Below are 144,179 nucleotides of genomic sequence, written 5' to 3'. Positions count from 1 at the left end.
TGAATTTATACGAATTGATTATAGAAACTCTGGCATAATATGATATCAATATATACTTTATACACAGGGGGCAAGGAAACACTTCAGTTCTTCTTCTTTTTCCACACACCATTGCAGTTTACTGTGGAACAACGCTCCAGAATAATTCTTGATACATCACTTCTGTACAATCCAGGTAAATACATTTCTAGTTGCTTCATGACAAGGAGACATCTTGAACATGATTCGTTCTCCTCTTATAACTGAATAGCTTGGTCAGGTATATGGATATAATTTTATATAAAATAATTTTAAGTACGCCCCATATGGGCAACAGTGAGAAATGGTCATTTCGTTTCCTCATTATATCGCTTTTGTACTAAAAGGATAATGGTTGGGGTATGAATTTAAGATAAACAATCCATGGCCAACCTCAAGAAATTGACTTAGGGTAGAAAGTTTGCTCATGAGAGTTTATTATTATATTTTCAATATTAGGAACACAAGGGTAACACCGCTGAGAATACTCCTGCAGCACTGACACTGATGGTGCAACCAGATTCTGGTCCATTGGAATAAGATGTTCCATTTCAATGGTGAGCTAAATCTTGGCATTTACATTAAAGTGAAACAGGGAGACAGTTAGGGCTTCACCCCCTTTTTCCTCTCACTCCAGCTTGTTAATATTTGTTAGAAACAATGATTTCCTGTTGTCATTGCTTTGACTTCGGTTGCATCTTCTTGTTTGGTGGTTTTGGATGACTTAATTTACACCTCATTCTTGGGGTCTTTTTCTACATTAAGTTGCACAATTTTCCGTCTCGGGTGCCTTTTCCCCAAATGGCACATGTTGTTGAAATCCAAATATGTCCAGTCACACCGTATAGATTGGTACATATGTGACACAATTCCGTAGATGTGTAAGCAATGTACTGGTGAGGGTGTACTTGCTTTTAGAAAAAGCAACAAATGTGCTATTGGGCATGGATTTTTAACATGGCTATGTCTATTGGTGTAAACCTCTAGTCAATTTTAATTTTATATGGTATATATACTATTGTTATGATTATCCAAACACAAGGCGAAAAATGTTTATGTATGTCAAAATCTCTTGCAGCCCTGATGAAATTCCCAAGGCACTAAAAGGGAATGAAACGCGTTGGCTGTGCCTGTGTATTTTAAGAAAGAACAATAAAGATCCCATTAAAGAAGGAACAGAAGACTCACTAAACTTATGAACTTTTTGATTTGCTGACTTCATAGAGTGCACCTCTCAAATTCTTTGTATAAATCTTTGATTGTGCCACCGTTTGCATCTTTAAAACCATTTTGAACCCAGTTCTGCAGAAATTCATTGTAAGACTGGACGCAGTAATACGAATCGCACACTATAAATGTGGGGAATTTGCGATCGGTATTTTCGAACGCCATCTTGAAAGCCTGTAGTTCAGCTCGCTGAGCTGTACAGTCTCCTTGAGATTGAGTTTTTGTGACCATAGTTCGGAATTTACCATCGAGCCAGCGACCTTTAACAATTACGCACGCTGCACTATAAGCTTGTTTACCCCCAATTGCAGGTTGTGCTGATCCGTCTGTATATATTATACAGCTGTAATGTTCTAGAGGTAGAATTTCAGTAGGCAGAGTACATTCTTGTTCGTATTGGAGAAATTCTTGTATCTTCAAGTAACGATCAAAAACATATTCAACGTCTGTCGCAGCAAGAGAATTAACCCATTGTATCCATCTTGGATGTAGAGCTTTTGCATTTGGAATGCTTGCCTTCGTAACTGCCTCTAAGGTGGGTAGAGGTTAAAGACTTTAATGTGTTTACCCTATGCGAGGGCTCTCTCCTTTGCTACTGCAGTTTGAACCGCTGTCAGAATTCTTTCTGTTGAAGTGAATTTCATTTCAGCTTGTGTGTACAAGTGTGATTTGTAAGCTATTGGTACCTTTTCACCTTCATTAAAGGTTAGGTATGTGAATCCGCATCCCCCTGGGATGATTCGGATTACAAGGTTGCGTACATTGTCGCGTGTTTGTAAGTGTGTTGTTGCCAACATGTCTGTTTGTACTGAACGCAAAATTTCTGTGCGTTTTTGAGTCCAGTTTGTATGTTTGAAATCAGGTTTGATTAGTTCGTAGAGAGGTTTAACGCTTTCTGCGTAATACAGAATGTAAGTTCTTCTGAAGTTTAGGAATCCTACAATTGACTACGTTTTTCAGCGTTTTTGGAGGTTGGAGCAGCGCACATTTTACTAAAAAGTTGGCTGCTAGGCTTTTGCCTTCACTTGAAAGTTCCTATCCCAAGAATAGGACGTTGAGGTGGGCAATTCTTGATTTTTTAAAGTTGAACTAATACTTTTCAGAGGCGAATCCAAGTATTATGGTGTTCACCCTGTTCAAGTGCCTGTCCAAGTCATCATCTGTAAGGTAGATGTCATCAACATAAGATAATGCCTCATCATCATACGTTTGTAATAACTCTGTTACTCTGGCTGAAAATAACCCTGGATTATTCTTGAATCCTTGGGGGAGACGGCAAAATTGACCCCGTGTCCCCATTATTGAGAAAGCGGTCAAATACCTGCTTTGTGGTGCGATATTTTGACAGAAGAAACCATTTGAAATGTCTAATGTCCTTTTGTATTTTTTGCGAACGATGGTATTCATCAGTGCTGCACTGTGTGCATTTTGTACGGAAAAAATTTTGCAACAAGAGTTTAAATGTCTATAATCCAAAACTACACAATATGATCCTTCTGGTTTGGAGACAGGAAACAAATGATTGTTCATGGACGAGGTGCAGATTGTACTAACACTATACTTCTCCCTGAAATAATAATGTAAACACCACTTCTTAGCAGAAACTAAGAGGAAAATATCATATTAATAAGAAAGACAACAGGAAGGAAAACGTACAGATTCTAAAGAGCTGTACCCCATTTATATAATGCATTGACTGCATATAGCTTAGAAGCCAGTGTGTTGTCCTTCCAATTACAGGAGATGCAGCCCAGTGTTTGACGCGGGTTTACATCCTGCATATCACCTTTCAAAGTGAACTTGTTTAAAGACTACATCACTGTTTATTCACACAGAAGAACTGTAAGTCAACTCCGATTGATGAATCTATAGCAATGGATTTATAACATACTTCCACTCAGGGGCTTTTGGTGAGATCCAGTTTTACATAAATTTACATTTTGCAGAGGCTACTAGCTCTGTTTTTCTGTATGTATAATTAACAATAAATTGCAAGATATAAAGTTCGAAGAGGGGGGAGAAAGCATTCAATAAGTAGTTGATTAATCATACCACTGGCAGCAAAAGATTTAACGGTATGCCCCATATACCTTCTGTAAGAAACTGGGTTGTTAATTAGTGTGGAAAGCAGCCTCAGTTTTAATGGACGCTGCAGCAGGACCGCCACAAAGTTATATTATCCAGATTCCAGTTGTTAAAAATAAACACAAGTACCTATCTCTAAACCTGGTAGCTATGGACTAAGTGGCTTGCTTCTCTTAGAGAATATGTGGGTATTATTTTTTTCAGGACCATAACAACATAAACGTCAATACATAACTTTGACAAAGTTCCTAAACTAATTTAATACAAAGAATAAAAATACCAAAACGACAAAAATCGGTTCAACGAATAAGAAGCTGTGAACTGTTAAGAAAGCAGTAAAAGCACCCATAGAACAACAATGAGCCAAAATCCAATGTATGTCAATGGGGGGCGCTAGACAACGACCTAAGAACGGTCTGTGGATGACTAGTAATGGAGTGAGGGGCGGGTAAGAGTGGGCAGTTTATCCCAAATGGTTTTACCTTCAAAGTTAGAAACTTTTTCAGAGCTCAACCTCTTTCAATGGGACATGGAGGCATGCTACATTTGAACAGGGCTACCTAAGTTTTTATACCAACATTTCATAGCCCCATGGTAGGCTCAAGTGTGCTCAAAAGCACCAAGAATCTTGAAACAGTGATCGCAGTCTTTTATCAGGCAGGCTTGGCTACTTGTCCCAATTCTACAGAAGTCAAATAATGTCTAAGTCACATATCAAAAATATCTTCATCCTGAATGTTCCAAGTGATTCGAAATATTCAGAAACTTCTCTTGGGTTACCAGGCATGGATTTCAGCGGAAAGCAGGGTTCATAACCTCTGTCCTAAGGACCACAGCCAAACATCCCTTCCCAATTGCTCCTTCTGGATCCTATTCCTTCTCCCCAGCCTTGGAAACAGAGGACAGAAATGGTTCTCCTGATCAGTCCAAAGCCCCCTTTTTCCTGTCTGGTGCAAGGGACCAGCTTCTCTAGTCTGGGTGCATTGTTTTCAGCTCTGGAGTTTTAAGGGGAAGCATGTTTCCCTGAGTCATTCCGCACTGTAGAGAGTATGCCTTCCACCTTCTCTTTTGATCTTCTTTAGGTTCAAAGGGGCGTTCTCGTTTGAACTGTGGCAGACAACTTTCTTTAGACAAGTATCCCGAAAGTGACTGGTGATGCCATTTGAGCTGCCCTCTACCATATATTTCAGTTCTTCGTTTCCTTCACGGTAAAGCCTTTCCTAGAAAGCACTATTTTAAAATGGTTGCAGGGAACCTCATCCCCTCTCAGCTCTCTGGGCAATCTTTGCGTGCCTTTGAGTTGAGCCATTACAAATAGATGCCATCCTCCTGAGAGAGAAACCCCCTCCTAATGGTCACCCTACCTAATATACTGCCCTCCCTCCATCCTCACAGGTGCATGGAGCCAATGTTGCTGGGAAAATCCTTAAATCGATGGCCCTCTTTCTACTGGGGTTAGTCTTTTGAATGTAAGATAGGAGCCCAGGCCATCCCGTCTGTTACTGTCAGATAAACAGACTTGGGGTTCTGTGCAATGTGAAGAGGTGATTTGTGGTGGCAAAGCCTGATTCAAAGTTTTAGTACTGAAGTCTCTGGATTGTGAATGTTCTGCGAGGTATCTGCTACTCCTGAACTTGCCAACCCCCTTCTGTATGCTATTTTCATAGACGCTTCCAGAGAGACCCTCCAATTATGGTTGGATTAAGAACTTCGTAGTGCTCTCAAAGGAGCTGCCTGCTTGGTGGATGGGCAATAGGTAAGGCACTCATGTAAAGGATACAGTGATGCTAACATATGAGCTGATGGAATATGTGTACTTCTGTTTGCCCATAAAATATTAACATGAACGCACCTTAATAAAGACAGATAAGAAATCATCATAGAACAAAGGTGTTAGACCTAGCATTTCTTGGCGTGCTTACCCCTGACGTTTTGCTTCTGCCTCCTTTGCAATTTAGATGCTTTGGGTACTTTGCCACTGCTGATCAGTGTTAAAGTACAAGTGTTCCCTGTGTAAAGTGTAATGGTAATTGGTTGGCCATGATTGGCAGGTTTGCCTTACTATTAAAGTCTCTAGTGATGTGCACTGTGTGTGCCAGGGCTAGTAATGCAAAAGTGCGCGGAGAAGGGAACTCTGGCCTGCAGTGTAGGGCCTGCACGCAGTTTGCTAAGTTAGCATGTTGTCCTGACAAGTACAACCACTTGTCAGGCCTTACTTTCCCTTTTGCATACACAGTGGGCACCCCTGTGATAGGTCCTGGGTAACCCCTGGACAGGGTGCAGTACGGCAGGACATATACTGAGGTATGTGCTATGTCCTGACAGTAAAAAACACTCCATTTCGTTTTTCACTGGTGAAAGGCCATCCTCCCCAAAGGTCAGAATGAGGGAGGCTGGGTATTGGATTTGTTTAAAACAATAAAACCGATAGAAGGAGGGTCTTAGGGTATATTTATAGACCAGACACAGCCCCCAAAAAGACAATCAAGAAAACAATAAATGTCTGTGAGTCTGGACAATCAACTTGCTTTACTAAGGCTGGCAAATAAACTACCTGACAAAATATTAAATTAGTAACTCATAAATGTGACTCAAGCACAACAAGATACTTCCAGGGTATGAAAGTACCCATCAGTTATCGTCCGATACCGCCCTTGTCATCATCTGGGACTCCTCACACCAAGGAGAATATACTTGCAGCCACTTGATGTGTTTGAAAGTGGATGCACCAAAGTTTAAGGGTGTGTATGGAGTGACAATGTTCAAATAACTGAATAGCAGTGCGTAAAAAAAGGTGAGAGTGTGAACGTGGTGAAATATATAAAATTGAAGAGTTGAAAGGAAAAAACTAAGTTTAATGGATGCCTCTCAAACTTCCAATGTGTAAAAACCAGTGCGGGAGCATAGTAGGTTAAGCAAATGGCTACTATCTAGATTTCATAGGTCGACATATTTCAGCAGTGTGTAGACCCAGAAAGGTATCCGCTGCTTTAATGAGGACCAAACATCACTACTGCATGAATGAAAGTAAAGAAAATTAATATTACAATTATGTCACCTGGACGACCTAGGTGCATTTAAATTCTCCAAGGTACTTGATGATGTCCAGGGTTTAAGAGTAATTGTGCCAGCCAATGCAGGGAACAAGGAAAGAGAGAAAAGAAACAGAAATTGGTGTCAAAATTATCATGTGCAACCAATTGTACTTACAAATACTGTTTTAACCATATGTGTCATTTAATGCACATATTTAGCCCATACATGAGCCCTTAATCTGCTTACCTATTAGGTAGGAGGATGGTACATCGCCTCACCTTGCTGCGGCTCAGGTAGGTAGAGCACCGCTCTGATAAAAACAAGAGGCAAAGAAGGATACATCAGGAATGAGTGGTATTTATCCCTGACTCAAAAGTGCATCTGGTATCGCTTGACAGTCTTGATCTAAATTTGCATGTTATTTCACTTCCTAGGCGTTATGCTGGTTTAGCGCACTACAGAAGGAAACACAAAAGCATATGTATTGTGGCCACAGTCTCCGTGTGGTCTTCTACTTAACAAAACCACGCGGTGTTCGCAAGGTATCATGTTGCAAGGCACACTCAAAAACTGGTTTACAGAAGTAAGTAAGACAGGGTCCCATAACAGCCATTGCATTCTGGATGTTCATTTCAGCTCTCGATAGTTGCCATGTGAGAAAATCATGGGAGCATAACCCGATTGAGCACATCAAGACCGCGTGAAGTGGTCGCGTATTCTTGTTTGGAGGCTGCGCATGCTAAGGAGGCTTAATAGCACACATCTAGACCGAACAGAGCAGTCGCGTGTTTCGTATTCGAAAGCTAAGCATGCTAACGTAAGCGCTAAAAGGCAACACAAGAAACACAAGCAACAAAGCGTCTTGGCTGCTCACCTGACCGTCGGTACTCCGGGCGTCCCTCCGAGCCGTCTCGGGGAGGTACCCGCCCGGTCTGTGGCGCCATTTTTTATTATGTCAAACGGCGTCACGGAGGTGACGCCGTACTCACATAATTCTCTGCGTGTTCTTGCAGAGAATTATGGGAATAGTAGTCCCACTCCTCCGATTACGTTGTGAGATTCAGTGTGTGTAATCGTAACAAATTATTTTACATGCCTGTGCCTTAAGGTTGCACTCAATCTCGCTGTGAATTAGACCCAGGATTTTATATGACGGAAAAAAACGTCTACAAGTACACTCCTTTTTGGAGCATGCGCCGTTTGTCTACTGGTAGAAAGCGTCTTCATATGACGCGTATGCATGCAATTGAGCGTGCTTTAGCACGAATGATGGGAGTTAAAGTCCCGTGTTGTTGCTGTTATTTCATGAACAGGCATTGTGTATACTCACAATCGTTTACACTATAGACGATTATTGTAATATCTGCCTATAATATGAGTAAACACCATCAGTTGTGATCAAGAGAGTGTATCCCTTATATCATGGTTGCAAAAGAAGTTCTTCTTACTAAATATTGCTATTATATAATTATGGCCAAGTATTGTTTATTACTTTGTTTAGGTATATTATGGCCAAGGAAATATACTAAAACCCAACGGTTACTGTACTATTACGGCCCCTGACTTTAGCGGATTTCGAAGCAAAAGTACAAAAGGCAAAAAAGTACTGCATGGCACTAAGCTTATCTAGTGGATCTACTCGTTGTAAGAGTGTGGGCTATAGCCACGAACGAGCGGGGAATCCATCATCTGATGGTCATATATTGCCAGATCAGTCGTGTAGGTGTCTCATTGTGGCGAGAGAGTTAGTAAGTTGTCATAATAGCGTGCGAGTGCCGCTTGTTGTAATACATAATTTCTAGTAATTTTGGAAGTTTGAGAGGCATCCATTAAACTTTTGTTTTCCTCTCAACTCTTCAATTTTATATATTTCACCACGTTCACACTCTCACCTTTTTTTACGCACTGCTATTCTGTTATTTGAAGATGGTCACTCCATACACACCCTTAAACACCGGTGCATCCACTTTCAAACACATCAAATGGCTGCAAGTATATTCTTCTTGGTGTGAGTCCCAGATGATGACAAAGGCGGTATCGGACGATAACTGATGGGTACTTTCATACCCTGGAAGTATCTTGTTGTTCTTGAGTCACATTTATGAGTTTCTAATTTATTATTTTGTCAGGTAGTTTTTTTGCCAGCCTTAGTAGAGCAAGTTGATTGTCCAGACCCACAGACATTTATTGTATTTGTTAGAAACGTTTGCTATGGAGAGGTGAAGTTTAGCATGTATGAACTCACAGGGTCATAACACATCTTTCTATGAAAGTGGTTTTGTCACTGTGTGTTCAGAAACCACTCTTTTAGAAAGTGGCTGAGTTGTGTGCTTTAAGCATTTCTGTGTGTCTCTGCTGAATGTGGATTGACTGTCTGGGTCTGAGAGGTGAGAGGAGCTGGGAGAGGTCTTGACCCAGGGAGTGGTTGAGATGGCACCAGGCTGCCCTGCATCTGGAGAGTAGGGGAGGAGAAGCCTGGGAGGTGAAAAAGGCCTGGGCTGCTGCTATAAACCAATTGACCCATCTCCTGCTGAGGGATTAAGGATCCAGAACCCCCAGTATCAAAGGGAGAAAGGTGACACTGGGAAGGAGACACCCAGAACGGATTTAGGCCCCCTGAGCACAATGAACTTCAAAGACATTTAGGGGTATAACCATTAGAGCTGAGGCCCCTGAAAGTTGGAATGGAATAGAAATGTATTGAGACTGAAAAGGCTTAGACCCGTTTCGTGGTCAAGACTACTGTGGCGGCCATCTTAGTGCGGGACAGCGCGGTGAGAGAGCGCTAGTCTCCGCCATAAAAGGAAACAGCTGATCTCTGCGTTAGCGGACGCGTTTTAGCGGTCGCGCCTCGTACTCGCCGGAGTCTAGCCAGAGTCAGCCCGTCTGTGCCCGTCCGGGCCAGGTCGGGACATAGGGCACGATACTCTGCTGCACTCATCACGCAGGTATGACGCTATCAGGGGAGTTTCTCAGATCAATTCGCCCCGCAAAACATGACAAATGTATAACACTTATGCCATCTTGTGCTGACACACAAACGTGTCCTGAGTGCGCTATTACTTTGTCAAATTTTCAGCCGTACCCGGATACCTTTCATGGCCCCTCCCATAAAAGATCTCGGTACCAAGAATGCTCTAGTAATTTTACCTTTTACCTGGTAAACTGCCGTTCACTACCCCAACACAAATTAGATATTTTCCATCTTCTGTTGGAAGAGAAGCCCAGTGCAATCTTTCTCACAGAAACCTGGCTCCATGATAGTGCTGGCCCGGATGTGGCCATGGCACTTCCCCCAAACTATGCTATTGTAAGGAGGGATCGTGTTGGACAAATAGGTGGTGGCATCGCCATTATCTACAAAAGAGACTTTACATGCCATTTTGAACCTGCAGACATTCCTAATTGTGAAGCGGCATCATTTAAAATTACCCTCAATCCCAATTTCACCTTCTCGGGCCTACTTATTTACCGACCTCCACTCAATAACCCTACTTGGTCAGAAAACTTAGCAAATTTTATCTTACCTCACCATTTGAAAGCTCAAAACTTTACAGTACTCGGGGACCTGAATCTCCATCTGGACGACGACAACAACAAGAGTTGTAAAAATCTCATAGATGATCTTATGGCTTTAGATATGACATTACGTAACAACGGCCCTACCCACAAAGCGGGACACCTTCTCGATCCTATTATCTCAAACATGAAACAATTGTCATGGATGAACACCACTCCCATCTGCTGGTCAGATCATTTTCTCATACTCTTCTCTATTTCTCTTAAACCCATAAAACGCCCATCCATTACACCCTCGGACTCTTTTAGGAGAAACTGGAAAAACTTAAATCTAGAAAACCTCAATAGTGCATTGAATAAAGATCACCCAAGCCTTGAGGGTGATATGGAAAATATATCTGATGCTATACAAACATGGCTCAACGACGCAGTGAACGCCAGCCTGCCACTATCCCGCTGTAAAGGGAAAGTTCATCGTCCCCCGGCCCCTTGGTTTACAGAGGCACTCAAGAAAGAAAAATCTTCTTGTAAGAACCTAGAGAGGCAGTGGCGCAAGAAATACGAACTGCAGCAAAAAGAGATCTATCGAAAGGCCAGAAATAGCTATCACTCGGCTTGTATGAAAGCCAAGGCAAGCTATGTGACCACTACTATAAACACAGCTGTAAACAAAGTCCAAACGCTTTTCAATACAGTGAAGGAATTGCCTGGAGAAAATTGTAGAGCAGAGGCGGCTCCACTTAACACCCAGCAATGTCAGGATTTGGCGGCCTTTTTCACTGAAAAAATTGAGAAGATCGTCTCCAATATAAACACAAACAGCTCTAACGCCCATAACCAAAATGACACTCCCTTAACCCCTAAAGGTAATTGCCATCTTGATGCCTGGCCTCCCATTACACCAGATCAACTGAGGAAACTTCTAAAATCCATCAAATCAGGTTCCCCCCGCGACCCTATTCCCATCAGCATCATGAGCCAATTGGAGGATTCTACCCTGATGCCCATCACAGACACACTTAATGCCTCCATGGAATACGCCTCAGTTCCCGCTCTATGGAAACATGCCATAGTCAGCCCTTTGTTAAAAAAGCCGACTGCCGATCCTACGATACTGGCCAATTATCGGCCAATATCGTTACTCCCTGCTTTTTCCAAAATGTTGGAAAGGCATATCCATGAGGCACTTTCCTCATATGTGGAGAAAAATGATTTACTTCACCCTTCCCAGTCTGGTTTTAGGAGTGGATACTCCACCGAGACAGCCCTGCTTGGGACCACGGAAAAGATCAGAGAACTCAGAGATGATGGACAAACGGTGGCACTGGTCCTGTTAGATCTCAGTGCGGCCTTCGACACCATCTCTCATTCCAGACTGCTTGTCAGGCTGGAGGAGTGTGGTGTCGAGGGCAGGGCGTTAGAATGGATTAAATCATACTTATCCCTACGCACCTTCCAGATCACCTCTGCTGAGGCCTGCTCAGATGTCTTCCACTCTCCCCACGGTGTGCCACAGGGATCTATCCTGAGCCCCCTGTTGTTTAACTTGTATCTTCGTCCCCTAGCTAATCTTGCTGAGAACCTGGGTCTTATTTTAATGACATATGCCGACGATTCTCAGATTTTGTTCTCTCTTTCTAAATCTGATACGTCTGCTCCTTCCGTACTCAAAATAGGCCTCCATGAGATATTCCACTGGATGTCGGCCAATCAACTCAAATTGAATGGGGACAAAACAGAGGTCCTCCTTTTAGGGAATGATAAGGACCTTTGGAGTGATCCCCACTGGCCGACAGCACTTGGCAAGCTACCGCCTCCTGCCACCCAAGTTAGAAATCATGGGGTCATCATTGATGACAATCTTTCCATGTCACAGCAAGCCAACAAAGTAGCGGGCATATGTTTTACTATTCTCAGATGGCTCCGTAAAATTGTTTGGATGTTGCCACTTACCACCCAGAAGACCGTAGTCAATGCCTTAGTAACCTCTCGGCTTGACTACGGGAACATCTTGTACCTGGGGGCAAACAAAGCAGTAGTAAGACGCTTACAACTGGTACAAAACGCCGCGGCTAGACTGCTTTGTAGAATACCCAGACACGCCAGGATCACAAAACATCTTAGGGACCTACACTGGCTCAGGGTCGAAAACAGGATTCGTTTCAAAACCCTGAGTTATATGTTTAAAGTTAAAGCTGGGACCGCCCCCAAGTATCTCCAAGATCTTGCCAAACTCCACTGTCCCACTCGCAATCTTCGCTCAGCTACATCAGCGAAGTTCGCGGTTCCCAGGTACAAACGGGCCAGAATGGGCGGGAGATCGTTTTCATATCTGGGTCCAACCCTGTGGAATACATTGCCCATTCATATTCGCAAAGAGGAAAACTACAGGAACTTTAGAAAAAATTTAAAGACCTGGTTGTTTGACATATAAGTACCCTCGGACCTTCTCTCTATTTAGCTGAGCTCGTGATTCGCTTTTTTTTCGGCGCCGGGAAACCCTTTGTGGGTAGCTGTGCGCCTTACAAATGTTATAAAATAAATAAATAAAATAAGACTAACCTCTGCTATGGAAAGAACAACTGAATAGACTGCTGGGGAAGGGTCAACCCTTGCTTCATGATCTGGGGCTGGTCTGCAGTTTTAACCAAGGAAGAGGCTGTTGAAACTGTGCTGTGTATGGTGGGTTCCCCAGCTTGAAGAAGACTGCTTTGTGCTATGTCTGTAACCGCAAGGGCCAGAGGTGAGCTGGCTCCCTGTTTGGAAACACATGAGCATAAAAGTTTCCGGAGAAGTTTCAAGTGACGCAGTGGGCACGTGTTGTGGCAGCTTGAGACACTCGGAAGGTGTGCCCTGTGATCTTGGACACACGGAGAAGTGAGACTTGGACGTGCTGGGAGCGTGTCGTGGTGCACAGGAGGCGTTGGTGAAGAGCACCTGGTCAACGTGTGCATCGAAGGTAAGGCGAGTCTCGGACGAGTTCGGAGCGTGTCATGGTGCACCACAGGCGTTTGTGAAGAGTGCCTGATCAGCGTGTGCACCAGAGGTGAAGTGAGACTCGGACGCGCAGGGTGCGTGTTGTGGTGCACCGCCGGTGCTGGTGAGGAGCGCCTAATCGGTGTGTGCATCGGAGGTGAAGGGAGTCTCGGACGTGCAAGGTGCATGTTGTGTTTCACAGGAGGCATTGGTGAGGACCGCCTGCTCAATGTGTGCATCGGAAGTGGAGTGAGTCTCGGACGCGCAGGGTGTGTGTAGGGGTGCACTGGAGACGCTGGTGAAGAGCACCTGGTCATCGAGTGCACCGGAGAAATGAGGCTCGGACACGGTGAGCGTGTCGTGGTGCAACCAAAAGCATTGGTGAAGGGCGCCTGGATATCGGGGCACCGGAGTTAGAGTAAGTCTCAGTGAAGCAGTGTGCTTGCTTTGGTGCAACTTGGGACTGTGGATGTGATCGGCTGATCATTGTGTGCACCGGAAGAAAGTGAGTCTCTGCAGCACGGTGTGCTTGTCTTGGTGCCAACTCAGACCGCAGGAAGGAGTGCCTGGTGAACGTGCACTCAGTCGACGTGAAGTTCCATCAGCGTTGTGTGTGTGGCTTCGTGCCAGAGGAGACCCGGAGGGTGCTGAGGTGAACGTGCACCAGGAGTAACGTACTCTCAGAGGCGTGGGGTGCATGTGCCCTGCGGCTGCCTGAGACCTTCCTAACAGTAGCAGCCCGGACAGGCAGCCCAGGAGGAGCTGAGCTGCCAGGCTGAGCCGCTGAGGCCCATTGAGAAAGTTCTGTCCGGAAGGCCCAGTTCGCTGGAGGAGGAGAAGAGAGTCGGGTCGCGCCCCCAGGTAACGTGGATCACTACCTGGGTGGGGTGTGGGCTCGGAGGGACACTCTCTCGGCCTCTCAGTCCTTCTGGCGACGTGGGCCTTTGCTTCAGCTCAGATTGGGGCCTGTACTGACCAACAGAGTGGCAGTACCGGTGGCCAGAGTGAGAAGCTGCACATTATGTCATTGTGGATACATGTGGGCGGCAACTGTTATCGAAGAGGCTGATTGTCGTAATACACCTTGCCAATAAAGAACTGCTGGACTGTCTTATGACGCCTGACATTATTTCTGCATAACGAAGTACACGATTGTAGCGCTACGCATTGCATTATTTCTCCATTGCAAAGTACAGGATTGCAGCGACCGGCATTGCATTATTTATTCATTGCAAAGTACGTGATTGGGGTGTGACGCATAGCATTATTCCTTCATTGCGCAGTACATAATTGTAGCAGTATGCATTGCATTATTTCTCCCACTGCAAGGTACCGGGGTGTATTGGTTCTCCTTTGCCCAGCACAGGATTGTGTCGTTACGCAGTGCATGATTGTTTTTCCAGTGCAACATGTGTGATTCTAGCATTGCGACCACAATAGCATTTTGAAAGCGGTGGTTGGGATTTGAACCTACCAGCCAGCCAGAGCGAATATTACCCTTTATTATATGTTGGATTCTTTATCGTGTGGTCTGAGCGTACATCTTTTTATATAAAGTTTATACTTGTTTAATCAAACTCGTGTGGAGTCCATTTGTGGTGTCACCAGTGGGCTGCTGTGGGTGAAGCTCCACATACTGTACACTCGTGCTTTGGAGATAGGCCTGAATGCTTGCGCCAAGCTACTAAGGGGGTGAGCAGGGCTATCTCAAATGATGTCCTTACTTGGCCTAACATTGAGTGGGGAGTCCTGGGTCTCGCATTTGGCGACAGTGCTGCGGGACGGGGACTCTGGCTTCCAATAAAAGGTGATGTAGTTGTACAAAAAAGTGGTCTGACTCAGGCACAGAAAACGTTGTCAGTGTGAGTACAGAGGAAGCAAGCTATCTTTTTGCTGAAAGATCTCATGCACTAGATATATAAGGGAAGGTAAGTCCCTCTGCCACAATGTACGCTATCAACACGCTAGAAGCAACCATGTGCTTCTGGGGAACCAAGCCGTTGTCTGTGGCAGGCAGAGTGGCCCTATTAAAGATGGTAACACTGCCCCGGCTGCTGTACTTTTTTGGCACCCTCCCAGTATGGATACCAAGGGCAAAGGTTAAGGATCTGGCCTCCATGATAACGTCGTTCTTATGGGGTACGGGAAGCAAGCAAGTGGCTCTTACCAGGCTCAAGAGATCGTCGGCAACAGGGGGCCTAGCGGTACCAGATCTAGAGCTGCATTATTTGGCGGCACAGCTCAACTGGTTGATACAGTGGTTGGCAGCGGGATGAGACCTGGAAAGAACTCAATATCTGTTAGCGCCAACAGAAGCGGAACAGGCAAAACTGGTACTACAAGTGCAAAGACAGATAACGCACAACACTATGATGCCCCTGGACTAAGTCCGCGCTTTACAAGTCTTATACTCACTCACTATGGAAACTAAAATAATCACTAAATGCTGGTTTAGGTACCTCCTGCATGCAAATCATAAACTCCCATACTCGCCTGAGCTACCAATGAAGATATTTAGGGGCCTCCCGCACAGGGGGAACTGGGAGGGTTGTTGCTGTCTGGGAGGAGGATGGTGCGCGGAGAGCGAAAGATCTCAATCAATCAATCAATCAGGGATTTATACAGCACGCTACTCACCCGTGAGGGTCTCAAGGTGCTGGGGAAGAGGGAGCAGCTCCGGATCAGTCGAAGAGCCAGGTCTTGAGGTCCTTCCTGTACGTGTGCAGGGTGGGGGAGCGTCTGAGGTTCACCGGGAGCTCGTTCCAGGTTTTGGATGCGATGCAGGAGAAGGCTCTCCAGCCTGTTCGGTTTCTGCGGATGCGAGGGACCTCTGCCAGGGCGAGATCGGCAGAACTTGGGTTCATCTTAGGTATGCGAAAGGATATTCTCTCATTGAGGTATTTGGGTCCAATGTTGTTGAGGGATTTGTACGTGTGGGTGAGGAGTTTGAAGGTGACCCTCTTCTCAACGGGGAGCCAGTGGCGGTCTCGTAGGTGAGGGGTCATGTGTTCATGATGCAGTGTCCCAAGGATAAATCTGGCTGCGGCCTTCTGGATGGTTTGGAGTTTGTGTAGAAGGGTTCTGTCGATTCCGGCATATAGGGCGTTGCCGTAGTCAAGTCTGCTAGTGATAAGTGCATGGGTGATGGTCCTTCTGCAGTCGGGGGGATCCATTTGAAGGTCTTTGGCAAGTATTTGCAGGCAGTTGAAACTGGTGGAGGCGACAGCGTTGATCTGGGGGTTCATGGAGAGGGAGGAGTAGAGGATGATGCCGAGGTTTCGTGAATGGTTTGTAGGGGTGGGTGGACTCCCGAGGGCAGAGGTCCACCAGGTGTGGTCCCAGGCGGAGGTGCAGGGTCCGAAGATGAGGACTTTGGTCTTCTCTGAGTTGAGCTTCAAACAGCTGTCTTTCATCCAGTCTGCTACGTTCTTCATTCCTTCCTGGAAACAGAGCCTGGTGTCTTTGGTGTTCTTCGTGAGTGAGAGGATGAGCTGGGTGTCGTCAGCATAGGATAAAATGCTGAGCCCGTGCTGTCTGACAATGGCAGCGAGGGGGGCCATGTAGATGTTAAAGAGCGTGGGGCAGAGTGATGATCCTTGGGGTACTCCGCAGTTGATATTGGTGGGTTTGGAGAGAAGGGAGGGAGTCTGATCCTCTGGGTACGGCCGGAGAGAAAGGATTGAAGCCAGTCGAGAGCAGCTCCTTGTATCCCCGCGTTGTGAAGTCTGACTGCGTGCGTGCGATGTGAAACTGTGTCCAAAGCTGAGGAGAGGTCTAGAAGGATGAGGGCCGCAATGTGGCCCTAGTCGAGTAGCATGCGGATGTCATCAGTGGCGGCGAGGAGGGCGGTCTCGGTGCTGTGGTTGCTGCGAAATCCAGGCTGGGAGGTGTCCACGATGGAGTTCTCTTCGATGAAGGCAGTCATCTTGGTGTTTACGAGTCTCTCGTGACCTTGGCCACAAAGGGGAGGAGAGAGATGGGACGGTAGTTTTTCAGGTCTGTTGAGTCAGCCGTTGGTTTCTTGAGGAGGGGTTTAACCTCCGCCCGCTTCCAGTCATCTGGGAAAATGCCGGATATGAAGGAGGAGGTGATGGTCCGACCTAGTTCGGGCGAGATGGTGGTGGCGGCCCTGTGGTATATGTGCAGTGGGCAGGGGTCCGTGGGGGCTCCTGAGTGGGTTTTCTTCATGGTTGGGGTGACGTGTTCGGGTTCCAGGTCATGATGGTTGGCTAATCAGCGGTGTAGGGGGGTGTCAGGCATCTGTTCGCTGAAGTTGTCGTAGAGGGCCTTGATCTTCAGGTGGAAGTAGGAGCTGAGCTTGCCGCAGAGTTCCTGGGAAGGTGTGACATCCGTGGCTTTGCTGGTGGTTTTTGCGAACTGCTGTATGACGTTGAACAGTTCCTTGGCGTTGGTCGCGTTGGTCTGGATTTTGTCTCTTATGAAGGTCTGTTTGGTGTCTCTTATGCACTGGTGGTATTCCTTCAGGGCACTCCTGTGGTTGTTCCGTGCTTCCGTGGTTTTCTGGTTTAACCATGTTTTCTCCAGACGTCTGCAGGAGCATCTGGCTTCTTGTAGTTCTGTGGTGAACCATGCGGCCTTCAGAGGGCGTAGTTTGGCGGGGTGGTGCGAGCTTGTCGGCGCAGGAGGCGATCCAACAGTGAAATTTTATGGCTGAGGAGTTGGTGTCCGTCGTGGTGCTGGGGGGACCTCGGTGGAGGGTGGTGTTAAGGTATCCTCTGTGACCTTGCTCCAGTTCCTTCTTGGCGGGCGCGGGGGGCTTGGGTGGGGAGGTGGTGTTGAAGTGGAAGTGGATGCACTGGTGGTCCGTCCAGAGGGGCTGGGTGGTGTGGCTGAAGCGGATGTTTGTCCCACCGCGAAGATGGGGGTTGAGGGTGTGTCCAGCTTTGTGAGTGGGCGTGTTGACCAGCTGCTTCAGTCCTAGGTTGGCGAGGTTTTCGAGGAGGTTGGTAGAGTCGAGATTGTCGCCGTTGTCCAGGTCGAAGTTCAGGTCCTTGAGTAGAATGCAGTCCGTGGAGGTGATGGCGTGGGGTGCGGCGAGCTTGGCGATGGTAGTTGCGGACTGGGTGTGAGGTCCGTGCGGTCTGTAGATGGGGTGCCGCGTAGCGTGGTCCTGGGGATTGTCTGGATCTGGAAGTGGAGGTGTTCTGTGTTGGAGTGGGGATCAATGGTGCTGGATGTGGAGAGTCGGAGGGGGGTCTTGTGTGCAATGGCGAGTCCTCTTCCTGGGCGAAGGGGGCGGTCCTTTCTCTGGATCTTGTAGCCATTGGGGATGGCCATGGCGATGTCAGGGTCAGAGGTGGCGATGGTCCAAGTTTCTGTGAAGAAGGCACCGTCGGGCGAGAGGGTGTCGATCAGGTCCCAGATCTCTATGGCATGTCGGTGCAGGGAGTGAACGTTGAGCAGAATGCATGTCAGGGTTTCGGTGGTGCGTGCATCAGGCGGGCCTTCAGCGGTTGTGGTGGTTTTGTCAATGGTGAAGGATCTGCGGCGGTGTTGGGCGAGGATATGTACGGTGATTCAGAAATGCTCCCCTTTGAGGACTTCCGGGCCGCATATGATCTGGTCCCGGGCTACTTTCTACTACATTGGGGTACTTACCATGAGCATGCAAAAACATTGGGGGACCGGAACTGTAGAGCCCCAGGCGATGGACGGGTGCAGATATGTCTCCACGTCGGAGGGGAGGATAAAAACAGTCTCTTGCCCATACAGAGCCATGAGCCAGGATATCTTGCAACCTATGGAGCGATTGCGAGCAGTGGGAAGAGGATTTAGGAATCACACTTCCAGAAGAGGCCTGAGAGGGTATAATGAGGGAACGCTAAAGGCAACCAGAAATGCAAGATCTAAACTAATCATCTACTATGTCCTGCAAAGGGCCTATCTCACGCCGACTCGTATCAGGAAACATTTCCAGGTACAGGAGGCGGCCTGCCCTAGATGTGGGTTTAGGGAGGCACACATTCTGCACATGTTTTGGGACTGCCCTACACTGACCCCCCTTCTGGGACGACGTCCTCCATGCATTAGGGACGGTAGTAGACAAGGAAATCCCACACACCCTGGAGCACTGCATCCTGGGCTGGTTCCCACACACAGCCAAGACTAAAACGACCGCAAAATTCCAGGACCTAGGCCTAGCCAAACGAGAGATCACCAGGAACTGGAAATCAGCAAGGGGACCAAAAATAAGGGCATGGAGATGCGAACTAGAAAATGGGCAAGTGCGGAAGGATTATTACTGGCAGAGGCAGAGAGAGGCATAGGCACCATTGACAGAGCCAGAGCAACGAGACAGCTAGTAGATGCCCTAATGGCACCTGAGCAAGAGCTGGAACAACCAACATCAGACGGCATTCCTCCGCGAAACCAAGCTACAGATGAGATACAGGGCAGTTAGAGACGAGACAGGGCCGCGCTGGAAAGATCCCACCTTTCCCCCCATATCAGGCAAAAAGCAGGTGGAACACATGCTCATTATGTCCAACCTCAGGGATGCACCAGTCACCAATCATCATCAGAGAAAAGAGAGTAACTAATGGACGCAACTCAAGAGAGAGGGAGGGAGGGAAGGGGGCACCAGTTGGGGGAAATTGAATTTAATGCAGCAGCAATGCACCAAGAATACTGTAAGCAATGAATAACTGAACAGTATGTAACGTGTTGATACACTAAATGGCAATAAAATCTGGTTTAAAAAAATTGCTACATATAAAGTTGTACAATATTTAATGGATTGGGAAAACAGTGAAACTCACCCAGAGGGGGAATGAAGCAAAATATGGCAGAATGTGTTCTTTTGCAGTGTTATAGTTGAAGAGACCACTGTGCTAATTTATACAGATGCATCTTTCAGAGTACAGGTCATAGAAAATGTTCACAGGTTGTAGCAATACCTCAACAAATGTATCTGCAAGGAGCTATAGCCCCCGGGCTGTCCAGGACATTTTTGAGTCTATGAGTCAAATGTAGAGAAAAACTAAACACCGAAGATATTTCTACCTATATTCATCCCTTTCCTTGAGAGTGGGTGCCGAATGCCTCTTCCACATATTTCTTTATTGGAGATGTTTATGTCGAAATATTTGTTGACTTCTCCAGGTTGTTTCATCTGTTTAAGTATTATGTGAATTTCTCACTTTTTCTCCAATGTCTACATCCTCCACCTTTTTAATTTTTTTCTCCATTCTGGATCACATGGGCAAGGGGGAGTCACAGTGGGGCTGTGCTCATGACGAGCTGGGCTCGTCATAACGGCTGCGCTCCGCCCACGCGTGATTGATTCCCCGCCTGTGCGGGAGAATTAATCAGTGGGCGGAGTCGTGACGAGCCCAGCTCGTCATGAGCACAGCTCCACTGTGACTCATGACCAGCTACCCATTCTGCATATGTTGAATGAAAAGCCCACATTTGCGTGAACACTCTTTTCTGACTCATCAGTTCTTGAACATACTTCAATCCATGAGGTATGAATCTAAATAAATCTCGCTTTCACTACATTCACTGCGTCCCCTTAGGGTTACCGCTTACCTCTTTCTTAAAACTGCTCTCTGTAGGTTAAAACAATACATTGTTAGAAGAAAGGAAATTGGTTTACACATCGTGTAGTCAAGATAGGAGAAATCATATTGAATGATAAGGACCACTTATATATTGCCTCGGACAGAGTTTGCGCTATTCTTTGCCCACTAATATGTACAAAACATCCTTCAAACAAATGTTAGGAAATCATTGCAAATTAAAACATAACACGCTCCATCCCGCCTCAGACATTATAAAAATGTTTTTAAAAACTTTTGAGAATTATCTGTGAACTAATGATAGAGCGTTCATACTGATTGTATTTGATGTTAAATATGGGTTGAGATGCCTATGTACTGATAGAATTTTAAATGTACTGATGTAATAATGTACTAATCTAATTGATATTGTGATAGGAGTTCAGCTATGAATTAATATTAGGGGGTTTGTTCCCTCTTCTTCACTTTGGTATTTCATTCTACACATGGGTATTTTGAAGACTTATTAATCAGATAGAAATCAATGTAGTAGATAGATCGTTGGATGTTAGAACTAAAAATGTATGAAGGTAATTGTTTTATATTTGTAAATATTGTAAATATAACATGTATTTATGTACGATGTTGTAGCCCTGAAGAAGTCCGAAGGACGAAACATGTTGGCTAAGTTTTTAACCAATTGTAAAGATGAAGAATCATGAATAAAGGATCATAAAACAGACATGTCTGATTGATGTTATGTATAATATTAACAATGGATTCATGTTACATTATTTGAATTGGTATGTTGTTGAACTCAATTGAAAATGAAATCATGTTTATGACATAATGATGGGTGCAGGACCAAATTAGTGGATTCATATGCAATACATTGTGTATGTGTTAAGTGACAAAGAGATGTCTGATGTCCTTAATAAGTGCACAGTATCAAAATAAAATCCACTGAGCAGACTGCCCAGAGTTAAGGTGTTTCTTTACAACCATAGCACACTGCAGAAGGTCATTACAAATCTTTCCATGCTAAAAGACCCTGTGAATGACCTGCTGTGCAGCTGTAGAGATGGAGCTGATTGTGACAGCACTCACAAAATAGCCCTTTCGGGTCATCAGAGACGCACTGTCGCAGACCCCAATATGATTTGCGCAGAGCAATGGAACTAGTTATCACTGCCGCTGTATGAACCTTGGGTGATATAGTGATGGTACTGGATGATAGGGAAAGAGGCCAGCTTTCAATATAGATTGTTATTGCCAACAATACATGTCTTCTACAAAGAACACCACTTTTGAATGAAAGTGAATACTTGAACTGCAAGAGTGCGAATTGGAGATTGACATTGTTCTTGGGCTGGGACATTGCCCTCTTTTACACAAACTGTCTCAACCTAGCAATAACCATTGAATGGAGGGAAGGTATCATGTCCAATGAACACATACAACTCATTTAGGAGAGTGTCACACTACTCAAAGTGATGTACAGGCTTCCCTTCTTATTGAGTGCCTGCAAGTAGCAATAAATGACCCAATTACTTACTGGTAATCTTCATTTCTCTGAGTTCTGGTCTTCATCGTCTAATAGGTTACATTATCAATATTTGTCCAATCTCACAGATCTTGCATATGTAGAACGATCAAAATATTACTACCAATAGGGTGTCCGTATTCCATAGATCTCTAAAAGAAGGAACCTACTATGACAACTTCCTGTAATAATCAGGCTGAACGAAAACAGGATGAGAAAAAAAACATCTGACAGAAAGCTAGCATAGGGAGGGGTTCAGGTCTGTGACAAAGAAGACCTGGACTCAAAGTAATGAATATTACAGTAAGTAACCAGGTCATTAGTGTTACATATAACACAAGCGTGACAGGAGTGTTGTTGTGCTTGTGTTCTAATGTAATGGGACTCATGCTTGCCTCCTTTGTGTGCGTGGCCTAGATTGTATAATGCAGCTGTATAACCATGGAGCGCGGAGTTTAAATATTGCGTGCTCACTCAATGATCCCAGTGCAGTTTTCAAAGATACGGAGAGTGTGGGTCGGACGGTTGCATAAATATATATTTATACATGAAGAGGGATCATTGGGATTCATTCATTGTCTGCTATACTCGGGATTCATTCATTGTATGCTATACTTTTGGTGTGACATGGAATAAACGAATGACCTGGATACTGGTGTAGTGTAGTTCCTATTATCCCAATAGGCTCTGCGCATTGGAATAATATCTTCAATAGTATAGACGTAGGACAGAGGTTAACTAGGTCTTCTACTGACGATATTAGACTTAAAGTTTAGTGTTTGCCAGCTAGCTCAGAGTTCACTAGAAACTTTCTCGAATAGACAAGGAGGAGTTTAACCTCCCTGGATAGACAAGAAGGGATTTAGTTTCTGACAACCATAGAACATGACAACTTTGCTCTCCCCTAATCAAGAGTGTATCTCTAGAGTCGTGTGAAAACAAAAGACAACTTATTTTACTCAGTCAGTTCAGTGCATTCTTAGTTTCACCAGATTGTAGAGAAAAGGAAGAGACGGGCGTGTTCAATAAAATATGTTATTTATTGATCAGTCTCTTTTCTCATACAAGAGAAATGAATCGCTATTATTGCAATACTTATCGTTAAGTAAAGTGCATATAGTAATAACAGAATTATAAAATAATACTGTAAAAGCATTGATATGGTTTCTTAGCCATATGATACTTAAAATGGATAAAATAGATACATACATATATACATTGACTAATCGTACTCAACTGGTGCTTCTAACTACGCCTACCCCAATGTACCTGACCTAAGCCTAATACGTGGGCGGGAGTAGATAAGTAGCAGTTTAAGTTAAGTTTGCTTTGCCAAGGGTCTGCTTCAAGAATTCTCTGCAAGGGGTTATTCAGTTCAGTACCTGGGATTTAGAAGGCTGGAGGGCTGGTATCTCTATCTCAGGGCTTGATATCCCAGCTGCCTGCAAGGGCGGCTGGAAGCGCCGGAGCTGGATTTCTCGGCAGGAGAAAAGGCAGCGTCTCTCTCTCAGCGTGTCAGAAAGGAGGGGCAGCATCTGTGGGCTTCGCTGTCAGCTGGGCTCCTCGGCAAGTCTCGCCGCTCCAATCTTGTCACCACTTCGTGTGTTTGCTTAAGGCAATGTCGGTATTATTTATACCTGAAAGGTGCCGAGATTGACGTAAGGATGGACATAAATACGTCAATAAGGATGTCATACGAACTGGTCGTTCGCACATTCTTTACTGAAGTTCTCGGCTAAATCAAAACAATGGCTGCGGGGATTTCCCAGGTCGCTGTAGGTTTGATTTGTTTTGAGAACACCGTATGCCTATCAGGGGGCTGGAGAAATAGTGCTTGCCTAATGAGAAGGCATGCGCTATGACCTAATCAGATAACGGGCTTCTGTGCAGTTGAATGGCTGCTAGTTAATTATTAACCAGACAAGGGTCAGAAATAGGGGGATCGATACAGTACCCATAGTAAATACATCACACTGGCAATTGACTCCTGTTCTTTCTTCTGAAGCCTCGCAGTGATCTGTTAGTACAATTACCTTCTTTTCTATTTTCTGCACACAGTCCTTACACGATGAGGTGGTACACAAGCAGAAATTCTGACGGACTTATTGATTACTACTACAGAAAGAGACAAATAAAACACTGAATTTGAATGCTACATCAATGAACTTATTATGAACATATGAGTAGGAATAATCTACACGTTCTGAACTGAGGACAGTACATGAGAACTAAAATGTGCAGTTTTACTGCCACTTAATTTTAGACAATAAGAAGCCATGAAAGTATGAGAAGATGAACATGTCACAGTCAACAAATGTCTTTAAAAGAAGTGCTCTTAAAGGCTGCCCAAGACGTAGCCACCCCTCTAGTAGATCTTTCTTCTACAGGATTATGACATCCTGACCCGACCTGACAGCCTATAAGTCTTGGAAAATGCCATCTTACTTCACCTAAAAAGGGTGGAGGAAGAAGGAGGATGAAGAGCCAAAGAGGCCCAAGAATCCAAAGGTTACCAAAAGTGAATTACTTTTGCAAAAAGAGTCTGTTCTGTTTAGGTACAAAAGATAGGGCTCTATGGACATCCAGAGTGAAGATAGATAGATCTTGTCTGTTGAGGTTGGATTGGGGAAAAACTAGTCGAACAAATCTGTCAAACAATGGAATTTAGAGGAGATCTTAAGCAAAAATAGGGTAAGTGGTCTAAGAACCACATGCTCATCCCCCAGAGTAAATAGCTGAATTCTAATAGTTGATTCAAGCTAGCCTGGCTGATGAGGAGTGATGCCTCGAAGCCAGTCCCAGGATGCTTGTTTTCGGTCCAGGGAGGACTTAGCTTGGCAGTTCGGGCTGGACTGTTCCCATGAGGAACAGGGTCAAGACTGATTTGCATATGGCTGGGTCCAAACTGGGGTGACATGGTGAGCAAAAGGATGGATTTAACCCAGATCTCTTGACTGGGGGTGAATGTTTGATTTGCTCTGCATTCCGTCCATCATCTGTGTGTTTTCTGCTTTCTCGTCTTAAGTGCGCTGGGTATGCCCAGATGTGGCTCACTGTGCCACTGGATTCAAGCTAGCCTGAATGATGAGGGGTGATGACCTGAAACCGGTCCCAGGATGCTTGTTTCTAGTCCAGGAAGGACACATTGTACCCTGGTTGCTAAGAAAATCTTACATGCCATTATTAATGCACCGCAGGGCTATTGCACTAAGAGAAAAGGCAAGGCTGCTTTTGCAAGGCACTTGAATATTAATCAGGAAATCACTGTTATGTTATATAATATTACATTTGGAGATCGATTGTACATCTAAAAGGTCTTGCAGTGATAGCAAACAGAAGTGTTATCAGCTACCCTGATCGAGGAATGCTTTTCTAGAGATATGCTTTGTATGTCATCTGAGACCCTTTGCTTGAAAGTAACCCTAAACAAATGCATGACGATGACGCATCAAGGTGACAGTTCACCAGGATTTCAATGAACAAGAAATGAACAACAATAACACGAGGACTGAACCCACCCAATATACATATGACTTATAGCAGCTGAGAGCCGACGTGGAGAAGACAACAGTTTGAGAAACAATCTGTCACCTTACACTCAACTTGTGTGGAATGCCAGGTCTGATTGTGAAAGTGCAGAAGACACCATGGGCTTCGAGGGATAATTCTCTTTAAGAAGACATGACAATGAATCTCAGATGTGATTTGGAAAGCCATATCTGCGCACTCCAGCACAAACCGTGAGAGCGAACGACTAAACGCCCTGACTTTGAGGGCTATTTCCATTAGCAGAGAGGCTTCTTCATCTCACAGTGTATGTTGCATCCGTTGTCATTGAGTTTCTGGTAAGGACGGACAAACCGCATGCGGGTGGTTAGCACACATGACCATTGCCGGTTGCAACTCACTCACACATAAATGCTGCCAAGATGCGTTTAGCGCGAACAGGCAAACAAATGTTCATTCTGGTGTGGTTAGAAGTTACCTGTCGTCTGGTATTAAGATTCATAGCGGTGGCCACGCTGGTACATATATACATATATTTGCATTTTGTATACAGCGCGGACTCGACGATATCAGAGACCTTTTCACGAGGACCAGTTACGTTACACAAAGTCACATTATTTCTTATTTTAGGCGTTGCGAGAATAAGTGATTTGCCCAGAATCACAAGGTATCGACCCGACGCAAAGATTCGAATCTGATTCCCTAAAGTCATAGTCGGCAGCTTTGCCCGTAAATACACATCTACTCGGACTAACCCACCCTCTGTAGATAGCCAGCCTTTTCTACTTAAGGAAGCCGTAGATTCTAGTATCTAGGCCTGTTACAAGGTTGGCGCTATATAGTTGTGTGCTATTATTTTTGGGCTTCCTACGATGATTGAAAAATCTCTACAGCTGACATCTTGCTATGGAAAGTCTTTGTACGGCTTTGCTGAGCAGGCAATGGTTCTATGTAATAGAGGCTACATAATGGTATTGACAGTATTGACTAATAAACTGTGAAATAATATTTAATATGGACTAACATTTTAACTATTTGAGTTCTTATATTTGATGGTTTAACAAACATTAATGTCCGTAACTTCACAAACGATTACAAAGATGTCTTTATTTTTACACATGTTCAGTTGAGTTTGTAAAAGAAGATCTTAATTTCTCTATAGGAACACCTTTTATTTATTCATTTTTCCTCCACCCCGATGCTTTGCTTGTTAAACTGTAGTCTGCTCCACTCCAAAATGGCATCCTCGCGAGCCTTATTGCGGAAATACAACAGTCCTATTTTTATTGCGACTGTGCTGCGGCTTGAACGTCATGTCCGGCTAAAAGATTTTACCAACGTTGTATGTGGACTAGTTCGCAGCCTACTTGCATGCTCGTACTGTCGTGGATGTGTGTACCGGTGCAAGTGAGGACTCAAGGTAGGGTGGCATAGGGGAGAGGCCTTTGGCAATTAAAAATGTATGGGCATTTTGTTGCTCAAGTGAATGAGAAGGGGTTGTACTTTAGTAATGTGCATTCCTCAGACCTATCTAGGGTAATGTTTAGTGAAATTTGAGACTGTTTTTGGCCGTGTTTATAGCGCCTTCAAACTCTGAATTGATTATTGAAAGGCAGCATCTATCATACATATCCTACAATCGAGCACATGTAATGGACATTTGAAGGATGAAAGACTGAGTCAGTCCGATTTGTCGTCTTTTACTTCCTCACAGGTTGTCGTTGGGTCTCTGGCACTGTATTCGTTTGTGATGCCCCTAATTGTCAGCAATGTATACTGGCGTCAATCTTATCGTATTGTAGGATTTAATGATTTTGTGAATATTTTGCCCTTTTTACATTTAGATCAAGGTACACCTCCAGTTAGTGCGGCCAACTATCCATTATATCTTTGAAGGACACTTTAGGCACGCTGCAACAGTTTGCATATTAGACACATCAGAAACGGGAGGATTATGCATTGTGAACTATTTTTTTAAGTTGAATTCAATAACCCTTTTTTATAATTCAGGCACATTTAAAATATGCAACTTGGCCATATGTAATAGTAGGAATGTCCACAGCTTCTTGTAGTATAAGAATAGGTTTATTCTTAAAGTAGTTCTTCCAAAAACTCCTTCTAAATCCTTAGACCATACAAATCTTTGACCCTTTTTAAGCAATAACCTGAGAGCTTCCACCACTTGTGCATAATTATTTACAAATCTGGCATAATATTCCGCCAGTCCTAAAAAAGAACGCAGGGAATCTTTATCCACGGGGGCTTTTGCATCTTTCAAAGCTTTGATCACGGAATATTTTGGTTTAATTCCGACCTGGGAAACAGTGTGACCAAGATATTCAATTTCCTGAACACCAAATTTACACTTATCTTCCCTGATAGTCATTCCCCGCTCCCTCAACAAGGAAAGAACTTTTCTTAATAACACATTGTGTTCATCTAGACTATCAGCAAAAATTAGAATATCGTCCAGATAAGCTTGGACCCCCTTTAAATCTTTAAAGATAGTATCCATCAGCCTCTGGAACACACTGGCCGCTGACGCCAAACCAAAAGCAAGTCTCAAAAATTTGAACGCCCCAAACGGAGTGACAAAAGTGGTCAACTCTTGAGATTCCTTGTTCAATGGGACTTGATGGTATGCAGATTTTAGGTCTATCAAAGAGAACCATTTTGCACCCCCCAGGTTTGCCAATAATTCTTGAATTCTAGGCAGAGGATGACAATCTACCTTGATGTTCTTATTCAAACCCCTGAGGTCTGCACACAACCTAATTTCGTTATTTTTTTTTCGTGCGACGACAATCGGGGCGACCCATTGAGATGATTCTGTAGGCTGAATAATTTTTTGCTCGCATAAATCATCCAACATTTTTTTTAATTCAGATCTAACACTTAGAGGAACGTTACGAACCTTGTGAACTATGGGTGTAGCATTTGGAAGAAGTCTGATTTTATGTTCTACTCCTTTTACCAAACCCACCTTATTGCTAAAAACTTCTTTAAATTCTTTAATTAGATCTCCCCGATCTAACATCATTTCCTCAACATTACAAACAGGAACATCTCTGACTTTAATTGGATTTTTATCTCCTGGAACTAAATAAAGACCCATTCTGGCAAGATCCTTCCACCCAACAATGTTTTTACCCTTAATCGCCACATAAATCTTTGTACATATGGATCTTTCCAAAACTTCCACAGAACCCACAAAGAACCCCAACATCTCAATATCTTTTTCGCCAAAGGCCTTAGGGTTTACATCAGATTCAGAAAGTTTGACATCATTTCCCCATTTTTCAAAGAAAGTAGAGTCTCGAAGAATCGTGATGGGTGATCCCGAATCTGCCATCACTTGTAATTCCACACCATGTATAATTGCAGCACATAAAGGACCTTTGATTTCCTCCTCATCCAAGTCAAGAGATAAAAGTAGATTGTCCATAGATTCAGAACAATCGCTCCAATCTACATTGTTAATTTTAACACTCTTCTTTTGGAATCTACATACTTTTTGGAAATGGCCCCCTCTTTTACAAACAGAGCAATGTTTCCCTAAAGCTGGACACCCTTTAAAATTACCAATATGGAACTTAGATCCACATCTAAAACAAAATTGTTGACCTTTGTTTTGAAAACTTTTGGACTTATCTTTGGCAGCCACAGCATACAAACCATTTTCCTCAATCTCTTCTGAAACTAGATTGACTTTTGGAATGGTATCTGCAGACATAGCTTTAGTGGACAACACCGATCTTTCTATACTCAAGGCTAGGTCAATCACCTCCGATAAGGAAGGGTTTTTACAGCTAAGAATTCTTTCTTTAATTTTTGAAGAAGCACAGTTAAACACTAATTGGTCCCTAATGTAATTATCTAAGAGTGGACCAAAGTCACAAGTGATAGCTAGAACACTTAAAGCAGCCACATATTCCTCTATCTTTTCATCATCTTTTTGTTTCCTTTTGTAAAAATTATGTCTTTCAAGCATAATATTGGGAGATTCATCAAATTGCTTTTTAAGTCTAGCTAAAGCTTCAAGGTATACATTCCACTGTCTGTCACCAGATTGACCTACCGGAGGAGGAATAGGTGTAAGACTATTAAAAATACGCTGTGCTGCTAAACCTGAACTGCCAAATAATAAAGCAAACTTGCGGGGTGGAGAATAATCCACAGCATCAATGGCTACTAAATGATTCTGGAATAAACCTAACCATTCTGGCCATAACAGGTTTGGTTTACCAGGTTTATCCCAAAACGGTGGTGGTTGAGTTATCTCCTTAATAGAAGACATAATAATCCTTCTTCTTCTTTTTTACGAAAGTGAAAGATCAACAGATAAATTCCAAATAGTCAAACAAATGACTTGACAGTTACCAATAAAGCCAGTAAAATAACAAGAAATAATGCAATAAAAGCTTGTGTCAAAATAAATAAATAACAGTATCTGTTGATAAAATTACTCTGAAGATGAAATAGAAGACTTCGGAAAGAAACAGGGCTTCAGTTGCAGTAATCACAGTTTTCAGGAATGATCCTAGACGAAGCAGCGTTGAAGTCAAAGGAATGCTGATTTTTAAAAAGGAAGGAACACTGAAACTCGAAGAAGATAGAGCGTCTCAGCGTTGTAACTCGAAAGAGATAGAGAGTCTCTGTGTATCACATCAAATGCACTGTGACATCAGACGTTTTGACCAGGCATTCCTCTGACGCTCCCAGCATTCATCAGACGCTCCCAGGATTCCTAGCGAGGACGTCACAGAACCCACAGTCAGAGTCGACCTGAGCGTGCTGATCGGAACGGCGCTGATCGGAACGTTGAACAAACTCAAAAAACAACAAGGTAAAGCTTCATCCCAAAAGCCTTTCTTTTTGATCTATTCCTTCAAAAGTTAAAAAAAAAACGATGAGAGCCACACGCGAAGGAGAGAGAGAGGAGCGGTTAAACCACCACAACGCTCAGACAAACTCTCGAGTAAAAGGTAGTTGATTCTCTCCTTAAAAGGTCAAATTCAAAGAGGCAGCGACATCAGCACATCAATCCTACCGCAATCCAAAACCCAAGATGAGGAAACGGAGGTAGGAGAGCAGAGATGCGTCAGCCGAACAAACTTTTCACTGTTCCAAAAACGAAAAAAAATAATTAAATCCAGCGTGGGTTGGTGGGTGAACGATGATCCCAAACGTCGCCAATCTGTAATAGTAGGAATGTCCACAGCTTCTTGTAGTATAAGAATAGGTTTATTCTTAAAGTAGTTCACCCACAAGTATCGTGTGCTCTCAGTCCGAAGTCCTCCTGCAACTGCAGTCACAGGAAAACCCACGAGCCCAGAACACACACATGCATTCAAAGAACAATATGACTCAACACGAGCCAGCACTAAACACGAGCTCCCGAGCTCCCACGAGCTCAACTAAACAATACATCTACTACACCATATTAAGCGTATGAAGCCTGATTACAGTGTCATACTGTGTTTGAGTTACATCCTCTTTACCACCTCCTGGAGTAAGCCTTGGCTACTCGCTATTATCACCGTTCAAGAGACACAGTTACAAACTGAATAGCCCAATAAACTACAGGTGGCATTCCATTATCACTCAGTGGTTGTCTTGTAGCATTGCAAATATAGGCATATGTTTTTTTTTGGTATAATTGATATGAATGGTTTGGGGTATATGTGAGATAAATGGGTGAAAAATTATCTTTATTTGGTTACCGAAGGGAATTTATATTCTTCTTTGACAAAATGAATAACTTCATCAACCAAGTGGAAATAATAGTATTAAGATCTGATATACTAATGGTAAGCAATGGTATCTCATGGGGCACTCTGAAAGTAATGTTCAGTAAGGTTGTAAATAAGTTTCTTATACTCAATTTCAAATTGTCAAATTCGTTTATTTCTTCTCTTTTTTTAGATAGTCATTTCATATTCATCAATATTTATGTTGGTTGCACATCTGATTAATTTAAGCTCCAATGCATTTCGGGCTATAGCCCTTCGCCTGGGAGCATATCTACAAATGAAAACGATAGAGCTCATTCAGTCTATTAAATTCATAGTATCTGCATCAGAAAATAGTATTTACAGTGGTGATTTAAACGTGCAACTGGCGTGCGGTGAAAGAGTGAAATAAAAAAGCGGGTTCAGATCAGGAAAACTTACTGGTTCGGCGAATGCGCCGTATCAGAGTATCAGAATATCTAAACGTGGGGGGAAAACAGGGTAAGTCTAGCGTCCTTACAAGCTATGGAATAGCTGCGAGGGTTGTCAAAATATAATACTTACGGGTGAAAAAATTAATGAAAAGGTAAAGCGAGGGTGTTCTGATTAGGTGGCTCGCAGTTAGCGGAGCTTCCTGGTAGTGGGTGTAACCGAGAGTCTATTGGGTTGTTTTACGTACAACGTGTAAGTCACGTGTGGGCACCATGGTGCGTGAAGCTAAAAAACGGACTGCTGAATGTCGATCCTGTAGAAACGTGAAAGACAGACTATGTGGGAACAAAAGTAAAAGAGGAAAGCCGACAGTGACGTCGCAAAAGTGTACGGTGACGGTAAAAAAATAAAATAAAAATATGGTGACTCTAAAAAAGATAAGTGTGTTCAATGGGGAAATATAAAATCACCAAACTGGAGACAAGTAAACAGGTAACAATTGAAATAAACTTCATCAGGTCAATTGTACAGAACATGAACACCCATGCGGGCTCACAATTATAGGAAACAAGAAAATTCAGTTCGATCATTTAACCCATGGGGTTTCATCGTGTTCAATCTATAAATCCAGTGATTTTCACGACGGAGCAGATACTTGCTGTTGTCTCTTCCTTCAGTCTTTTGTACTGTTTCTAGCACCATGAATTTCAGTTGAGAAATGTTATGGTTCATCTCTAAGAAATGCCCTGCTACTGATGATTTTACGTTTTTGGTTCTTATATTAGATTTGTGTTCATTGAGGCGTACTTTTAATTTTTGTTCAGTCTTTCCTACGTACGCTTTGCCGCAGGGGCATTTTAATAGATACACAACATTTGTGGTGTCACAAGTGGCTGTAACTTTTAATGCAATTTGTTGTTCCTTCATAGGATGCATACCTTTGTTTCCAGGTATTATGTTGTGGCAATTATTGCAATTTGCACATGGTCTTGTTCCTTTAACCACATTAGTGCTAAGGCAATTCCTCCTCTGTGCTGCAGGACCTAGATTCCCATTGTTCATGACGAGCTCAGCTCGTCATGAGCACCGGAGCAGTGTACTGCATGACGAGCTGAGCTCGTCATGAGCATGGAAGGGGTTAAAGGTGGTTTCAGTTTGATCACGTTGTTTAAGGATTTCAACAAAATTTTTACCCCTTGTGTACGCAAATATAGGTTGATGGTTAAAGATTCCATTAAAATCAGGTTCCGCTTTTAACATAGGCCAATGTTTCAATATAACCTTTTTATAGTCTGTGCTTACATTAGAAAATTGGACACAATGACTGTCCTTTCACTTTGTTGTTTTGGAGTAGGCTTTAGTAAATCCTTACGATTGACAGCATTAGTTTCTGTTTTGGCTGTTTCTGTAATTTGCTCCGGGTATCCTCTTTGTCTGAATCTCTCACCCATTTCAATAATGCGCTGCTTTGCTTTCATGGGATCCGAGGTAATTCGTTTCACTCTTAACATTTGAGATTTTGGGAGGTGTCGTTTTAATGATCCTTGATGGAAGCTGGAGTAATGTAATGCATTATTGCAGTCAGTAGATTTACGATAAATATCCGTGGAAATTCGGTTGTCATGTAGTTTGACAGAGACATCTAGAAAGGTTACTGATTGGGTATGAATTACCCACGTGAATTGGATATGTTTGTCCACTGTATTTAGGGTGTTGAGTGCTTGTTCCAAGCTTTCTTTGGTGTTAGTCCATACAATGAAGAGATCATCTATGTATCGAGCATACATTCTTAAATTGTTCGACCAATTTGGATTCATAAAGATGTTCTGACTTTTGTTCAAATTCACCCATGAATAGGTTTGCATAGACTGGGGCTGCACAGTTGCCCATCGAAGTGCCTACAAGCTGAAGGTACCAATCATTCTCATGCTTAAAATAGCTTTGGTATAAAGTAAAGATTACTAATTCCATTAGGAATAGTTGCATAGGTTCTTCCACATTTAGTTTAAGGATTGCTTGTTCCATGGCTTCAATGCCCTCCTGATGAGGAATTGACGTATAAAGAGATTTGACATCTGCAGTGCATAACCACAAGCTTTCATTGGGAGTGATATGGATTGTCTCCAATTTGCGTAAAAAGTCAGTGGTATCCTTGATGTAACTTTTCAGGCCTTGAACAATGGGTTGTAAATGTCTGTCTAAAAATAGTCGAACTGGTTCATGGATACTGCCTTGAGTGGATACAATAGGTCTAATGGGTGGGTCCGTTGGATGTTTATGAATTTTAGGCACTGCATATATTGACGGACTCCTTGGGGTCTATTTTAATAAAAGGTTTTAGTTTTTTGGTTGATAATTCCTTGAGACAATGCTTTCTCAACAATGTCTTTGAGACTGGTCGCAAATTGTTGTGTAGGGTTTCCAGGTAGTTTCAAATATGTGGTGTTGTCCGAGATATGTTCTCTAAGTTTGTTGTTGTACATTGTGATATTCATAACCACTAATGCTCCTCTTTTATCTGCTTTAGTGCACTTAATGGTTTCGTTGTTGGCTATAGCTTTAAGTTTGTCTCTGTCTTTTTGTGTGATATTTTTATATGTGGTCTTTTTGTAGTTGATTAGAGATGTCTTGTTGTACCAGTTTTTCAAACAAGTCTATCGTTTTGTGGCTTACTGGGGCTTGGTAATTGCTAGTCGTTTTCAATCCTAATAATGGATCTTGTTGTTTAGTCACTTGTGGTAGTACGTTGTCAAAGAAGTTACGTAGTCTAAGTTTTCTGGTTAGTTTGAATGTACTAACTTCAAGTTCCAATAGGTCTGTTTTATTGGTTGGTACAAATGATGTACCTCTTTGTAATAACTCCGTTTCTTGTTTGGTAAAGGTATAGTCAGAAATATTGATCATTAATTGGTTTACACACCTGTTTTCTTTTTGTTGTTACTGAACATTACTTTCAGAGTGCCCCATGGGATGCAACCAATTTTCAATTGAATGCACTTCTAATACTTTTACGCTTTAATCGTCACGTGGACAGGAGACGATACCGTGGGAGCACCTACTTACAAATCCTAAATCAGCTCAACCTAAGGATTATCCGCTGTGCACTTGTTCTTTCTCTTTCAAGCAATGGTATCTGCCATCTGTAGCTGCCCAATAACGACTACATGCCCCAGTACCTAATGAAAAGGTTTCACATTGTGCTTCTGCATTATTGCCATAATGTAACAATAGTGTGAGAGGGGCTAAAAAATATACATACTACAGGTATTGAGTGCTATATAAAAGCAGGTTGACGGTGCAGGCACCACACTGGGCTGGACAGACACCTCCACTAGATTTATCGCTAAAACTGGCTTTAACGCTTTACCTAAATATGCTGGAAAATAATAATTATAAATCTGGGCAGGGCCCACAAAAGGGCAGGGCCCACAGGGACCTTTCCATCCGAACCACTGCCATTAAAATGTTGGTCCAGTGGGCTGGGGGACAAGGCCTTGACTTGACTAAATTGTGTGCTCTTGGGAACTCTCTTTTTGAACTTATTCCATCAATCTAACTAAGTCATAGGAGCACCACCAAAATAAATCTAAATTCTGGCACACCAACAGTCGACTAAGTCCGAGCCGCAACATATAATGTAATGCAGAACGTAGCACTAAAAAGAACAATGTTCTACTGAACACATAAACATATAGCAACACTTTGGATTGAAACTTACAGTCAAAAGTACACATATTAACGCACTTCTTTTCAGACTGTTCATTTTGTTTAGGCCAAGATGTAGTCTCAAACTTATATTGGGAGACGTCGTACTACAAATGTAAGCATAACTCTTATCGTAACAGAGGGTAGCTACTCCCTCCTCCACAGGTTGTGGTGAGACTGATGGTGTTATCTGAAATTAAGATGAGAGCTATTAATGTTTTTACCTGTTCACCTGGGTGAGGAACACCAAACTCTCCTTGTAAATTTAACTTAGTTCCCAAAACAGTGGTACCTCACCTTTTCCTATGAGTATGTAGTGGTTTGTGACAGATGGTGGGTGTACTGCACCTTTTGGTCATATAGGATATTGATGATGATGATTTAATGGATAACGCTGCAAATGTAGCACAAGATGGGAGGTTCAACTCTCATACTGCATTGTGAACATGACATACCCATCCCATATAGTTTCTGCTTGCTTCCTATTACTTGCACTAAAGGTTTTGAAAACACTTTCAGCTCACTATGCTCTCCCTTGTACAGTTCTTAAAGGCCACAGCCATATTGAGGTCAAATAACTTGCTGAAAAACTTTTTTCTGTTGGCAGCTGTGGCTGCAGATCAGCCAAGTAATACGTTGCCCCGGCATGAATTGTTTGGCCTGTCCTCCTTTATCCCTGATTTAGATCTGTCTAGAAAATCACAGTCTTTAATGAAAAAGTCTCTAATGTTTCACTTCGAATATGCCTTCCTATGACTAGTTGAAGTTGCCTCCACCTTTTCCTAATGGAGAAAGCCTAGGAAAATGTTCCCTTCTTAAGTGTATTTGTTTTTTTTATTCAAGGCACAGCCATTGATTGGCCAAATCAGCCTGCCAATACCCAATCACCCGGATAACAATGTCCATTTCCAAAAAATGTCTTTGTATTCTTCAGGAGGTACTGTTCTCCACCAACACAGAGGATTGTCTAGTTTAAGAAAAAGGTCGGTCCAGAGATCATGGAGTTGGATATGAAATCCTATGGGACTTAGGAGGAACATAGCTTAAGGCTCTGGACTTTTCATCCTAGTATTAACAAGATAAAGTAATGGTGTAAGCATGTGTTCCTCCCTTCAGTCAGTCTGTTTTTTCATTAGGTTCATTCCTTTTTTTGTAATACAACATAGTAGTCCAGTTAGCGTTCAGTGAAGGTAAATATTGTATTTCCTTTTATCACTTTTTAAAGCCGTTCCACTCTTTTTTAGGGCTCGGCGACGTCACCACTTCGTCAGAAGTGGGGCGGAGCTGCGAGCCGTATTGTTAAGGGGTTTCTGGATCGTGCTTGAAAAATTCCTCAGTGCGCGAGCATTTTCAGTGCTTTGTTATCATCTTTATGGTGATTGGTCCTCGCGGTGCCGTGTTTCTAATACCCTTAACGCAATAGGCCATATATATTTCCAGTTGGGCATTTCCTGCATTTTGTCTGCGGTTACGAGCGCGGCAGTCCATAAATATCAATTAGGAGCTGTCAGGGTGCCTCTGTAAGTGAATCCAGATGGCCGGGGCGCTTTCACCATTCAGCAGTGAGTTTTGCGGGCGCATGCGAGAAACCAGCAAATATGGTGTTTATAAACGTAAATGTTTCTTTATTCTTCTATTTTTTTATTTATCCGTGGACATTTACAAGTTGATTAAAGTGAAGCTTTTACAAGGGCATATGAAGGACATCTGGACTTTGCGGTCACTCGGCAGAAATGTGCATTTTAGTTAAAAATTACCTCTGTAAGAAACGCCCATCTGTAAATTACCTGTCCAGCGATGGAGACACACGGTCAACTTTATTTACACAACACCGTGCATTTAAAATAAAATAGAAAAGAAGGGCCAGTGGAAGCTCTCAGCAGAGTGCAGATTCAGAGTGCAGATTGTGAGTGCAGAGTGCAGATTGAGAGTGGAGAGTGCAGATTGAGAGTGCAGTTTCAGAGTGCAGTTTCAGAGTGCAGAGTGCAGATTGAGAGTGCAGAGTGCAGATTGAGAGTGCAGATTGAGAGTGCAGATTGAGAGTGCAGATTGAGAGTGCAGATTGAGAGTGCAGATTGAGAGTGCAGATTGAGAGTGCAGATTGAGAGTGCAGATTGAGAGTGCAGATTGAGAGTGCAGATTGAGAGTGCAGATTGAGAGTGCAGAATGCAGATTGAGAGTGCAGAATGCAGATTGAGAGTGCAGAATGCAGATTGAGAGTGCAGAATGAGAATGCAGTTTCAGAGTGCAGATTGGGAATGCAGTTTCAGAGTGCAGATTGGGAGTGCAGAATCAGAGTGCAGAATCAGAGTGCAGAGTGCAGATTGAGAATGCAGTTTCAGAGTGCAGATTGAGAATGCAGTTTCAGAGTGCAGATTGGGGATGCAGTTTCAGAGTGCAGATTGGGAATGCAGCATCAGAGTGCAGCATCAGAGTGCAGCATCAGAGTGCAGCATCAGAGTGCAGCATCATTATTATTATTATTATTATTATTATTATTATTATTATTATTATTATTATTATTACGAGTTTTAATATAGCGCCTGGTTACCATAAGGCATCCCCGCGCTTATCCAGAGAATAGCAGCGTCACATCAGCACCAGAAATCAGGCGGGGAACAAAAAAGTTTTCAGGAGTTTACGAAAACGTAAAAAACTTGCTTCCGAACGCAGGTACAGAGGGAGGGAATTCCACAAGGTGGCCACCTTTATGGAGAATCTTCGTCCACCAGATCTTTCTTTCCTCACCCTCAGAACCTGCAGCAGGTGTTGATGGTCGGAGCGGAGAGAGCGGGGGGCCTTATAGGATTGGACCATATCCTCAAGGATAGGTGGCCCTTTCCCCTGTAAAAGTTTGTGGGCTATACAAAGTGACTTAAATTTAACCCTCTCCCTAACGGGAAGCCAATGTAGCGCCTTCAGTGCAGGGCGAGCAGACTGACGCCTCGGGACGTCCAACAGAAGCCTAGCGGCCGCATTCTGCACCTGCTGCAGTTTATTTAGTGTTCCTTCCGGGGCACCCAGAAACAAGGCATTACTAAAGTCCAACCGTGAGATGATAAGCCCCTGAATGAGTAACCTCCTAGAGGCTGCTGGCAGTAGAGGCAAGATCTTCCGGGCTGAGCGGAGCAGGCCAAAACACACGCCTGAGGTCTTTTTCGCGTGAGTTTTAAAGGAGAGGTCCTGCTCAAGCCACACCCGAGGCTCTTGATCTCCTGCTTAGGGGTGGGCGCGGGTCCCAAACAACTGGGCCAGCTGCTGGGAGATAAAGAAGGTGATGAGTTCCCCAGCAGCATCAGTTCCGTCTTCGAGCCGTTAAGCTTGAGGGCTGAGCTACACATCCAAGTAAAGATCTTCTCCAGGCATGTGTGCAACCGGTCGGGATGGTGGGTCGATTGAGGGATCAGAGTGCAGAATGCAGATTGAGAATGCAGGGTGCAGATTGAGAATGCAGGGTGCAGATTGCGAATGCAGGGTGCAGATTGAGAATGCAGGGTGCAGATTGAGAGTGCAGGGTGCAGATTGAGAGTGCAGGGTGCAGATTGAGAGTGCAGGGTGCAGATTGAGAGTGCAGATTGAGAGTGCAGATTGAGAGTGCAGATTGAGAGTGCAGATTGAGAGTGCAGATTGAGAGTGCAGATTGAGAGTGCAGATTGAGAGTGCAGATTGAGAGTGCAGATTGAGAGTGCAGATTGAGAGTGCAGATTGAGAGTGCAGATTGAGAGTGCAGATTGAGAGTGCAGATTTGCAGGGTGCAGTTTGAGAGTGCAGGGTGCAGTTTGAGAGTGCACGGTGCAGATTGAGAGTGCAGGGTGCAGATTGAGAGTGCAGATTGAGAGTGCAGAGTGCAGATTGAGAGTGCAGAGTGCAGATTGAGAGTGCAGATTGAGAGTGCAGAGTGCAGATTGAGAGTGCAGATTGAAGATTGAGAGTGCAGATTGAAGATTGAGAGTGCAGGGTGCAGATTGAGAGTGCAGGGTGCAGATTGAGAGTGCAGGGTGCAGATTGAGAGTGCAGGGTGCAGATTGAGAATGCAGGGTGCAGATTGAGAATGCAGGGTGCAGATTGAGAATGCAGTTTCAGAGTGCAGATTGAGAGTGCAGAGTGCAAGTGCAGGGTGCAGATTGAGAGTGCAGAGTGCAAGTGCAGGGTGCAGATTGAGAGTGCAGAGTACAAGTGCAGGGTGCAGATTGAGAGTGCAGGGTGCAGATTGAGAGTGCAGATTGAGAGTGCAGAGTGCAGATTGAGAGTGCAGATTGAGAGTGCAGAGTGCAGATTGAGAGTGCAGATTGAGAGTGCAGATTGAGAGTGCAGAGTGCAGATTGAGAGTGCAGATTGAGAGTGCAGATTGAGAGTGCAGATTGAGAGTGCAGGGTGCAGATTGAGAATGCAGTTTCAGAGTGCAGATTGAGAGTGCAGAGTGCAGATTGAGAGTGCAGATTGAAGATTGAGAGTGCAGATTGAAGATTGAGAGTGCAGGGTGCAGATTGAGAGTGCAGGGTGCAGATTGAGAGTGCAGGGTGCAGATTGAGAGTGCAGGGTGCAGATTGAGAGTGCAGGGTGCAGATTGAGAGTGCAGGGTGCAGATTGAGAATGCAGGGTGCAGATTGAGAATGCAGTTTCAGAGTGCAGATTGAGAGTGCAGAGTGCAAGTGCAGGGTGCAGATTGAGAGTGCAGAGTGCAAGTGCAGGGTGCAGATTGAGAGTGCAGAGTACAAGTGCAGGGTGCAGATTGAGAGTGCAGGGTGCAGATTGAGAGTGCAGATTGAGAGTGCAGAGTGCAGATTGAGAGTGCAGATTGAGAGTGCAGATTGAGAGTGCAGATTGAGAGTGCAGATTGAGAGTGCAGATTGAGAGTGCAGATTGAGAGTGCAGATTGAGAGTGCAGATTGAGAGTGCAGATTGAGAGTGCAGATTGAGAGTGCAGATTGAGAGTGCAGATTGAGAGTGCAGATTGAGAGTGCAGATTGAGAGTGCAGATTGAGAGTGCAGATTGAGAATGCAGTTTCAGAGTGCAGATTGAGAGTGCAGAGTGCAAGTGCAGGGTGCAGATTGAGAGTGCAGAGTGCAAGTGCAGGGTGCAGATTGAGAGTGCAGAGTACAAGTGCAGGGTGCAGATTGAGAGTGCAGGGTGCAGATTGAGAGTGCAGATTGAGAGTGCAGAGTGCAGATTGAGAGTGCAGATTGAGAGTGCAGATTGAGAGTGCAGATTGAGAGTGCAGATTGAGAGTGCAGATTGAGAGTGCAGGGTGCAGATTGAGAGTGCAGGGTGCAGATTGAGAGTGCAGGGTGCAGATTGAGAGTGCAGGGTGCAGATTGAGAGTGCAGGGTGCAGATTGAGAGTGCAGGGTGCAGATTGAGAGTGCAGGGTGCAGATTGAGAATGCAGTTTCAGAGTGCAGATTGAGAGTGCAAGTGCAGGGTGCAGATTGAGAATGCAGTTTCAGAGTGCGAGTGCAGGGTGCAGAGTGCGAGTGCAGGGTGCAGATTGAGAGTGCAGGGTGCAGATTGAGAGTGCAGGGTGCAGATTGAGAGTGCAGGGTGCAGATTGAGAGTGCAGGGTGCAGATTGAGAGTGCAGGGTGCAGATTGAGAGTGCAGGGTGCAGATTGAGAGTGCAGGGTGCAGAGTGCGTGCAGAGTGACAGTGCGTGCAGAGTGACAGTGCGTGCAGAGTGACAGTGCGTGCAGAGTGACAGTGCGTGCAGAGTGACAGTGCGTGCAGAGTGACAGTGAGTGCAGAGTGACTGCAGAGACCGTGTGTAAGGGTGCAGGGTGCACATTGTTTGAGTGTGCAGAACGAGTGTGCAGTATAAACAGTGTGTGACTATGCAGGGTGACATTGGGAGTGTGTGGGTGAGCAGTGTGTGAATGTGTAGGGGCAGTGTGTGAGTGTGCCGAAAACACTACACACACTTACATCACACACACATACCATACACACCCCACACACACATACACTACACACACATAGCACACACACAAACCACACACCTCACTCTCTCAACACCACACACTCGTCACCATTCACAACAACACACTCACCACCACACTTTCTCCCCAGGCTCACCCCCACAGACTCACCACCACACACTCACCAGTACACAGAAAACAACACACACAACACCACACCCCCAGCCGTCAATGAATGCTTTCACCATACACCAACAACCACCAATGTACGCTGTCACCAAAAAAAACTCCACCATGCATCCGTGCCGCTAAACACCCACGCACACAACAAACAATGTCTGTGCAACTTTCACTAAACACACACACACACACACCAACAGCTGACAGTACACCAGCCACTCTTTCAATTGGCACAATCATCAGCAGCTGTCAGTGCACATTACCATATACAATGCCATTATCTCAAACTCAAACAAACCGAGCCCTAATGCATTCCTAATGCTTGTTTTAATCATGTTTTAATGCAGGTTGTTAAGAAAAAAGGGGTCAACCGACAGGTGTTTCGCTCTATGTGGCAGATTGAGCCAGGGCTTTCTCAAGGCTGTAAAGGAAAGAAAAGACAATAAATAGTAAGGATAACCAGATAAGAGAACCCCAAGGGAAGCGCCAGCTGTGATGTAAAAGTGGAAGTAGTGGGAATTAAGGATTTAAAATATTTGTTTATTTTATTGGTGATTTAAAAAAAGGAGATGCACTGTTAATGATAAAAGCAAGTGCGAAGGGTGAAAAGAAGGTGACCCAAAGTTGCTTAGCGTACTTTTTTGAGCCCAGAAGATGAGAAAAGAAATTGATAAGAATTTATGTTAAAGGGGAAAAACAGAGCAAGGTGCGGGCAAGAGCAGGACTCCAGAGATAACATTCTGGATGTTGAGAGAGCAGAAGACCGAGATAGGACTAAGGATGATAGTTGGAGTGTCTACCCTTGTGAAGAACATTGCCAGTAACTGTGTTCTGACAAGGCAGGCAGCAAGTATACAACTTTATCGGTAATGCAGGCATTTGGACCGTCCCTGGAAGAAAAGGACATGTACTTCATGATTTGGTCAGGAGCTGGCCCCCTCAGAACGACATGCAGAATCCAGCAGGCTGAAGCTTGCATGGATGTTGTCTCAAGAGGGAGTGCCTAAGAAGCAAATGAACGTAACATTCTGGCTGGACTGAACTAAAGTAATTACATTTGTTTTGGAAGAGAATCACAGACCTACCTTAATGTTTCCGAGCTGTGGGTTGAACCTTCCTTGCCCCCACCCTTTTTGTACCACCTCAGACTTTGTTAGGAGTCAGTATCCACTATTTTCAGCCTGACAGTAATGCCAGGTTTTGTGCTTTCACTGTAGACCTTAAGCGGGATTCCCGGTAGCTGAGAGTCGATATTCCAGGGAAGCAAACATTTGAACTATCTTTCTATTTCTTACTCTTCCAGCAATGTCCTGCTTTATAGGCTAATTGGACAATAATCCTACATGCCACTTCATCTCCCACCACCTAATAATTGAGATAATTAACAATTGTTTACACGATCTTATATGTATTGACTTTGGAACTGTAGCTGGTCACAATCTTAACTGTATCAGTGCCCCTCCATGGATGTGTTAGCTGGACATTGCACTTGTCTTTAGAAACCATGGACATATTCTTTGAAAAACAGACCATTGATACTTCAACGTAAACGTTTTTAATAAATGTTTTTTTTTTTAAACTTTCCATTAAAAAAAAATATATGCTCTGTGGCATGAGTTCAGACCAATGGGATGTTTCTCTTTGTAACAAGGACTGCAGGACATAGGAGAGATAAATTGTTAATTTGGGGGTCTCCAGTTGGCACAGGTAGGTACTTGTGACAAATAGGGACCCTTGCCTCTAGTCAGAGTAAGGGGTACACTACTAAAATAACCACTGCTCACTCCCTTGGTAGCTTGGCACGAGCAGACAGGCTTATCGCAGAGGCAATGTGTAAAGCATACAGTAACCCAGTGACACTACAGATGGACACCACACAGTTGTATATTAAAAATAAGTATTCTTTATATAGACTTAACACAAGACCGTAAACAACAAAACTCCACAATACTATTCTTAAGATGGTAGTTTTAGCTTAGTTCAGTTCTTAAGATGCAACACTTTGCGTCAATGTACCTTCCGATGCGTTGCGCTTCCACAACAAGCAATGTTGCAGCGATGGAGATGCGGCAAAGTTCCGGTACAAAGAAATAAAGACGTGGCGATCTTCCAGATGCGGCACGCTTCTTCGATGATACGAGAAGTCTCGATTCGAGGCGTCAGCTGCAGCGGCGAAACCCTTGTTCAGCGATGCGACGGCAACAGCTTCAGCTGCGACACTCTTCTCTGACGGTCGCGAGAAGTTTCCGCACTGTGCGACAACTACAGCGACAACATCCTTGTTAAGAAATGGGACGGCGGTGCAGTGCGACAGCTACAGTGGTGACATCCACGATGCAACGGTAACGACGGCGACACACTTCTTCCTCTTTGCGAGACACTTCTCTCGATGCGGTGCAATGCGACAGCTACAGCGGCGACATCCAAGATGCGGCAGCAGCAGCGACGGCGACATGCTTCTTCGTCTTGAGTCGCTTTTCTAGCTCTTTGCGACACGCAGTCCCTCAGAAGGCCCCAAAACAGCAGCAGGCACTTCCAAAGAACTCTGAGGAGCTGGGGTTTGAAGGCTGTTGTCCCTGAGACTTCAGCAGGAGGCATGCTCTGTTCCAAGGCCTTGGACATCCTTCACAAGTTGAAAATGAAGCACACAAAGTTATTTCTCCTTTCTTTGGCAGTCAGGCAACCACTGCAGGCCAAACCCCCAAGCAGCACTTCAGCTTAGGGGTAGTCTCTCCTCAGTTTCTTGAGCTTCCTCTACTCAGCAAAGGTTTCTTCTTGTAGTCCAAAAGTGATCTAATTTCTTGGGATCAGGGTCAAATATTTATTCCCCAAAATCATTTGTCCTCTGAGGTCAGAGGGGCCTTTGCCCAGTCCAAACCAGTTATGTAGCACTCTGTTGACATGACTCCTTCTTTCCTTTCACAGTGCAGGGCAGAAACCTCAGACGCCCCACAGGAGGTGGAGCCAACATTGTGGAGGGAAAACACAGACCTGGAGCACTTCGTTGACATGATTCCTTCTCTTCTTTCACAGTGCAGGGCAGAGACATCAGACGCACCACAGGGGGTGGAGCCAGCACTGTGGGGGCACGCACAGTCCTATTTAGGTCCTAGGTGCAACTCCTCCCTCCCATCTACATGCAGATCTCTCTATTCACCACTGGGCTGACTCATTCTGTCTCCTGGAATCCCCCGGCCCTTGTCCCTCAAACTCCAGACAAGGAATACACAACCAGGCTTGGATAGTTAGGCAAGAAAATACCTACTTTCTAAAAGTGGTATTTTCAAACACAAAATGTTAAAACCAACTTCACTAAAAGATGTATTTTATCATTCTGAGTTCAGGCATACTAAACTAGAATTTCTACCTAGTTCCCTGAGTCAGTTAGGATTATAAGATGTAATAATCAACTGCCCATTCTGGCCTATGGAGAACAAGTAGCCTTGCAATAGTGAAAAACGAAAATGGCTCTAATTCACTATTAGGACATGCCACACACACCAGGACATGTCCTACCTTGAACTTAAAATGCACCCTACCCTTGGGCCTACCATAGAGGTGTCTTGATATGAAGAAAAGGGAAGGTTTAGGGACTGGTAAGTGGGTGCACTTGCCCAGTCAACATGGCAGTACCAGACTGCACACAGGCTCTGCAACAGCAGACCTGAGACACACGTTTACAGGCTGCTTCTGTGGGTGGCACAACCAGTGCTGCAAGCCCGCCAGCAGCATTTGGTTTACAAGCCCTGGGCACACGCTGTGCACTGTACTAGGGTCAGACAGTAAATCAAATAGGCCAATCATGGAGTCACTAATCCATACATCAATTTACAATAGGGCAATAGGGAGAGCATATGCAATGCACTTTAGCACTGATCAGCAGTGGTAAAGTGCCCCAAGTCATGAAACCAACAAAAACAGGTCCGACAAAATACAGAAGGAAGGCAAAAAGTTCAGGGAGGAACCTGCAAAAAGGGCCAAGTCCAACACAAATGATAGCATATTTGATAGTTGTCACATTCTGTCTGGTACATTTGTTACTTTGACTGCCAACTATAAATACCATAGTTAAAAAAATAAAAAATTTGATAACAAACTTCCAAATCCCATATGCATTGTATATGACAAAAGGCTAAAGTTACCGGCATTTGTTTGTATGTGTTCTTTGCTGTTGCGCTAGCGTTTTGGGGGTCAGCAGGGGAACATTGAACCTATTTCATGTGTGCCTGATTTAGAGGCCGCTGTTTTAAATATTCACTTTCATTCTTTTTTAAATATTGTAATTCGTGTGTCACCTGCTCAACTTCTGGTTTCACCATTTACTGCTATTCCAGTCCCCGGTATGCCGCGGCGTGTGCCGTTTGAGCGGAGGGACAAGGAAGGAATATCGAAGGAGTCTACCGCTGATTGGCCAGCGTCATATTACTGCCACGCCCCCCCCTATTTAAAGACCTACGGGGCGCGGACGCGCGCAGCTAAAGTTACCGGCATTTGTTTGTATGTGTTCTTTGCTGTTGCGCTAGCGTTTTTGGGGTCAGCAGGGGAACATTGAACCTATTTCATGTGTGCCTGATTTAGAGGCCGCTGTTTTAAATATTCACTTTCATTCTTTTTTAAATATTGTAATTCGTGTGTCACCTGCTCAACTTCTGGTTTCACCATTTACTGCTATTCCAGTCCCCGGTCCGCCACGGCGTGTGCCGGTTGAGCGGAGGGACAAGAAAGGAATATCGAAGGAGTCTACCGCTGATTGGCCAGCGTCATATTACGGCCATGCCCCCTCCCCATTTAAAGACCTACGGGGCACGGAGGCGAAGGCGCGCCAAAGGCAAGCCCGTCTGCGCCAGACCGTCGCCTGAACCCCTGCTGGTTTTCCTTTGCATCGGCAGTATCGACCTAGAGGTGAGCTGTGTCATAATGCTAACCTACACAAGTGGGGAATTGTAACATCTGAATCCAGGGGGACTAAGGGACCAGATAACTCAGGTTCTAACTTCTTTTATCGGGCCTCTTCAGACTGTCACATCTGTAGACCCCCTCATAGTCTCTACAATGGGCTAAGCAAAGACCGCCCAGTTAACTAGTACACCTACCTCACCTGATAGGAAATGTCCGGCAAAAGATGCGATCATCTCAGCATTGTATTTGAATGCCCGCTCGATACCTAAGCATGCTATCGAGGTATGGAGTTTACTTGAGGCAGATAAACCGGATATCTGCTTCTTTACGGAAACTTGGCTGCATAGTCAGGTGGCACCGAACTTAGTGAATGCCTTCCCCTCGGAATACCGCATAACGAGGGTGGATAGGGAAGGGAAGATAGGGGGAGGTCTAGCAATTGAAGCCAGAACCCCTATCAAGGTCAAGCTACTGGAATCTATGTCCAGTCCTATGCTTGAAATCATGATAGTGAATCTACAATTCCCCCGAATGGACAGCTAGCGCGTTGCTTGAGTGTATAGGCCGCCGACCAGTAAAACAGGTTTTGTTAACCTAATATTTGAAACAATAGTGGCCCATTCCCTGGCCTCTGAGAATTTCATCCTACTGGGTGATTTTAATTATCACGGGGAACTTTCTGGAGACCCAGAGACGGGTCTCCTAATTAGTACTATGGAAAGCCTGGGTCTTACACAAAAAGTTATGGGCCCCACCCACTGTGCGGGCCATTCTCTTGACCTAATCTTTACCAGTTGTTCTAAACTTAATACGGAAGATCCTCTCCCCATGATCTGGGCGGACCACTACCTCTTAAAGTTTAGTTTTCCGTATATGATTTTAACCTACCCTGTGAACGACATTAGAGTGCGGATCCGCCCATGGCACAAACTTACACCGGAAGCATTCTTAGCCCACTTTAAACCTAGAAATTGTCCCCTTCTTTCTTTAGAGAAAATGGTAACTAATTTGGAGTCTTCCATCTTACAAGCCTTAGATCGAACCATTCCTGAAACTGTCGTTAAAGCAAAATCAACAGCATCTCCATGGTTTACGACCAATCTAAACAAGCATTTACAGTGCAACGGTCTCGGCATTGCAAAAGTTAGAGCTATTAGCATTGTAAATGAACGCGAGTTTAAGGTCTTGACGTTGTAAATGACAAGGTCTTTTATTTATGTTTTAAAAACAAAAATATAAATAAGTCATTGTCATTTACAATGCCAATAGCTCAAAGTCGCGTAATGTGTATGGCAAACTACAGTAGCCTCCTGACGAGTGCCCTTTCACTTAATTTTTTACAAATGAAAGCCCTGGCACTTTTTTTTTTTTTTTACAAATTAAGCACGGGTGGTGTCCGTGTCTGTGCGTGCAGCCTGCTGTGTTTGTGTACTGCGAGTCTGCTACACGTCGTTTTGGGGGGTAAACACCAACACGCAGCTAGGGTCCTGCTTATATGTTAATTTTTCATTGCAGTGTCATGTAACTCCAATGCTTAGCTTTTTTTGACGAGAAGTTTGTGTATGATTTAAAAAAATAATAATAAACAATTGTTTGTTTTTCGTTTAAAAAAAAAAATCATGGTCTTTTTGTTTTTGAAGCTGCAAGAGGCGGTGGGGATCTTCTGTTCCCGCAGATGCAAGCATCACGTTGATGACCACACCTCAGGTTCGGCTTTAGTTCCTGGTGCATGGACGGATGTGTGACGCAGGAGGAAATACAATGTCCTAACACAGCCAGGGATCAGGAGAAAGAAACCAGAGCCTATCTCAGAGCAGCAGGGTTCTCACCCGTGTTGGCTAGTTTACAAGCACAATAAATGTTTTTTTTGTTCACATATAGGTCTGTCAGACCTGTTTCAGATGTTAGGCAGGAGCAATCCGGAAACTCGCCATGGAATCTAGGCTACCTTATTAGAGGTGGAATGGGAAGTGATGGATGAAGATCTCGAAATCTGAACTGCACTTTTAAGTACAGAATATGTTTCGTGACAGGCATGTACATAGATATTGACTGGCTTCAGTGCAAAGCATCAGCGCTGTGAATGGGCGGGCTGTAATAACTAACACATGGAGCGTGTTATCAGCGCCGCGCGCCTCTCTGCAGACTCCCCCTGCATTCCACAGAGGCGCGCGACGCGATCTGGCCTGCCATGCATGCCGTGGAGACAAGACCTGGCCGCGCTCACAACGTTATCCTATGGAAAAACGCTGCGCGCGGCCAGGTCTTGTCTCCCTTCGGCGTCTCAGACTGCTGAGACGCCGACAATAGTTCTCTGGCGAGAACGCGCTTTCAGCGCGTTATAACCGAGCCCTAAAAAGGACAAACTAGCTAGCAGAGCTGCTGAGCGCCACTGGCGGATATCCAGAACGGAGGTGGACAGAGCCAAGTATAAGCTGTCCCATCTTAGTTATATGAAAAATATAAAAATGGCAAAGAAGACTTACTTGACGCAAGGTATAAACACCTTGGCGAGTTCCAGTAAGGAGCTATATAAGATATTGAAGGTATTTACGTCCCCTCGCGCTGAGCAGTCTTTGTTTAATCCATCTCAAGAATGGGTTGAGTCAATGGCTACATTTTTTGAGACTAAAATCAAAATAATATACACTGCTTTCCCTATCTCAGACCCGGATCAACCCCCGCTACACAGCAGTCTGGTGACGCCGTCGCCCGGGGGGGTCTGTAGCCAAGCCTTTCTTCTGACTGAATTTGCCCCCATCACTGTTGAGGAGACCCTGAAAGGCCTTAGTAAAATAAAATCAGGATCGCCTATGGACCCGTTCCCTCCCCGCCGTTGTAGGAAAATCATGCCCCTGCTAGCAGAACCCCTTACGGCCATATTTAATGCCTCGCTTGAGCAAGCGCATGTCCCTTCCAAATGAAAGCACGCTCAAGTAAAGCTGATTCTGAAGAAACCTTCGGACGATCCGACTCTACCATCCCACTATCGGCCGATATCACTGTTACCTTTCTTTGGGAAAGTGTTGGAACTTCTTGTTAACAACTGGCTGGCGGCCTATATAGAAGTGTGTGGTGCTCTTGACCCCTCTCAGTCCGGCTTTCGGGCCGCCCACAGTACTGAGACGGCTGTGGTAGAGATAGTGGATAATATCAGACTCGCGGTGGATATGGGCAACTCGGCTGTCCTCATCCTCCTGGACCTCTCCGCGGCTTTTGACACCATTTGCCACGGCATTTTGAAACATCGGCTGTGGGAGATAGGTGTCAGAGGGGGGCCCTGGGGTGAATTGAGGACTATCTTACTGGCCGCCATACCACCGTTCGTGTCGACTCCCTGGTCTCCGGCAGTCGCCCTGTGACTGTGGGTGTACCTCAAGGGTCGATTTTGAGTCCGTTGCTCTTCAACCTATACCTGACTCCCTTGGCTAAAATTATCAAATCATTTGGCTTTGAAACTGTGTCATACGCTGATGACACCCAGCTGCTGATCACATGCGGTGTAGATCCCGCTGACACCTGCACTCGTTTTAAAAACTGTATGGTTGAGATCAGCAGCTGGATGCGGGGAAATAAGCTCCAACTAAACGCGGGCAAGACAGAAATTATCCTGTTTGGCAAGGCAGAGAGGTAATGGACCCAGGAGTGGTGGCCTACTGAATTGGGTGTATGCCCGACCCCCAAGTCGGCGGTCCGCAACTTGGGAATTATTATTGACAGCACTCTGTCTATGAAAAATCATGTAGCCAGGGTGACGGGTACCTGCTACGGAATAATGCGCCGCCTCAGAAAGATCTTCAGGTGGCTCCCCATTGAGGCCAGAAAACCTTTGGTGCAGGGCCTTATCATTAGTCATCTTGATTATGGTAACGCCCTGTACCATGGCTTGAATGGGGACCTACTGGCAAAGCTGCAAACTTTGCAGAATACTGCGGCCAGACTAGTGCTGGACTTGCCGCCTAGAACTGCTTCTTCGCCGTGTCTGGAAAAGTTGCACTGGCTTCCCATTCGGCAAAGAAGCCAATTTAAGATCTTGAGCCTGGCCCACAATGCACTGCACAACAAAGGGCCTCGCTACCTCCAAAAAAAACGTAATTGGTATGTTCCGAAAAGGCCCTTAAGGTCTAGTAATAAGTTTCTGCTGACCCAACCTCGTGTGCGCTCCTCTAGGTACGGCCAACGCTCTTTTTCCTACCTTGCCCCGACACTTTGGAATAAATTGCCCTCTCACCTCCTTTCCATCGTGGAGCACCAGAAATTCCATAAAGCACTGAAAACCTGGCTTTTCCCGAGTAGGACCCCCTGTGTTGTGTAAGCCCCTTTTCTCTTCTGTCATCTCTTTTCTGGTCTCTTATGCTGCAAGCGCCTTGAGACCTCACGTTGAAAAGCTGCGCTATATAAGAACCTCTGACATTGACAGGGTGCTCCAACCTAGTCGATGACAATAGCTACTTCTAAAGGATTAAAATAGTTCCAACCTACCAATGGCTTGACAATTTTTAAAGCAGTGACTGCATCCGAGACAATCACAACTGTGGCCACAACATGCACAATTGCAAGTAGTGGCCAGCAAGTTGTATGTCGCAGTATTGAGTGGTGCTAAAATGATATATCAAGAACATTGACTAATACAATATCGCAAATGTGTATGTTTTATATATGGGTATGCGCTTGTGTATGTATGTATGTATGTATATGTGTGTGTGTGTATATATATATATATATATATATATATATAATATATAATATATAATATATATTACATACATACTCTGGGTGGTTCTCAAGTTTAGGTGGAAAGCAGCTCCTGTTAGAGTACTCTCAACACCAGCGACACTCTAGATCTGCTCACCTCAAATGTCTGTTTTTCTATCAAAGTCTTTAAGCCTAGGATTAGCACAGTGCCATCCACGCCAAGATAGAAAAGGACAAAGTCTTTTGCCATTTCTACAGCAAAGTCTTTAAGCATAGGACTAGCACAGTGCTGTCCTTGCCGAGCTGTAAAATGACAAAAGCCATTTATCACTCCAGGCACAGTATTACAGCTTTGAATTGGTAAAATACCAACTCAAGCCAACCTGAAATGAGTAAAAGCAACTCCTGACACAGTGTTTTGCTCAAATTAGAGCTCTTCAGAGAGGTATAGCTTTGTCCAGACACAAGGGAGCGCCCAGTATAAGTCAAAACAAAACCCTTTCAGGGTGGGAAAAAACCATTGCATAGTTAATCATCTTGCAACATGACAGTTGACATCTTACCTGTCCCAACGGGTTGGATAATCCTTCCCTCCGTGTCCTTAATAAAATCTAAAATTCTTGCCACGATAGCTGGAAAATGGTGTATTCTATGGCAGGACCAGAGGCTCAGATTATGCTTGTTCAAAGCTGACCAACAACAACAGAAGAAACCTGCGTAATAGGTTTATTGTAAAACACTTGAAACATTGATTCCGAAGACCAATCTGCAGCTTTTAAAATGTCCTCTAAGCAAGATCCCAGAATATATGCCTTAGAGGCCATAGCGCCTCTGGTAGAGTGTGCACCATAAACAGAAATGCCAATCCCTGCTTCAGGCAAGACCCACCTGACCCAACGTGCCAGGGTGGCTGCTGAAACTGGACGAAAAGGCTTTTGGATTGCTAACAGCAATTGACCCAAGGGATTTGTTCTATGAGATAATGTGCGTTCCTCAAATACTTTTAAACATTTTAAAACACATAATTTGACTTTGTGAGGAAAGGCAGGATATTCAACCGAACGTGACATGGTCTTAGTCCTCCTCGAGATGATGAGATGCACCCTGTGGAAAAAACATTCTTCCTGCCAAATTAAAAGTGTGCAATCAGAAACTCTCTTACAGGAGATTAAACACAATAACATGGTAAGTTTAGCAGATAATTGTTTCAACGATAAATCTTTATATGGCCAAGATTCTAATAAAAGAAAAAACTTTAGAAACGTCCCATATCGTTGTGTATCTGGGACGAGGCGGACGAGCCACTCTGATGCCTTTCATCAACTTACACATTAGGGGATGCATCCCCACCGGCTTAACATCAATGTGATTGTATCCAGCCGAGAGAACTGACCTGAACTTATTGACAGACCTATACGAAAGACCTAATTCAGCACATTCCGATAAAAAGTGTATTACCTCCTTCACATCTTATCCCACAGGATCCACCTGTCGTTGAAGGCACCAACCCACCCATCACTTCCATGATGCAGAGTATCGTTTATGGGTGGATGGAGTCCAAGCTTGGTGTATAAACTCAGCAGCTGCGGATGAAAGGCCCTCAATTCGTTTGTGTCTCCTGAGAGCATCCAAACCATGAGGGACAACTGGTTCTGCAGGACCAGAGGATGAGGAGTTCCCACTGGGTCTTGGAGAAGCATCGGAAATGCATGTAGCTGAAAAGGTAAGTCCACTGATAACTCCAGTAGTGTCGGAAGCCATGACTGAGTCTTCCACAATGGTGTGACCAACACTATTTACATCTCCTGTCAACGGACCAGGGCCACCACTCTCTGGATCAGAGCGAAGGGGGGAAAGGCATAGTTCCTCTGAGATCCCTAATGTTGAAGGAACGCATCAGTTCCCATCGCCATCGGATCCGGTCTCCAGCTGAAGAGTAGGAGGTGAGCATTGAGACGAGAGGCAAAGAGGTCTATCATGCAAGGACCTCTCATATTCATGATCTCTACAAAAAAGAGAAGGGTGGAGTTTTCAATCGCTGAAGTCCCGCAGGAACCTGGAGTTCCAATCCGCTATCTGATTGAGTTTGCCGGGCAGATACTCCGCTATTACACTGATCTTCTGATACAGGCAAAATTGCCAAAATTCCCTTACAATGTTTGCCAACAGGCGAGATTCCGTCCCTCCGAGGCGATTGATGTATCGCACAGTTGAAACATTACCCCTCCTGAGTAGGATGCAACTATTGCTCTTCAGAGAGGAAATCGATTTTATGGCAAAGGAGCCCGCTAGTAGTTCCAGACAATTGATGTGCAACTTTAACTAGTCAGTGGACCATCGTCTTGGGGTGGTAATGTCTCCACATCTTGCACCCCAGCCCCATCCGCTGCCATCAGACTCTATGATGACATCTGGAGAGGCGCAGAAAATGGCCTTGCCGTTCCACGCTTCCATGTGTTGTAACCACCAATGAAGCTCCTCCTGAACCTCCGGAGACAGGGGAATAATGTGGTCGTACGAATACCTTTTTTGCAGATAATAGATCTTCAGTCGCTGTAAGGCCCTGTAATGAAGGGGACCTGGGAAGATGGCCTGAATCGAGGCAGCCAGTAGGCCTACAATCCTCGCTAGGGATCTTAACAACTTCATCTGTTTCGACAAGAGTCGAGCGGATCTCTCTTTATCGATTTGATCTTGTACATAGGTTTAACTGGGCGTTGATTGCATCTATTTGAAACTCCAGGAAGTCCACCTGTTGACTCGGGTGGTCATTGATTTTTGATGTTTATTACAAACCCTAATTCTTGCAACAGGGAAGTTGTCCACTGTAAATGTGTGAGCAAGAGGTTCCGGTCCTGCGCCAGAAGTAACATGCCATCGAGGTAGACGATCATGCTCACTCCCATCTCCTGCAGATGAGTGACCACTGGCTTTAGTAGCTTGGTAAACACCGAAGGAGCTGATGCTAGGCCGAAAGGGAGGGAAAGATACCGGTACCATTGCCCTATCCAGGAGAATTGGAGAAACTTCTGATGGGGGGCAAATGTGAACCGTGAGGTAAGCGTCTTTTAGATCCAAACGGACCATCCAGTCCTTCTCCAAAAGACGATCTCTCAACAGATGGATACCCTCCATTTTGATATGTTTGTATATCACAAAGGGATTGAACTCCGAGAAATAAAACTAATCTCTGGCCTCCTCCCTTGTTTTACACCAAGAAAACGTTGCTGTAAAACCCGCCGGGAATGCAGGGTCATACGGCAATAGCCTGCTTGGCCAAAAGCTCTTGAAGCTCTGAGTCAATAAAAGCTTGTTCTTGTAGAGGAAAAAAGGATAGGAAAAGGAGGAGCCACTTGACAAGGGGGAGTCTGTTAATTCTATCTGATAACCCTGAACCGTGTGGAGGACCCACGCATGCAAGGTTAACGGTGTCCAATACATCACAAAATGTAACAATCTGCCCCTGATGGGGATCGTTGAAAAGAGTAGCGGACGTACCAGATGACTGGGCATCGAAGGTCTTGTAACCCCTGTTGACTCCCCTGTTATACCGGCCACTGAAGCCTCGGGATCTGGAGGCATAGAAACCAGTTTGTTCCGGTTCCTGGGTGTACCCCCTATGTCGTGGGGGGGAAGCCTCGCTGGGGACTTGGATTGTTGTAGCAGCCGGCTGAGTGTCCCCTGCCACGATAGGTCCTACCGGTGCCTGGGTGAAAGACTCTTCAGTGAGGACTGCGATTTATCCAACAATGCAAAGATGCTGACGAATTTTGCGATGTCCTTGACAAAACAGTCCCCAAAAGTTGACCCTCAGCCAGAGGGCCTGGTCGGCCAGGGCCAATTTAACCAGTTGTGGGTCGATTTGCAAAAGAACTGATTTGCACCTCTCCGATGAGAGTTCTCAATTGGTGTTGTCAACTAGGCAAATTGCTCTCTGGGTCCACCCCACCAGGACCTCCGGGTGAATAGCAGCCCCGGTCTCTTGTGCTTGTGTTCCAGGATCTTAGCTAGTGGGCCCGAAAAGTCTAACAACTTGTCCTGGCACACCCTAAGGGCACGATCAATGCCCTTTTTAGGATCTTTCTTATACTTCTTCAGAAAGGTGGTCATAGAGGAATTAATATCTGGGATAAGGGCCACCTTGTGAGGCAGATCAGGCCGGGGGCATTCGGATCTGAGGCGGGCTCAAACCTCTTTATTGAAGCTCTTACGCAAGTGGATTTGCATATACTCTGCCACTGCCGGTACAGGAACCCACTCTGAGGAACGGGGATGAACTATACCTGAAAGGTCAAAAGAGAAAGGGAAGGTTGGATGGGCGAAGAGGAGTGTTTGCCCTTTCTGGAGTGTTTGCAAGGACGGGATTCTTGGGATGAGTCAGTGTCTGTGTCAGTATCTGTAGTAGGGACAGGAATGGAGGGTTAAGGAATTCGAGAGGACGGGGTAGGATTGTCACCGTGGGCCTGTTCTTTAGAGCTGCGCTGTTTCAAGTAAACTTAAACGTGGGAAGCCCAGCTGGATCGGGGGGGGGGGGGGTAGCAGGAGAACCAGTGGGAGCCAGGTTATTACCAACACGTTGTTCCAGACGCTGGTAAATAGGCAATAAAGCAGAGCATAGGGCCATATCCAGCTTAGAATCAAATTTCTTATCAATGATGGCATCCATAGAGTCATCATAATAGAAACTGCATCTTCAGGGTGCTCAAACGCAGCCACCTCCTCGTCATAGACTTTGCAGTCTGAAATTCTGTAGTGTATATATATATGTGTGTTTGTGTGTGTGGGTGTGTGTGTATGTATGTAAGTATGCATGTATATGTGTGTGTATATATATATGTATATGTGTGTGTGTGTGTGTATATATATATGAGATATCGCCAGATGCAGCAAGCGATCGCTTTCCTCCTCGCGCCACCTGCCGCAAAATTGGACACGGACCCGGGTTTGGTGCTTAAAGATGATTTATTGAGCTGGCAACGTCAAGACGCGTTTCGCAGCCTCAGCAGCTTGTTCGCTCGACAGAGATAGCTCAATTGTTTACCGCCCAAACTCTCAAAGGGGTTGGGCGTCGGTCGGGAGCAAAGCAGGGGCAGTGGGGGTCACACAGATACCAAAGAAGCCCTTGGCGCTAGGAGGGCATATAACCATACCTGCCTGCGCAGACAAAGGTTGACAAAAATTATTTCCCTAACAAACTGGTACTTAGGGGTTAATATTCTGCGCAAACGGTGATTGAAAAGAATGCTGCCAGATTGAAACATGGCCGGATATCGGCTCCGCCGTCGGACAGCTGCGTTAACCCATGATCCAGCCCGGGGCGAGGCATCTTTCCAGCATTTACATGGAGCTGCATGCGCGCCTGGGCGCGTGCAGGCTCCCGAGGTACACGCAGGCAGCCCGATTGGGCTCCGGCGTGCGCTTTGCTCTCTGCGCGGGGGCCCAAATCCCAGCCCGAGCGCGAAGTGCAATACACTTGCGAAGCGAGTCGGCAGCCAAATAGCCCGCAAACTGACAATAAAATACAGAGCAACATGCACTGGGAAAAACTATGGTAACAAGGCGAGGTCGCGCACGGAGAACGCGGGGCGGTGATAACCCGCTACAAAACAGTGATTTGAGGCAATAGTATGTTAAATCCAATCATAAAATGCATACATTTTACCAATTAAGACATCGTAAATATAGTAACGGAGACAATGCATGATCAAAATAATGAGGCACTTATCTTGACTGCGGAGCAGCAAAGAAAAAGGTAGTCAAGATGGTGCCTCGTTATTTTGTATGCTAACCTCTGCTGTTATTGAAGGAGGCGTGGTTCAAAGCCTCATGGGAAACGTAGTATATTGTAATGTTTACTTTTTCTCATTGGCTTCTGTTGAGGAGTAAAGAAATTGAGAAAGCATAATCTGAGCCTCCAGTCCTGCCACAGAATATGCCGGGCCGAAGACGGCTGCAATGCCAGAAACCGGTCCCCGGAAGCTTGTTTCCTTTCCAGTAAAGAATTGACTTGGTAGTTTGGTCTGCCCTGTTCCCATGATGCACTGGGCCAGGGACAGACTAATTTGCATGTAGCCAGGTTCTGAACTGGGATGGTGCAGTGAGCTAAAAAACGGTGATGGATCAAGCCCTGATATTTTGACTGGGTATGAGTGTTCTGTTTAAATCAGATGCTCTGTCCATCACCACCCCCTTTTCTGAATAGAATATGCCAGGGCTCATACCATTGTAGCGTTTGAATACTTGCAATCCCCTTATGATGTTCCAACTTGGTGCCTCGTCCGGATTCCCAACCAGGATGCACAGCCAAAAGGTAAATGAACCATCCATTAAAGTTCGAACATTTTCTTCCATGTTTCAACAGTTTATTCCAGAGGTAATCACAAGTAATTTGACATTTCGTTCTTAAGTTCAATTTAATCATCAGTTCAACGAGTGCCATCCTGCTTTGCTCTCAAACGGGGGCGGCTGGTGAGCTCTGAAAGTGGTGAGGCGTAAAATTTGTGTCTGTGTGCACCGCGGCGCGCGTGTGCAGAGAGCGAGCCCAAACAACCTAAGTGGGGGTCGGGGGGATTATCCCCTGAGAAAATTTGAAAGAAGATTGGGAAAATGGTGCATGATCATGCTTGATCATGCACCACACTCCGTGAGGCAACTGAGCACTTCTAATCTCCACCCCTCACACTCATCACCCAAGTCACTGCAGTTAGGTCACACCAACATCCTCCTCATCTATGTGTGACTGCCCTTGCAAGGTAGCAGCTCCTCGAGACCACACTAGTGACAGCAGAGCGATGTATACATGAAAATTAGCTTCTTAGTGTGTATTTCCACTCTGTTAGCAACGTCACTATTACTGACTGCAGATGTTAAATGAATGGGTGTGCCGCAAATGCGAGGTCTACATGATTGCAGAAATGCACAAATTACCACTAATTTGTAGGTAGTTCTACATACTGGGCATGAAGGTACTATCACTATCTGTCCGAACCTTAAGGATACAGAATGTAGTACGACTGACGATGAAAGAAGAGGACACCGTCATGCAATAACTTTTCTCCTAGCACAAAGCCAAGTAAGTGTGCAGCTATGACTGACCTGCTTTAAGGCCCCTAGGCACTGCAGTACTACAACAGCATAAACCATATTACTGCCCACATAACGACGTTATTACTGAGTGGGAGATAGTTCGATGTAATTGAGGGTGCACAAAAAGCTTGGGAGATGATTCATTTGGGTCCACTGGAATCTGAATGTTTAGCACTGAACACGCACACCGGAAACCGGGTCCCCATTCCGGAAAGGAAGAAAGGTTTGTCAGACACATGGGCATCACCAACTTGGGGCATTCTCCCTGCTGTACTACAAATATGTATACTACTACAGCAACGACGCAGAATGCGAACAGACTGCTCTTCACTCCAATCGAATGACAAAAAACACCACACAAGGCATTCACTCAGACCAGGTTGGGCCAGAGAGTAGCGGGTGTCCCCATGACCTCTCGAGGAGTGACTCACAATGTCCAAGGCTTATTGATTTTTCGTCAACAGGAACCAAAATATTGTTTCGCTACAATTTTTTTTCAGCCCGATCTTATCCCTGCTGTTGTAAAAAAAAAAAATGAAAGAAAGCAGGAAATACTAAATTAAATGAAAAAAATAACCTCGTCTCCATTTAATCCTAAATTCATTTGTGACGCTAGTGTCATTTTAATGCCGCACAATGCACCCTGAGCCATGTTCTCTACTTTTTTGCTTTCAAATTGTATTCGCTGCCATTTGTGTCACATTTAAAATGTTAACAGTATGGAATGTCATTTAATCGGAAGTTTGACCGGAAAATTAATTTGACTTATTCCTTCTGCCCATTCCTATCTCTAGGACAATATGATGCTAGCCATTCCGCGTGAGTATTACTTAATAAATGGCGCCATAATATTGTCAAGGTCCGTGGGGGTCTGTCGGTTAAGGGATAGGCGTCGACAAGAAGGGGCAGGCACCTGATTCTCCTTAATGTTCCATGAAAAAATATCAGACAGTGTCGTATAATTACGGAGCAGGCAAAGGCGCACCGCGCCGGCAATCTTGAGAGTTTCTTAAATATTTTTTTAATTAGACGCCGCACATCTGTAATTTACTTGAAACCTTTGCTGGCACAGATACGAACCAAGTTTAAATGCATAAATATAATAAACGAAAAAGAAAGGCGATAATAATACACAGAGGGCAGCGTTGAACAGTACCACTTGGCAGCATTAATTCTGGCGGCATGCTCACGGGAGAGGGGGGGAGGCGGGTGGGGGGGAATACAAATATGAAATAAAAACGTAACTTACCAATCAGCCCGCCCGGCCGCTGCTGCAGGTTCAGCCGGTTCCCGTCACCGGGCCGTGCTTGGTAGTAGTGTGACACGGAGGCTCAGTCGGATGTCGCGCTCGCTCCTGGCTTGAGCAGTAGTTCGCATGTTCTGTTTAGGGCTTAAAAAATGTTTGCGACCAGCCCGAACATGCGCACTAGGCTGCTCATTAGAACAGCGACATGGTACAACCCTCGCTTTACTAATGAGCAGCCAAATGCGCATGTTCCGGCTGGTCGCAAACATTTTTAAGCCCTAACCAGAACATGCGCTCTCTTGCTGTGTGCTCCACGGACCACGTGCACATGCCTGAACTCCTGCTGCCCCGCCCCCTTCTGAGCTGACTGCCTCCAGCGGCCTGAAATTGTAATTTGCAATTCAAATGAGAGTGATAGAGTGACGGCAAACGAACACACGCGGCCCGCTTGTTGTATACTCCGTCAACTCCACTGGGCGTGCCTCATATTAAGTAGTGGGGCAACGCCCGAGCGCCCTAATGGACGCACCGCCTCTGCTCTCAAACACATAGAGGTACATGTTTTCCTCACAGCGTAGAGATGACATTCCCAATGCATTTCAGGCATTGTATTGCCCTTCCTCAGGGGAACTATAAAGATATGTGAAAACTTGTATAAACCAAGTGTTTCCAGCAACAACAAAAAACAACAACCAAATGTACCAAATCATAACCCTATAACTCACAAAATCAAAATGTGCCAAATTATAACCTTGTGTGCTCCCCCAGTGAATACAAAATAAACTGGGCGTTCAACACGTGCTCTATCCATTAACTCAATGACTCCGTATGTAGTCGCCTTTCAATGAAGTGCTCTAAACCCATATTAAACATGCCACAGAACACCCAATTCCAACACGAAAACATTTAAATATAAGAAACCTTTCTCAATTTCACATACCTCCACTGCCAAAATAAACCGTGCATATCAATTTATATGTACATGCTCTAGTCACACCTCACCGAGTTTGACGAATATTTTATGAAAGAGGTCTCATGATACTAACCACGCGATCAACTGCCTGCATAACCACAGAAATAGAAAAAAGAATAGTGAACAAAAAGAAAATTGTTCCGATTCCTGAAACCCCAACCACCGTACCATCACAAAAAAAACAACTGTACTAAAACAGTAATCAAGATCATTTTTAGAAAATAACATGTCTTTAAAAAAACGAATTAAAACAGTACACATGATTAATATTGTTTCTACTAGATTTTTGGCTTTACTGCAGACAGAGCCCTTCTCTAATCCATAATGTGGTACTGCAAACTGACAGCCGAAGAGTTTGTGCTGTAGGGGGGAGAGCGTACTTGTCCCAAGAACAGAATGCACATGAAAACTTGTTGCCCTTGACCCCAAACAATATGTCCTGGGCTTTGTGCTATAGGAATTTCACATCCCTGCATTATGTTTCTCTATATCTGAGGTCACTGCACTTAAAACCTATAAGTAACCTCTGTTCTTCAGTCCGGAGGGCAGGGTGTTTGATTATAAGTGTGAGGGTGCCCTTGGATGAGCAGGACACTCATATAAACCCTGGAGTCGATTCTCCATGCTTTGTAAGTGCAGCCTACCATTTTAATACATATAGTGGACATCAGTCATTACGAGATGTCTAACTATATAGTGGCTGCACCGAACCGGTCATGTTTGGTAACAAACATGTTGGAATCATACTCCAACACCGATTCTAGTGTTGGTATTATGATCCCATGTACTGCGGGGCTCCTTAGGGTACCCCCTGTACTCCTGGTAAAATGCTTTCAGGATCTGCCAGCAAACTACAGCTGATATTGACCACAGACACGGTTCTGCCCTCCTTCTACTGAGCCTAGCTAAAGCAGGGGACGGTAGAACAATAGATTTCCTGTCACAGGGAGGTGGGGCACCTCCTAGGCAGGACTTAGTGTATTAGGCCGGCGAGAGGCACTTGCTGGCGCCACCAGGCTGCTTTCAAGGGCACATTTAGTGCCCTTCTTGCATACTCCAGTTTGACCAGTTCAGGGAGCCCTTGGTCCCCACTCTTGTGCAAAACTGGACAAACGACATAGAAGTTGCGTCCCCCCTGTCCAGCCCCTCCTGTGGGAGGGACACCTGCGTTGTTCCAACACTTCCCTTAGGGTACTCAAGGGCTTACCTGTGGGTGGGTCCTTAGATTTGTCAGGGGACAAGACTCAAGCATCAAACGACATCACTTTTCGACCGTCTGGGCACTTGGATCTCGTTGGACTTCGACTGGAGCGGAGACTGCACAAAGTAAGACTCCTGCTGCTCCTTGTCTCGTTGTCCTTTAAGTCTCCTTTGTCGTCTGTGTCTATTCTTCTTCCAGGTTCTTCAACAGACCTGTGGGCATCAAGGACACATGAAGTAATTTCCCTTGGAGTAAAGGAGTCACTCCCCTATGTTAGTGTTGTGTAATCAATAGAAGATTTTTTTATAACCACTGTGTGGTTCTTTTTCATTTAACTTACACTATAGATTAAACTGGTTAAACAAGCTGTTTTAATACTCCTTCAAAATAAGCCTGAATGCTGCTCTCCAAAGCTACCACTTTGGGAGATTTCTATGGTTATCAAAGACCACTGAAATCCCATAAGGGTTTTTTGGATTAGTGAAAGTTGCACCACTTGAAGAAGTTAGCACTATATACTAAAGCAGCCCCTTAAAAAAAAAAAATTATATATATATATATATATAACCAGTCTCTCAGCATGAGAGGAGATTGAGTCGCAACCTATTCGTGGGTTTAAAAGCATTTATTAGCTGTATTGCAGCGCTGGCATTTCCTAATGCATTTCGGTCTCTCACAGACCTTTTTCAAAGGAGAAGGACGCCACGGCATTAGCAGGTGAAGCAGCTTCCCAACAGGATTACTCCTTTTGAGAGTTTTCGCCCTCTGGTGGTCGCCTCGAAAGGCTGGCTAGCTCTCTGAGCCTGCTGGTCTTTGTAGTACGCTGTTCTTATCAAAGGGTGATGCTGTTTTTCTCATGCTGCAATGTTAGTTTCCAGGAATCCCCGAATGCCGCTCTTCAGACTGCTGGGGCCATATCCAAGGTCCAATCCTTGGAGCCTGATATATATATATATATATATATATATATATATATATATATATTCTTTACTTTGACATTCTCAACAAAAATGAAGTAGGACTAAAATTCACCTACAGTAGGAGTTCAAAAAGAATACAATATCTGGACGTCGAAGTATATATAGAAGAGGAACAGATCCAAACGAAAATTTATCGGAAACCTACGTCAACCAACAGCATCCTCCACGGAACTAGTTTCCATCCTTCGAAACTATTGAAAAGTATTCCGTATGGAGAATTTATTAGAATGCCATGGAATTGTTCCACTGAGGAAATGGTACAAAATAGCTTTGTAGACAGTAAGAATCGTTTTTTAAAAAGAGGATACAAACATAGTGATGTGGAAATGGGACTGTCACGTGCGAAACAAATTCCCAGAGAAGAAACTTTGATCAATAAAACTAACCCAACAAATGATGAAACAACGAGATTAATCCAAACATATAGCAAAGAAAGTTATAAAATCAAAAAGATTCTCAATAAATATTGGAGTGTCTTAGAAAAAGATTTAGACATTAGAACATCAATCGGAAAGTGTGCTCAAATCACGTATCGAAAAGCCCCCTCCTTGAAGGACAAACTTGTAAAAAGTCATTTTTCGTCAGTAAAGAAGACTACATGGCTTACATCGAAACAAATGGGATTTGTACATTGCAACAAATGCAAGACATGTAAAATCAGCAAATCAGTGTCCAAACTTAAAGATGGAAGAGGCAAAGTCTTTGAAATCGGAGAAAAAATCACGTGTGAGACACTGTATGTAGTCTATATTATGTAACGTGATGGACTCATTGTTTTATGGACTCAATTGCATTATGGACTCAATTGCATTATTGGTACCAACTTTCTGTATTCCTATTCATGTGACTGTAACTATTTGTACTGAACCGACTATTCCTGTACTGATGATTCTCTTTGCAGCTCCTAATAAAAATCTTTTGAACTCAAAAAAAAAAAGAAAAAAAAAAAATGTACATGCGGGTTGCGCTATATTGGAGGTACAATTTGCACCTTGTAAAAGCGCATCTTGGAACACCTAAGGGCAATCCATAATAAAGACATGTCATATGCAATCTCTAAACATCTTCATATGCAGCATCAAACGAATTGGAAAGATATTCGCTATTTTGGTATTGCTACTGTGCCGGCAAATGAGAGAGGCGGCAACCGCACTCTTAAATTGAGAAAACTTGAATCGCGTCTCATTATTCGTTTCAAAACTAAGGCCCCGTATGGTTTAAACGGGGATGAGGAAATGCATGTCCATTTGTAAATCTATTTGCAATTTGTTAACTTATAAGTTGGAAAAGTCATTACAAAATAATAATGTTTACAGAGGGTACTATACCTCGAAATAGATCATTAAGAGCTCCATGGTACTCTACCCAGAGCCTAACACAGAGAGTTTTAAACGGTTTGTAATAATGCCGATTTATAGAATGTTAATGATTTGAATAAATTACGCACCAACTCTAAAAAATAAAAATTTAACAAAATTGAAAGCAACAATGATTACATACATGCTATTCTTTGATAAAGGTATATTTGAAATTAATTGAGAAAAGAAAAAATGCTGATTTACTTTAAGAAATACAAAGACCATAATGCTTTGCTCTGGGTTTTAATTAACACTATAAAGGTTGAAAGTAAAGAAGGACTCACGATACCGTGAAAAAGAACATTTTTTGTTCGAAACGTTGGTGGGTGATGGTGGCGGATTCTATTATGCTGAAATAAACAAGCTTCAAGAGAAAGTTCCTGTGTTCGGGAGTGCAATTTTAACAAGTTTGCTGGTCAAAAATATATATATATAACTTTTTTCTTTTTTCTTCAAATCTAAACTCCATGTCTATATAGTTTTGAGATTATATCTTCAAGATAACTAGATGTGGAATTAACATTAATAAAACTATACTTGCCTTTAGCAGATACCTTCATGATAAAGTCTATATGCGGCATACAATAGTTTGGTTGGACGATAATTAGAATTCAATATTTTAGTTGAGTACCATACACCAGTATTAAACAATTTTGCAGTGTTGAGAAAAGCTTTATTGTAATAAAATGCCTCCCTCTGTTAAGACTAATAACATAACAGCCACAGAATTAGTGCCCACTGACACAAAGGAAATATTAAAAGCTATAAATCTACGCAACTTGGTATAAACTATCATTCCAAATAGAAGTTTAAGTATGATTTGGATTTTCAATTAGTTCGTTTACAAACGTCAGCATACCAGTTTCTCAAAATGCATAGTTTTCTATCCGATCTACACTTTCCGTTTTGGGTTAATCCATTCAAAGAAAATCCAGTCTTGTTCTTGAAAAATTACTTTAATATGGCTAGAGTAGACCCTCTGAATTAAGTACTTTGCTGGGCACTTCTGGGAGCTACTTCCACGGTACTGGGGAGCTGCCATTAGGTCCCGAACTACCTGTTGGAGACTCCTGGTATAGATAATTCTTTGCTATTTTTCTTAATGCAATTTACTGCACAAGCGCTGGGGATTTTTTATTGGGTTTTATCTCAACCCTAAGTTGCAAAACCTTCTGATTTGTTCTTCATTTCACTGTATATTTCATATATGCAAACAAATATATATTGTTTGTAAGCCAGCCCTTGTTCAGAAAGAGGAAAGGCTGGAAACAGTGAAGACAAAATGCAGTGGGTCTCTAGTAATTTCACCTCGTAAGATAAAATAAATATCAACAGCTTGAAGCTGAACAAATCCCAAGGGCTGGTTGTGGTATACATGAAATTATATACAAAAGGTGTTTAAGCCTGCATTTACTATCGAAAAGCCTCATCCACTCTAGCAATCAGCTTTTGCAATCCCATTGCATGAAAAGGGTAGCAAAGCAAATCCACTAATTATAGTCCCATTTCCTTACTAGATGAGGGCCGGCAACATTTATGGGAAAGTGTTACTCAGCCGGCTATAAAGTTGGGTAGACATTAGTGCTGTGCTAACTGATGTGCAGTCTGGTTTTAGGAAAGGATTGAGTAGTACTTACCAGGCCACCCACCTTTGTATGATTGCACAAATATGTAGCACCACGATAGTGCCATAATGTGTGACTTTTTATAGACCTCAAATCTATATGTGACTTGATCAATTGGAACAAGTAGATGCATAGATTGAAAAAGGCCTGCTGATATGTTATTTTGCTTTTTTACACTTCTTAGTCTCCTGTCTGATGGTAGCCAGACTACAAAAAGTCACCGGAGAAGTGAGATTGTCCACAAGATAAGCAAGGGTGCTGGCGTGGTGGCAGGGAGGCAAGTGGTGCAAACGGAGTTTGATCTGGATGGGGGTGATGTGATCATAGTTCTTCCAGCTCAGGATGAACCGAGCTGCAGCAGTAAGTTGGCCATAGGGGTGCCTGTGTTGAGTGGGAAGCTACGAAACAGGGTGTTACCACCATCCGATGCTGACGTCGTTTTCTAGAAGAAATTGGTGCTCTTTCTTTTTTAGGAGTGAGCTGGTACCCGCACACTCTTATTTGGTACTTTGGCAATGCTGAGGGTCATGTTAGTCCAGGGTGATTCCAAGTGACTTAAGTGAAAGTTCAGGTTTGAAACGGTCATTGTTCATGTCTTTGAGCCAGATTTGTACTATTCCTTGCTTGTTCATACCAAGTAATAGAAATTATGTCTTTGTTTGGTTAAGCTTCAATTAGGTGCTGGACATCTAGGTCCGAATGGGTGCAGGGAGTGTATGAAGTGTTGGTTGTCTGGATCTCTTCTTTCTACGTAACTTAGTCTTTGCTGCCGCCAAGTTAGTCCTCCATTGCTGCATTGTTACAGTGACCATGGCTATTTCCTTGACTGGACAGTGAGGTTCTGTATTATTACTTTGTCATAATGTATTTTTTTTCCCAAGCCTATAACTGTATCTTAGAGTAAAATTTGATTGTTTAGCTATGCCAAGCTTGGCCTTTACCCCATGAGGAGGATTGCAGTTGTCAGAGAAAATCCGTTAATGAAAAGGAACATAAGACGGTATACAAATTAAAGACTAAATATTTAACGTCAAACAAATGTAGCTCAGTTAATTGGAACATAACTTTGCAAACTCGAGAAAATCAGAGGCTCGGCATGTTGAAACCACTTCCTATGCCATTTTCTGCCATGTCGTTTCATCACTTAATGGATTGCTTCATGAGTGAGGAAGGGGTTATAGCCAATGTTCCCTCTAATTTTTTTCTCTGTGTGCGGCAGTGTAGGGTCTCTGCGCTGCAGCCATGGCTATGTGCACCAGGAACCAGACTGCGCGTGTGTGCAGCGCCAAATATCGCTCCAAACTTTTGCTTAAAAAAATACATACAACCCACGTAAAGGGGCTTAAGGCAGATTTGCACCACCGTGGCACATTTTCGATAGGCATAGATATCAAAGAATGTGGCCCTATCATGTTTATGCTGAAAAAAGCTTACATTTTTTTCCAAACTATCCATGATCAAATTCGACAAGAATATGGCAAAATTAAAAAGGTGAGTAGTAAAGATTAACAAAGGCATGTGGGCTTTTGTTTAAGTATTCATGTTAATCACAGCTCGTGAAGGGGCTGTGATTAACGTGAATACTTAAACAAAAGCCCACAATTGCTCTCGCAGCTGCGCTTTCCAGCGCTGCCAAGTGTCACACATCTCGCATTACACAAACACATTTTAAGTCACTTTACCGCATGTAAAAAGATTGTCCTGCAAATCCGCTTACTAAAAAGCTGAGTGTATTACCTGTTTTAATGCTTTGTAGAGTCGAATATTTTGTGAGGTTGTAAGGTGGCGCACAGCATTCAATGTGAATGCTGTTATGCTTTGCTGGGACCGGCTGGTTATTGGACTGTCTTTGTTTGTGTTGTGTAGCGCAGGCTGACTTGACTACCTCCCAGGCACCAAAAGGTCAGTAGTAGTGCACACGTGCATGCAGCCATGTGGCCTGCAAACACAATGTTTACTATTGCCAGGCAGTCGGTCATTGCAGCTAAAGGAAGAAGTTCAGCAGGTTCATAGTGTAGACAGACAGGGACTGAAAGGCTCCAGTCGGCGCAGGCAGGATGTTTTCAATTTCAGAGACCGTATTAAAAAAAAACGATATCTTGGGGCCTGGCACTCAGGATCACACAGTAAAAGGTGGCAAAGCCTACAGAAGATATTACAAAGCCAGAGCAGGAAGGCCATCAGCATCAAGAGAATATTAAATGATAAACGCCAGTGGAAGTGCTGGAACCTGGAAGAGCATCGCGCCCATCCAAACTCAGAGGCACCTAGGACAAGGCTGATTTAAGGTAAGAACTGTGGAACAGTTTATAAAAGCCAATGGTTTCTGCCCCAGCAAGGTAAATGGGATGGAAAGTCAACTGGCTGGACTGTAAAGTGCAGCCATAATTTGGGTGCACGGGACATCTAAGATCACTGGCACCCGGTGCAACTGCACTTGCTGCACTACTGATAGCGTCGCCCCTGTATGGAGTACAACTCCGATGTGGTGCGGTGTGTCAAAATCTCAAGTTCTACAAGCATTTGCAATGCAATAGGGCTCGCATTAGTAAAGTTAGATGTATTAGTATTGTAAATGACAATTTTTTTATTTAGGTTTTTGTTTTGAAAATAGCGAAATTAATAACTTTGTCATTTACAATGCCAATAGTGTTAACGTTTGCAAACGTGACACCTAAAGCATTTGTAATGCAATATGTGTTGTATTTACATGACTTAGATGTAGTAATATTAAAAATAACATTGGGTTGTATTTTTTTCAATATTTAATACTTAAATAAAAGTTATTGTAATTTATAATGGCAATAGCTTACACTTTTGCAAATAACTTTCTGGGAGATTATGTTTAGTGTATTTTATTGTGATGAAAATACAAGTACAGAAGTGAAATATTAACATTTTTTTGTGACATTTGTAATAAAGTTTGAAACATTGAGAGAACCTATTTGAATCAGTATTTGTTGAATGGTTGCACAGATTGATGCTGTGGTGGCTCTGAATGATGTTGTGGCGGCGACGAGTGATGCTGTGGCGTTCAGTGATGCTCTGGTAGCGCATAGTGATGTTGTGGTGCCCCTGAGTGATGCTGTGGTGATGCGATGGATAGTGAGGGCGATAGATAGATAGAGGGAGGGCGAAAGATAGATAGAGGGAGGGTGATAGATAGAGGGAGGGCGATAGATAGAGAGAGGGCGATAGATAGAGGGAGGGTGAGAGATAGAGGGAGGGTGAGAGATAGAGGCAGGGTGAGAGATAGAGGCAGGGCAAGAGGGCGAGGGATGGAGTGTGGGGCGGGGGAGGGATGGAGTGTGGGGTGGGGAGGGATGGATGTAGTCTGGGGGGGATGGATGGATGGATGGAGTGTGGGGATGGATGGATGGAGTGCGGGGATGGATGGATGGATGGAGTGCGGGGATGGATGGAGTGGGGGGATGGATGGATGGTTGGTGTTGGGGGATGGATGGATGGAGTGGGGGGGATGGATGATGGAGTGGGAGGATGGATGGATGGAGTGAAGGGATGGATGGATGGAGTGGGATGGATGGATGGATGGATGGATGGAGTGGGATGGATGGATGGATGGAGTGGGATGATGGATGGAGTGGGATGGATGGATGGAGTGGGGGATGGATGGATGGATGGAGTGGGGGGATTCAAATAAAAAGTGTTAGTGTCATGTAGTTTAACAGTACGGAAACACGTCACAAGTCTCTTTGTAAGACAGGTAACATTCCTGCCTTCTGTCGAGAGATAAACGCACACCCTCCACGATGGTTGTGACGAGGGCTGATCGTTTTATGTCTGTGGATATGGGAAAAAGAATTTTAAAAAACGCACGTGAACATCTTCAAAATTATGTCGCATTTCGGGCGTAAAAGGGAAGCAGGAAGAAATAAACGACGTTAAACACAGGGAATTGTGGAACTGTTAGCCTACACTCCAGCTCCATGAAGTCCTGTCTGGCGTATTTTGCATTGCTGTGGGGAGGGGGGAGGAGAAATGCGAGACACGACCTGGCGGTTGTGAAAAGTGTGAAGCAGGGGGCAGGGGAGCCCTTTGAAGTGAAGCTCTCGGAATCCCATGACAGTCATGACAGCAATTTCTCGAGTAATTCCTTATGATAGGGAGGGAGAAAGAAGCATCGGGATCACATGGCTTTGGCAATGTCCACACGCCTCAAGGGGGCGCCCAGGCCTGCTATAGATTTGTGCACACTTAACACAGTATTTGTTCTGTGACGTTATCGATCGGGCTTCCTGATCCTTGCACCCGTGAAGCAAGCACTATTTGAAGGTGGCTGGTTCACATCCATGCAGTTAAAACTCACGCTTACAGCTTTCGAGTTAGATAAAATGAGTACAATTCCGATAGCTGCTAGCAGAGTGCTTGCTTCTCCAGGCAGCGATGCATGTCACCCCAGACAAATGCTTCGTGTGTCAGAGTTTGTGTCTGTGCTGGGACTTAATTCTAGAAACAGTTTGAAGCCTGAACTTTCCAGCATCCCTTGCACTTGTGAGACAAGAAGACTGATAAATAACAAATAACGTTTTGAAAGCAGAATATTCTAAGATTCCATCTAAAATATGTTTGTATATTTATTTATTTTTTATTTTTTTGGGAGTTCATCACTGCTTTATTATATGTTACAGACCAGAGTACACGTGCTTTCCGTGCCCACAACCCGGAGGCTGGCAGCGTGATACAGTAATATAAACACAGCCTTGTGGCCGGCATCCCTGAGGCCCGGCGGCAATGTATAAGCAAGAAAGACAATAGCAAATCAGCCGGCGTTGCAGGGCTTTAGAGGATAAGCAGCAGCAGAACAGTGTTATTCATTTTAACATGTAATGATAGAACAGTAGTAAAAACTTCCCAACATAGAAGAAACTAAGAGGCATTCCAATCTCCCTTGAAGGATAAAAAAGGAAATAAAAACTGACAAATCAGTGAGGTAGTGTTGATGTGGTGTAAAGCCTGACGGTTACAGCTCCATACTTTGAGCGGTTCTCTAGTGAGTCCGGAGACGATGATATGGGCCATGTGTTATATGTAGCGCATTAGAGTGAAGGATGTGTCCAGGGGCATGCAGGGCGTGGCGTGGGGAGTAACGGTGCGACCCAGGGAGGAAATAGGGGGGGGGGAAGGGGAGACACTCGCCATCAAGGGGGGGGGGAAACCTCAGTGGCAGGTACAGGGGCATCAGAAACGACAGCTGACTACTCTAGTCCGCCCGTAGTAGGAGAAGCTTGACCCGTGCCAGCTTCTGTGACATGTGGATGTTGCAGTTGGAGTGCAGGTCTGCTCCAGGGCCGGAAAGCGTGGCCTCAGGGAGGAACAGTGTCCCTCTCAGGCGCGTCCTCTGCATCCGATCGCTGGAGCATGTAGCACACCAGGGGACCCCATATGTCTCTAGGTTTACAGGATGTAGGCAATAAGTCAGAAAACGTGTTATATTGATCTTGACAGTAGGTCAAGTCTACTAGCCAGTTCTTAAATTTGGGCGCCCTGCCTCGGCCCCATCGACAGGCCACTCGGCGTTTGGCCAACAGCAACGCAATGTCGACAAATTTTCGGCAAGAGCTAGGGATTTGCTGTGTGTATCCGAGAATCGTTACCAAGGGGTCCACGGGCACCGTGGTGCTCGTCATGTCTGTAAGGGCATCCGTCACTTGCTGCCAATATTGTGCCACCTGCGGGCATTCCCATGCTAAATGTAGGACATCCGCATGGCTTGCATGGCAGCGTACGCACCGGTCGTCGTCCGCCAAGCCGAATCTGAGTTTGCGCACAGGCGTATAGTACATTCGTTGTAGGTATTTATAATGTATGATTTTAAATCTGCTGCTGGCAGACAGGCGAGAGGTGAGCGCACTGCAATATTGCCACTGCTAGTCAGTAATGTCCGCAGCCAATTCAGCTGCCCAGCGTGCTCGAGCAGGGGAGTCCGGCATCTGCGTAGCGTCCCTGAGCTGACGGTAGAGGCTAGACACCAAATGTGTCCCATCTCGGGAGTTCAGCAGGAAGTGGAGCGGGGGCAAAATCTCAGGCTCGTCAGGAAAGTTGGGGAGTATGTCCCGCATCCCTGCACGTAGGCGCACGTAATAAAAAAGGTCTAGCGGAGTGTAGACGTGTGATTGGAAGAAAAGGTCCACCGTTTTAAACTGACCATTGACAAACAAGTCGCCCCAGCAGGAGATACGTAGTGCAGCGCACAACACGCGGAATCCCTGTTCCTGCAGTAGAGTGAGTTCCGGATGATAGGTAAGCGGTAACTTCGGCGAATAAGGTAGTTGGCATGCTAAGCTTTTGGCTATTCGCCGCCATGCATCCATCGTGCACGATACAGATGTATTCGGCGTGGTTATGGATGACTCCGGGCAGTGAAGTAGTCCCGACAGCGGGAGGGGTCGTACTATCCAATCCTCGACCGCAATATTTGGCATGTAAGGTGTAGGAGCCATCCAGTGGTAGGCAAAGTGTGCCTGAGCGCACTGATAATATTTCTCGAAGTCCGGTATATCGAAACCCCCTCTGTCATAGGGCAAGGTTAGTGTGGTCCATTGAAGCCGTGAGTTCTTGCCTCCCCAAAAAAGTCTGCGCAGTTCAGCCCTTAGCGTCTTAAAAAAAAAAGCGCCGGGAAAATAGGGAATGTTAATAAAAAGGTAGAGGAACCGGGGAAGGATGACCATTTTGATTAGGGACGCCCTACCGGCCATGGAGAGCGGCAGGGTGAGCCATCGATCCACGGTAGCGGTTAGGTTTGTGATAGCGACTCCGTAATTGGCTCGTAACGTCTCTTCCCTGTCTCGGGAAATGCGTATCCCCAGGTAGCGAAGATCTGTCCGGCACCATTCCAACGGATAATCAAGAGGAAAATCGCCCACCGCCTCAGTTAGGGGGAAAAATTGGGACTTGGACCAGTTGATGTGTACACCTGACATGCTGCCAAACACAATGAACTCCCTGAGCAGAGGATTGAGGTTTATCTCAGGGTGCTTGACATATAGCGTGATGTCATCTGCATATAGGGACACATCAATCTGTCGCTGTAAGCATTGGATCGCGCCATCTCGATGAAGCTGACGCAGGCGGCAGGCCAGCGGCTCAACAGCTATGGAAAACAATAAGGGCGAGAGTGGGCATCCCTGGCGTGTGCCTCTAGTGATGTCAATAGACTGTGATAAGTGACCATTGATCAGCGCTCGCGCCGTAGGCCGGGTGTAGAGCAGGCATATCCAGGACATAAACAAGGGTGAGAATCCCATGCTCGTCAAGACAGAGAATAAATAGGGCCATTCGACTGAGTCAAAGGCTTTGGTCGCGTCGAGAAAGATCGCTGCGACTGGCGTTCCGGGGTGCACGGTTCGTAGGAGAGAGAACAGGGTGCGGAGGTTGTGCGATGTGGATCGGCCAGTCACGAATCCAGACTGATCAGGTAGTACAATTCTGGTCATTAGCAGCGATAGCCGAGTAGCCAGAACTTTAGCGAGTATCTTTACATCGCAGTTCAGGAGGGAAAGTGGGCGATATGAATTGCAGGAGCTGGGGTCCTTATCGGGCTTCAGTAGGGAGGTGATGACAACCTCTCGCATAGAGCAGGGCAGAACGCCTTCGTCAAGGGACTCCGCGTAGACCTCGCGCAAAACGGGGGCCATGATATCAATGTATGCTTTATAAAATTCGGCAGGAATGCCATCTAGGCCAGGGGCCTTACCATTCTGAAGAGACATGATGGCATCCCGGATCTCATCGAGCTCGAAAGGTGCAGCTAAAAAGGCCCTATCTCCATCGCTAAGCCAACATAATGCCACATCCTTCAGGTAGTCAGTGTAAGATGGTGTAGTCCCCACAGTGGAAGTGTATAATGACAGGTAGTGTGCCGTGAAAGAAGTGAGAATTTCATCCGAGTTTCTGAGTGTGGCGCCACTTGTGTCTGTAAGTTCGAATATGATATTGCGATCACGTGGTGGTTGAGTGAGTGCAGCTAGTACCCTCCCAGGCCTGTCTCCCTCACAGTATTTTCGGGCCTGCCAATGTTTGCCGTGGAACTTAGACTCCCTAGCAGCCTCTTCTTCAAATTTGGACAGCGTTTCCCTAAAGGTAGCCTGCAATTCAGGGTCAGGTTTATCCACAATGCGGCGTTCTAGAACGCCCAGCTCATTCTCCAGTTTGCTAATAGTGCGACGGATATCACGTAGGACCCCACAGCTCTTGGAAATACAATAACCCCTTATAGTGACTTTGAAAGCCTCCCAAACATGCTCCACAGAGTCAACTGATCCCTTATTTCTTGGGAAAAAAAGCAGCTATCTCCTCCCCCAGTTCAGTGCGAAACAGAGCGTCTAGCAGAATTTCTGGGCGAAGTCTCCAATGCGGCCGTTGGTTATCCCACCCAGGTACACGGAAGTGAAGGACAACGGGGCTGTGATCAGAATGTGTCCTAGGCAGGTGTGACACCCCCTCCAGCTCCGCGGCAACCCCTTTGGTAATCAGAAAATAGTCCAGACGCGCCCATGTCCCCGTGTGTGAGGTGAAATGTGTGCCCTCCCTCTCCACTGGATGTAAGTGCCTCCAAGCATCCAGAAGTTCCCCCTCTGCAATCACTCCCCCCAGCGCCCCACGAGCCCTAGGTTTATAGGAGCACACTCCGTCAGCTCTATCCAAATGTGGTACCAGTGCCAAATTGAAATCACCTCCCCAAATGATGTGTCGGGAGCCCACAGCCAGAATTGTGCCCCACAGAGTGGTAAAAAAAGTAGGTGTGTCTACATTCGGCGCATAAATCACAACAAATGTGTAAGTATCCCAGCCCAGTCTGCCCCACAAAAGTGCATATCGTCCCTCCTTATCAGCAAGGTCTCCATATCTATGAAACGGTACATGCCGGGCCACAAGGATAGCCACCCCCCTCGCATACGTGGAGTAAGAAGAAAAAATGCGGTCCCCAGCCCATCTACTGGCAAAGGTGGTCCTATCTCGTGGCGGCAAATGGGTTTCTTGTAACATAACCACCTGAGCGTGGTGTCTATCAAGATAGGCAATAACATTGCGACATTTTCTAGCATCATTCAGCCCCCGGACATTCCAGGACAAGCAATTTAAAGGTACATTAGCAGTTGGTAGAGCCATTGTTCGGTTCAAAGCAGAAACAGTAGAAGCAGCCAAAGCGTAAAGCCCGGGCCTGCAGCGGCTCTCCGCCAGGTCCATGCATAACCTCGTACAATCTGCCTACAGAGTTCAAGGAAGTATAGCCTCAACAGAAAACAATCCAACCCCCCTCCCACCCCAGCATCCCAGTCATGCCAGTAGCCAATGAGTCCCACCCAGCATTTCCCACCCCTCCCTGTCACTTCTAACCCACGTAGTAACCAAACAATCAGCAACAGCTTGAAGGGGAGCACCCTGAGGGGGTAAAACAGAGTGCGCACAGCCACCTCCCGGCTCATAGCTCCAGTCTGTACTGCCTTTGTTGGAGCCTAGAGCCAAAAGAGTGGGCCTTTGTGTACATTACCACAGGTGTGCTGATGCCATGCGATGTCGGCGTCTGTGTCCAGTGCAGGCACCACGGACCATATGATTAGTGAAGGTCCAACAATGCAGGGTAAGTGGCTTACAGAATCCCTGGGGGCAAGTGTCATTCGTTCTGTTCCGGTGGCAAATCATCACGTCCCAGCTCCTCTGCAGCACCCCGTTCCTCTTGTCGCGCTCTTCGGAGTGATTTCAGGAAATCCTCTGCCTTTTGCGGGTTTGTGAAGAATCTTTGCCGTCCCTGATGAGTGATGCGCAGCTTCGCCGGGTATAAAAGGGCATAGTCCACCTGGGCTTCACGCAGTTTTTTCTTCACGGGGAGGAATTTACGGCGCTCCTCCTGCACCATCGGCGTGAAGTCCGGATAGATGGAAAAAGTGATGCCGTTGTACTGCAAGTTACGGTGAGTTCGGGCTGCTCTCAACGCTGCATCGCGGTCGCGATAATTCAACAGTTTGGCAATAATAGGCCGAGGAGGCAATCCGGGCTTGGGTACAGGCGCAAGGGAACGATGCGCCCGTTCCACGATGAACTGGGTAGAAAAAGCATCTTCTCCGATTGACTCCTTAAGCAATTTCTCAATAAACAGTTCCATCCTACCCGTGTCTGTAGATTCCGGTACATTCGTGACGCGTATATTGTTGCGACGGCTGCGAGCCTCCAAATCCTCATTTTTCGCCGCTATGATTCGGGGTAGATTGTCCATCCGTGCCAGTTGTGTTGTATGTGACGCGGCAGTATCCTCGGTAGTAGAGATTCGTTGTTCTGCAGCCGTGAGTCTCTCCTCATGACGATCCACCTTATGGACCAAGGCGTCCAGACGAGCAGTGACTCCATCAACCTTTTCAACCACTGTCGCAAACCCCTGCCTCATTTCCTGAAATAGGGCTTGAAGATCAAGGTCCGATAGGGGGGTGTAGTGGCCGTCGGAGGTGTCCCACTGGGTCCAGGGCCGTTAGGTACCGATTTCGCGCCCTTTTTGGCGCCATCAAAGCTCAGCTTCGCCTGCCGACCATCGAGGCGTCCCATGGCCGTAGAAGGGAGCAGTCCGTCAACACCGTGTGCCTGGGAAGCTTTATGTGTCCCCTGGGGCCACGAGCAGGCCGCCAGGCAGTGGAGGGTCCCAGTCAGCTCCGGCAGCCCTCGGTGAGGCAGCCTCAGGCAGGACTGTATGCCGCAGTACTTATCAGGAGAAGGGTGCGCGCCTGACGCGGTCTCCACGGACCTAAGTATGCCCGTGTCAGTGGAAGGTGAGCGAAGGCATAGTGAGGTTCTGCAGCCCAGATGGCAATGCAATAGTCCAGGAGATACAGCGCAGGCAGATCAGCACCCAGGACGCAGCCCGCTCACCAGGTAGGGCACAGAGCAATCATGTACTCCCCACGGGTAGCGTTCAATGTGTGTCAGCACTGGCCCCGGAGGTGGTATTGTCCGGTGGGGGTGTAACTCAAGAGGGGTGCCAGCACAGAGTTCCTTACTCCACGTTGTGTGTGGGGCCCACGGGAGCGACGGCGTCTTCCTGCGTGCTGTCCCCCACCGCTCAGGCCATCAAGCGTGCAGGGCCCATCCGCGGGCCAGGCCAGTCTCGGTGCACCCCGTCAACATCAGCAGGTCGGCGGGGCGGCCGTCTCCCCAGGCGGCCCCTGGTCGTTGCGACACTCTCCTTCCCACCGGGCGGATCGAGGAAGGCTCACCTTCGGTCCCTGCGCCGAAGATCCGCGTCAGCGGGGGGGTCAGCACCGGCAGCGGGCCGATCGCAGCACTCCTCCGGTCTAGACCACAGCGTGGGGCTCCCCCGCGAGTCTAGGCGGCCGTACGGCGGTGCGGCCTAGCCCCTCGTGGCCGACCGCGGCCTCGCGTAGGACGTCACCCCTGCGCTCACCGTCTGCCAGCTCCAGAGCAACCCTCGGCAGACGCGACGGCCGCGATATCTCCGGTCCCGGGATCAGCAGCGGCCCCAAATTTGGAACGGAGGTAGAGGATGATAGCCTGCAGATAGCGATGGGCTTAGTTGGCGATTCTGCACCCTGTAGTGTAGGATTGTAAGAGGATTAATTACCAAGGCGCGGGAGCTACCTATTCAAGCGGCCATTCCGCTCGTGCGCCCTCTAGCGCCCCCTATGTTTGTATATTTTTTGTGTCTCGACACACACGGGTTTGTTATGCGCTCTATATAAATATTTGTTTCTCGGTGTTGCGGCTCACCCCCTTTAAGTTTGCTGTTAATTCTTGTACAGGTAGCTCTGCTCATCTAAAACACAGAGGCCAGATTGATGGATTGGGGGGGGCGCATGCAGATTAGATAAGTGGGTGGGGAAATGGATGTATGTTAAGTTACGGCTAAACAAACAGCCTTATATCCTGACATTCAAACGTTACATATGAAACTTGCGTTATCTAGCCAGCTCGTAAATATTTTTATATGTAGCCCTAAGATAATAACAATGTTGGCAGTGCTTGATAACACACATCTGCTGCTTCTAAACGCTTCAAATAAAAAGTGTTACTGTCACGTAGTTTAACAGTACGGAAACACGTCACAAGTCTCTTTGTAAGACAGGTAACATTCCTGCCTTCTGTCGAGAGATAAACGCACACCCTCCACGATGGTTGTGAAGAGTGCTGATCGTTTTATGTCTGTGGATATGGGAAAAAGAATTTTAAAAACGCACGTGAACATCTTCAAAATTATGTCACATTTCGGGTGTAAAAAGGAAGCAGGAAAAAATAAACAACGTTAAACACGGGGAATTCTTGAACTGTTAACCTACACTCCAGCTCCATGAAGTCCTGTCCGGCGTATTTTGCATTGCTGTGGGGAGGGGGAGAGGAGAAATGCGAGACACGGCCTGGCGGCTGTGAAAAGTGTGAAGCAGGGGGCGGGAGAGCCCTTTGAAGTGAAGCTCTCGGAAAACTGTGAAGCAGGGGGCGGGGGAGCCCTTTGAAGTGAAGCTCTTGGAGGCAGGCGGCTCGGGGAGGAAGCGCGTGCATGATCACGTGCACTTCATGAAATCCGGCGATGGTTTCAGAGCTCAGATGAGCCTCTATACTCTCGTCCTATTATCGCTTGCATGATTAATAGGACGAGCCCTAAAAAGGTGAAGGGCACAGCCAGGAAATAGACACATTTTTACTAAAAGAAAATAAATACCTCTTTAGAGCACCACTATCTTCCGATTATATTATAAATGTTAGCACTCTACACTAAAACGCATGCTCACTACCATATCCCCATGAATGTTTTCAAACACACTGCACTCACAACAGTTGAGGGCAATTTATGTTGTATTTTGTGCAAACCTCGAAGTTGTTGCTACTTTTAAAATAATGACATAGCAACTTTTAGTGATTTATAACTTTAGAAACACAATTCTAAAATGGATTTCTAAAGTTTAAGACTATTCTGTTTACTTTTTATTATCTTGCTTTTGGATGAAGTTGAGTGAATGAAGATGTTACAAATCTGAATACCTGAGATTGGAGCACTACATGGAATAAAGTACAATCTGCCACACACCACAAGGATACCTCAAGTCACAGGGCAGTTCCCTTTCTGGTTAAGAAACTCTGCCAGCCCTGCCAAGTATCACACAACAGGCGTTAGACTAAATGGCATTTCAGTGACGAAATCCGCATCACCACACTGAAATGCATAGTCACACATTATGTAGCGCCTCCGCAGTTGTCAAGTCGGAGGCTGCTTTAACCCCTTTGCTGCGGCGGCAATTCCGCCGCAGCCGTGGGGGGGGGGGCGCGGCGCTCCCATGCTAGTGACGGAACCGCTCAGTCACGAGCCTCGGGTGCGCTGTGCTGATGAAGGAGCGGTTCCGTCACAGCCCCGGCCGCTCAACAGAACGTCCAGCGCAGGCGCGGAATCCGCGCCGCGCAGGCGCGCTGAGCGGGCTGTGACTGAACCGCTCCGTCATCAGCACAGCGCGTCCGTGGCTGGTGACGGAGCGGTTCCATCACCAGCATGGGAGGGGATAATGCACCCTAGTGTCTGTGAAAGATGAAGCAGCGCACAATGTGCACTGTTCCTGGCAGGCTAAGGGGGTGACTCAGCAGCTTGCAGCTCTAGCTGCTGCACTGCTACAATGTTAAACATGAATGACCTGACAGCGCGGAATTACGAGAGGAATCCGTGCCCAATGAGAATCTGCCACCTGCAGATAGAGCGCTAAGTGGTGGAAGTTGCAATCTGTTAATTAAGGCTGCCGCGTAAATGTTGATGAGATTAGAGCTCACCAGCGCAGGTGGTTGATTTAAATTGCAGTGAGTGCTCTTGTACTCTTACAATCATGGCAGCTGCGCAGAGTTTCTGTGCTCGCACTGCAGTAAAGTGATTCCGGGACCGGACCCGACCGGTTCCTTAACAGCCCAGAGGAGGCATGTACAACTGAGCCAGAATGCAGCCATGCATTGCCGCGGAAGTGCACAAATTGTTGCGGCCACGGCCCAACCAATTGCCATTGGCTCCGGCTCACCACCGTGAGGTAATCGCTTAGGCTTAAATTGCTAATCCTGCGTATGACTTGTAAGCAGAGTGAGAGAGGGCGCTAGAGCAAACACCCTCAGCAGTGATCACTTTATATGTTTGATATTATTGTATATCTGTTATGCCCCCACACAGCCTTCATATTTGTGTATGTCTTTCACGCATCACCGCACAAAAATGCGAGGTCACGCATTTCTAGGACCTCCTTGACACCATCGCTGGTACAGAGGAAGAGACAAGCGAACCGAAATGGCCGCCCTGGCCCAACACTGCTAATGAGGAGGCAGCGGGGACTCCATGCTGCTATGCAGAGTGTCTCGCAGTAATGTCAGGTCAGGAGTGTGGCACCGACCACTAGTAGCTGATTGCTGTGCTTCCTGCAGCAAAGAGGGTTGATGGTTAATACAGCTGCTGGGACCGGCGTTCACGTGACCTGGTGTATCACGTTATTGTTACAACCGGTGTAGCCAGAACTCTGAGCGCGTGTACAGTAAAGTTTTCTATGCCCGTCACGGAGCGCGCATTATGTTGGTGCCTTCTGGATCTGGTGGTCACTGAACGGTGATGCGGGCCCTACAGTCTGAGTCATGGCAGAGGCAGGAGCAGATCATTATTTATTACAAGAGGTCCGGCCGGGGTATGTTGAGGTGACGAGCATGCCGCGTCTCGCACCACCGCGGCCTGCCTCGGCCTCTCCGAGGTCATCCGAGGCTTAACACATTTTTATCTTCAGCATATGAGGCATGGCTAAGTGAATATTTACAATTATTTTAAATAATGAATCGGGTATCTTTTATTGAATTGTTCAGGGATGTTGAATGAGAGAAATGACGATTGTAGACACTTGTCTCAGGGATTGTCATTAACTTATCTTTGTGCGTCTATTTCTTTCCAAATCATTGTTTTAAGGATCAGGCAGGAAGTGTTTAGGACATAGCAAGTTTCAAGAAATGACACTTGGTGTGAAAGTCTTTGTTTAGTAAGGGGATATTCAAGGTTCGATTTCTGAAATTTGCTTCAACCTTGTGATTTAAAGATAAAACCTTACACTTGACCACTCTCAGCATTGGTTCCAATTAGAGTGTGTTATGTCTTTGATGGGGTGTTTAAAAGCAAAACCCAAAGAAGAAACCTTTGATTTTAGGTAGAAAAGCGATTTCCAGAAGCTGGCCCGCTGCTCAACGCCTATTCTCAAGTACTTATATGTGGCAACCTCATTCGATGATATTATGTTTTATTTTCCAGGAATCTGTTTTTTGTACCCCAGATACTACCAAGAAAGCCATTAATTAGGTAAAGCTTTTATTTCCGTTTGTCACAGCAGAAGAAAATAAAGCGGAGCACAAAAATATGGGCAATGGAGTCTGCACCTCGGCTACATTAGTACCCCAGCGAACGATGATGTGGGCTCTCAAGTGAGCTCCCCCTTTTGTACCACTGTGGGCTCTCAAGTGAGCTCCCCCTCCCCTAGTCTTTCAGTCATTATGTTTTTGCCTCTGGAACGTTAGGTTTTGCCTCTGGAACGCTGAGAGTGCTGCCTGCCTTTAAGCCTTTCCCTGCTTGTTTCCAGCGCCACGCCTCGCGGCCCCCGCTTCGCGGGTGCCGCTCGAAGGCAAAGACTTTTGCTGTTCGATTTGTCCCAGGATACCTGTTAGTGCATAGGAGCACCAACGCGATACCAGCGAGTTGCCACCAACCCTACTGCTTGAGGGGGGACTGCGAGGACCAGCGTGCAGCGCGGCGCTGATCGGCCGCAGCTGGTCCTCTTCCCGCCCCCTTCACCGATAAAGTTCTTGCGGTGTGTGAGCAGTTTGGGTTTTGCCTCTGGAACGCTGAGAGTGCTGCCTGCCTTTAAGCCTTTCCCTGCTTGTTTCCAGCGCCACGCCTCGCGGCCCCCGCTTCGCGGGTGCCGCTCGAAGGCAAAGACTTTTGCTGTTCGATTTGTCCCAGGATACCTGTTAGTGCATAGGAGCACCAACGCGATACCAGCGAGTTGCCACCAACCCTACTGCTTGAGGCGGGACTGCGAGGACCAGCGTGCAGCGCGGCGCTGATCGGCCGCAGCTGGTCCTCTTCCCGCCCCCTTCACCGATAAAGTTCTTGCGGTGTGTGAGCAGTTTGGGTTTTGCCTCTGGAACGCTGAGAGTGCTGCCTGCCTTTAAGCCTTTCCCTGCTTGTTTCCAGCGCCACGCCTCGCGGCCCCCGCTTCGCGGGTGCCGCTCGAAGGCAAAGACTTTTGCTGTTCGATTTGTCCCAGGATACCTGTTAGTGCATAGGAGCACCAACGCGATACCAGCGAGTTGCCACCAACCCTACTGCTTGAGGCGGGACTGCGAGGACCAGCGTGCAGCGCGGCGCTGATCGGCCGCAGCTGGTCCTCTTCCCGCCCCCTTCACCTGCTCTTCCTATAACATCGCTTAGAGCAACGCGCACGCGGGACGCGCGCGGGGCAACGGCCGGGGCGAAGACCGGGCAAAGAGCGGGCCGTTTAAGGCCGTTCAAGGACGGCAGAGGACGGCCTGGCCCTGAACCCCTGTTACATCGCCCTGAAACCCCCATTCTGGTAGGCCGATTTCTCGCTTACTCCTTTTTTTGAGGCTATATCTATTTAACACCTGATACCGTCCTACCAACGTCAACTATGCGACACAAAACTAGAAGCTGTACTAAAAAAGCTACAGAGGTAGCACAAGTGACTGGTCCCATTGACCTCTTTATCTCACGGGTAAACGAGACAATTGACAAGAGCATTGTACTGCTGGAGAAAAGAGTTTCCTTGGACCTTATGAATGCCAAGCGCTCCTCTCTGGGTTCCATTGCAAATGCAAACTCACCTTCTCAGCGAGCCTTGAACAATCGCTCCTTGCCCTTGCCCTCATCTACCATAGGCACTGCTACAGTACCGAGCGCTGTTGACTTGTCAGTTGCTCGTTCGGACTCGGATCCGTCCTTTGTGGATCTGGAGGCGACCCCAGACCTAGAAGCCTGCCAGACACCTAGGGAGACGGAGCCGGGCCCGGATGGGTTAACTGCTAAGTCGACCCCTTCTGTGCCTAGTGACTTTGGGGGTAAGGTTATTACTATACCTATAAATGCAGTGCCTAAGTCTAAACCCAAGGAGAAGCCTAAAGCTAAAGCCAGGAACCACAATCTGGTATCACCTACTCCACACTTAGCGTCTGGTATTCCTTGTTGGGTCTAAAATATGGTCACAGACCTCAAGCAGGATCTTGAGGCCACAATAGCAGCCCAAATAAAACCCCTGATTTCTAAACTCGACAGACTAACGTCGCTTATTAATACAAAATGGCCCAACAGGATCAACAAGCCTGGGTCTGTCCAGCAGCAAGGGCATAGAGAACCACCCCCTAATCCTCAATCTCCAGTTAAGGCCACCAAGAATACAACCGATAAGGCGAAAATACCCCCATCTACCAAGGAACCACCTGCATTACACTTGCCCAATCCAGGAAACAATTTTGTTCAATCCCCACTCATCCCTACCCCAAAAGCGGTGAGTGATGCCTCGTCCCTGCAACAACCAGCCGCTGGTACTAAATTTACCACCTCCCAAGCGAAGGACTCTAAGGGAAAACCCACGAACACCCCAGTTTCTCACTCTACAAATAACTCTGAAGCCCCTAAGCCTAGGCAGGCTCACTACAAATCCATTAGCTTGCCACCAGAAGTCTCTCCTTTTGTGGTTGTGTTGACTGCTGTCCCCCCACTGAAGGAAGGAGCAAAAGAAACCTATGTAGAGTTAAGAAACAAATGTGCCCAGTGGCTTCAACTTCACAGACCCCTACCCAATAGTATGAGTGGGGAAATCCTTGCTGTGCGCAGAGGGGACTGGGTGGGTAGGAGTAAGAAAACAATATCAGGGGATGTAATTACTGTTAATTTTAGGGATGTAGGGGCAGCGAGTTTCATCTGTAATTCACCTAACAGTGGTCCTGCCACCCAAATCAAACCACTCCCCTTGTCTTACTTCCTCCCCAATGCGTCAAGATCCAACTTCCATCGGCCAATTATTCCAAGCAATCAAGGGCCTGCACACCCCCCACAATATGCCCCTAACCACTGGCAGCAGCCGCCTAATTTTCCATCTTTATTTCCGCACCATGCTGGCCTCCAGTGGCAACAACCTTTTCATCCCTTACCACCCTTTTTTCAACCTGCCCAGCAGTGGCAACAACTCCCTCAGCCATCACTCTCAGCCAACAATCAATGGCAGCAGCCATGGCAGGACCCGCTTTCGTCCTTTAACCCCTCTTATTCACAGTTTACCCATCCAAATAGGTACTGTGTACTAGATGAGGTTGACTGACTTACCCTCAAGGGAGGCCTAGATACTAATTTCCCTCACAGTAATAACATTACGAAGGATGTAGTATTGGATACATCTCCCTTCACATACCCAGAGGTGTCACCACCTACATCAATTAGGGGCAGTGTAGATTCATCTAACCCCCAAATTGCTGTGATCCCAGAAGGTGACCCACCATATGGCGAGTTAAAAATCCTTAGTTGGAATCTTGCTGGGATCTCTAGGAAATTAGGTCTCCCGGAGTGGAATGCCCTGGTTGATGCTCATAAAATTTGTATATTCCAAGAAACATGGGCTACTGAACCACTGCACCGGGTTGGGTTTGTTACTTTTTTTACACCTGCAGTGAAACCCAAGGCAGGGAAGGGGCGGCCATCGGGGGGGCTTATTATTTGGATAAGCATCCTGCTTAACTGCAGGTTAACTATCAAGAAGGCAGGAACACCTGATATCCTTGGTATTTCCCTACTGGGCTTACAGGGAGGAATAGCTGTTGACCTCTATAATGTTTACATTAGAGGAACAACAAATGGGCGTATTTCACCTACAATAATGGAGCTTGAGGCCCTACTAGGGGAGCAGAGTGGACTTGGTCATATTTTAGTAGCAGGGGACTTCAACTGCACATACGAGCCACTCCCCCTAGAAGGAATACCTGACTTAGGAGAAGAGGATAGTAGATGGGGTATCCCCACCCTCTCTATCCCATCCATCAAACGCTGGACTCGCAGTGCAATCCATTTAAACGCACTCACACTAGAGTTTGGTTTAAGAGCAGCCAATGGCCGTACTCGATCTGATCTGCTGGGTGCTCCCACATTCAACAGAGTTGGTCACTCTACACGGATTGACTACATCCTGTTGGACAGGGGTCTCTGGAGTTTTGTTGTCGACATGGTTGTTATTACTACCATAGAGAGTGACCATAACTTACTTTCCTTATCCTTAAAAAACCCTTGGCCCACCAAAACGTTGCCAGTCCAATTAAGCTGCCCACAGGGGACCACTGTTTCCTCTTGTGGCAGGCATCTAAAGTGGAGCAAGATTATGTGTAATACCGACAAATTATCCACCATAGATGAAGTGGTCAAAGGCACTCAAGCCGAAATTGACTCTATTGATCTAATTAAATCAGCAGTTAAGGCCACTACTATTTTTGAAGCTGCCATAAAAACCATAGGGGACCTCTTTTGGGTACAATTGTCTTCAGGGAAACAGAAACCTCCATCTAAACCCAAAGGCAAGCACGACTGGTATTCGGCTACATGCAGGAAGGCCAAATCCCGCCTAATAGAGGCAGTCAAAGGGAAGTCCCCTACATTAATTCAAACTGCCAGAAGAGAACATAAAAAGGCCCTGCAGCTAGCTAAAAGGGAGTGGGATGATGCCTACTGGCTAATCCTCAAGGAAGCAAGTATGAAAAAAGATTCCAAATGTTTCTGGGACACTATAAGGGCACGTAATAGACCAGACAGTGACCTTATAACTTGCAACATTTCGGGACAGGTATGGGAGGGAGGCCCATTTCTCCAAACTTTATTCTTGCCACAATGGTCCCAATGAGAGAGGGTTTGTTCAATCCTCTCCTCATATTAACTATATGCCTCTCTCTAGCGACCTTGACTTCACGTTAAAGGAAGTGGAATACGCTATAAACTCTATCATTCCACAAAAAGCTGCTGGACTAGATGGTATTCCCGGGGACCTGTTAAAATCTGATAGTGGCAAATGGGGCAAACTTATCCACTCCCTCCCCCTCCTTGTTGCTATTTGTAGGGGCGCCCCCATTCCTTCATCATGGAAGGGGGCGGAGGTGGTCCCCATTCACAAGAAAGGCCCAAGGGATGATCCATCCAACTATAGGCCGATTAGCTTGCTAGATGTCAGCCAAAAAGTTGTCGGTAAAGTTCTTTTACTCAGGATACTCCACTGGGTGGAAGAAAACAAAATTCTTACCGATTTCCAGGCCGATTTTAGAGTAGGTACTGGAACGATAGAGCAAGCATTTAGGCTTATGATGATATATTGGAAGGTGGTAGTGATAGGCAAGGGCAGTCTTTATCTCGCATTTATCGATTTAAAGACTGCCTTTGACCTTGTCCCTAGGGACTCATTATGGAAGGTTCTGGCTAACATGGGGCTGCCACAGTATTTATTATCCTTACTGGTCAGGCTCCATCAGGATAGCTTTGCCCAAATTAGGTGGGGTCCTGGAGGGGAGAAAACGGGCTGTATTCCGGTCGAGAGAGGGGTCCGCCAGGGATGTGTTCTGGCTCCCACCCTTTTCTCTTTGTATATCAATGGGGTGGTTGAGCATCTACTTAAATTTCCATCTGATAAACCATCCCTGGCTGGTGAACGCATACCGACCCTCCTCTTCGCGGATGATACGCTCTTAATCTCCAAAACTCCTATGGGACTACAAAAACTCTTGGACAATTTCCAATTTTTTTGCACTGATCGGGGCCTGGTAATTAATACCAATAAAACAAAGTACCTGGTCCTCAATCCCCCTAAACAACAGGTACGTCCCCCTATCCTAAACACCGAGCCCTTGGAAAGGGTAAAGGTATTTGATTACCTAGGGATGCGCCTTTCAGACAAAATGGATTGGACGCCCCATCTAGACAAGATGCTGCTGAGCCATAAAAGGATCACAGGTGCCCTCTTGAGGGAGCAACGTTCCAGTTCATTCAAACCAATAGGAACAGTCCTCGAGATCTACGCTGCCAAAGGTGTCAGCTCTGCCCTTTATGGAGCTGAACTCTGGGGCTCTGCATCTACTGAAGCTCTGCAAAGATCTGAGAATAATTTCTGTAGACAAATAATGTCCCTCCCTCAAAGTACCCCACTTTTACCTTTATTCATGGACCTTGGCTGCACCCAGATCGGCGAAATTGCGAAATTTCGCCCTCTCCTGTTATGGGCCCGTATTTGGCGGGTAGAAGAACTTAGTGGCTACGCCAGAGGTCTTGAAGAAATAATGGCATCACCAAACTGGGCCAGAATCAAATGGTTAAAAGATATGAAAATCCTATTGTCCAACTTGGGCCTACTTGATTCTTGGCTAAGCAGAACCTCACCTCCAAAACAAGCACTTAAAAAGCTCTATCGGGATTGGATTTGCTCCCAAAGACACTCCAGCACGTCCCTTGGTAGGCTTACAGAGGACTTTTTGATGTTTAAAGATTGTCCCAGGCGAGAACCCTACTTGGACATAATTGGGAAACCTTTTGCCCGGTCTTTGTATTTTAGATTTAGAACGGGTACTTTGCCACTGAATACCTTCACCAAAAAATGGAAATCTTGTATAGGCAAAACTGATTTATGTCCATCATGCCTAGCTCATCCAGAGACATTAGCCCATTTCTTATTTGTCTGTAAGGAATACGCTAATCCAAGAAGGGTGTGGTTGAAGAACCTATGCCGTCAGCTGGGAACCAGGAGTCATGATGTGGCAATTAGGATACTTGTTTCGGACAGCTATGTACCCTATGTGTGTGCCCTAGCCAAATTTTTATTCTGGGCTTGGGCTATTCGAGCCAGAAAGCTAAAACACTCTGTTTAATTCTTTTTTAAAGAAAATTTATTCTACTAATGTCTTAAATTCTGGTTATTAACTGGCTATGTGTTACTGAGCAAACCCTTTTCTCTCAATCGGGCCAGGAATATAGAATTCTTCTTCTTTTAAAGAAAATGTAATAATGTAAACTGTAAAAATTATTATTACTGTCTCGCTTTTATGATAATGAATTTTTATCGAAATAAAGCTTTTTGACTTTGACATTGTTATTTTCTCTACTCGAGGTGAGCATGTGGCAGGCTCACTGCGCCTGTTTTCAAAACAGATAATCTGACCATACTACAAGAACTGACTTTGCTAAAATTTGGAGAAACTTTCTTTTGTAGGGGTCTGGTGCAACATGCAATGTCAATGAGAGAGGTGCAGATCTGGTTTCTTTTTAACAGTACGATCAGTTTAGGAGAGCTGTAGGTGCTTTAGGTTTTTGTGCTTTCCATAAGTTTTAACATCTTCTTAGAGTGTCTTATTGCTCAGATGGATGTAATCGCTGATATGTATGAGCCCGCACCAGTCTCAATTGCTTGATTTGTTTGCTTCTGAAAAAGTATCACTCATAGTCGTTGAAATGTCACTCATAATTACACAAAAATGTTGAAAAAAGTAACATAGCAAATTGAAACCTTGGCAACTAAGCACGCTGTGTTTTAAACTTGCTCTACTCTTTTGTTAGTAAAGCGAGGCTGCGAGAGAGACTGTGGGCTTTTGTTTAAGTATTTAGGTTAATCATAGCTCGTGAAGGAGCTGTGATTAACATGAATACTTAAACAAAAGCCCGCAGTCTCTCTCGCAGCCTCGCTTTACTAACAAAAGAGTAGAGCAAGTTTAAAACACAGCGTGAAGTACACGCTGTGTTTTTAAACTTACTCTACTCTTTTGTTAGTAAAGCGCAGTGCGGGGAAGATGTTGGGCTTTTGTTTAAGTATTGATATTAATCACAGCTTGTGAAGGAGCTGTGATTAACATGAATACTTAAACAAAAGCCCGCAGTCTCTCTCGCAGCCTCGCTTTACTAACAAAAGAGTAGAGCAAGTTTAAAACACAGCGTGAAGTACACACTGTGTTTTTAAACTTACTCTACTCTTTTGTTAGTAAAGCGCAGCGCGGGGAAGATGTTGGGCTTTTGTTTAAGTATTGATATTAATCACAGCTTGTGAAGGAGCTGTGATTAACATGAATACTTAAACAAATAACGATGGCGCAAATTCTCCCGTTTATCCAGTCCTGCCTGTGTGCGTGCTCTACACACTGGAGTGCGTGCTCACGGTAACAGAGGTGCGCGCGCGCCTTAGTGGGAACAGTGGTTATAGCTAACTTTTTTCTCATTCATCTTCTGCCATCTTTCTAGTTCCTGTGTTTCCACATTCAGATTCTCCCTGACAACACCCCCACTTAAATGTTATTATAATTTCTACTTCTCGCCTTTTTCTTAATAGCGCTTCCACTTTTTCCTCCTCCTTTCTGATTTCTCTGTGCATTTCTACTATGTTCTCCCATCCTGTGTTTTGACTGCCTATTAAACCTATTTGCTTAAAGTGTACTTTCATCTTGTTCATAACTGCATTTACCACTTGACATCCAAGCCCTTCCATATTCCTTCACACCTGCCAGCCGTGCCCTATTTCTGTCCTGAATGAGTAGTTAATTTGCAGTCAGTTAAATTCAAAAATGATAAAACAATTGACTAAATATCACATTAAAACATCCCATTTAGCCAATACTCCATACATCTTTGCTCCCGTCACTCTATATATGGAATTTACTTAACAGTTCAAATAAAAGCAGATCTGCAGACATAAAGGATGGTGCTCTTATAATTGTGTTTTTTTAGTTGTGATCAATAGTTTCTGAGCAGCGTTCATATATTCAATGATTTTAGTGGTGTGTTGTGGATTGCTGAGGGAAACACACAAATGACTGTTAGGAGAGGAGCAGATTTCAGACCAATATGGAATAAAATCAGTAGTGGGTCGCCAGCCAGATCAATATTGGTTTGTTTCTTTCTTTAATTTTTTTTTATTGCATTTCAAAAATGTTTAATTTGTTTAATGTTAAAGAGAAGGACATTTTCTTGTAAATCAGGCTGCCTTCGCCTATAAAAATATGAGTTTATAACATCTTAGACATGCAAGTGATTGCTTAACACATTTTTATCTTCAGCATATGAGGCATGGCTAAGTGAATATTTACAATTATTTTAAATAATGAATCCGGTATCTTTTATTGAATTGTTCAGGGATGTTGAATGAGAGAAATGACGATTGTAGACACTTGTCTCAGGGATTGTCATTAACTTATCTTTGTGCGTCTATTTCTTTCCAAATCATTGTTTTAAGGATCAGGCAGGAAGTGTTTAGGACATAGCAAGTTTCAAGAAATGGCACTTGGTGTGAAAGTCTTTGTTTAGTAAGGCGATATTTAAGGTTCGATTTCTGAAATTTGCTTCAACCTTGTGACTTAAAGATAAAACCTTACACTTGACTACTCTCAGCATTGGTTCCAATTAGAGTATGTTATGTCTTTGATGGGGTGTTTAAAAGCAAAACCCAAAGATGTAACCTTTGATTTTAGGTAGAAAAGCGATTTCCAGAAGCTGCCCCGCTGATCAACGCCTATTCTCAAGTACTTATATGTGGCAACCTCATTCGATGATATTATGTTTTATTTTCCAGGAATCTGTTTTTTGTACCCCAGATACTACCACTTTAGTTTTATCAAATTAATTATCATGTAATGGTTTGAGTCAAAAAGCACAAATGTAGTAATAAGTCTTTGCAGAACTACCGCTGTTTTGCTCAGTAGGACAATATTATTGGTGTATTGTAGGGATAAATGATTCCTGTTTACCTTGTTGAAAGACAACTTAAGATAGACAAGACAAATGTGAGTAATAGTGTTGGAATAAATGAATGATTTGTGCAATGAAAGTTAAAGCCAAAATATTGTCAAGAGTTCCCAAGGCAGAGTGAAAACCTTTCTGATTAAAATGTTCAAACCCTGCGAGGAAGCCCCTTCTTCTAGCTCTGTTAGCAGAATTGCTGTGATTAATTTGACTTCCACATCTAGTAGTGCTATTAGTCTGTAATTAGACAAAGTTGTAGTTAGTTTTCTTGTAGATTGGTTTTAGGATTGACCCAAGAATCTCATACATCTTGAAGTTGAGTGCAGTTATTGCTTTGCGGGTACAGAAAATCTGATCAGAATTAGACATCCTGCTTAAAAAGATTGGTAAGGATGCCAATTGGGCTTGGGCCTCTATCGGATAACGTGTTTTGAATGGAGTGAGCAACATTGCTACCCTTAAAGAAGTAGGTTGAAACCCTTAGGGCCGTTTCTCCTTTCACCTCAGTTGCTCATGGGGAGAGGGCACCCCATTATAATTTAATGATGTGCTCAATCCAAGTTTCTTAGAGACCTAACTGCCTAGTAAATAAACATATCTTTTTCCAACTTGTTTATGGAGGAGCAGAACGGTTTCCAGTTTTTGTTAGCACAAATTAAAATAGTCTCGTATATTTTTTTATGTGCTTGTGTCTTGGAGTATTCAATTGCTTTTGTATAAGCTTTTCTTCTCTCACCTTAAATATCTGATTTTGATTAAATGGTAATCTCTTTAATATTCTAAGTTATCTATCCCACTCCTTTTTTGACCAAAGAGGCTGGGAGACCCAACTAAGTTCAATATTAGATGAATGTAATGAAACTCTGTTTATGTTCTTCCTGGTTTGTAATTTTTCCAGAAACGTTGTTACTGTTTCTCATTATAACTAATTGGTTTGGTCAGGTCATAGTGAATTGCTGTCAACCAGGCCTTAATACTTCCCTCACTTAAAGCAGAGACAGCATCTCTATTTCTCGGCCATTTAATTCTTTCAACAAAATATTCTCCTGGTGCACAGTTCTTCAAGCCAACTGGGCGATTTAAAGTGTTAACTGTGAACTCTTGGGTAAAGTAATCTCTTTCACATCTTTTTACTATTTGTATTTGGCTGCAGATTGTAATAAAGAAAGATCAATCATTATAGTAATCTTACACTAGACCTCTGCAGAAAGAGAAGTGAATGGGATACATTGACGTTTAACCCAGAGTATAGCAGGTAGACTGTAGTGGTTTGCCTAAATAATCCTTTCTTTGTGAATGTCAGTTGGGGGAAGGATGATATTATATGTGTAGTCCTCCTACTGTATTCTCCTCAAATATTGTGAACATGAGATTTAGATTGGAATCTCTAGTGACTATCCTCATGGTACTCCCATTTCCAAATAGAGGGTGGGCTTCTGCAATTCAAATTCCAAACCCTTCTTTGTTTTATGCAATTGGTTAATATAAACATTTATCCTTAGCACAGACATTCTAGTTCAAGCATGCTTATAATCTCTTAAGCTCTTGTGGGCGGTGTTTAATCAGTCTTTACTTGTACCCGATAATACAAATTGTATTTTCTTTCCTGTTGTCAATCCTCCATTTCACTAGAAAAAAAGAGAAATTATGTCCATATCCGGGTTAGTAGAATTACAGAATACCTCTTGCTCTCTTTTCCACTCATTTGCCCTCTTAGGACAAGATCACAAAAGTATCTGCTTATTTATCTGCTTGATTTCACTACACCCCATCTGAATGGTTTCTTTAGTGCACCATTTACACATTATAGGGACTCTCGTTTGGACTTCCTCACTGCGAGAAATGAATACATTTTAAGATTTCTAGATGTGCTACAAATCCAATATACCACTAGAAATCCATCTTAGAAATAAGTAGGAGGTAATGAGTGAATAATCTTCCAAGCATTCAAAGATGACACAGAGCTCTCATATGGTATATATCAAAACTGCTAAAGTAATTTAAAAGTGATATCTTTGCTGGCAATAAGTAGTTTTTATGTTTATTTTGTACCCGCAGGCTGCAGAAATGATCGAGGTTGTGTGTAACGACCGCTTGGGGAAGAAAGTCCGGGTGAAGTGCAAGTATCCTTTGAGAAAGCAAACATTGTGTGCTTTAGAATGGCCTACCTGCGAAGAGTGAAAAAGCTTTTAAGATCTCCTGCCAGATAATTGGTTGGTCTCACTTTCAGGGTGACTTTTAAATTGGACTCAGAACCCCTCCCCGACATCTAGGAGTGTTTAAAGAATGTTAGCCCGCATATACTCCGCATTTCCCTTTGGAGGAATTCAATTGGTATTACGGAGTTGGGCAGCTGAAATTCCAAAGATGCTTTTTTTTTTAGATTTTTTTAATCTAGATGCTTAAATACACAGGCTGCTTGATTGAGGTAGAAGTACAAATTTTATATATATATATATATATATATAAATCTTATTTGAAGACGGAGACGAGAAGCGTTTTATATATATATATATATATATGTGTATATATGTATGTATATATGTATGTATTTGCTTCCGGGATCTTCAAACTCCGGAAGGAGTAAGACGTTCGACCCCCAACAACCGCAATTGTGAATTTGAAAGAACTTGGTGTGTACGAGCCGACAAGGTGGCGGACCGGAAGATCAAGAAACCGGCGGTTACAGACTCGTCGAACAAGTAAGCTAACACAGCGGTTTGGTGGGTGAAAAGTAAAGTGCATAGGCGCACTGCTTACCAATCATTATACCGGGGCAGCTCAGACGCCGTGTAACAACCATTTAGCATTGCAAGCATGTCGGCTGACAGTGTTCGAGACCGCGAGGCATTGGCATCAACAATGTTTTCCGATAGTTCTCCTCTCCCCACCAACATCCGGGGGAGGACTGACAATGGCGCCAGCAGTAGCAGCAGCACAGCATTAAGAGACCTGTTTAAGATATTAGAAAAGAAATCCCGTAGTGAACAATCTAAACGTTGGGAATCCAAATCATTACAGAGGTATGTTGAGGTAAACCGCATCCCACGCGGTCTACGCATACTAACAGCTCCCACGTACGAGGATCCTAATCCCGATCTGATGAAAGAATGGGCGGAATGTAACCTGGAGGCATCACGCCGCCGAGTCCAGATTTTAATTAAATATGCGGACATCGATCGGGCCAAATTACTAACTGAAATTGAAGCCATTCAGGAGCAATTAGAAAGTATGGGCGAAGATGAGGAAAGAGCCAGGCTCACAAAGGCAATGAATGAACGTTTGAAAAAAGAGGAAGCAAAAATTATTGAGAGAAAAACATATAAGTTCCAACGAGATCGTAATGATTACGACTTAGGACAAATTTTCACGTTCTCCAGAAAATATGACTCATTGCGAAGTGGGACAAGCAAACCTCAAACAAAAGCCCAAAATGATTCGACAAAATAAAGGACAAGCTGATACGACTAACTCCACTCTCAGTTCTGATATTGATACAGAATCGGACGCAGAACGTCGCAAAAAAGCCCAGGCAGAAGGTATCCCGAAACCCTCACCGGGACAAGAGATTGTTTTTTTTATGCCAGCCAAAGCTTCAAACCCTGAGATCGAGCACACAGCAGAAACACGCAAACAGTGGGCAAACTTCAGGAGGCGCCAGAGGCACAGGGCGGCCAAGAGGAGGATATCAGAAAAGGAAGAGAGGTGGGGGGCAGGGACCTGCAGCCCAGCAAAATTAATTGGAGGTAAGAATCGAACGATTATCAACCTAACCCCTTTAAGTTTAACTCCTAAGGAAGAAGAGATACTTAATCTGGGGTTATCTTTTGCATCACAGTGTAACTTCAATTATCCCGCGACAAGATGTGACTTTTATAAAGCGGTGAGAAAACTCAAGCTGCGAAAATTATATGCACTTAAAGCTAAGCCAAAAGATGCAATGCTGCCCCCCAGTGGGAATGTTGATATCGTGAGTAATGCACCCCAAGGTACCAGGATTATTACGGAATTATGGGAGACGGAGGGGACAGGTTATGAAGGAACTTCACAAATTATAAGAGGAACTTGTGAATTGTATGAATCAGGCAATAGATCATCAGTTAAAACTCCATTCAGACCCCCTTCAATATTCACCCCGGTACTTCCAAGAGATGCTATTGACATCTTTCACGAGAATGTTGTTGGACAATTGAAAGAATTACAAAGAAACATATCTAAAACCAAAAGAAAACATGAGGGACTATCGCAAGGATATAAAGCCCTCACAACCCGCCTATCCAAAGAAAAAGAAGTCATTATAAGAGGGAGTGATCAGGGCGGGAACATAGTACTGATGACGAAAATGAACTATGATAAGGAGGCTTTTTCCCAACTAAATAACAGAGACTGTTATGAGCGCATTAAGGCGCAGACTTTGACAGCCATCAAATTGGAATACCATCAAAAATTATCTCATTGGAAATCAACAAAACTAATTAGTGATGCTGAGTACAAATACCTCAAACTCGATAATCCAGTTACACCCATCATGTACTTTATCCCCAAAGTGCACAAAAATCCATTACATCCGCCTGGCAGGCCGATCATTTCTGCAAGAGGCAGCCTGCTTGAACATACATCGATATACATAGACTACTTTTTACAAGGCTATGTACAAAAACTTGATTCCTATGTGCAAGACACGGGTGATTTTTTGGGGAAAACGAAACACATTGATTGGGTACCTGGTGATTGGTTAATAGCGTTGGATGTTACTTCGCTATATACCAGTATTGCACATATACATGGACTGTCAGCGGTAAAACATTATCTATCAAGACGTGCCCCTATATTGGGAGATCATAATGAAATGTTATTGGAAATGTTAGAATTTTGTTTAACAAACAACATTTTTATGTTTAACAACCTAATGTACCAGCAATTACAAGGGGTGGCGATGGGGGCAAGCTTCTCCACGAGCTTCGCATGTTTGCACATGGGAGCTTGGGAGGAGCTAGTACTCAGGGCTACACACCAACAAACTGTTGAAAATAATGTGATCGCTTGGTATCGTTTTATTGACGATTTACTTGTAATATGGAGAGGCAGTGAGGAAGCAGCGTTGAATTTTATTGATAACATCAATCAGAATGATTTGAATCTCAAATTCACTGCTACACTTAGAGTGCAATCACATTTTTTTTTATATATCTTTTTATTAATAGAAGAAAAACAAGAGGAAATAGTACACATATCGGGCATCATACAATAGAGCACTTTACACAATAGTGAGCAGGCGGATAAGCCAATGTGATAAAATCAAGCACAGAGTATGAAATGTCAACATTAATGGTATGTTATAGAAGAAAAACAATACAATCAACAACCCCGTTAAGCTGATACCCTCAAGGCCCGTTGTGACGGAGTCCTGGCGTCCCCCCCCCCCCCTGGATTCTTTCCCCCTGAGCCTTTACCTCATCCCGGGGACGTCCACACGAACACTGGCCGTCCAAACCCTCGGGTCCGCACCCGAGCCGGAACAATAACATTGACCCACAGTCCCCCGCCTCTCTCTCCAATACAGGAGCCAATCACGGACCTACAAGCACCGGAAGCACTTCGCCTTAACCCCGGAAGTCCCGCCTCGGAGGTAGCGTCAGAAACGGTGAAAAGCAACCCGAACAGTGGAGGCAGCGTCGGAGAATCGTGGCAGGATACTCAGGCTGGATCTGGAGACGGAGGAGATGAGCCAACCGAAGCAGACGAGTGGTCGGAGGAGTGGTGGAACCCTTAAGGAGGAAGCTGAAGAGCGGCCGTAGCTCACCTAGAGAGCTACGGCAGACCGCGTGAGTACCTTTAACCGCCCCTGGAGCGCGCTAGGTGCTCTCTGTACATATTGTAGATAATCTCCACCCTTGTAGGCACTAAGCACTTAGAGTAAGCACTGTAACGTACTGTACAGCATTTGCACCGTGCACGGCCCCGGTCCCCCGTCACGTCCTGAACACCCTTGTTAACCCACCATCTTTGTCTTTGCCTACCGACCCTCTTCCCCGTTACCACCTTCCCTCACCACCTTCCGCTCCGCCCTTTCACCTCCCGGTGTTGGTAGTGGCATACTTGCCGAGTCCCTGTTCGGACTAACGGTCCCTCTCTCTCTTCTTGCCCTCCGAGGTCTCTCCACCAACAACGAAGACCAGGTACCCGGCAAGGACCATCCGAAGGGAGCTACACCCCACAGACGCCGGATCCGACCATCAGGAGTCCACTGTTTTCAACTCTTGCGTGACTGTTGTACTGCGAATAAAAACCCTAACTATAGCACACTATCTCCGGCCTCCTTGCCTGATTTACCGGCCCGCGGACACCCCACGACCACATCTGGTGTCAGAAGTGGGATCTGCTGGTAGCATGGAGGCCGTCATGAAGAGAATGGCCGAATCCCAGGAGCAGCTGGGGAAGCTCATGGAACAATTCTTGAAAACTGCCGAAGACGACAGGGGCCAACTCCATGACGTCTTGAAAGGACAAGGAACAGTGCAGGAACAAGCATTGGGGAAATTGACTGACGTCCTGGGACAACCCCGACCCATGACCTCTCTCCCTTCCGTGGTGTTACAGAAATATGTCCCCGGCGAAGACCCCGATTATTTCTTTACCAATTTCGAGAGGTTGTCGCAAGCCGCGAACTGGCCTATGGAACGATGGGGCCAGTACCTGGGTCCCCTGCTTACAGGAGACCTGCAGGCCGCCTACCAGCAGGCCAACATCCAAGGCAACACCCCGTATCCGGACATCAAAAAGTGCATCCTTGAACGTTTGGGAGTGGACGATGATACGTACAGGATGAAGCTCAGGCAGACCAAAGAAGGGCCCCAAGAAAATCCTCGGGCTCTGTCCTTCCGGATCAGGGATCTTTTCAACCGGTGGCTCAAACCGGAGGCTTCCACAAAAGAGGACATCATTGAAAAGATCTGTCTCGAGCAGTTCCTAAACTCCCTTCATCCCGCCACGCAGAGATGGGTACGACAACATACCCGGCTCACCCTGGAGACGGCTGTTGAAATCGCTTGTGCGTATGGACGAGCTCAAGACCTGCAACGGGGTAAGGACGAAGCCACCCACAGGCCCCACCCCTCCAACACCAACCGATTCCCCAGGCCTCCGCAACCCCGAAGACCAGAACCGGCTCCTCTCTTGCCCTCCCCGATCCTATACCGTCCCCCCAACCCTGGACCCCAATGCTATCATTGTGGGAACTACGGACACATAGCCCGCATGTGTCCCCAAAAGGAGGTACCAATGGAAATCGGATTGGTACGGAACTACGTCTGCCACACGCCCGGGGCTGCTCCCCCTCCATTTCACTGTCCCGTGGACATAGATGGACAAGAGGTTCTGGCCCTCGCAGACACCGGGTGCCGACAAAGCGTCCTCCGTCCACAGGACTTGGTTCTCCACCAGAAGACCCCAACAGGAGCAGTAGCCATCCAGTGCGTGCACGGCGTCACGAAACATTACCCCACCACGCGGGTTCGGGTGCAACATCCCGGTGATCCAGGAACCGACCTCACAGTGGGACTCATACCAGCTTTACCGGAACAGGCAATCCTGGGGAGCGACTACCCCGGTCTCCCGACGCTGCTCCAGGATACAACGGACTCCCTGGCCCAGTGGTGGAAGGAGGCCCCCTACCCTCAGACCCCGACCGGAACCCCTACGGAACCGAAACCCCATAAAAGCAAGAAACAGAAAAGACAGGAGAAGATGTCATACGCCTCTGCGTATCCAGTGGAGGTGGAGGAACACCCATGGCAGACGGACCAGGAGTTCCGCGGGGCTCAACAGGAGGATCCGCACCTACAGGAAGCCTGGGGAAGGGCCCTAGAAAACGAAGACCCTACACAAGTAGGTCCATATTTCTTTAGGAAAAGGGGATTGCTGTACAGAAAGGGTGGCCCACAACAACCTCCTCAATTGTTGATTCCTAGCCCCTTCCGGGACAAGGTCCTTTTTCTGGCCCACAGTCACCTGTTAGGAGGACATTTCGGGGAGGAAAAGACTAGCCAATCGGTCCTTGACCGTTTCTACTGGCCTGGAATATATCAGCACATAAAATCCTATTGCCGCGAGTGTGCTATATGTCAAAAGAACAGTCGGTACAGACCCCCTAGGGCACCCCTGTGTCCCTTGCCCCTCATTGACATACCGTTCAGCCGGGTGGGAATGGACATTATAGGGCCCCTACTGCCCTCCCGAAGCGGTTGCCGATATGCTCTTGTCATCGTGGACTATGCCACGCGCTTCCCTGAAGCCTTTCCGCTACGCCAGCCCACAGCCCAGAACATCGCCAAGGCGCTTATCACTCTGTTTTCCCGTGTAGGCTTCCCCCGTGAGATCCTCACGGATCAGGGCACGCCCTTCGTTTCTGCCCTGATGAAGCAAGTCTGCTCAAGGCTAGGGATCAAACAAATCAGGACCTCTGCCTACCACCCCCAAACAGATGGTTTGGTTGAACGCTACAATGCCACCTTAAAGCAGACCCTAAAGAAGATGTTGGGACTGGAGACTAAGCGGTGGGAGGAGCTCCTCCCGCTGGCCCTTTTTGCCATCCGGTGTAAACCCCAGAGCAGTACTGGTTACTCCCCATACGAGTTGCTGTATGGAAGACCCCCTCGTACCCTGCTGGAGATGGCACAGGAAGCCTGGGAGGCTGACCCGGACCGCACACGTCCTTTACCCGAGTACGTCAACAACTTAAAAACCCATCTAGCACAGATCCGAGACATAGTCAAACAAAATATGGAAAAAGCCCAAGACAACCAGAAAAGGCAGTACGATAAGGGCGCCAAGACTAGGACGTTTTCCGTTGGAGACCTGGTCCTCCTAATGATGCCCTCTTCCGACCATAAACTCCTGGGTCAGTGGCAAGGACCCTACGCCGTCCTGCGGCAGGTGACCCCGGTCACATATGAGAGCGAGCTCGACCCCACTAAAGGCACGGCCCAGATCTACCATGTGAACCATCTGAAGAAATGGGAGGGACCCCGTCCTGTCCTGTTGGGACGCAGTCCCCCGGTTCCCTTTCCCTTTGATCCCTGTCTAGACCCTGCCCTGAGCCCGGGACAAATCCATGCACTCCACTAAGCCCTGTCCCCCGTAAAGACGGTTTTCTCATCGTACCCAGGAAGAACCACCGTCACCAAACACACAATAGACACTGAACCAGGGAAAGTGGTACGGTTGCGTCCTTACCGTGTCCCTGAAGCACGAAGGACAGTCATAAGAAGAGAAATCGAGGACATGTTAAAGATGGGGATCATCGAACCATCAATCAGTAAATGGAACTCCCCGATAGTTCTGGTGCCGAAACCTGACGGGTCTGTCAGGTTTTGTATAGACTTCCGCGAAGTGAACAAAGTGTCCAGATTCGACACATACCCCTTGCCGAGAGTCGATGAAATGGTCGAACGGATAGGGAAGGCCAAATTCACCTCCACCCTCGACCTCTGCAAGGGTTATTGGCAGATTCCTCTCCGAGACCAAGATAAGAAAAAGACAGCCTTCTCCACCCCGGAGGGGCTGTTCCAATTCATTGTCATGCCTTTTGGACTCCACGGAGCCCCCGCCACCTTCCAGCGTGCGATGAACCAGGTCCTGCGGCCACACACGGAGTATGCAGGAGCCTACCTCGATGACATCGTCATCTACAGCGACAGCTGGGAACAACACCTAGTCCACCTACATGACGTTGTCTCTTCCTTGGGCTCCTTTGGCTTTTCCATTAACCCCGCCAAAACCACCCTGGCTGCCCAAACCGTCCAGTACCTGGGGTTCCTGTTGGGCGAAGGTATGATCAGACCCCAGAAATCCAAAACCGAAGCCATAGAGACCCTTCCCTTTCCGAGAACGAAAAAGGATCTCCGTGCATTTCTCGGGCTCCTCGGTTATTACAGGAGGTTCGTGCCCAACTTCTCTCAGAGAGCTGCACCTCTTACGGATCTCCTCAAAAAGACTACCCATACCGAGCACGCCCTGAAGCATCCTAACCCCCTCATATGGCAGGCGTTCACTGACCTGAAGGGAGCCCTAACCTCCAGTCCTGTCCTGGTGAGCCCTGACTACACCCGGCCCTTCATCCTCCAGACAGACGCCTCCGACCAGGGATTAGGGGCTGTCCTGTCACAAAAAGACGAGCAAGGGAATGAAAAGCCCATTCTATATCTTAGCCGAAAACTGTTCCCCAGGGAACTGAACTATGCAGTGGTTGAAAAAGAGGCCCTTGCCATCAAGTGGGCTATCGAAACCTTGAGATACTACCTGGAGGGTCGTGACTTCACAATTTATACGGACCATGCCCCCTTGGAGTGGATGGCCCGGAACAAAGGACACAACGACCGGGTCCTCCGCTGGTTCCTTTCCCTCCAGCCCTTTCACTTCCGTACCCAACACCGAAAAGGGTCCGAACAAGGCAACGCCGATTTTTTGTCCCGGTACCCCCTCTCGCCCTCTCCTGCCCGTACAAAAAGGACAGCTAGGGGAAGGGGATGTGACGGAGTCCCGGCGTCCCCCCCCCCCCCTGGATTCTTTCCCCCTGAGCCTTTACCTCATCCCGGGGACGTCCACACGAACACTGGCCGTCCAAACCCTCGGGTCCGCACCCGAGCCGGAACAATAACATTGACCCACAGTCCCCCGCCTCTCTCTCCAATACAGGAGCCAATCACGGACCTACAAGCACCAGAAGCACTTCGCCTTAACCCCGGAAGTCCCGCCTCGGAGGTAGCGTCAGAAACGGTGAAAAGCAACCCGAACAGTGGAGGCAGCGTCGGAGAATCGTGGCAGGATACTCAGGCTGGATCTGGAGACGGAGGAGAGGAGCCAACCGAAGCAGACGAGTGGTCGGAGGAGTGGTGGAACCCTTAAGGAGGAAGCTGAAGAGCGGCCGTAGCTCACCTGGAGAGCTACGGCAGACCGCGTGAGTACCTTTAACTGCCCCTGGAGCGCGCTAGGTGCTCTCTGTACATATTGTAGATAATCTCCACCCTTGTAGGCACTAAGCACTTAGAGTAAGCACTGTAACGTACTGTACAGCATTTGCACCGTGCACGGCCCCGGTCCCCCGTCACGTCCTGAACACCCTTGTTAATCCACCATCTTTGTCTTTGCCTACAGACCCTCTTCCCCGTTACCACCTTCCCTCACCACCTTCCGCTCCGCCCTTTCACCTCCCGGTGTTGGTAGTGGCATACTTGCCGAGTCCCTGTTCGGACTAACGGTCCCTCTCTCTCTTCTTGCCCTCCGAGGTCTCTCCACCAACAACGAAGACCAGGTACCCGGCAAGGACCATCCGAAGGGAGCTACACCCCACAGACGCCGGATCCGACCATCAGGAGTCCACTGTTTTCAACTCTTGCGTGACTGTTGTACTGCGAATAAAAACCCTAACTATAGCACACTATCTCCGGCCTCCTTGCCTGATTTACCGGCCCGCGGACACCCCACGACCACACCCGTCCACCCACGACTCAGGATAATGTAGACTAGAGTAGACACCCAGAAATGTGGAAAAGATCGAATCAGGATAGGCAAACACCTCTCGTATAAAGGGGAAAGGAAAGAAAAAGGCCATAGAACTAAACAAAGACAAAACACCCCCACCCCCCCATTCCCCCCACCCTGCACCCCTGCAATGGCTACGGCCTGACCCCACTAGCAGCGTGCCTGTCACCCAAAAACTAAGAACTAAAAGAAGGAAAGAGTGGAGGAGGAGATGTCATACAGGCTCCCGGTGTCCCGTATTCCCCGCCAGAAGCAAACTACCCCTAAGTATAGTCAAAACATTATATAAGCAGCGATTACAAGCCAAACAAACCGGGGAAGTTTACAAAAACCGCCTGACTCCCGCATCATTATAAGCTGCAATTCCCGTTTCAAGTGAAGTCTTTATATTAAACCCAGGCTATAAAACTCATCCCTGGCCCTTGCGATCTTTCGTGCGAGCTCTCTCCGCTCGAACCGCCATCTTGACAGGAGAATCAAAAAATTCAAGAAAGTCAAAACCAATACAGTAGGATCGAATCCACAGTTGTAGCACTCGAAGTCCCCAAACCAAACGAAGATATCCGTCCATCAACAGTAAGTCACGAAAATGTAGTGAAACCAACTGGGAGGGGAAGAATGATAAATCAGTCTGATAGGCACTGAGGACATTATCCAGGAGTATAAGATCGGCTGTGTCCCTCTTAGGCGGTATCGCCATTGAGAATGATGATTTTTGGGTAGTTCCGAGTTCGTAAGCTGTTGTTCGGGAGCTGACAAAAAACACCAGATCTGGTTTCAGTACGGGGCCCTCTGTCTCAGGCGAGATCTGCTTCGCGGGTAACACAGCGTGTTTTAAATCTGGCAAAGGGTCGTAGTCCGGTCTCAAGCACATATTTTCAGCTGTTACGACCATTTTATGGATGATGGCGGAGACTTGCGAGTGAAGCGCCCCAATGGTGGCCATTACGGTCTGCAGCGATGGCGTACATTCCGCCCGTTCCATCTCCTCTAACAAAGCGACAAATCAGAGCTGTAACCCCGGAGGTCGACTACTCCGGGGCGACAGGCACAGACGGGGTAGATGGTAACAGTGTGCACCCGTTAAACTCGTAGTCTCAACACCATCGCCGCCATCGAGGATCAAAATCCGTCGACCCCGGGGGATCAGCAGGGCCTTCGGGCGACAGACCCCCGTCCACAGCTACCGGTGCTTCTTGCCGCCGTACCCTTGGTATCAACCTGACCACAGTACCACCATCCAAACCAGTCGGGATATTCTCCACTTCGGGAGACCGGACGCCGACCAGGTCCCGCGGCCGATGTTGTTCAATTCCAACCCGGATGGGTCAGAAATCAAGGCCCCGGCTTCCACGCTGGGTTAGGCCGAGAATGAAAACACGGCGTAGCTTCACCATTCAAGATGCTAAAAAGCTCGGGATTGCAGTTTTAGGCACAGCAACACTTCAGCCACACGGGAGTCCGGTGCGAATTCAGGATTTATAAGCAACAGGCGGAAGCCGGCGGAGCCGGGAGCTTACGCGGCCATCTTGGTTAGTAGCGTAGCTCCTCCTCCGCAGTCACATTTTTAGACACTGAGCTGTATATTGATAAAAATCGACTTGAATCCAGGATTTTCCGCAAAGCCACTGCTGGTAACAGCAGTTTACATGCGGCCAGTGCACATCCCATGCATCTCATATCAAGCATCCCCTATGGGGAGATGCTAAGGATGAGACGTGTGTGCAGCAATCCTATAGACCTGGAAAAAGCCCAATTGGAAAGTAGAGAGCGTTTCCTTGAAAGGGGCTATTCAGTTCAGACTATTGAAAAGGCCCTGGTTAAATCCATGAAATTCACCCGAGAGGAACTCCTTACTAACAGTATCAGACACCAACCTGGTACTGAGCCAGATGTGAGTAAAAAGAAGTCAGAGGAGTCTAAGAATTTTAGAATTATCACTGGCTTCAGCAAACAACACCGTGAAATTTACAGGATAGTTAACAGACACTGGCCCATAGTTAGAAGTGACTATTATTGGTGCTGGTCTACCTAAAAGGATGTCATTAACATATAGCAGGGCACCCTCCCTCAGAGACCAACTAGTGGACACTAATCCTGAACCCATCATGGTGGCAAAATAACAAGGGGTTCTTTAAATTCAAAACCTGCCCTGCATGGAATCAATACCAAAACCTATACTGATGGCTTTAGTGAGATACAACATCCAATTACACAGGTATTAACCTGTAAAACTGAATATGCCATTGATGTATTGCAATGCCCCTGTCTATTAAAATACGTTGGCAGTACGAAACTCCCTGTGCACCAACGTATTCTCCAACATTTGAGAGCTATCACTAATGTGGATAATACTTATCCGGTGGCGAGACCCTTTCGTGACCACCACCAGAGTATCAATACTTCACTTAAATACTTTGTGATAAATGCAAGTAGACGAGGCGTTGACAGAGAGGCAAAGCTAAGAAAATTGGAAACTCGCTACATTCTCTTACTTTACACCAAGGCCCCAGGTGGATTGAATGTCACAGAGGATATGTACACTTGTCTCCCATGAGCCATTTAATAATGATTTAATTCACAGTAATGAGCTTGAATTACACACAATGGGAACAATGATTGTACCCGGCTGGGAAACACCACGATTGGGAACACAGATAAAATAATTATTTAGACAGGTCGGACTTTTTGCTGAAGCTGTTGCTATAAGATTTGAAATGTTTGTACACAATGAGGGCACATCCTATCTGTTTAAACTAGGAGGGTCCTTATTCCCCAATAGTTGATGCTCAGATTGTATAATGCAAATTCAATTATATTTTATTTCATTTATTTAAACACTACATGGTCTGCCAATTAGGGGTCATTACAATGGTACAGTATACATTTTTAGTAATTATGTGACTATGGGCTACCTTAACTTCATATGATTGACAATGTATTTATAAAATGAACATTAACATGATTATACTTATTCATAAGGAACGCAGGCATTCGGTGTTTAATTGTTTGACACTTTATTTGCTATTTTGCACATAGGCGTATTTTGCACAAAAAACGTTTTTGGAATCACATTTCCGAAGTTTTGAAATTTGCACTAATGCGTATTTTGCACATTTATATCAAGCACTAGCACTTTAGGTTTATCAACATGAATATTGGATAGGCAAACTATTATTATTTATATATTGCCATGTCAAACTATGTAAACCCAATACATACACGTATATACAGAATCTATAGGTATTTTACCATGATTTGTATTTTGTCAATTAGCCAAATTATCAGCATATTTTTCTATTGCATTTAAACTAAAATGTAATTTACACTGTTTTCAACTGGATGTGAACTTAACACTGTTGAACGATATAAGGACCCCAGTATGTCTACCATGTTTACTTATAGCCCTTACACGTGACTAGGCAAGAACCAATTACTGGCACTTTAAAAGAACTCGTCGTGATTGTGATCACTGTCACGTGAACAAGGCTCCTTTGAGCCGAAACGTCATGCGGCTAACTTGCACTAAATAATAAAAAACTTTAGCACTTAACTGGTCCGTGTCTGCGTGATCCCTTGCTGGGAGGATTCCTGAGCGCGTGGAGAGAGACGCTGTTTTTGGATAGATATATATATATATATATCACATCACTTACAAAGGATGCCCTAGCGGGGTGGCTGGCCCCTCACCAATAACTTCAAAGTCCTTTCTCATATGACTGGGTCACGTCGGTATAAACGAAAAGGCAGCCAGGGCTCAATTAACATAAGCCTGTTTATTCTCTTTTATAAGCAGCAAAAAAGAAAAACGCCCGACTCATTTTGAAGCTCTCGCTTCTTTGTCATGCGTCATTAGCGTTTACTGTGTTACACCATAAATACATTGTGATCTACCCACCACCGTAAAAGTAGCGCAATCTGGAGTACTAGTGAATAACATTTACATGGCGGTCATCATTAACGCATTTCATGCGTCGGACGGCCCCTCAGCCGTCTGACGTCATGTGGGCGTCGGACGGCTGGGGGCAGTCCGATATGCACAAGCGTAGAATCCGCCCGCACAGCGGGGAAATTTGCCGCAGCGAACGGGTTAAACATGCACATGGTTTTATTTCTTGCCTAGTTGTTTTCAAAACCTGACATTCAGGCTTTTAAACGGCATAATTCATTACGTCTTATAAATTCATACTGTATGTAATTCACAATCTGAACTTATCAATGTCTAATGGGTGAATTCAGTTCATGTACTTAAGCACATGTCTATTTTCATAATAACCACCTTATTACAATTCTACCCCAGTGGGCTTATAATGTATTAGACACAATTCCATAGAAGCGCCTGGCGTTTTTTTTTTGCTGCTTATAAAAGAGAATAAACATGCTGATGTTAATTGAGCCCTGGCTACCTTTTCGTTTATACTGACGATATAGATATATATATATATATATATATCTCCAAGTTCACATCCTCCGCATACCCGCCGGGACACCGAGACAGCGGTGCATCACAGGGGCAGAGGTAACCCTGTTAATTAATTCGGTTTCACAACGCGAAGCTGCCGCTAAGCAGATGCACTCTCCTCTGAAAGATAACAGACCACTTCAATCACCATTTGCGTGGTCCAAAGGATATTTATTAATTCATTTGCAGCATGTGAAAAACGGGCAACGGAACAAACCCCAACACGTTTCGGCGAAGCTCTCGCCTTGGTCACGTCGTCCATGCAAATGAAGAGGGGTACCCCCTATGTGCCCCCCTAACTTCCTGGGGGCTCGCAACTGGCCCCCAACGGAGGAAACTGCATACCTTTCCGTGGCGGCGTTAGGCTGGTTTCCGCTGCCATCATAATATGGATGGCGATGTCTAGCAGACAACGCCACCATATCAAGCCCCTTTTTCACCCGGTCACACCGGCGGAAAACCGGCGAACAGTCTTTCTGTCCACCGGAATCCCCCCCGCCATACTAATATGGTGGGGGGGAAATGGCATGCGGGCGGAGGAGAATGTCTGGCGGATCGCCACCGCCCGACATTCCAATACACCCCTTAGTGTGAACTTGCAGTGAGTTTACAGTCCGCCAATTGTTGTTTGGTTTGTTTCTTATTCAGTGGCTTGCCTTTGATGCAGCGGTTCTCCAGAAATAATTTCTAAAACCATGACACCTTTCCCTGAAGTACAAAATCATACATATACTCGACAGTGGGGCCCATGACACTGCGAGTCACTCACAAAATACTTACACCTTTCTCCATGGATCGGTGAGATTCAAAGGAGAGCTGCTGTATCATAGTGAGATGTGTAAACTATATCTGAATATTTATTCTATTTACACCTGCAGTTTAAATGAGTTTACCATGGTTTTTCATTAACGAAACATTTATTTAGCCTCGCCGCCACTGTGGTCGACGGATCTACTAGTAAAAAATTAGGCGTAGGAAAACTCAAGACCAGCTTAATTCTCCATTTATCTAATTTTTATTAACAGCAAATTTAACATGTCTAAAATTGTATTCACTTTATTTATTTCTTTAATCAAAAATGACATTTAAAGGAAAATAAGGATTTTATTTCAAAACAGTTAATATCATTTATTTCAGAAGATTCAGAAATAGACATTTATTTTGATTACAGAAATGCAAATATTTTAGCAAAAGACAGATAGTTCTTTCTCCTAACTTCCCTAACTAATAACCTCACCTAAAATTCAAGTTTCATTCTAAAGAAATAAGAAAATTATTCAAAGTCTTACATCTCAGGAAAAATCAGCATACGGACAGCATCTTGGTAGGAAATTGAAAAGGAGTTTTTTTCTTAACTAAAATCAGCACTTTTCATACCTTTTTCACTAGCTCTATCTAAAAGTGTAACTTTCAACATAAATTTGAGTTCTGATTCGACAGTTTTGGGGTGGATGAGCATCATCTCATCATTACAACATCTATTCCGCTTCCGTCAGCTTGATTTTAAATGGGTCATTGTCCTGGGCCTTGTCCTGGGCCTTGTCCGGCCTAGTCCTGTTCTCACTTGGACAACCTCTATTTTCTTTCCCAATGTCTCTCTTTGACTGGTTATTTCGTTAACCTGCTCCTCTGGTTTTCTTTCTTTATTAACCAGTTTGAATCTCAGTCCATCATTTCCTTAAGGCCAATTGTCTCCTTTACAAACTATTTTTGTCTTAGGTTCCGTGATGTTATGTTCCACTCTCCAAACCCTTTTTCTTGAACTCTTTCTTAATGGAATTTCATCTTCACTGTCGGCAGTTTCACTTTCAGTGTCCTCGACAGTTTCATTCACAATGAACTTACCGACGTCTTTTCCTTTTTCAGAGTCAGTTTTCTCTTTTGACAGTTCTTTCACTCTGTTAGGAACATCTCCATAGCTGGTACTTGGAATCTCATCCTTCTTGTGAGTTTTTCCTTCTTTTCCAGTTTCAGGATCTTCGTACCTCGTCTCCCTTATCCGCTTTATCTTCACTTTGCTCAGTGTCTTCACTAGTGTCAGTCTTTACCAATTCTAGATCTTCAGATTGATCTTCAGAATTCGGTACTTCAAGACTTTCTCCTTCTCCTTCAGACGCAGAGCTAGTATCTAATACCTCCAGATATCAACATTCCTGTCGATCTTCAATATCTGGACCTCTCTCTGTTTCACCTTCAGAGTCAGAATCAGTTGTGCTTTCACCTTCTTCGTTTGGATTTTCAGGTTCAGGCACACGAATAGTATGGCTTGCGTGTACCCATCTTTTTACTGCAGCACACTTAACTGCAGTGGTGCTAGCCAAAATGACCTGTCTTGGTCTCTGCCAACGAGGCACCAAACAGTTTCTTCTGCGGTGCACCTTTATACGCACCCAGTCTCCAGGAACTAAGGCATGTGCTGGATTTTTCTCTTTGGTGTTTGATTCAGTTCCCACCTGATGGAACACAGAAGTCACCACGTCAGACAGGTTTTTGCAATAATCCAGTATGATGTCATCATTTATTGTCAACAATTTATCAGCTGGTACAAATACCGGTCTCCTAACTCTACCCATCAGAATTTCATGTGGACTCAATCCAGTTTTTCTGTCAGGTATGCTTCTTAAGGCCATCAAAATGAGAGGCAAGGCATCTGGCCACTTCAGTCCTCTTGCCAAACACATTTTTGCAATTGTGTTCTTAATAGTTCCATTTACCTGCTCAACTACTCCTGAAGCCTCAGGTCTGTAAGCATAATGCAGTTTCTGACGACTGTCCAGTGCTTCACATACCATTTGCATGAGTTCATTCTGAAAATGGGGGCCACGATCAGTCTCGATCGTCACTGGGAAGCCGAACCTAGGAATGATTTCTCGTAGAAGTAACTTCGCAACAGTTAGCCATCATTCCTCCTCGTGGGGAAGGCCTCTACCCATCGGGAGAACAAACAGATGATCACCAAAACATATCTTAGTCTGTTACATGGCGGAAGCTCAATGAAATCCAATTGCATTTGTGTAAATGGACCTCCCTCCCGTCCTATGGTTCCCAAACTTACAATTGTTCTCCTGTTTGGATTAAACTGTTGGCATACTAGACATCTCTGGCACAAGCTCTCCGCAATCATCCTGAATTTAGGATTATACCATGTCTGTCTAAATAGGCGAAGCATAGCATCTCTTCCTATATGAGCTTGACCATGGTACATTCGAGCCATATTTGAGATCATGCTATCAGGCATTACTGGTCTTTCATCTTTGTATACCCAGATTTCATCTTCCTCCCTTTGTCTGCATCCAACTTTTAACCAGACATTTTTCTCTTCCTCATCAGCTTCTTCCTGCATTTGCCTTACTTCCTGCCAAGTCTCAACTACAGTTGTTAGCATTAAAGGACTTGAAACATGCTCCTTTTCCCTGTCCCGATTAATGGATGCAAGATTTTTGGCACAGTATTTTGCATTTGAATACACATACCTGTTACCTCGAGTGATGTAGTCATCCCTCTTTTTGTGTGCTGCACAGTTCACTGAAGCTGGTAGCTGAATCGCATCTATCAACATACTCACAAACTCTGCATTACGTATAGGGATCCTGCAGAAGTCAAATAACCTCTTTGGGACCACAGTTGTCCGTAGTCATGGACAACCCCAAAACCATACTGACTATCGTTCACTATGGTTACCTTGATTTCCTTTCCCAACTCACATGCTCGAATCAAGGCAATCAACTCTGCTATTTGAGCAGAACAAATTCCTTTCAGACAAGAAGCTTCCAATACATCTGCCACTGTACAGACAGCATAAGCTGCACTCAAAACACCCTCATCTGTTCTTAGGCACGAACCAATGACAAACATCACATAGTCCGATTCAGGCAATGGCTCATCTCTGTCTGCTCTTGGTTTGGTACAGTATTCAAGAACGTCTAAACACTTGTGATCAACCTCATTTCTCACGTCTGTTTCCATGGTGTCAGGCAATAATGTGGAAGGATTCACATTTACACATCTAGAAATTGTCACATTCTCTGCTCCCAGAATTATTTTCTCATACTTGGTCATCCTATTGTTGGTCAAGTACTGTGTTTTTGTTCCAGTGAGGAGAATCTCCACAGAGTGAGGTACATACACTCTTATAGGAAATCCCATCACTATTCCTTCACTTTGTTCTAGACTGACGCTTGTAGCTGCTGCTGCTTTCAGACAACCTGGCAATGCTTTTGCAACAGGGTCCAAAACAGCTGAGAAATACGCTATTGGCTTTCTCAGTTTTCCATGTCTCTGAATTAGTACTGACAATGCACATCCTTCTCGCTCACTGCAGTACAGTTCAAACTCTTTTTCATAATCTGGCATCCCTAAAGCTAGAGCTTCACATAAACTCGTTTTTAACTGTTCAAATGCTTCCATCTCAGTTTTGGTCAAAACCATAGGGTCTCTGATATCTGCTCTGGTTAATCTCTGTAACGGCTTTGCAATCAGTGAGAATCCACTAATCCACTGTCTACAATGACCCACCATTCCTAGGAACATTCTCACTTATCTTTTGGTTTTTGGTGGCTGCATTCCTTGTATCGTTTTAATCCTTTCTGCAGTAACTTGTCTTATTCCTTTGGCAATCGTATGACCTAGGTCTTCTTTCTGACCAAAATTGTAATTTTGATGACGACCCTTTATGTCCCTCTTCTGCTAAATGTTTTAGCAATGCAATAGTATCTGTTACACATGCATCTTTTGTCTTTGACGCCACTAGGAGATCATCGATATATTTAACCAATACAGACTCTCCAGGCATGCTCAAACTTTCTAATGATTTCTTTAGTAACTGATTAAAGAAAGATAGTATACCCTTGAGGAATTCGGCACCATGCCAAGATACGATCTCCGCATCTGAACGCAAAAATTGGCTGGCTTTCTGGGTGCAATGGAACTGTGAAGAACGCATTACACAAATCAATCACAGTATACCATTCTGCATCATGGGGAATTTGATATAAAATCACTGCTGGATTTGGTACAATTGGACAACATGGGACAACTATTTTATTTACCTTTCTCAAATCCTGTACAATTCTAAATGTTCCATTTGGCTTTTTCAATCCCATAATCGGTGAATTACAAGGACTACTCTCTATTTCTCTCAATATGCCTTGTTCAATCATTTTGTTTATCACTGGGGTTATTCCTTCAATTATTTCTGCTGTCTTTTTGTATTGAGGAATATTTGGGTAATTTGCACCTTCTTTTACAGAGACTTTTACAGGGTCTACATCTTTCATCAACCCAATATCTTCTCCTGTGAAATCCCACACTTTCTTTTTCACTACCTCTTTTAATTCATCAGGTATCTTTTCTTGATCAAACACAGGGAACAATTTGTTTTGCTCTGCTTCAATCATAAGCATTGTCATTTTATACAGGCTATCTTCGTCTGGAGTTTGCAACTCTATGCCATCTGGTGAACAGTATATGGCAAGGTTCATTTTACACAGAATATCTCTTCCTAACAGATTTACGGGACTACTATCACACACCACAAATCGGTGCAGGTCTTTAAAATTTCCAATTTCCACTTCAACTGGTTGTGTCAAAGACGTTTTAATTTGTCTGTTACCTCCAACCTGGATTTTGTATCCCGAGAGAGGAAGATTTTGGACTTCCACTGACCTAACAGTAGAACGGGTAGCACCAGTGTCCACTAGGAAAGTTATTTCTACATCATACACCTGTCCGTTCACAAATCGACAAGACTGATCTACCTCAAGAGTGGCTCCAAGCACACACTCTTCTTCCTCTCTCAGGCACCGTCAGAAACTTTCATTCGACTCACTCCCACCTTCTTCTTGTAACCAATACTGGGGACTCACATTCACTATGGGCGATCTATTAACCCTCCGCTGAATCCTGTCTCTGCACTGTATCTCTGATGGTTTACACTGTGTGGAAGTGGCGGTTGTGGCACCTGACTTTGCCAAGTAACTATCTGCTGCTGTTGCGGTTGCTGCTGAATTACCTCATTCTGCACCTGTGGATTCAATGATGTATTTTCTGGATTAACTCTTGGTGGATACTTACAATCTTTTCTCCAATGCCCTATTCTGACGCAATTATGACAAGGGAACTTTTTCTTCAGCTCTTCTATGTTTCCTACTAATTTTGTTTTTGGAAAATTTCCTTTTGGTTTTCCCTGACTTGCATCAACATTTTTACTTTCTAATTGTGGCACTTAGTGTTCTGCTACTTTCACTTGTGCCCACATAGCTTTTTCTTTTAACTTCCTTTGTTTGGCATCGATCTCTTCACTACAATATTTTGCTTTTCTTAAGACATCATCTACAGAACCTGACTGCCATCCTATCATCCTATGCCTATTCATATCTCCAATTTCTGGTCTTAATCCATATACAAATCGATATATAAAATGACTCATGTCCTTTTCGCTCAACTCTTCATATCCACTGTATTGTTTAAATACCAACAACAATTTTTCATAAAATGCATGCACATATTCTTTTGGTTCCTGTGTAGTCTGGTCTATTTTAACCCAATCTGTCTCTTTTGGTGGGATTTTATTTTTCAAAAACACAATCATTTGTTCATATTTATGCATTACTTCAGGTGACGGAGCACCTGTTACTTTGTCTCGAGGAAATTCCTCTTTTGGCCTATTCACAGTTATTTTGCATTCGGTCCATTAATCTGCTGGCACTACTATGTCAAATAATCCATCTAAATCAACCCATAGCACTTTTGAAACTTTCACAAATCGATCAACTTGTCGATACCATTCTACAGGCTTTTCTTTCAATCTGGGGAAATCATTTGTAATGATAATATATCCTGTCTACATGTACATATCCTCCTCCAGGTTTTTCTCTCTTAGGGAACTCATTTACGACTGTCTCTTTTTCTCTGACTGGAAACGCTAATGTGGATTGATCCCTAGCCTCCTCTTTCTTCTTTGCCCATTTCACTCTCCATTTATTCACATCTCCTCATCTGCGTAAAAACATATTTAACTCTTTTATTTGAGTTAACCTTCCGGCAGTATTCATGTTTCCAATGTCTTTTTCTGAAAAATCCTCTCTATAGGATTTTTGCAATGTTTTATTCTTTGCAAATTCTATTTCAAATTCATTTGCAAATCCCTCTAACTGATGTACAGACTTTGCTTTCCATGTTATGCTTTGGACATGAACATGAACATGAGTTCATCATCTTGGTGCGTTTTTAGTCTATCTGTTCCAATAATTAATTCTTCCATGTCAACTTTTAATCTTGCTACATCCAGTACTTTAGGTTCATGCTCTTTTAATTTCAGCGTTTTAATCCAATCACTTAATTCTTGCTCTGATGGTCCTACAGGAGTTTGCATTAAATCTATTTTCTCTACGCTCTTTTCAGGTGTAGCAGAATCAGGCTCTGCTCCAGTTGCATATTTGTATGGTACACTCTGATTGAAAGTTAAGTCAGACGGATTTACATTATTTGTTTGTCTAATTTATGACAAATCTGGATAATATTATTCTCACTTTTTGCAAACTCTGTTGTAAAGGAATTGTCAAACTTGGTTCTTTTATTCTTTGGTTTTCAAACAGGGTAATTACAGGTCCGATCGTTACTGGGACTGTTACTGCTTCTATGTTTTTCGTTAATTCCTGTATTTTCTCTGTCAACGCGTTTGTAGTTTGTATATATTCATCAGTACTTGTTTGTTCTTCAACTCGTTTTTCTACTCTATTTATGCTTTGTCGCTCACTATTTTGCTTTGGAGTACCAGTAAATCTTGGTTCTGTTATTGAAGTACTTGGATTATATCTCACTTCTACTCTTTCGGGTACATCTCTAAAATTAGAAAATTGTCTTGGGGTTTCTTTATTTCTTTCATCTACGGGCGGAGCATTAGGTGTAGTCCATAAAGAACCTGGTTGATATGGTGGCGGTTTCCTATTCAATATTTCTTCTAGCACAGCATCCTCTGATTCACTGTCACCGTAACCTTCTCTCCCTGTTTCTATATTTTTCCTCTTTTCTGTGCATTTTCGCCCTTCATAATCATCCACTAATCTAACTGGAAACATGACATCACACATGTCAGCATTTCTCCATTTACGCATTCTACTCTCATGTGTCTCTCCCAATAAATTTCGAAATCTACCTCTTGGTCTGACATATCCTTTCAATCTTTCGCTTTCTAATTCATGCATCTCATCCTCCCATTCAACTAAAGCTTCAAACTGAGTTGGCCTGGGTCTTGGGTCAAGATTCATCATCTTTTCTCTCAAATTTCTCAAAACTGTCACATCAAAAGATCCTCCTTCTGGAAAAGCTAACACACCATCATTTCTGGTATATCTCACCCAATTCTCTAACCAAACACAAGTATGGTAACCATATTTTGACAACATATGGGAAGCAGGCGTTTTCGGCAGAAGAAGCAATTTTCCCTCTCTTGTGACTATCGCCTTGTCTTTCACAAACACTTTTTTTCAATTTCTTAAACCATGAAGGTTTCTTCTTTTCCTCTCCGTAATAGTAATCCATTTTTCTGCAAATTCCCTGTCTTTCAAAAGATTGCGTACTTCCCTGTCGCTGTTCCGTAACACCAACCTATCACAGCGCGATTTACACTGGCAGTAAGTTTTAAATCAGGATACACAATGATCCCTGTACTTGAAAGCCAAGATCCTTTAGACTGCCCTCACTATACATTTTTCCTTTCATACGGAAAGTCCCTAAACCAGTGATGTGTGACAACACCACTTGTGATATACAACGATACCACTGCAGCATACGACGATACTACTTTTTGAAACAGACTATGCGATGTGCGACTTCATTGCCACACTGCCTCTGCCTGCAGACAGAGTGACCAGCTTCATGCAATACTCGAAAGCCTTTTCAGGACTACATATAACGTAATACGAACTCAACAGATGTTAGTCATAATTCTGTACATCAAAAACCCTTATATAACACCTTATACATATTCCTAGTTAATTCTATAGCAACCAATGCTCTGCTACCAAGCTAATTACTGATGCAGCTGTTCTCCAGAAATATTTTCTAAAACCATGACACCTTTCCCTGAAGTACAAAATCATACACATACTCGACAGTGGGGCCCATGACACTGCGAGTCTCTCACAAAATACTTACACCTTACTCCACGGATCAGTGAGATTCAAAGGGGAGCTGCTGAATCATAGCGGGATGTCTAAACTATATCTGAATATTTATTCTATTTACACCTGCAGTTTAAATGAGTTTACCCTGGTTTTTCATTAACAAAACATTTATTTAGACACGCCGCCACTGTGGTCGACGGATCTGCTAGTAAAAAATTAGGCGTAGAAAAACTCAAGACCAGCTTAATTCTCCATTTATCTAATTTTTTTTAACAGCAAATTTAACATGTCTAAAATTGTAATCACTTGATTTATTTCTTTATTCAAAAATGACATTTAAAGGAAAATAAGGATTTTATTTCAAAACAGTTAATTTAATTTATTTCAGAAGATTCAGAAATAGACATTTATTTAGATTGCAGAAATGCGAGAATTTTAGCAAAAGACAGATAGTTTCCACAATTCATTCTTTCTCCTAACTTCCCTAACTAATAACCTCACCTAAAATGCAAATGTCATTCTAAAGAAATAAGAAAAGTATTCAAAGTCTTACATCTCAGGAAAAATCAGCATACAGACAGCATCTCGGTAGGAAATCGAAAAGGAGTTTTTTTTCTTCAATAAAATCAGCACTTTTTATACCTTTTTCACTAGCTCTAGCTATCTAAAAGTGTAACTTTCAACATAAATTCGAGTTCTGATTGGACAGTTTTGGGGTGGATGAGCATCACCTCGTCATTACAAAATCTATTCCGCTTCCGTTAGCTTGATTTTAAATGTGTCATTGTCCTGTCCGGCCTCGTCCTGTTCTCACTTGGCAACTTTGCCTAACTTTATCTGAAAGAAACAGGTTAGTATTAGATTCCTTACCTTAGAATATCCCCAGGCGTCAGTCTGGATCCGGAAACTTTTGCGTAGCAGTACCCCTGCGCGTCGGTAGGCGTCGTCTGCAGGCGTCCCCTGCGGCTCCGCGTCGTCGGCGTCGTGCGCCGTGATGACGTCGCTGGAGTATATAGACGCCGCCTCCGCGCGCTGACGTCAGTTCTTCTTTTTTCCGCGCCAGTTAGCGCAGATCCGAAGAGCAGTACTCCGGTCTTTTGACCTACGTTTTTGTTAACTATAATACTTTCAGGTGCCGGTAGGATGCCCGGTTTTAAAAGTTGCGACGGGTGCGACCGCATGATGTCGGTCACCGACCACCATCGACTCTGCCTCCGGTGTCTGGGCGCGGACCACGACGTGGAGTCCTGCGTCGACTGCCGGGCCTTGACGGGCAAGGCTAGACGGGAGCGGTCCCGCAAGCTGCTCGAGCTCCGGGTGTCGGCCCCACGTCGAGAGCGGTCCCGGTCCGGACGGAGGTCGAGGGAGCGGTCGAGGGAGCGGTCGCGGAGCCGCCACGAGCGCTCCGGAAGTCGTCACCATTCCTCCGGTTCCTCAGGTAAGCGACACAAGAAGTCGGGGCGTCACCATCATACCCCCGACTCCCGCGCGATGCGGCCGGGGGTTCGGGTGGCCCCACCCCCGCGGCCCCGCGTGGGTCGCCGACGCCGCCTGCTCCATACCCGCCGGTCCCTGGGCAAGGCGCGTCGCGTCGCGTGAAGAGGTATAAGAGTTCCTCATGGCCATGAGGGCGCTTTCTCCTCCGGCGGGGCCTCCGGCGCCTGCGGGCCCGTCGGTCCCGTCTGGGGGCCCGAGCGGTTCGGGTGCACCTGCCCCGACGCCGCCGGCGGTTCCGGCGCCGCTGGGCCCTTCAGGGTCGTCGCCGGCTGGTCAACCGGCCTCTCCGGCGCCGATTCCATCGGGGCAACCCGTGGTGCCGCCTCCGCGCGGTGCCGTGCCTCCGACGCCGGTTCCAGCCGGCGTCGGAGCGCCGGCGCCACCCCCATTCCCTCTCCGACTCCGGACGCGGAGTCGGACCGGCATCGTCCGACGCCGAGTCCGGCGCCGTTGGGGCCCATTGACTCCGAGGAGCCGGTCTATATCGTTGACTCAAACTATGGCGATGAGGACGATTATGGAGAGGGTTGGGAGGGGTCTGAGGACCCTCTGTCACGAGCATGCCAGTACGACGTGGACTGGGTAGGTGACTTGGGTGAGGCCAGTGGTCTGGACGAATCGCCTAACCCTGGGTTTGTCTCGCCCCCCACTGTGGCGTCGGAGGCTGGGGCTGCCTATTCGGTGGTACTGATGAGGGCTGCCAAGGCTTTGCGCCTTGAGCTCCCCGTCGCTAAGGTGAAGCCTAACATCCTCACCGAGGTATTCAAACCGCAGTCATGTCCACAAGAGCCTCTGCTGCCATTTAATGACGCCTTGACGGATGTCCTTTTGGGCACGTGGTCCAGGCCCGCTTCCGGTTCACCTGTTGATCGGAACGTTGCCAGGCGCCACCGTCCGTGTGCGGACGACCCTGCCTTCCTGTCTACCCATCCCTCCCCTGAGAGTCTGGTGATCCAGGCCTCCACTTCCCAGTCCGCATTCCCGACGGCCCCGCCCGATCGGGAATCTAAGCGGTGTGATCAGTACGGCAAGAAGGTCTTCTCGTCCCTGAGTGCGGGACTGCGGTCTTGCAACACCGCGTGCCTCTTGGGCCGCTATACCCACTCTCTGTGGGATACGGTCGCAGAGTGCCTGCCGCAATGCCCGCAGGAGGTACGGGACAAGCTCGGCCAGGCTTTGGTGGAAGGCCGAGACGCGGCGAGGTACTCCATACGGTGTGGTCTTGACACGACCGACTCGCTGGGCAGAGCAATGTCCACGACGGTGGCTATTCGTCGCCATGCTTGGCTGAGATCCGCCAACTTCTCGCCGGACGTCCAGAATGCCCTGATGGACATGCCATTCGATGGCAGTCGCCTGTTCGGCGACAAAGCGGACAACGCGCTTGAGCGCTTCAAGGACTCCAGGGTCACGGCCTAGTCCTTGGGTCTCTCGACCCAGCGCCAGCAAACAAGTTCGTTTCGCTCCTTTCGTGGCCACGGAAGGGGCGGTCCCACACGTGCGGCCAGCCACGCACCGCAGAACGCTCCTCAGCGCGGTGGCGGCCGTGGATTCCGCCGTGGTGGCGGTCGGGGACAGCGGCGAGGTCAGTCCACACCTCCCCCCGCAGCAGCCGCCAAATCCTCCTAGTCCGAGCTTTCGGGCCCATGTGACGCCAGTGGGTGGCAGGGTTCGCCATCACCACTCCCGCTGGCGCACTATCACATCGGACAGGTGGGTGCTGCAGCTCGTCCGAAGGGGCTACTCCCTCCCCTTCGAGACCACTCCTCCAGCCATGCCACCGCAGAACCACCGTGTGTCGGGGGACCACTTGACACTTCTGCAGGAGGAAGTTACGGCCCTCTTGGCCAAGGGGGCCATCGAGCGCGTTCCTGGGCCAGAAGTAGGGTGTGGTTGCTACTCCCACTACTTTCTGGTGCCCAAGAAGGACAAAGGGGGCCTACGTCCTATCTTGGACCTACGGAACGTCAACGGCTTCCTCCGGAAGGAGAAGTTCAAGATGTTGACTTTGGCTCAGGTCTTGGCTGCTCTAGACCCGCAAGACTGGATGGTAGCGTTGGACTTGCAGGATGCGTATTTTCACATCCCCGTCCTGCCGGCCCACCGGCGTTACCTGCGGTTCACGGTAGGCCACGAGCACTTTCAGTTTATCGTGCTCCCATTCGGCCTTACCAGCGCCCCACGGGTGTTCACGAAGGTGATGGCGGTGGTCGCAGCTCATCTGCGCCGGTTAGGGGTTTCAGTCTTCCCCTACCTCGACGACTGGTTGTTGAAGGCGGGCTCGCCCTACACAGTCGTCCACCACCTCCAGATGACGGCAGACCTCCTGCACGAGCTGGGGTTTTCCATCAATGTGCCGAAATCACACCTGTGTCCCTCTCAAAAGCTCCTCTTCATCGGAGCGGTTCTCGACTCGGCGCAGTTTCGGGTTTATCCTCCGGAACGGCGGGTCCGGGATATCCAGGCCTTGATTCCCATCTTTCAGCCGTTATCCCGGGTTTCGGTCAGGTTGACGCTGCGGCTTCTGGGGCTGATGGCCTCCTGCATCCTTCTGGTGCATCACGCCAGATGGCGGATGCGGGCTCTGCAGTGGGATCTGAAGTTTCAGTGGGCCCAGCATCAGGGCAACCTTTCCGACCATGTCCTGATCTCGGAGGGCACTGCGAGACAGTTGCAGTGGTGGCTTACGGACCGCGATTGGGTCAGAGGCAGATCCCTCTCCCTTCCCCAACCGGAGCACGTGGTTGTGACGGACGCGTCCCTCCAGGGCTGGGGTGGCCACTTGGGAGGGGCGGAGATCAGAGGCATCTGGTCTCCGGCGTAGTCCCATATCAACATGTTGGAGCTGCGGGCGATTCGCCTAGCACTGAAGGCATTCCTCCCCTTTGTCAACGGGAGTGTAGTGCAGGTGTTCACGGACAACACCACCGCCATGTGGTACTGCAACAAACAGGGCGGTGTGGGGTCGTGGACCCTTTGCCAGGAGGCCCTGCGTCTCTGGCAATGGCTGGAATGTCAGGGCGTGACTCTGACGGTTCAACACCTGGCAGGTTCTCTGAACGCCAGGGCGGACGAACTCAGCCGTCGGTGCTCGGTGGATCACGAATGGCGTCTGAACTCGGACGTGGCGAGAGGCCTCTTTCTGCAATGGGGAGAGCCTTGGTTAGATCTATTCGCCACAGAAGAGAACGCGCAATGTCATCAGTTCTGCACGTTGGAGTTTCCAAGACGGCACTCGCTCGGCGACGCCTTTCGGCGTGAGTGGAGTTGCGGTCTGTTGTACGCCTATACCACTTCTGCCCAGAGTGCTGAAGAAGATCAGGCGCGACCGGGCCCAAGTTATCCTTGTGGCTCCGGACTGGGCTCGAAGGTACTGGTATCCCGAGCTACTCAGCGTGTCAGTCGGTCCCTCTATCCGCCTGCCCCTTCAGGAGGACCTTCTGTCGCAGCAGCAGGGGACGGTCCTCCACCCGAACCTGTCCAGTCTCCACCTCCATGCTTGGAGATTGAGCGGCGACAGTTGAGGCCATTTGACTTGCCTCCTGAAGTCTGTGATGTGATTCTGGCAGCCAGGCGTCCCTCCATAAAGTCGGTATACGCCTGCCGGTGGAACAGATTTGTGGCATGGTGCACAGCAAAGGCTGTGGATCCCCTTTCTGCCCCTCTTTCCGAGGTTCTCCTCTTACTTCTTTCCCTTGCCCAGCAGGGCTCTGCTCTGGGCACTATCAAGGGCTATCTTTCTGCCCTTTCCGTCTTCTTAAGGCTACCTGATCAGCCATCTTTATTCAAGTCCCCTATTGTACTGAGATTCTTGAAAGGCATCACGCACATGTATCCACCTGCTCCGTTCGTGATGCCTCAGTGGGACTTGAACCTGGTTCGGACATTCTTGATGTGTGCTCCTTTTGAGCCGCTTCATTCCTGTCCTCTCCGTCTTCTCACTTTAAAGACGGCCTTCCTGGTTGCCATCACCTCTGCCAGGAGAGTGAGTGAGCTCCAGGCTCTTTCTGTTAAACCTCCTTTCTTGTCCGTTCATCCTGACAAGGTGGTTCTTAGAACTAGACCTTCTTTCCTGCCCAAAGTGGTTTCTGCTTTTCACATTGGGCAGTCCATCACCTTACCCTCCTTCTTCCCGCCTCCGCATCCTTCAAAAGATGAAGAGCGGCTCCATCGTCTGGACCCAAAACGTGCGCTTTCATTTTATATGGATCGCACACGCCAGTTCCGGGTGGATGACCAACTGTTTGTTGGCTACGTGGGTGAGAAGAAGGGAAGGGCGGTACAGAAACGAACCATCTCTCGGTGGGTCGTCCTGTGCATCAAAGCATGCTACTCTTTGGCTCGGAAGGAGCCTCCTGTTGGGCTGAGGGCCCATTCCACTCGGGCCACGGCGGCTACTACTGCCCTGGGCCGGGGAGTCCCTTTGCAGGACATTTGCCAGGCGGCTACGTGGGCCTCGCTGCACACCTTTGCGAGGCATTACTGCCTGGACAGTCAAGTCCGGAGGGACGGCTTCTTTGGCCGTTCGGTCCTCCAGGATTTTCTGGTGTAGGATTGTATTGGTTCGCAGACCCACCACCGGGGTTGGTATTGCTGGGGTATCTATTCTAAGGTAAGGAATCTAATACTAACCTGCTTCTTTCAGATGAACAAGTTACTTGCCTTCGGTAACGATATATCTGTAAGAAACAGTAGTTAGTATTAGATTCCTTACCGCCCCACCCATCCTCCCCGTTCTGCGAACTGATACCTAGGGTTAAGGACATCCCTTTCAGGGCCCTAGTTTCACATGGCACCAGTGTTAGTTCTCACATGGCTCTGCGTGTTCTGGCGCGGAAAAGCTGTGTGCAAAGAACTGACGTCAGCGCGCGGAGGCGGCGTCTATATACTCCAGCGACGTCATCACGGCGCACGACGCCGACGACGCGGAGACGCAGGGGACGCCTGCAGACGACGCCTACCGACGCGCAGGGGTACTGCTACGCAAAAGTTTCCGGATCCAGACTGACGCCTGGGGATATTCTAAGGTAAGGAATCTAATACTAACTACTGTTTCTTACAGATATATCGTTACCGAAGGTAAGTAACTTGTTCATCACGTTCAGAACCATTGTGCTCATCTTTTGGCAGCCATCTATACTTCCAGGCTACTGTCCTTGAACTGCTTTCAGTCCAGTGACCAGCAGCTCGCATTCGGAGTCGGACCTGCGCATGCTCAGTACATTTTCTGTTCGCAGTTCAGCAAGTCTGCCATCTTTTGCAAGGCCTCACAGGCCTGAATGGGAACTATCATAGAAACAAACACAAACAAACGTTAATTTTAGAATTTTAGCCCTTATGTTTACCTCCCCCCTTACTAAGGTTTTCCCTATTACTAGTTACCTAGCAGATGAGCGACATTTATGCGTAATATACTCACTTATCCTTCGGATTCTGCCACAAATACGTAAACAAAAGCACATTTATGCTGTATTTTATTATTTCAAAGCTGCTTATTAGTTTAGAACACAACAAGATCACAAAATTAGTTAATTATTAATGCAACATAAGCAAAGTTAATTCCCACGTGTACTTGTGTAGGTGCAATTTTTACTCTAGATTGATTAGTTCCACACGTCATTCCATTAGTTCATCATTGTTATTGACATAACTTCACAAGGGGTACACAAACTTTTGTTCTCCTCCTTGCTCCATCACCTTCCTCTTCTTGTGCTTGAACTATAGTTTTAAACTTTGTCATAGTCCCAGCATCTGAACTTTCCTGTTCCACATTTAACATAAATTGTCCGTGATATAAGCATTTATAATTCTGAGCTTACATTTTCCACCTTTATGCTAAAAGAGGATGATCCGTTGGTGAAGGTTTGCATGCTCTTCCTTCTGTTAGTGCCTTGATTCGCCTATTTAACCACATGTTCAATGCAGTGTAGAACTGGTTAATAATGATTATCCGGAGACATAAGCGAATATCTTTACTGAAGAAATGTCCTGTTATTTCATGATGCTCTTCAAATATTGTGTACTTTTTCTTTAACGAGTTACTTAGCAGTGAGGATACTATAGGAGATTTAAAGAAATTAATTGCTGCTCAAACTGGTACAAGATGGGACAAGATTGTGCTCAAGAAGTGGTGAGTTACAAAATCGTTGGCTTTATTTATTGTCTTAACAATTTCTGTGACTGGAAGAATCATTTGTAACATTAATACGTTTCCTACAATATATGCTCCTGTTTATTCTGCACATTATATCTGATTATTTTTTGCCCCTAAAGCCATTTTGTTAGCCAAGTTGAGATGGTTAGCTGAATATTGCAGGCAAGGAGACCTGTGCAGCAAACTTTGAATGTATTCCTCTCTTCACTCGTAGTTCGCTTTAATAGGTAAGATGTTGTTGAATTTTTTTAGTGGACAGCAGAAGTCTGGCTGTTGACACAAGTCGTGTCTTGATGGGAGGCAATTGAACTCCAGCAAGGTTGGCAGGACTGGAGATGGATAATACTTCCTCCACAGTTTCTTTCCTTATCTCGTCCCGGCACCTTATTTGGGCATTCCTTAGGAAATTAAGTTAGGTTTGATGAGAAATTGCAGCCTGAGTTGGAGTTACTACTTGCATGAGGTGTTTGTGCTGTTCTTCCTTCTTGACTTTTCGGGTTATGTGACAAACCTGTTTGACGGTAGGCTTGCTTCTTGGAAGTGCTTACGAGAGGTGCACCTTGTGAACTATTTCAATTCCCCATCGTTTTTGAGCCATATTTTCTTCAGAAGCTTAGGGCTTTGTTTTTGTTTAACTTGTTAGGATTCATTTGATTGAAAGCAAGTGAGCATTAGGAAATAATTGGATTTTTCCTGTGTGTACTTACATGGTCAGAATCTAGAAAGGTTATATAATATGTACCTGTACATCTCCTCTATGTGTGCGTGTTTGTAACTAGCCCATGCTAGGCCTATTCTAATTCTGCTTATCCTCGTCTCTGCTCCACAGATAATAGACACACACCAATTGTGACATTCAAGGTTTTCACTTTTATTTCTCCCACCTCTCTGATCTGTCCTGTCTTTTTAGTCTTCCATCATTACACTTACTCATTTCTGATAGCTTGTCTGTCAATAAATTTGTGTTATGATTTAAGAAAATAGAAAAAGTACATTGTGTTTTAATAACAATCTGTTATCTTACAGGTATACTATCTTTAAGGATCATGTGTCGTTGGGTGATTGTATCCTTTTTCATAACCTCGTTTCTTTCTGATTGTCCTCGCTCCAGGGGTTTGTTATGGCACTTGTTATTTATTGGGAATTATGTTACCTATTAGGTTTTAATTCAAGAACTGGATTGTAAGCCTATAGACCTTGTTTTGTCACAAATATAATGCACAGCTAGCTTTCTACATCCTTTTCATACATTGTCCTGTGGAATAATTGTACATTTTCCACTGGCAGCTTTAAAGAAATGACCACTTGGAAAGGATTTGCAGTATTTATGATCTCCCATTAACCTGTTTCAAAAGATGAATTGTGTAATATAAAACATCAAGAAATATAACATCTTTTGGTATTAGTATAGCCTTATAGCCCGCCATAGTGGGCTATACTAGCCATTAACGGCCCTCTCCAGCGTTTAAGGCCTGAGCCGAAAGCGAGGGCCTTTAAGAAGGAGTGGGTCTTTTAATAACTGGTATATCCCAACTACGAAGGGCTATAAGGCTATTAGAACATTCTACCACTAGAGGGCAGAACGTGCTAACAAATAAAACCGAGGCCTCTCGGAGCATGAGGGGATGGGCTCCGAGAGGCATTTGTTCAGACAACATTGGAATGTTGCTCTGCGGGCCTTTATCGGCCCGTAGAAGCACGGCGCACTCCATTGTATTCAATGGAGTGCTCCACATTCCAATGTTCTAATGGCCGGTGTAGCCCTGCTACGGAGGGCTATAAGAACATTCTATCACTAGAGGGGAGAATGTTCTAACAAATAAAACAAAGACTTCACTGAGCCCGAGGGGATTTAAATCCAATCTTGCTCCGAGAGGCCGTTGTTCACAGCAGCGGCTGTAAATGAAAAAAAAAAAATTTAGAATGTTGCTCTGCGGGCTTCTACTGGCCTGTAGAAGCCCAGAACACTCCATTGTCCGCAATGAAGTGCTCAACATTCTAATGCTGTTTAATGTCCTCTCCTCCATCCTTTGCTGGTGTAGGAAAGTGGACGTAACTTAATAGTATCACTTCATTATAGCCTAGTAGCCCACTGTAGTGGGCTATACCGGCCATTAAAGGCCCACACCAGCGTTAAAGGCCAGAGCCAAAGGCCTTTAACAAGGAAAAGAAACTGGTATAGCTCAGCTAAGAAGGGCTATAATGCTATTAGAACATTCTGCTGCTAGAGGGCAGAATGTTCTAACAAATAAAGCAAAGGCTTCAAGAGCCCAAGGGGCCTTTGTTCAAACAATATTGGAATGTGTCTCTACGGGCCTTTACCAGCCCGTAGAAGCCCGGAGCACTTCATTGTATGCAATGGAGTGCACCACATTCCAATGTTCTAATACTTAACACTTGCCCAAGACCCACAATCCTAGGACATGAACTGAATATTCTCAATAGACTTCACAATAAATGCTTGGCAAAGAGCAGAGACATTAAACACTGGCACCTCCTCCGATCGAGCACTGTACATCTAAATATAATCTTAAATGAATTGGCTCATCTACCCAGGGCGAATGCAGACCAGTGCTGACTCCTTCTACCTCTCGACTGTAATTTCATATGTTGTATATTTATCATTTTTTAATGACTGGTTGGTGGAGGATACTGCTTGATGACTGAATGATACTTTAACAGTACTCACTACTTTTCATCTTTCCAGAGTCTAACCCATTGCTATGTACCCTTTTAAATTTTTGTTTTAAAAGGGATAGCAGTGTTGGCCCACAGGGTTCATCTCACTGTTTTTCTTTTAATTGCAATAGCTTGTCCTGCTTGCTTAGACTCCTCAGGTTTTCCTTCAATTAGGTTAGGTTTTGTATTTATAGAGCGCATTGTTCACCCTGATGAGTACGTTGGTGATGAGAAGCAACATAATCGAATTGTGTTTAGAACATCCTAACCACGGCAATCTTAATTTAATAATGGAAACAACTAAGTCTTCAAAACTTTCCGAAATGTGTGTAGATTAGATTCTCGGTGAAGACTAAGTGGTAAGGTGATTGACTTCATTGCCGCCACAATTGAAAAGCACGACTGCCTTTAATGGAACGTTGGGACCTCTAAGAGCCCTTAGATCTCAGTACTCTGTTGGGACAGTACCAGTGGAAACAGTGCAGGACATATGGAGTTGGGGCACCGGACCCAACTATTACTCGACCCCCACCCCGAGACGCCAGTGCTTTATACATAACGTTGGCTGGCTGCATTTGTATATCCTATACTGACTCCCTTTACAGCTTGTTGCTGGAGTCATGGTGTTTGGTTAGAGAAAGAAATGTCAATGTTGCATATTGTTTAGTATTCTGGAGACGGCACAAATGTTTCAGAATGGTTCTAAAGGGGGTTCTGTTGCCTGGGGTACTGTTAGAATGTTTTCATCTCATTACCAGCAGGGCTATGGGTAGAATTTCTGTAGCAGCAGATCAACTATTTAATTGTTAAAACATTTTTTTAACCGTTTTACTTGGTATATAAAGCAATGGTGACGAAAGGGAATGCACACAGAATAACAGATCACCCCCCAGCTATACCAGAGCATTGTTCTAAATTGTAAGTGATCCAGCGGCCTATAGGAAATATGCCATAAGTAATGCTACCAAACTCTATAACCTACCACATAAAATACTACTCTAATTCATGGACCCATTAACCAAACATGACATATTTGACCTACTGAATCAGGTGATCAAATTAAATCTATATTCACCTTATTTATAAATTATACATAAACTATATACAACCACGGTAAATGATGACGTCATTTGAACAAATCCTAACTATTTAAATGACCACCATGGCGATGGCATCTAGCTAATAGTAACCTGCGCTTCTGAATAACCAAGACCAGCTTGTTTCAAAAGTAAGATTTTATTAACTAATTTTAGATTATTCAAAATATAGTTTTATAAATGCAATTTTATTAGAATTATAGAAAGCATGTTTAAAAGTGTCATAAGAAAAATACAGTTTTAAGCAAGAAATTATAAGTTTAGCATTTCTAAAATCCTAAGTCCCTAGCTAAGCTAAATAAATGGAAAAGGTAAAGTTCTTTGAGGATTCTTACGTGCTCCACGCAAAGTCCAACAGCACGACACCCTCATCGGAAAGTCAGAAAGCAGCAGCCAGCCCATCCCCAGGGCATGGACTTTTTATACCTTTCTATGCTAGCTAATCTAAGTAAAGGAAAATTTTCTGCAAAAGTCGATGTCTCATTGGTCCGAGAGTGACAAGTGACATGTCACCTACATTTCAAAACTTCCATTCAGTCATATTCTTTGCGACCATTGTCTTTCTTGTACGTGTTCCAAAGCTTCCTTGATTTGCAACATTTTTTGAGCAAAAGTTTCTCACTGACTCCATTACACTTCCTCGGATGCCAAGTTAACAAATCTTCTTTCTACCGGTTTCTGACCTTGGCCACGTCCGACAGAATAATGACAACACACCATCTTTGTTCAGTGAATGCGATTTTGACGGAAACTTTTTTCAACATAGACATCTCGTGCTCCTTGCAGAATTATATTAATCGTTTAGCAAACTCGAGCAAACTAGGCCCAAAAGTAGGCAACTTATTTTCTAGTATAAAACAAACACAAGAAAAGTATTAATGTAAGAAATATTATTTATTCTGTTTCCACCCTTCGTTTACTAATTGATTAACCCTCCCAATTAGTCTAATGTTACCTAGCACAAAGCAAACAAATAAAGCAGCATTTTATATCTACCAGTCTTCATGAATCCATAAAACCTTATGTGCACCTAGAATAGTAGAAATGATATCACATAGACAAGGAAAGCAAAATAAGCACATGCCTCTTTTAAATCTGCTGCAGTTAGTAATGACAGAAACGAAAACGACAAATTAATTTATTATTTTTTTTGCACGAACAAAAGATGCAACACTTATGCACGTTTATGAGCACACATATTATTGTCCCCGTGTGTAAAGTTTAATCTAGGTTGTGTTAGTATAACACATCACAAAACATTAATATTATTATTTATGTTATGGAAATGTGACTTCACGAGTTTAAACAGATTTTTGTTTTCTATCTCGCTCCATCAACTCCCTCATCTGGTGATTAACAAATCCCCACACCACCACCCAAAATTTTGGAAATTTAGACTCTCTGGAAAATGATTCAAATTCATCTGTGTCAGTATTTCTAAAAATCTGTTTCTGCAAAATCCTTGCAATTGTCATAACGTGCTCTGTGTAATTCATGCAACTCAATCTCCCTTTCTTCTTCTTTTTTGATTTGATAAATTCTTCTCTTTTCCTTCATTTGTTTCTTTCTCTTATGCAACAAACAACCAATTTTTGTCAAAATGAAAATGAATATTATCACAATCAAAGGTGCCAAAATCTTGCCAAGAACTGAACTTCCAATGTCATGGAACCAATTTTTGATTGATTGGAATCTTTTTGAAAGTCTTTCTGTAAAATCTTCTTCTTCTAATGGAATTATCTCTGAATGCATCTCTGTGATATTCTTAATGTACATCTCAATGTTCTTACTTTCATCAGGGATATATGTGCAATAATGTTGCACATGTAAAATGCCACAGACTCCTCCCTCTTTTGCCAGGAGTATGTCTAAAGCAAGGCGATCTTGAATCACCATAGATCTGATTGCAATGACCTCAACATTCACTAATTGGAAACCATCAGCTGTATCTGTTGACAACCTGTCAACAATTGTGGACAATTTTCTGATTCTCCCTGCATTCAGGGTTATACCTACAATAGGTATCACTGCTTGAAAAATATCTCCCAAAACCTCTGTAAATGTTTCTCTTTTAGCCCTATTTACATAATTGTGAATTTTGAACAATCCTTCCGAATCTCTGTCAACATGGAACATTTTAGGAAAAACAATCCCAACATAACAAGTTCCATACCAATGGTCAGGAAGGTTGTAGTAAGCCTTGTCACCACAAACAAAATAAATCCCAGGAAAAATTGGATCTTTTCCACCTTTGAATCCCCAACCTCCCATGATCTGATATGTATCTTCACAATTACTTGCACCCACAAAATAGTTATCAAAAAGTGTATTGTCTCTCCTAATGCAAAGCTTACCACTAATTGGTTTGTCAATGTGAATTTCAACATTATCAAGCATTTTGCCATTAAGCTTCTCATCCTCTTTCTGCCAGAACCTGGATTTAGTCTGCTTGACTATTTCATTTATCTTGTAAATTGCTCTCCTTTCTTCAACCAGGTTCAAAAACTTCTTTCCTTCAGCACTAAGTTTGCAGGTTAAATTGTTCTTGTAAGCATACTCATAGGTGAGTTCATTAGTAACAAGGAAAAATTCCCTCATCTGTTTGGCTTTCTTATGCTTATTCAAAGCACCCTCGATTTTTAAATTCGCAAAAATCTCGTCAAAATCTGAATAATAGTATTCTAAGCGTCCAGTCTGATAGAACAAGCTAGCTAACACACTGCATGTCACACCATATGTAAGAGGAAGCATATTGTATGTTACTCCCTCAGAAACAGAAGCAGGTAATTTAACGCAGACATAACAATCTTTTGCATCCATTACCTTGACATATTCACTCAAAAGCTTTGTGAATGTATTGCTTGAAAAATCACTAATAGATTTGTCCTGATGAATGTTAGGTTGATGATCAATAACTTTGCCAGTTGCACTATGTTTGTTTTGACTAACTGAAGCTTTGCTTGTCATGTTGGCTTTGTGAAAATCTTTAATTTCAAATGGAATAATAACAGCTAAAACTAACCAGAGCAGAATTAAAATGAGCAGACACACCAGAGTCATCTTACAGCATCTCTTAAAAATGGAACATCTTGAAGTACTTTGTTCCATGACGTAAGGCATCTTTGGTTAGATTTGCCTTAAAAGGAAAAAATAAAAAAACTATTTTAAAAATTATATTCTAAATGAAATGATTAAAACTATTTACACCCCCCTTTTAAAATATTTTTTTTTTTTAAACCCTAACAGTATTTCTTCGACCTTATGTCACAAGTAAGTTTTCTCCACCTAAACAACTTTTCTTCGACCTTGTGTCACCTAACAAGATTTCTTCAGCCTTTTGCCAAAAATTAAAACCCAAAAATCCAATTAAAAATTCTGTACTTCAATCATTGTCACTAATTTCTTCAATTTCTTCTTCCTCTTGACTACTATCGTAAATGTCAATGACAGGTGGAATTATTAGATAAGTCCACTCAGGTGATTTATATTTCTGATTTGGCCTTATAATCCTTTTTCCTTTTCTTGTCACTACTTCGATTTTTCTTCCAACTCCAACTTCCTTTTCAGAATCCTTTTGACTACTGATTTCTTCCACATGCTCCTTCGGCTTTTTGACCAACCTGACTCTCAATCTTCCACCAGGCCAGAAATCAGTTTTCCTCACAAATCTCCTCTTTGGTTCTGAAGCACTTGTCTCAGACTTCCAAGATCTTTTCTTTGGACTTCTACTTTCACCATCCACATCACTTTCTTCAGTATCACAGTCTGACACTTCAATTATTGACTCAGGAACTTCTCTATTCGGCAGTTTCACTCCTTCAGGAACTATACTTTGTCTTCCATCACTGGTACTCGGTAATTCGTCTTCCTCCTCCTCTTCAATTACCTCCAATTTCCCAGATTCCGGATTTCTGTTCCTTACTCCAGAGCTTAACTTCTGCTTTTCGATACTCTCCTGGTCAGAAATTTCTTTTGGTTCAGCCTCTCTGTCTTCAATGGAACTCACTCCATTAATCTTCTTGACTGAATCCTCAGTCGTTTTTCCTTCTAATAGATTCTCTTCTTCTCTAGAATCTATTTCAATTATCTCAGAGCTTTTTCTTGTCAATTCTTCATTCACAGGCACAGGTTCCAGATGTCGACCTCCTTGTCGATCTTCAATCTCTGGATTTGTTTCACCTTCTACTTCTGAATCAGAATCTTCTGTAGTATCACTTTCTACATCAGAACTCTCAGGAGTAGGCACTGGAATAGTATGACTAGGATGTATCCACCTTTTCAATCCTCTGCATTTCACTGCATTTGTAGTGACCAGAATTATTTGTCTAGGCTTCTGCCACCTAGGAGCCAAACAATTTCTTCTTCTATGTACTTTTGTTCTGACCCAATCACCAGGCCTCAAATCATGTGTTAGAACTTTCTCATTTGATTGTGCTTCAGTTCCCACCTGATTAGACACAGAAGTCACTATATCAGATAACCTTTTACAGTAATCCAAAATAGCACTGTCATTTATGCTCAACAGTTTGCCTACAGGTACAAAAGCTTGTCTCATGACTCTTCCCATCAGTATTTCATGAGGACTCAAACCTGTCTTTTTATCAGGTGTACTTCTCAAAGACATTAACACAAGTGGAAGAGCATCCGTCCACTTTACACCTGTTTCCAGACACATTTTTCCAATCCTGTTTTTAATTGTCCCATTAATCTGTTCAACCACCCCAGATGCCTCTGGTCTGTATGCACAGTGTATTTTCTGCTCAATACTTAATGCCTCACATATCCGCTTCATCAGTTTGTTATCAAAATGGCTTCCTCCATCACTCTCAATAGTGACTGGAAAACCGTACCTTGGGATAATTTCTCTGAGTAGCAATTTTGCAACTGTAATTGAATCACAATGTCGTGTAGGAAATGCTTCCACCCATCTTGAAAACAAACAAACAATCACAAGAACGTATTTCAAACAATTGTGTAGGGGCATTTCAATGAAATCCATCTGCAACCTGGTAAAGGGACCACCTTCTCGACCAATTACTCCTGTACCTACAACTGATTTTCTGTTTGGATTCATTTGTTGGCATGACAAACACCTTTGACAAAAAGACTCTGCAATCGTTCTGAATTTTGTATTGAACCAAGTCTCTCGGAAAAGTCTGATCATAGAATCTCTTCCAAGGTGAGCTGGGCCATGATACAATCTGGCCATATCAGCAATCAAACAATTTGGTAAGACTACTCTGCCATCTTTATAGACCCACACTCCATCCTCATCACGTGGTCTACAATCTGCTCGTAACCATAGATCTTTTTCCTCATCATTCGCTTCATTTTGTAAATCTCTGATCTCCTGCCATGTCTCTACAACTGTTGTTAGCATTAATGAATTTGAATCAGTTTCTTTACTCTTTTCCCGATTGTATGCACAACATTTTCTTGCACAGTACTTTGCTGTCTCATCTGCATAGGCATTACCTTTTGAGATATAATCCACTCCTTTCGTGTGTGCAGCACATTTTACAATTGCGATCTCTTTCGGCAACTGTATGGCTTCAATTAATCTCTTAATAAAAATTGCATTTTTAATTGGTGACCCTGCTGAGGTCAAATAGCCTCTCTGAGACCAGAGCTGTCCATAATCATGCACAACCCCATACCCATACTGACTATCAGTAATGATGGTAACTCTTATGTCCTTTGATACTTCACAAGCACGAATCAAAGCAATCAATTCAGCCACCTGTGCTGAACGAATTCCTTCAAGACATGATGCTTCTTTGACATCTGCAACTGTACAGACTGAGTATGATGCTTTCAAAACACCTCCCTCTGTCCTCAGACAGGAGCCATCCACAAAGTAGACAACATCTGATTCAGGCAAAGGTACATCTTTGATGTCCTGCCTTGGTTTGGTGCAAAATTCCATGACATCCAAACACTCATGTTCCACTTCACTTTCATCAACAATTTCAGAATCAGGCAGTAATGTAGAATGATTCAGATTCAAACATCTTGAAATGGAAACATTATCTGCTCCTAGTATGATTTTCTCATACTTAGTCAATCTGCTGCTTATTAAATGTTGAGTTTTACCTCTTGTCAGTAATATTTCAACCGAATGAGGCACAAAAACTTTCACAGGAAATCCCATTATGATTCTTTCACTCTGTTCAAGACTGACACTTGTAGCTGCAACTGCTTTTAAACAACCTGGTAATGCTTTTGCAATGGGATCAAGAACTGCAGAGAAGTATGCAATGGGCTTCTTTAGATTCCCATGTCTCTGAATTAACACAGACAATGCACATCCTTCTCTCTCACTGCAATACAGTTCAAAATCTTTCTCATAATTTGGCATGCCCAAAGCAGGAGCTTGACATAAGCTCTTTTTCAGGTTCTCAAAAGATTCCATCTCAGCCTCATTGAGAATAATTGGATCTTTCACATCAGACTTTGTCAATCTCTGTAGTGGTTTCGCAATTACCGAAAATCCACTTATCCATTGTCGACAGTAGCCAACCATTCCCAAAAACATTCGAACTTGTCTGTGTGTTGTTGGTGGTTGCATTGCTTGAATCATTTTTATTCTCTCAACTGTCACTTGTCTTTTTCCCTTTGCAATTCTGTGACCAAGATATTTTACTTCTTGTTTGCAAAACTGTAATTTTGCTGGAGACACTTTATGTCCCTCATCTGCAAGATGACTCAAAAGTATTATTGTGTCTGTCACACAATTTTCTCTCGTTTTAGCAGCTATCAACAAGTCGTCGATATACTGCACCAACGTAGACCTGCCAGGTAAGTCTAGATTTTCCAAAGATCTCTTTAACAGCTCATTAAAGATTGAAGGACTCTCTGTATACCCTTGAGGGATTCTACACCATGCGAGGGTCCTACTCTGGAATCTGAAAGCGAAAATGTCCTGACTCTCTGGATGTAAAGGAACAGTAAAGAATGCATTGCAAAGATCAATGACAGTGTACCATTCCACATCATGTGGAATCTGATACAAAATAACTGCTGGGTTTGGAACCACAGGGCAACATGGAACAACAATCTGATTAACCTTTCTCAAATCTTGTACAATCCTGTACGTTCCATTCGACTTTTTAATTCCCATGATCGGTGAGTTACAAGGGCTACTCTCAATTTCTTTTAAAACACCTTGTTTAATGAATTTTTCAATCACAGGTATAACTCCCTCAATTGTCTCTGCTTTCATCTTGTACTGAGGAATGTTAGGAAATTCTATTCCCTGCTTCAGTGTGATTTTAACTGGATCAACATGTTTCATCAGACCCATCTCATTGCCAGTTAAATCCCAAATTTCAGATTTCACTGTTTCCTTGAGTTCTTCTGGCAGATTTTCTTTTTCAAACGTAGGAAACAAATTTGTTTCCTCTGTTTCCATTAACATCATTGTCAACCTGTACAAACCATCTTCCTCCATTGTTTGTAATTCAACCCCTTCAGGAGAACAATATATTCTGCAATTCATCTTGCACAATATATCTCTGCCCAATAGATTCACTGGACTACTGTTACAAACCACGAATCTGTGTTTGTCTTTAAAATTACCAATTTCAACTGGTACTGGATCAGTCAAATCAGTTCTGATTTGTTGATTGCTTACTCCAACAACTTGGATGGTATCCCCAGAGAGAAGTAGGTTTTCAATTTCCACTGATCTAACAGTAGAACGGGTAGCACCAGTGTCCACTAGAAAAGTGATGTCTACATCATTAACTTTCCCATTTACAAATGGACCAGACTGGTCAACCTCAAGAGTGGCTCCAACAACACACTCTTCCTCCTCTCTCGGGCACCGTCAGTAATAATCATCAGAATCACTCTCTTGCCCTTTTGTTAACAAAAACTGTTGTGCTGCATTTTGCACCCTTTGTCTTTGCGGTTTTATTACCTGATCATCTCCTTGAAAACCCACACCTGAATTATATTTCTGAGTTTCCCCACAATTTGGAAACGGTGCCTGCGGCAATTGATTCTGACGGTTATTCACCTGATTCACCTGTTGCTGATTCACCTGTTGCTGCAACTGTCGCTGAAGGTTTAATTCGTTTAAATTCTGTTGCAACTGTAGCTGTTGCTGCAGGTCAACATCATTCTGCATCTGTGGATTTAACAATGGACTTTTTAAATTTCTAGGTGGTTTCTTACATTCGTCTCTCCAGTGTCCAAGCTCGCCACAATTAAAACAAGGTAATTTTTGTTTCATCTCTTCAATCCTTGGATTAATTTTCGTCACAAGATTATTACCTTTAAACTTCCCTTGCCCTTGATTCGAATTTGCAGTTTGAACAAAATTTGTGTTTTTATTACCAAGACTAGCAATCTGATGCTCAGCCACTTTTACCTGAGCCCACATGGCTTTCTCCTTGAGCTTCTTTTGTCTCACTTCTAACTCATCGCTGCAGTATTTTGCCTTTCTCAAAATGTCATCAACAGAAAGTGCTTGCCATCCGACAATACTGTTTCTGATCATGTCTGCAATTTCAGGTTTCAGACCATAAACAAATCTGTAGACAAAATGACTCATATCTTTCTCGTCTAGTTTTTCATAGCCACTGTATTGTTTAAAAATCAACAGTAACCTTTCGTAAAATGAATGAACTGATTCTTTTGTTTCCTGGTTTGTTCTTTCTATTTTAACCCAATCAACTTCTTTCGGTGGAATTTTGTTTTTCAACCAGTAAATCACTTTTTCATAAAACTCCATTACAAGAGGATTTGGAGCACCTGTTTCCTTATTTCGATCAGGTTCTATTTTTGGCCAACTTATGGCTATTTTGCATTCTGTCCAAAGATCTGATGGGACAACAATGTCAAAAAATCCATCCAGATCAATCCACAGAACTTTTGAGACTTTAATGAACCTGTCCACCTGCCTATACCACTCGACTGGCTTCTCCCTCAGTCTTGGAAAATCATTTGTGAACAGCAGTATATCCTGCCTTGACCATGGGACATGAACATATCCTCCACCTGCAATTTCTCTCATTGGAAATTGTTTTGACAATTTTTCCAATTTTTCATCTTCCTTCTTTTTCGTCCATTTCACTCTCCACTTGCTTAATTCTCCCAATTTTTTAATGTAAACAATCAAGTCTTTTATGTGAAGTATTCTTCCCATTGAGTTCAAACTCTCAATGTCACTTTCTGAAAAGTCTAATCTGTAATGTTTTGCAAAATTCTTTTGCCTGCTCAAATCAATTTCAAGTTCAGCTGCCAGTTCATCTAACTGATCATATTTGTTTTTTGTTTTCCACTGAATACTCTTACAAATGAACAGTAGTTCATCATCTCGATAATAATTTAAACTGTCAGGACCAATCGTACCAATTATTAATTCCTCAATATTTGCTTTTAATTTTGCAACATCAAGTTTAGGTTTTGTCACCCTGACTTCAGGACTCTCAGCATCAGATTCTGCACCCATCGGTGTTTTTGGAGATAAATCTTCATTAAAAGTCAAATCTGGCATCCTTGATCTTGAAGAGTTAATTTCAGAAATCTCTGAGTAAAATTTTTCAGCAACTCTTTGAATTTCTGCATTTAAAGGAACCGTCAATCCTGTCTTGTTAACTTCTCTTTGCTCAAAAACAGGCTGAACAGGACCAATAGTAACCGGATCTGTCACAGCTTCCATGCTTTTTGTTATTTGTCGGATTAATTCTTCCTTTGATCGTAAATACTCAGAAGAATCTCCAGCCTCTACATTTCTGACTTCTCTCACATAATTTTTTGGAGCTTCCCTTGCTCTTGGAATTAATGAAAAATGTCTATCTTCATTACGGACATTTGTATTTGTCTCAGTTTCTGGTCTTCTTGGAGTTTCAACAATTTCACAATTATTTGGGTATAATTTAGGAGCTTCATTAACTGGAGGTGCACTCGGTGTAGTTTCTGTAGAAACCATCAGAGTAGACCATGATCTAGGGGGTCTCAAAGGCTGATTCCTTTTATCCGAAGTATAAATTTCCTCTAAGACTGCATCTTCAGATTCACTTTCTACAGGGGCATTATTCCTCTTTTCAGTTCTTTTTCCCTCAGGAGAACCTAAAACCATCTCTCATATAGTCCCTCACTCATGCTTCCCTGTCTCCACATTCGCATCCTGTCTTCATGTGTTTCTCTTCTATAACTTGGAGGTTTAGGAGGTCTTTTAATTCCGCTTGCTTCTCTTTGTAATTGGTACATCTCATCCTCCCATTCAACTAAAGCCTCAAATTGAGTTGGTCTCGGCTTTGGATTTAGAGCATTAATTTTCTCTCGCAAATTTCTTAAAACCTTTACATTAAATGAACCATCATCAGGCCAGGTCAAAACACCATCATCCTTTGTGTAGTGTTTCCAAATATCAAACCACAAGACAGTATGATAACCATATTCACCTTCCATATACGCTGCAGGTGTTTTGTACTTATGAAGTAATTTACCACCTCGCGTTTCAATTTTCTTGTCAGGCGAAATAAAAATTTTAAGTTTCTGAAACAACGTTGGCTTTTTCTCAACGTGTTTAAAATGATAACTCATTTTTAGGAGTTAAATTCAATTAACAAATTTGTTCGTAAAATATTTCTGGGATGTTCCGCAAAAACAACCAATCCGTGCGCGAAACACACCAACAAGCCAATGAGAGTTGAGCTACGTCACTTTTTTACTCAACCAATAAAATGAAGATTTTCTGAAGAACCAATCAGCTTACAGTTCGTCAGAGACTCAAGAACCAATCAGAGCACAGCCTGTGACGTATGTCACCCAATCCCAGCGCGGCTCTGTGACGTACACAGCAGCTGCGGTTTTTCGCTTCTCACTCTTAGCGCTTACCCCTCCTTCACAAAATCTTTTCACAGCGCCATTTTGAAAACACGTTTTCGATGAAAATTAATTTTAACAATGACAATAAAGACTCATCTGTCTGTTTCTCTAAATAGGATAGTTTACATACATTCAAGTATTCTCAACTCGGAATAGTCGGCCCTATTCTCATAGAATAATTTTCATTTGCCAGTAGAGTAATCTTTTTACTCTGCCCTTCAAACAAGTAATTATGAACTCATTTCCCTCCGAACGCACAACCAAGTGACTGTTCGAAAGTTCCACTCGAACATAAATTACAGAACAAACTCGCACTTTCACACGGAAAAATCCCTAACTTCACACATGAAATCCGTACAGGACTCTCACCTGTTTATAGAAATCATGGACCGTTAGCAAAATAACGACGTTATCCGTACAGGACTCTCACCTGTTTATAGATATAAAACATGTACCCCTACAGGACTCTCACCTGTTTATAGATAATCATGCCCCGATGTTACCCTACCCTTCACTCAAGCTCGAATATAACTAATACTCTTATCACAGTGAGTTTTACAACAGGCGCTTTGTCCCTATTCTCATGCTGCTCAAATTTCCTAGTTAATCCTCACTATACAAGATTCACACCTAGCCCTAAAACTGTGTTGCACGACCACAACACTGTGTTGCACGACCACAACACGTGATACACGGCGATATCACTTGTGATACACGGCGATATCACAAAACAGATCAGATGTCTTGCGTGACTACCTTCTCATCACACAATCTGTACCGGTACAACTCACATAAAGCACGAAAAACGAACTCAACATGTGTTAAACATCGATCCTATTTCTATACCATAACATACCAATAACACCTTGGTTACCCTTAGCAATACCTTGGTTACCCTTAGCAACCATCAATTTCTGCTACCAGAAGTATTGATCCAGCGGCCTATAGGAAATATGCCATAAGTAATGCTACCAAACTCTATAACCTACCACATAAAATACTACTCTAATTCATGGACCCATTAACCAAACATGACATATTTGACCTACTGAATCAGGTGATCAAATTAAATCTATATACACCTTATTTATAAATTATACATAAACTATATACAACCGCGGTAAATGATGACGTCATTTGAACAAATCCTAACTATTTAAATGACCGCGATGGCATCTAGCTAATAGTAACCTGCGCTTCTGAATAACCAAGACCAGCTTGTTTCAAAAGTAAGATTTTATTAACTAATTTTAGATTATTCAAAATATAGTTTTATAAATGCAATTTTATTAGAATTATAGCAAGCATGTTTAAAAGTGTCATAAGAAAAATACAGTTTTAAGCAAGAAATTATAAGTTTAGCATTTCTAAAATCCTAAGTCCCTAGCTAAGCTAAATAAATGGAAAAGGTAAAGTTCTTTGAAGATTCTTACGTGCTCCACGCAAAGTCCAACAGCACGACACCCTCATCGGAAAGTCAGAAAGCAGCAGCCAGCCCATCCCCAGGGCATGGACTTTTTATACCTTTCTATGCTAGCTAATCTAAGTAAAGGAAAATTTTCTGCAAAAGTCGATGTCTCATTGGTCCGAGAGTGACAAGTGACATGTCACCTACATTTCAAAACTTCCATTCAGTCATATTCTTTGGGACCATTGTCTTTCTTGTACGTGTTCCAAAGCTTCCTTGATTTGCAACATTTTTTGAGCAAAAGTTTCTCACTGACTCCATTACACTTCCTCGGATGCCAAGTTAACAAATCTTCTTTCTACCGGTTTCTGACCTTGGCCACGTCCGACAGAATAATGACAACACACCATCTTTGTTCAGTGAATGCGATTTTGACGGAAACTTTTTTCAACATAGACATCTCGTGCTCCTTGCAGAATTATATTCATCGTTTAGCAAACTCGAGCAAACTAGGCCCAAAAGTAGGCAACTTATTTTCTAGTATAAAACAATCACAAGAAAAGTATTAATGTAAGAAATATTATTTATTCTGTTTCCACCCTTCGTTTACTAATTGATTAACCCTCCCAATTAGTCTAATGTTACCTAGCACAAAGCAAACAAATAAAGCAGCATTTTATATCTACCAGTCTTCATGAATCCATAAAACCTTATGTGCACCTAGAATAGTAGAAATGATATCACATAGACAAGGAAAGCAAAATAAGCACATGCCTCTTTTAAATCTGCTGCAGTTAGTAATGACAGAAACGAAAACGACAAATTAATTTAATTTTTTTTTTGCACGAACAAAAGATGCAACACTTATGCACGTTTATGAGCACACATGTTATTGTCCCCGTGTGTAAAGTTTAATCTAGGTTGTGTTAGTATAACACATCACAAAACATTAATATTATTATTTATGTTATGGAAATGTGACTTCACGAGTTTAAACAGATTTTTGTTTTCTATCTCGCTCCATCATAAGTTAAACTTGTTGTGTGACAAACAGTTACCTGCTGAAAATTTCCTTACATCGTTTACTCCAGATGAAATCCACGATGGAATGAACCTTGAATTATACTACCAGTAGACTCCGGCGTTACCACACCTTACTTTGCTTTTTTACGTTGTTCTCTTTTGAAATGTCCCCAAAGTTGCAGCAAAACTTATTTCCCTATGTAATAAATTGATAAAACTTGATTTTCCCTTTTCACCGTGGTGTCTTCTTTTGCAAGAACCGTACATAAATGTCGATCATCAATTGCATTTGTTTTTAATGTCTATTTTGTATTAAAAGCGCATGAAACATTTTTTGTGATTTTGTACAGTTCTTTGCTGACAGATGTTTGGAAAGAGCTGCTGGTGTTGAGGGCTACCCGAGAACTGCTATAATTTCCTGTAAGTTGCTTCAGCGACCTAATTACAGAGAAATTACACTGATAAACGCAGCAAATCCGTTGTTTGTGTAATCCAAATTTGAGCAAATGCATATTACTGGAATGGGCTAGCACCAGGGTGAAAGTGTAGTTTGCAACCATTGATAAACGCATATAATAGATCTTTCGTCTTATAAATAACATTACATGTGTGACACATTTTAACAATTAAATAATAGCTGTGAATGTCATATTCTCAATAAAAAATGTAAACTCGGTAATGAAAACGAGTGGCTTGAGTTGAGTTCATGTTTAGTCTAATCTTTCACATTTGAACCCGGGGTAGGTAACTTATTTAAATTTCTTACTCTATCAACATAGCAAACTAGATGTGCCCCATATTCTGTGCTGTTGCAAATGCCCTCTTCATGTGTTTTTTAGGTCTCGCCTGGCGTTGGAGCATGCATGAGCTCTTCGCCTGCGAGAGCTATAGTCAACAAGTTAGTTTAAAGAAGGGGACTCAAGCCCCACCCCTCATTTTCATTGGGTAGCATCAGCGTTTATGCCAAATGCTGGCTTCCCATTGAAAAGGAGGTTTTTCGGTTGCCGCCCTCCGGCTTTTTTGGACGGCCCCCAAGGACTCCGTCGCCTCTATTACGGCTGTCGTGACGAAGTTTCTTATCAAAAGCTTCGTCACTCTGCCTTGCATGCGCCAGTCCGGGCTAAAGAATGGTGATGGATCAAACCCAGATCTTTTGACTGGGTGTGAGTGTTTGATTGGTTCAGATGCTCCGTCCATCACCACCCCCTTTAGTACCGCTTTGGCCGCCATAAGTGTGGCAGGGTATGCTCAGACGTGAGTCCCTTGCTCACTTTGCCACTGGATTCAAGCAAGCCGGGCTGAAGACGGCTGGAATGCCAGAAACCGGTCCTCGGAAGCTTGTTTCCGGTCCAGGGAAGGCATGGCTTGGCAGTTCAGGCTGGACTGTTCCCATGAGGCACAGGGTCAGACTGATTTGCATATAGCCATGTCTGAACTGGGGTGGCAGAGTGGGCTAAAGAACGGTGATGGATCAAACCCAGATCTTTTGACTGGGTGTGAGTGTTTGATTGGTTCAGATGCTCCGTCCATCACCACCCCCTTTTGTACAACTCTTAGCAGTTGGCAGAAAGATTTCCCCTCCCAGGAAGGTTGACGTTCGACGGGGTAATGATGTCTGTCAGGTAACTGGTCTTTCCTTTGCTGTGCTTTCACACAGCAGTCTTGTCAAGACCTGGCGACGAGGTAAGCAGCACCCCCACTCCAGTCATGTGAAAAATGCATTGTATGTCTTGGTATCTCTTGCTTCGTTGTGGAGATGGCGCCCATTGCTCCTAAATGCAACAAATAGTCCATGCTCCATATGCGATTCAGGGGACAGTTGCAGTTTCAACTATACAGATTGAAAGATGACATGTGGTTTCAAAAATGTGGAGTCTGTACTTTTCATGCAATAGCTGTAATTATTGAACTATACTACTTTCTTGCAAACTTTATGCAAAAGAAAGTTTGAGATTACGTTTTTCTTGTTGCATAATGTGTTTGTAGACTTGTAAAGGCATAAATTTGAGTGTGGCTAGCGAGTAGTGCTGCTATTCACAAAAAAGAGGTTGCACCTTTGGGCCTTCATTTATATGCATCACATTTAGCTACTGTCAAATTCAAGTGTCTTCCTTGTTGGCGAATATACATTGTGACATTCCTTTCACACGTTACCTTTTCTGAGCTTTGTTGCAGAATGCAGGGATCTTGAGTTGGGGTTTTAAATGTTTTCATTTCAAATAGGAATTTAAAATTTGGCATTGAATCTGCTTGTTGTCCCAAATAAATAAAGCGGTAACGTGTTCAAAGCTGGGGGATGATTGCAGACCTGATGGTTGTGTCTTGACAGTGCTGCAGTCGAAAATAAGATGCCTTTAAGGTAGAGTGGGGGCATGAAAACATAACGTCACAGTTCAGATGTACTCTCAGGAGAGTGATGCTATGCACTTTGCCTGACAGCCTTGTTTGTTTAGTGAGCAGAGAGTGATTACATGTGTGACTGTCCTTGAGTGAAAAGTGAGCTGACCCAACTACACTGCATGAATAAGTGTAAGTGTATCTGTGTGTATGAGTGCACATCTGTCCTGTCTCAGGAATAGTGTATATGAAGGCGAGAGACCCCCTTGCGTATTAGGAGGGCTACCCTATTATCCAGTTAAGTGCGTCTGCACAGATGCATAACTTGGCGTTGGCCGCCTCTGTCCCGCCCCTTCTGGCTACGGGCTCCACTTCTCCACGGGCTCCACTTCTCCCCAACCCCCCCCCCCCTCCCCCTCCCCCCCCAGCAGGGAGAAGTCATTACTCGAAGAGATCGGCTTACGAACAGTGGTCGCGCGCACAGCTCCTGGTAGCACACCGTGAGGCGGCGCGCGAGAGACCAAGCAGCTCTCTAGCGCAGAGCACGCCGGGGCTGCGCCACTGCACCGTGGCGTAGTTGCATCTGCTAACTTAGCATTTGGCAGAAAGATTTCCCCTTCCGGGCAGGTTGACGTTCGATGGCATACTTTGCCTGTTTATGTATCGTAGTGGGAAGAGGCGTGTTGAATGTACTCGTCCAGGTTGTGTTTTGTGTGCACAGACAACGGTGTTTGTGTTCCTGCCAGGACTGAAATCCAGTCAATGTGTGTTTATAATATGGACCGTGTATATGGATTCTTTAAAATTCAACACTGCATTTTGTTGAGAGCCCTATGAACTGCTCGCTTGTATCGCACAACATGCAGTACACCCAAACAACACACGTAATACAAAGCAGCATCTTTCCAGGTTGTTTAATATCCTCGTTTTATTCAAACTATTCTGGATGTGCTATTGAATGTTTGATGAGGCTAGATTGCTATTGTACTCCCCCTTCTCAGAACCTACGATAAACTTTACTGTTAGTTTCATTTATTTTTCAGTTAGAGATCTTTTATCATTATGATAGTGCAGTATATAGCCAATGACCCCCGAGTGCAGTTTTGTTAAAGGTGCAGCTTCGTTTGCTCACAGCGTTAGACACAATGGTATTCGAGTCTGTTACCTAGTGCAAAGAGTGCCTCTCTGCAAGGTATTCACCAATCCTTGAGTAATATTAGAATGGCAATTATTAGGTTCAGTTGCTGGCAAGTGAAAATGGTTATTTAACTGTTTAAGCACATAATTTACGAAAAAAAACATGCTATTACAACCTAAAGAATAAGACCTAATGTTCAGCAAAGTGACTTTAAAAGTGGCCTTTTGCCTTATATTCAGACAGAGGTTAATGCGGAAATTGCCATCTGGTAATAAATATTTTGGTCATTTTTATGTCTGTACAAAATCAAAGGGAGAGCTAGGGAAAAAGAAGAGAGAGTACAGGGGTACATCCCTTCCCCAAATCAATATAAGACTTAAACAATGTGGACGCACCCACTATGTGTATGCAATTAAATCACAGAGTAGTAAGAACATGGACACATTAGGTGTTCTTAAAAGACCCCTCACACACCAACGTTGTTGGTGTCATGCTTCATCATTGAGGTCCCAACCAGGCAGCCAAGTGCCTCCCGGTTGTGCTCCAACGCCTGATTACATCGGAGCTGGTGTTGAGCATAAATGTGGTGTGCAGTGATTTATTTACAGTTAAAAGTATCTCTATGTCTGGCCTCGAGGCTTCTTTAACCCGTTG

The 144,179-nt window shown here is 44.6% G+C and overlaps 1 protein-coding gene across 2 annotated transcripts; it reads left to right on the top strand.

Annotated features, from left to right (window-relative positions):
• The first annotated feature begins 26,736 nt into the window (after nt 1-26,736).
• UBL5 (ubiquitin like 5) lies at nt 26,737-140,382 on the top strand. Of its 2 annotated transcripts, XM_078681024.1 has the most exons (6): nt 26,773-26,851; nt 47,930-47,996; nt 92,284-92,348; nt 122,897-122,980; nt 124,031-124,068; nt 140,119-140,382. In XM_078681024.1, the coding sequence occupies exons 2-6, from the start codon at nt 47,982-47,984 to the stop codon at nt 140,160-140,162; spliced, it is 246 nt and encodes an 81-aa protein (XP_078537150.1). In that variant the 5' UTR covers nt 26,773-26,851; nt 47,930-47,981; the 3' UTR covers nt 140,163-140,382. The 2 variants fall into 2 exon arrangements, with proteins under 2 accessions (XP_078537159.1, XP_078537150.1); XM_078681033.1 differs by lacking the exon at nt 47,930-47,996 and having other exon boundaries at nt 26,737-26,851.
• The last annotated feature ends 3,797 nt before the right edge of the window (nt 140,383-144,179 follow it).

The sequence above is a fragment of the Lissotriton helveticus genome, chromosome 1_1, assembly GCF_964261635.1.
Source record: "Lissotriton helveticus chromosome 1_1, aLisHel1.1, whole genome shotgun sequence".
Lineage (NCBI taxonomy): Eukaryota > Metazoa > Chordata > Amphibia > Caudata > Salamandridae > Lissotriton > Lissotriton helveticus.
Note: the sequence above shows the minus strand (reverse complement) of the source record. Positions and strands in the feature narration are given on the sequence as shown.

What these genes read in the sequence shown, in the direction of transcription:
- UBL5 (XM_078681024.1), top strand. An exon ending in AAGATTGTGCTCAAGAAGTG is followed by an intron (nt 122,981 to 124,030) that starts GTGAGTTACAAA and finishes GTTATCTTACAG; the next exon opens with GTATACTATCTTTAAGGATC. An exon ending in TCATGTGTCGTTGGGTGATT is followed by an intron (nt 124,069 to 140,118) that starts GTATCCTTTTTC and finishes CGTTTACTCCAG; the next exon opens with ATGAAATCCACGATGGAATG.